Source organism: Panicum virgatum, chromosome 2N (genome assembly GCF_016808335.1).
Source record: "Panicum virgatum strain AP13 chromosome 2N, P.virgatum_v5, whole genome shotgun sequence".
In the NCBI taxonomy this organism is placed as follows: domain Eukaryota; kingdom Viridiplantae; phylum Streptophyta; class Magnoliopsida; order Poales; family Poaceae; genus Panicum; species Panicum virgatum.
This window is the reverse complement of record NC_053146.1, coordinates 31,200,060-31,342,038: the sequence shown is the minus strand read 5'-3', so window position 1 is coordinate 31,342,038 and position 141,979 is coordinate 31,200,060. Positions and strand designations below refer to the sequence as shown.

Here is a 141,979-nt window from a genome sequence, read left to right as displayed (position 1 = left end):
CGCTACTTTGGTAGAACACGTCGTACGCCTAACTTGTTTTTGCAGGGTGTGATGTGAATGGTATGGCCTCAATGTCATGTGATGATGTATGTGATGATTTGTGCGGCCTGCGTGTCGCAAGTTAACACAACCGGGTTGAGGTTGCACCATTATTGTATAACGACCTGCGTGTCGACTTATGATGTTTGAATCCTCATGTAATTATTTCACTAGCTATTAGATGTAGTAGCTTAGTATCTTTTCATGGAGGCTTCAATCATGATGGCGATGATGATCACCACAAGACAGGACGGATGGCAATGGAGGTCACCTTGGAGCCATGGCGATGGTGCCCATTGTGATGCAAGAGGTCATACTATTCACAATATAATATGATTATATGCTTGTGATGTTTATTTTCCTGTCATGCTATTCTTTCATGCTTTTACATATGGTGGATGCTTTAATCATGATAGAATAGCTTCCCTCAGAAAAGGTTGAGTTTTTTATGCCTTTTACCAATAGCTGCACCTATAAATTTTGATCGTTGTGTGGTAGGTTTACCAAAGTAGAGTACCCTCAGCTATCACTTTTGTATAGGGTGGATGTCGGACATTCACAAGCATAGTATTGGTTTACTCAGCAAAGCTATCAAAACAGTTTTGGGCTTTAAGGCATAGGGTTGGGGCCGGGGCATTGGATGCCACCCAACAAACAAGAGTCGCATAGAGATGTGATTAGTAATTTGTTACTTACCTGTATCACTACTTTTCTAGCCGTGATGCTAAAGCTCACTAGAATTTTAGTGATTATGGATCTTGAACCACTATATGTCATTAGAGGGAAGATGACTTTGATATAGTAGGTTGTCTTTTGTTAAATCAGTTAATGAAAGTCTTTACATAAACTTAGTGCTGAAATCTTGCTTTACTTTAATGTTGTAGATCATGTCTGCCAGTAACAATTCCGCTTTTAATTTGCGTTCTGTTCTTGAGAAAGAAAAGTTGAATGCAACAAACTTTATTGATTGGTACCGCAACCTGAGAATTGTTCTCAGGCAAGAGAAAAAGGAGTATGTTCTTGAGCAGCCATATCCTGATGATCTCCCTGACAATGCAACTGCTGCTGATCGCAGAGCTTATGAGAAGCACTGCAATGACTCACTTGATGTCAGCTGTCTGATGCTCGCCACCATGTCCCCTGATCTGCAGAAGCAGTATGAGCATGCGGATGCTCATACCATGATCGAGGGGCTGCGTGGGATGTTTCAGAACCAAGCCAGGACTGAGAGGTTCAATATCTCAAAATCCTTGTTTGCGTGCAAGCTGGCAGAAGGTAGCCCAGTCAGTCCTCATGTGATCAAAATAATTGGTTACATTGAGACTTTGGATAGACTTGGTTCTGAACTTCACCAAGACTTGGCTACTGATGTTATTCTCCAGTCGCTCCCGGCGAGCTATGAGCCTTTTATCATGAACTTTCAGATGAATGGCTTGGATAAAACATTGAGTGAGTTGCATGGGATGCTAAAAACAGCAGAGGAGAGCATTAAAAGAATCCCAATCCATGTGATGATGATTCAGAAGGGGAACAAAAAGAGGAAGCGTTGGACGCCTCCTAATCCCAAAGGTAAAGGCAAGGAAAAGAGTTCCGGTGGTGAGTCCTCAGGCTCTAAGCTAAAGCCAGCACCTAAGGCCAAATCTGGCCCTACTTATGAAGATGAATGCTTCCACTGTCATGAAAAGGGACATTGGTCTAGGAACTGCAAGAAGTACTTGGAAGAAAAGAAGAAGAAGAAGGGAAGTGAGACTTCCACTTCAGGTATAAATGTTATAGAAATAAATATTGCATTATCTTCTAGTGAATCATGGGTATTTGATACTGGATCGATGATTCACACTTGCAAATCATTGCAGGGTCTAAGTGAGACTAGAAGATTTGCAAGAGGTGAGTTGGACGTTCGGGTCGGCAATGGCGCAAAGGTTGCGGTGTTGGCGGTCGGCACCTACCACTTGTCTCTACCCTCCGGATTAGTTTTGGAATTAAATAATTGTTATTGCATTCCTACTTTGAGCAAGAACATTATTTCTTCTTCGTGTTTGGAAGAAGTTGGTGATTTTAAGATTGTAATTGAGAACAAACGTTGTTCTATCTTTTGCAATGGTATTTTTTATGCTCATTGTCCATTGGTGAATGGATTATATGTTCTTGATCTTGAGGATAAATCTGTCTGTAACATTAATACTAAGAGGCTTAGACCAAATGATTTGAATCCCACTTTTATTTGGCATTGTCGCTTAGGTCATATAAATGAGAAGCGCATTGAACAACTCCATAAAGATGGATTGTTAAGCTCATTTGATTTTGAATCATTTGACACATGTGAGTCTTGTTTGCTTGGAAAGATGACCAAAGCGCCTTTCACTGGTCAGAGTGAGAGGGCGAGTGACTTGTTGGGACTTCTACATACCGATGTATGTGGACCAATGAGCTCAATAGTCAGAGGTGGTTTTCAGTACTTCATTACTTTCACTGATGACTTTAGTAGATATGGCTATATCTACTTAATGAGGCACAAGTCTGAATCGTTTGAAAAGTTCAAAGAATTTCAGAATGAAGTACAAAATCAATTAGGCAAGACAATTAAATTTCTGCGATCTGATCGTGGAGGAGAATATTTGAACCTTGAATTTGGTGATCATTTGAAGCAATGTGGAATTATTCCGTAGCTAACTCCGCCCGGAACGCCTCAATGGAATGGGGTATCCGAACGGAGGAACCGAACCTTGTTGGACATGGTTAGGTCCATGATGAGCCAAGCTGATCTTCCATTGTCATTTTGGGGTTATGCTCTTGAAACTGTTGCGTCCACACTGAATAGGGTTCCAAGTAAGTCTGTTGAGAAGACACCATATGAGATATGGACTGGGAAGCGTCCCGGATTATCTTTTCTCAAAGTTTGGGGATGTGAGGCTTATGTCAAACGTTTGATGTCAGATAAGCTCACTCCAAAGTCAGACAAATGTTTCTTTGTGGGGTATCCTAGGGAAACCAAAGGATATTATTTTTACAATAAGGCAGAAGGCAAAGTGTTTGTCGCTCGCAATGGTGTTTTCTTAGAAAAGGAGTTTCTCTCAAAAGGATTTAGTGGGAGCAAGGTGCAACTTGAAGAAATTCAGGAAACACCCGAAACTGTTTCAGCACCCACTGAAGATCCACGGTATGTGCAAGATGTTGCACAACCCGTAGTTGAGGCACCAGTCCCACAAAGGTCTATAAGGGCACGTCGCGCTACTGACAAGCTCAACCTCCTTATTACGGAGGAGCGCCATGTATTATTGATGGAAAATGATGAGCCCTTGACCTACAAAGAAGCAATGCTGGGACCCGACTCCGACAAATGGCTTGAAGCCATGGAATCCGAGTTAAAATCCATGCATGATAATCAAGTTTGGAACTTGGTCGATCAGATTGACAGTGTAAGACCTGTCGACTGTAAGTGGATTTTTAAGAAAAAAATTAGACATGGATGGAAATGTTCACATCTATAAGGCACGATTGGTGGCGAAAGGTTTCCGACAAATTCAAGGTGTTGACTATGAGGAAACCTTTTCGCCCGTCGCAATGCTAAAGTCTGTTCGGATTCTCCTAGCAATTGCCGCATATTATGACTATGAGATATGGCAAATGGATGTCAAAACCGCTTTTCTTAATGGACATCTAAGTGAGGATGTGTATATGACACAGCCTGAAGGTTTTGTCGATCCTAAAAATGCTGGGAAAATATGTAAGCTTCAGAGGTCCATCTATGGATTGAAGCAAGCATCTCGGAGTTGGAATATTCGTTTTGATGAAGTAGTCAAAGGGTTTGGCTTCATCAAGAATGAAGATGAGCCTTGTGTTTACAAAAAGGCTAGTGGGAGCGCACTTGTGTTTCTGGTCCTATATGTGGATGACATATTACTGATCGGAAATGATATTCCAATGCTTGAAGCCGTTAAAACCTCATTGAAAAAGAGTTTTTCGATGAAGGATTTAGGAGAGGCGGCTTATATTCTGGGTATTAGGATCTATAGAGATAGATCAAAAAGGCTAATTGGATTGAGCCAAGACACGTACATTGACAAGATATTGAATCGGTTCAATATGCAAGATTCCAAGAAAGGTTTCTTGCCAATGTCACATGGCATTACTCTAAACAAGAGTCAGTGTGCTACGACACCTGATGAGCAAAAGAGGATGAGTACGATTCCTTATGCTTCAGCCATAGGGTCGATCATGTATGCTATGCTTTGCACGCGCCCAGATGTTTCCTTTGCTCTAAGTGTTACGAGCAGGTATCAGTCAGATTTCGGTGAACCTCACTGGACAATTGTAAAGAGTATCCTTAAGTACTTGAGAAGAACTAAGGATATGTTCCTAATATTTGGAGGCGAAGATGAGCTCCTTGTAAAGGGTTACACCGATGCTAGTTTTCAAACAGACAAAGATGACTCCAAATCGCAATCCGGTTTTGTTTTCTGCCTCAATGGTGGGGCAGTGAGCTGGAAGAGTTCCAAGCAAGATACGGTGGCTGATTCGACGACAGAGGCCGAGTATATTGCAGCTTCCGAAGCTGCAAAAGAAGCTGTTTGGATCAGAAAGTTTGTTTCTGACTTGGGTGTTGTTCCTAGTGCGTCCAGTCCAGTGGACCTCTATTGTGATAATAGTGGTGCCGTTGCACTAGCAAAGGAGCCTAGAACAACTAAGAAGTCCAGACATATACTGCGAAAGTATCACCTCATCCGTAACTTTGTTGAGAGAGGTGATGTGAAGGTTTGCAAGGTGCACACGGATTCAAACGTTGCTGATCCGTTGACGAAGCCTCTCCCACAACCAAAGCATGAGGCGCACATGAGATCTATGGGTATTAGATACTTACATCAGTGATTCTAGTGTGCGTGGGAGATTTTGTGTCATGAGTATGTTTATGTAATGATAAATAATTGTTATTTGTTCCATGGATGATTATTTTACATTGATTATCAAGTATGTGACTTGTTCGTGAAACTCTTTGTTGAAAATGATATGATTCTAAATTATCCCTAGTTTATGTCGTTGTGTGGGACAACAACGACGTTGAGACTAGCACATGCATTAATTGATGATCATGTTTCACGGATCATGGATATGGAGATATCGGATTAATGATGTGGACACATGTTGGTGAACATGGTGTTGGATTGACCCACTCCAAGACAATGTTGGGATTGTTATTTTGTATGTGCCATCAGTTGTTCTTGAGTGTTATACCTACTGAATCCTTAGACCTGAGATCGCCATTGTTTCTCACTGTGTGTAGTGGTGCATCTTGGGGCTGCTAAACGCTACTCCGTGACTGGGTAGTTACAAAAGCAGCTTACAGGTATGTCATGAAACATGGAATGGGATGTGAGCGGATCAAGATGGAATTTGCCCCTCCTAGATAACGGGAGAGATATCTCTGGGCCCCTCGAGATAGTTGGATTTGAAAGTGCATGGCCATGCCAAAGTGATTAAAGAGTTAATCATGATGACTAAAGGTTAGTTATGAATAGAATCCACTATTAGATCGAGAGAATGGTCGAGCTATCACAAAGGTGGCATGCATCTCGCTTTGAGCTTGACTGGTATCGTGTGGCAAAGGGATCGGTGTATGAGTATATCTATGGTTCGGCCGATATGATCTTTATGTGTATTTGTGAGTCACTATGCCCTGCTAGGTGCCGCTATTGACTTGTGATTCGGAAATGATTTCCGATCACGACCACCTACACATGAACCTAACGGGTCACACACTTAAGGGGTTTGGAATGTTGGAAAGGTTGCATGTATGATTGTCTCTAGTGCAAGTGGGAGGTTGTTGGTGATATGCCCAAGAGCCCATCATCACAATACGGTTTAAAAGCCCAAGTGGATATTGATCCAAGAGGGATTAGGGTTACTAATGGGCCTATGAGATAGAAGCCCATTAGTACGCCCTATATATATGAGGGAGGGGCTAGGGGGGCGATGACCTGAGCCGCGCCACCTCCCTAGCCGCCGCCCCTCCCTCTCTCTCGGCCGCCGCCCTTGCCGTGCGTGCGGTGCTAGCACACCGACGCCCGGCGTTTCATCCCCGTACGTGTGGACTCCGTGGAGGCGCTGCTGCGACTGCTGCGCTGATCGGCTGCTGGGATCAAGTACGAGGAGCTCGGTTCGTGGGACGTGATCGACTACTTCCTCTACATCGACGCGCGACTTCTTCCGCTGCGCTGCGCGTCTAGTGGTAACGATCTATGATCTTCTACTCGCAAGTATCTTGGGTTTATGCGGTAGTGATGCTAGCGTAGCCTACCCGTTTCCCTACATACTTTGTGCAAAAATGGAGTGCCGCCAATGTAGCTGGACTGAGTTGTTTCCAAAAAGTGACTTCAGCATTCCGTATGCTTACTTATGGAGTTCCAGCTGATGCTACGGATGAGTATGTTCGCATTGGAGAAAGTACGGTACTTGAGAGCCTACGAAGGTTTGTTGCTGCAGTAATTGATATCTTTGAAGATGAATATCTGAGATCGCCTAATGAGGTTGACACAGCACGCTTACTTGCGCTTGGGGAGCAAAAAGGGTTTCCTGGTATGCTAGGGTCTATTGACTGCATGCATTGGGCATGGAAGAATTGTCCAGTAGCTTTGCAGGGTCAGTACAAAGGTCATGTGGAGAAGCCCACTATTATTTTAGAGGCGGTTGCTTCTAACGATCTATGGATATGGCATGCCTTCTTTGGTATGCCTGGATCGCATAATGATATCAATGTTCTGCATCGGTCTCATCTGTTTGCGAAGCTTGCAGAGGGTACAGCTCCTGAGGTGAACTATACCATTAATGGGCATGATTACACAATGGGATATTATCTAGCTGATGGTATATACCCATCATGGGCTACTTTTGTTAAGTCCATCTCTCAGCCTATGGGAAACAAGAAAAAATATTTCGCCAAAGCACAGGAAGCAGCAAGGAAGGATGTTGAAAGAGCTTTTGGAGTTCTTCAATCAAGGTTCGCCATTGTTCGAGGGCCAAGTCGTGTGTGGGACACAGAGACTCTAGGAAATATTATGAAAGCTTGTGTTATTATGCATAATATGATCATTGAGGACGAGGGAGCCGTTGACCCCAACGAGCGCTTCGAGTACGGTGGACAAAATGTGGAACCTTCTCATGAGAGTAATCGAACCATCGATGAATTTATTGATGCACATAAAAGGATCTGAGACAACGAAACCCATCACCAGTTAAAAGAAGACCTGATCGAGCACTTGTGGCAGCATTTTCCTGGACAAATATTAGTTCGATTCACTGGTCGATGTATTGCTCATGTACTGAAGCACTATTTTATTTTTGAAACCCACATTGATTCTGCCGGCATGCATGCTGATTCATTGACATAAAAAAAACCATGCGCAGGATAAGTACCAAATTTTGCAGCTCCATAAACGATAATGCAAAGGTTCAGTGAAGCGAAATTACAAGAACAATGATAAAGTAAATTGGTTCACCAAATCAAACTAAACTTTTGGTTTCAAATAAAATAACATTAAGGTATTTCTAATTGGATAGGCGACGAGCAACGATCTTCGCTTGCATAATCTGATAGTACTGTAGCTGTGTCGGGGTCAGTGAAGATGAGGTCATGTCCATTGACATAATCTTGTCTTCCTTCTCCATGAGGTCTACCTCCACCTTTTTCTTCTCTAGCTCCAGTGCAGCCATGAATCTTTCCTCTTTCTTCTTTTCTTTCTCCCTGTCAAATGCCTCTTTTTTTGCCCACATCTTGTCTAAAGCTTCCATGCAAGCCTCACCACCTCTTCGCTTAAGAGCTTCTTTTGCCTTCTTCTGACCGGGCGGCCTCTTTTCTCCTTCTTGTTGTATAGGTCCACCTTCTGCTTGTGCTTGCACGGGTGTATTGCCATTTTGTTGTGCTTCAGTCTGTTGCATCGTAGTGGACTGTATGTGCACCTTCTGCTTCTTATTTTTTGGCCTCTTGTCTTGGTCGGCCATCTCCCTTCTCTTTGTCTTCCACTTGTCTTCATCCTTCAACTTGTTCCAACAGTGAATTAGAGTGAACGCCTTGTTCTCTTGGTCTAATTCCTTGTACATCTCTGCTGCGTTAGATATCTACAAATGAATATAAGTGCTCATCAATGTGGTTGTCTTAACAAATGAACAAAAAGAAAAAAAATAATAGAAATACAATTACCTTGTCCTGAATGGTTGCACCACTTTGATTTCTACGCTCTATTGCTTCATAGCAGGCACAAAACTTGTTAACTTGATTCAAAATAGTCATCCACCGATGCATAATGAAACTCTCTGTTCTAAAAAAAGGAGTCGTCTTGTTTTCCTCAAAGTAAGTATGAATCCTGCTCCATAAAGTTCCTTTAGATTGATTAGCTCCATGCACGGGATCTTTGCTAATATTAAGCCAAGCTGAGACCACCACTAAATCCTCCTTCGAGTCAAAAATTTTTGACCTCTTTGAGTTTGGCCTTGAACTGCGAGGTGGTGTACCAACAGCACGGCCTTCCACATCAATTCCTTGACCTTGAGTAGCAGTCTCATCAGTTTGGTGGGTCTCATTTGTCAAAGAAAAATCTAGGTCATCCAAACTAGGAACGGGATCGTCTCCCTGAACCATGTTTGTCCAAAACAATTCATTGGACCTTTGATCCATCCTACAAGAAAATATGAAATCAGCAATAAATACAATACAATGAAGCAGCATATATTGAAAAAAGCATCATATATATTTAAATACAATGAATTCATTGTCTAAATAGATCAGATATCACGGCAGAGAACTCCACAAAGCTCATGTCGACCCACAAAGATACTTGTAGCAGTAACACTTGGTTCTGGAAAGAGAACCACTAAATTTCGTTCCCAATTGGGTCTGAAAATGCTACGCAAGACCTGAACATGCTGAAATGAATTCCACTCTGAGCTGACAAAATACAGGGCCCCAAACATTGGCTGATTCCTAGGTTTGGTTTGCAGCCACTCGCTAGTGCTAGAAACCCATTATTCTCTCCCCTTTCATGAACGCTTTCTTTTATCAGGCAATACAACAAACAGATTGCCGGCATACGTACGCAAAGCAGGAAGTCAGAACAGAGGGCGAACAGGACTCACCGGGAAGGACACGCCGACGGCGTCACTGACCAGGGACCCGCTGGCCTCGCAGTACCTGCTCGGCGAAAGGATTCGCGCAGGCACTTCAGTAAGCGTGGAGAGATCAAGGGAGAAGATGCGCCAACCCATGGGGGAATGAAAAACTAGAAGATGGATGGGATCATTGGTACCTGAACCGTATCCAAGGACGGCGGCGGCCTTGATTCCTCGATGGCGATGGCGCGCAAGATGAGAGCGGCGCGAAGGAGGGCGGGAGAAACGCGCGGAAAAAAATCGTTCGCGGGGAGGCCGATCGGGAGTCACGGAGTGCTGCACATCTTTAGGCACAAAGATGCAAATATGCCAATTGTTAGGAGATGGGGAATTAAGATAGGAAACTATTGGAGAAGAGTTTTTTTCATTTTCCCAAAAAAACAAAAATGGGGAAGAGGGATAGGGAACTATTGGAGTTGCTCTTAGTTGGTAACATTTGTATAATAATGGTTTTAAAATTTTTGAATTCTTGCTCAGATTCTAAAAATTGTTATTGGTTGGCAAATTTCTCTTCGGTATGTTGAAAAAAATATTTAATGTCAAATAGGGGTAAAATCACTAACCTCTCATAAAACTAGAAAGATATTAGCAAGGGCAAACTTATCTTTTCCCAAATTAATTATTTGACTCCTTCACAGTTCGCGGAGCAGGGGCAAAAAGAGTCTTCAATTTCAAAACATAGAGGTAAAATCACAAACAGAATAAAAAATGAGGGTAAAATTGTAATTTGAGTTCGAATTAGGGAGAAGAACACAGCCCTTAATAGTCACACAAGAATGTACAAGATTGTGTAAATCATTGTTGTAAGAACCATGAAAGGTGCTCTTATTCTAGTTCGTAGGTGTTCGCGAAAGGTATCGTGAACCATTAAAGATTCTGACAATTCTGATAATCATGTTCTTGTCATGAGGATCATTAGAGGACCCCACCGCTAACAATGTGTTTCTTTTCTTTTTCTTTTTTTAATTGAACATTACAACTCTACTCACAATGTACATACACTCACCCATATAAACACACGTACGCAAACCATAACCCCTACAAGCATTTTCGAAAACTAAACCAGAAAATCCTTAAAATTGACGAAGTCTCGCTATCGACAGAAATATCACCTACCACTAAAAGCATAGCGCTGTTAAATCTCAGAATATCCAGATCCTATAGGGGGTGTTTAGTTACCAAAAATTTTCACCTCGAAATTTGTGCCTCCCCTTTTGAACACATACATAGAGCATTAAATGTAGTTAAATAACAAAATTAATTGCACAGTTTTGATGTACACGACGAGACGAATCTTTTGAGTCTAATTAATGCATAATTAACCATAAGTGCTACAGTAACCCATATGTACTAATGATGCGGTCAAAGACCTCAAAAGATTCGTCTCGCGGTTTCCAGGTGAGTTCTAAAATTAGTTTTTTAATTAGTGTCCGAAAAACCCTTCCGATATCTGGTCTAACCCTCGATTTGACATCAAAAATTTTTTGTTCGGGAACTAAACGGCCGAAAGTGCTATTAAAGCTTCTTTACTCCACCTAGCACGAATAATTGACACCAGACTCTATGAGCCCCATACCTTATGTGGCAAAGCCACGGAAACTTCGTTAATGCAACAGTAAAGTTTAATAGTCAGTGCTATAAAAACTAAGAACACCCACCCAACTGCAAAACGCATCACAATCTGACAGGAAAATAAAATCAAGGTAAAATTGACCCGACAAACAAAAACGGGGAACCCACCCAGTCAAGGTACCCGTCAAAGAAATTAGTCGAAATTAGGATGGTAATGCAACATAATAAAAATATACTGCTCCCTTCACACTGGAATGCGCACCACACGGATACCCATAAATATTTGTAACAGAAACATGATTTAGTCCAAGTCGATGTTTTCCTCCAGTAAAGCTCTAGAAGCCCAATCATTGTCGCTACAATTTGTTATGGTAGCATGCATGGAAGGGCATCGCCCAAATTCTAACCATGTATTTTGGTTACACTTGGCATGCCATCTCAGACTACTTAATCGGACAACCCCAATCGCGATCCCAGAGGTTTATAGGTGGCAGGATTAGTGGGCAAATTACATGTAAACACCCAATATTTCAATGGTACTCTACACAACCAATTCAACTGTCGTTCCCAAATTGGATTGCCTACCTAACCTATATTGGCTACCTATACAATTACATTAGCTTTCCATTCTAAAAGAATGACAAGAATTATCAGAGTTCCTAGAATGGACTCAGCAATTTTTCATAATTTGACAGTAGGCACAGGCACGTATATCACCCAAGCCTGCGCCATATCTCCAAACCAATAAATACTCTCTACCTGCCAAAAATATAATGATATTAGTGGGGAAAATACAGAGGAAACAAAAGTTTTCTTAAAAAAATATCTGAGCAAAAACACTTCAGGAAACAGGTAGAAACTGGGCAGAAATAAAAGATACCAAACATCATAGTTTATATAAATGAACACGTCCAAGTAATAGATAATGTGTTTGTCTATCACTCAATCTTGTTTTGCCAAATTGCCCCGGTCAACACCTTGACTTGATGTTCATCATGTTCATTTCTTTAGAGGCCATATAAAAAAGAAAAAGGAGATACCTACTTCGTTGGTACTCAGCAGCAGTAATTTCATGTTGGCACAAACAGGCAGGTCTTTGTACAGTGACCTTTAGTTATCTCCTTTTTGAAATAATTCACTTCTCTTTAACCTTATTTTAGCTGCCTGTTCTTCTGCCTCAACATCATTAACAACTCCACGGCATTTGGGGAATCCACAATAACAGGGAAGTTGATCACTCGAAAAAAACCTGAAAAAAGCATCAACATGATTAGGTAAAAGGCTATAAAGCTAAATGGATTAAAGGCTGATAATCCATTCCTGACCTATAATCATACGTCAACTCTTCCCATGGATCTATGTCCCGCTTTGCAAAAATGATGATGTGTTCATCCCCAAGAACAGTTATAGCACGTGAATAACAATTAGGCTGCGACAGTAAACAGGTATTATTATGAAAAACACCATGCAAAAAGTTTTAGAAACAAGATATTGATTTCTTTGTTATTCTCCTAACTGTAAGTTCTAAACATCATGATACCACTGGGCATAGTAAAAAATGGCAAAGAATACTCAGCGGCTGACATGTACTATTTCCCTGAGAATCATAAGAGCCAAGTTAATAATTTAGCTTGCTGCTGGCTGTAAGAATTCTTGTAGCCTACCTCTCAGTCTACTCGTATAGTGGTTTAGTCCTTCATCATTAATACATGGCCCACCTATCTCTCTCACAAGGTTTCTTAATTATTGTGTCGAAGCTGGCTGCAAGCTTACAGCCTGCTTCTCCTCTCTCTCCTCCCTTCTCTCCTCCACCTCAACATTTAGCCTGCTTACAGTCTATTATAATACTTGCTCTAACACAGTACAATATGTGGTTTCTATTGATAGCTATTAATGCAGTATGCAGCTATGTTTCTGTCGATACCAATACCTCCAAAATTTAAGGGCAAACCATGTAGCCTACTAAGTCCCACAAACTTCATTCAAGTGTTCATAATGAATTATATTTTACCTCCAAAATTTAAGAGCAAACCATGTAGCCTACTAAGGCCCACACACATTACTCAAGTGTTCATATTGCATTATGTTTTACGTATCTGAGAAGGAAGGGTAAAACATGAAAAGAATACGCACAATTTTGGTCATAGGTCTGATGAATTTTTATTTATTTCAGCTATCCATATGTGCAAATAAGTAAAACAAAATGTGCAATCATCGACATATAAGAGATGAGGTGCTCTGAACTTCCAACAAAAAATGGAAAGCCCTTCAAGAAGAAACACATAATTCTTTACCTCACATGAGTGATTGATAAGATGAGCTATACTTCCTGCCCGAGTAGCATCTATAACACGCTCATCATCTATCCTGAACATATATGTGCCAGCACCCTGCATGCATGAGTGTTATGACTATTGTGCAAACGATAAAGAATTACAGAAATAGTTGTTATGTGTTTGCTTTCAGTTTTATAACAACCCAGCTGGAGTCTCGGAGCCAGGAGTGACCAGTTGGACCATGCTTACACTAATTGAACAGTCATATTTATTTGGCAGCTGTATGCGTTGGAGAGTTATTTAGTGCTTCAAAGGTTAAACCATTATTGCTAACAAATTAAATTATATTTAGGTTTGACCAGCAAGGTAGGTACGAGTGAAAAATAATTTTGCAAGCGAAAATAAGTTCAGCTGACCAATCTACTACTTTTTACGGCAAACTAATTATCATTGAAACAGTGTCTTCCGATGACCAGAGGAACATGATAAAGCAACCTTATTTATATCTCCAATCTAGTTATCCACATTTATATATCAAAAATTATCTGCAATGGTAAAAAATGAACTAAATGCTAAAAAGAAACTTACCACTAGTGAGTTGTAAATTCGCCGCTCTCTGATGTCTGATATCGGTGGTCTAACAATCTCCCCTATGTATTCAATCATCTGTAAAAGTAAGTCCAAATTCAGGAAAATTAGTAGAAATACATGCAAATGAGAATCGGTAACATGATGGCTCATCCTACTCTCGACTGCACACAAAAAACTGAGTTTGCCCCACATGCTGCCACTAGTTCACGTTATGGTCATACCAAAGTCAGATGAGGCAGTTGAACATGTAGCCATTTTCTACCTCGACCAGGAGACATCATGGTATGGTAGCAGTAGGGATAGCAGGAAGAACTGGTTAGTTGCCCTCTTTCTGGAGGCTCTGACTGCTTTTCGGGTTCTTGCTTCCCGATTACATGATACTTGTCATCGTATAATAGCCACACACTAACAATTGCATCTCATGGCACATAATAAACTAACAGCTACAAGATAAGCCTAATTGACGAATAGGAAGGTAGCTAACTAACCAACTGAAGATGCTAGTAAACTAATTGGTACACAAGAAAACTACTAAGTCAGCCCACAGAACCACATAATCATGGAAACCCTCATCTCATTCTCTAATCCTAGCTGCCATGCTCTCATCTCGTTCCTTGGAGAGCACTGATGCCACCAGGTATGTCAGTCACACTCCATTCACACAGACCACGCTATCCTGCTGAGCACTATTTCCCACGTGCGTGGTAAGCTCCCACCACCATGCTCCTGTGACCCAGGCTGTACTGATCACCATCTCAGTAACAACCAACATTGTCCATACAGCACATTTTGGGATGATGAGCAGGGATAGAAATCATGGCATGGAGTCATGGATCCGTGTTCCAGGTGACATGGCAGTGTTATTTCCTTTTTATCTGAATTTTCCTCTTTGCGAAACCAGATACAAGTCTTTCCATTCACAGAAACCAACCCTTTACGCATTTTTTTTTTGAGGTAACCAACCCTTTACGCATTTGGAACCTTTATCTAAAGGGGAAGCTGAAGAACATACCATATCTCCTGCCTTGTGTGCAACCTTGGCAAAGACACCAAAGCCATGAATTCTTGATTTTCCTGTCAAAAGACAGTGCAATCAAAACAATTGACACAATAATAAATGACTATCATAACATCGCCAAAGTATTTCATTTGAATCCAACATTTCAACAGAACTTAGAATACCATAGTTACAATATTCCTACACAGAGGTAATACAGATCACATCCTCACAATTGGTAGCAGTTAAATCCTAATCCAATGCGATACTATCATCCCAACTCAATACCAAATTTTAAGGTACAAAAGTGTGGCAGATTTGTATCGATATATTCTCTCCATTTCTTGCTAGACTCCACTGCTACTATATTACTACAGAGAATACGTCCAGCACTGACACCAGAGTTAGCACAACACCACAAAATGATGAAGGATAGATATTGATAAATGGTGTAGAACAAGCAATATGTGAAATAGGACATGAAGTTTCCTCTCCTAAAAAAAGAACACAAGATGTTTAGGAAAAAAGAAGTGCTTCTCTGATTGAAAGAGGTAGCAGATGGAGGAAAGACACGTGATTCCACAAAGAAATATTATCTTATAATTGGCTAAAAATTTATTTCTTGGAAAATGATATGAAGACTTGATCATATCTGGAACATTATGCTATGGAAAAAGGATAAAAAAACGAAAAGAACTCACCAAAAGTTAGTCTCTTCCTAAATGTAGCCTTCATGCTTGTATATTTTTCAACTATAGAAGAAACATTGCCAAAAGCTTCTTGCTGTACAACATCTGACAAGACAACCGGTTGAAGTGATTCACTGCAAGTATGATTGCCTGCTCTATTTTGGCAGTAGCCACTGACAATATAAGGTCTATTCTCCACATATAAACGTTTCATAGAAGCAGTTGCCATGACTTGTGGTTGCTTTTGGCCCCTTCTCCTGTGAAAATTATAGGGTTCTGGAAAGAAAACAAGGCATTTGTATATAACTCTATCAATGAACAACATAGGTAATCGAACTAACAGGGTAATGCTCAATAAAATAAAATAAAAATAGTAAATTCATAGCAAATACTTATGCGCTTCAGTCCTGATGACACTGCAAAGAACCAAGGATATTAACTACCAAATTTAAGTACAATAAAAAATATCATAATGTTAAACCCTTTATTACAAGGGAGTAAAAAATCCAAATTAATATAATAAGTAAAATATTATTACAAGGGAGTAAAAAATCCAGAATTAATATTATATTTAAGGTGCTCTTTTAGCGCGGAATAGTCAATTTGGTCCCCAAACTTTTGTCTTGGGCTCAAATTCATCCCTCAACAATCAAATTGGCCAATCTAGTCCTCAAACTTCATATCTGGGCTAAATTTCACCCCTGGTCCTCCATGGCGTGCAACGTTTGCATGCGAAGTCATCGATGGGTAGGGATGCTAATGGATCATGGCTGTAATGTCCCAGTCACAATCCAACTCAACCCTTAACATTTTTACCACAAAAATATATAAAATATAAGCCTGGACCTTTTTGAGCCCGGCCCTCAAAATTTCTAGGCTAAAATTTTAGACCCTTTACCACCACTAGCGATTGGTGCCCTAAAATGAGTGAATAGACATCAATAAACTCTTTCTTCTCTGATTTCATCCTTGTGTTAATGTAGAAACTATTGCTCAATGGTCAAGGATAATGCACAAATAAATATAAGCGCAAACCTTTTATTCATAGACACGATTTCACTAATCACTCATTTTCACTATGCTAGTGAAACTATCCAGTGTAGCACTTGAGTTGACATTGGTGTTCAACATGGTATCATGCTAAGAACCTTCTAAGAGATGAATTTGGGCCCAAATAAAAAGCTTGACTATTTCACCTTCTTTTAATGAACAACAAAATTTAGCAAACACAAACATTAAGAAACTCCTTGTCAAATGAATAGCGCCTGTTTTCTTACCAGTCCTTGCACAACCAGATGATGAAGCCATATCTGTCTGAACCAACTGATAGGGCTCAGCAGGGTCACTTTCTAGAGATGGACGTTCAGCAGATGGTTGTCTGTGTTTTTTGCAGTACGAGAGTAATCGAATACAAGGATCCTCATCTTCATCGAGTAACATGTGGTAGATTTTGTCATCATCTTCAAGCTAAAATTAACAAAATAGTTCCACATAATGGAAATACATGTTGGTGAAAACATAAAAAATTAATCGTCAGGAAGGAAATACCCAACAGAAAAAAAGGACTAGTACTGTACCTCAACACAAAGATCAGCAGCACGTGCGCAGAGAGGGTGATATGCAACGCGACAGGTAGGATGAGAACACTATGATTATACAAGAAAGAGTTATAACATGTTTTGATCATCCTAACAATAGCTTCAACCAACTGTAATTTACCTGTATACAAACTCCATATGAAACTCCGCAAATGCTGCATACAAGTTTCCAACGGTCCTGGATTGACAATTCACTCCATCAATCCATCAATGATATTTCTACAGAAACACTAAAAGATTGAAATAGGAAATTCACACCAAAAGCAAAGAGAGGGGCAGACCTTGTTGATCCTGCTCAATCCATCAATCGGCTCCATCCTCTTTACATCTTTTAAGCATGTTTCTGCAAGAGAATCAAGATTGAGAGAACTAAAAAGCATGTCATGCCACATCACAAAGATATAAGGACCAATGATGTGATTATACCAGGGATCCATATAGCACAAGCAAGATGAGCCCAATGGCCATCTGTTGTAGGTTTCATTGCACCACCTAAAGAATGTTTCATGTGCCATAAGTATATAATTCATTTCGCAATGAACTGAGATGCAAGTCTGTACCCGTGACTGGACATAGGCAGCATTTTGGAGACATGCGAGGTGCACCAGGTCGGCACAAATTGCAAAGCCAAAGTCCTCCATCCAATTGTTTTAGTTCACCGTAACATCTAGCATGAACCTGCATCATGTTGCAAGGCATTTGTAACCACTTCCAGATTTGATAACTTATGAGAGTCAAGCAACAAAATCTTGCATACCATCATACGGCATTTGTCGCATTGTAAAAATAAGTTGTCTTCATACTCCTGGAACGCAAAACAAAGATCAGTAACTTTTAGATTAATTACCCTATCCATAGGTTGTTTTCAGTTATACCTATTGAAAAACCGATATGAGAACAGGAATAGGATTGTTTACCTCATCCATATCACAAACATTGCAAAAGTCCAGATCCTTCCAATTAACATGAACAGCTCTATAACCAAGGATAGTGTCCCCACTGTTCTCAAAATATTTCAGACATGACCTCGCATTGGGCAATTCCTGAAAAAATACATAATTGAACTTGGAATTTAAGGACGAAACCCAGCATCCGTCAAAATTCTACTGGTATGAAAAAATAAGGGGAAGAGCAAAAGCTGTGATAAAGAATTCTACAAATGCATGGGTTCAAAGATTACCATATTTAATGAAAACAAAAGAACTTCTACAGACAAGAAAAGGGCTTTAAACCATGCAAAGTGATAGCATTCTGTAGCGGTTACTAGAAAACCTTTTGCATCAATGACTGCATAATGAACACAGAACAGCGAATTTATGACATCGACTAAGTTAATAATCTGGGCAATCTTAATAATAAAAAGCCACCATGTATAAGCCAGTGCAAAAAAAAGTCCAAGTACTAAGATAATATGTAAGTAAACATGTATAAGAAATTTCGGTTTCATTAATCAACTCCATCTCAAGTCAATTATTGGTTTTTGTTCTCTATGCAGATAACCCAGGCATGCAACAACTTGTTTGCTATTTCTTGCCAACACAACAGGTCAAATAAGAAAAAATGGATTTGCAGAAAATGGCTCATGGCTCCTTATCTACTGTAGGGTGCATTATATTCTAAATAATACCAAGCATCACCAATCTAAGAAGAACAAAGTGGGTTGAAGCTATTGCAAAAGCCATCCTGAAACCAATTTGAAATACAGTCTGATAGTAGAAAGTGTAGGCTCATCCACGGTCAACTGGTCAAGAACTCAAGTACTAAGATATGAGATTTAGTCAGCACAAATAAATTGAAGTAACATAGCTGGCATATATAATGGCCTGGAATACCGGTCACAAAAGATAGATGGAGAACATATAGGGATGACCTATGAAGAGGAAGCTAAGGGTACAAAACAAATACAAGGATCAAAGATCAATTAATTGTCTAGCCCAAGCCCCACTGCACTACTTGATAAAATTAATTAAAATTGATAAATAGAAGAAAAATATCAAAACAGTATTTCATTCCAAACCTGAATAAGCTGCCTTATCTGCGGATTTGAAAAGCCAAACATGTAGGTACCAGATCTTTGGCATACATTTCTTTCCAATTCAGTGGCAGCACTGCACTGTTTTTCCTTTACTCTGCAGTATATCTCTTTCCAACATGCATTAGGGGTAGATCCATCGATCTGAACATCACAAAGGTTCAACATTAGGGAAATCTACAGATTTGGAACTGCTAAATTTTTCATGATGACATGTCCACGGCATAGAAAATGAATTTGGTGATAATCCTCAAAACGCTCTCTTTTCTATAAACTACAAGGAAACAACTGATAGGAACCAGTATGTATTAGTTAATTGATATGGGTAACGGATGACATGTATCATAACTTGTAATGGCAGAAATATGCTTTTCATCCCAAAAATAGAAATACTTTAAATCTAAGGCTTTCCTCTAAAGTTTAATTTTGTGTTTAGAGAGAAGTTAGAAAATTGTTAGGAACTGTCAAGTTATATGTGTACCCCATGCCAGTACTTTACATGTCTATGCAACATCACATCTCACAACACACTAGCCTCTGAAAATTCTCAGAACCAGCATATTCTTTCTTTCAAAATTATTAGCGAGGACAACAACTATAAGACAAAATTGGCAAATTTGCTTACAGCTTACCTGCACTCCATCTTCTGAGGTCACCCTAAACAATGGGCGGGCTTTTGTATCTGAATTCCTTAATACTTCCATTTTGTAAGATGTTACTGAATTTGGGTCTGCAACAAGATTTTTATAGACAAGATAAACAATGCACAATCTAATGAGTATAACAAATTGATGGAATAATTAATGTTGGAAACAGGCTTAGACAAGTTTGAAGGATAATTACCTATTATTGACATGAACTTTCTGAAAGCAGTATATCCTTCAGGCCATATATGCTTTTTATTATGGAAATGATCTGAATCAGATACTATCCTACCTGGAAAGGAACTCACAAAACAGAAGTTGCTCACACAGCAGAGGAAGGAAAGCAAATGAATACAATGGGATAAACAATGTTAACATGAAAAGGCTATTTAGACAAATAATATCTCCAAATATGCTCTTAGACTACCAAGTGTCTTTGTTACATAAGAAAAGTTCAGAGTGATGAACTGATGATACCCATCTGACTATCTTTTGGCACTAAAAACAACTGAGCTGCAGTTCGACATTTCCATACATTTTGACTTTTTTGCATCAGGTATAGTAAAAGTGGAGTAGGAAGTGAATGGCCAAAGTAAAGTAATAATAAGACCTTCCAAAAAGAAGAAAAAAGGTCAAGAAGAGCAAAAGACATTTCAATTCATTCTGTCACCTTTTCATGGCTTAATATTTCATTTGATGCAAGCATATAGCCCAGCACTTGCACCATTTCTATCTTCTCTATTGCCGATGTCATAATATAAAACTATCTCTATCTGGAACTTCAATTGACAGTGAACTATGCTTTCAAAAAAAAACGATGGATGTAACAAGGAACAGAAATAGAAAAGATGCTAACAGTTACCTAAATTGCTCACACGAAGGTTTCCTAGTTCTATTTGAGTCATTTCAGCATAATCCTCTCCATTTTGCACTGATCTATCTTCTGATAAATTACCACAAGAGTCTACCCTGTCCTCGCAGGAATTAACATCAGAACCATCATGTTGTACGGATTTCCTTAGCTGCAACATAATTTCTGGAAGCTGATGTGTGCACATAAATCTACATAATAAAAGGGCCCAATGGTCATAACAAAAGATTACCATAGAACATAAAAGGACAACCTGGTGGTCTATCTATGCGCTCTGCTCCTCTTATAATTTTAATGAGAATTTACTACTGTAGACTAGGTTAGGGACACATACTCCTTGGCTTCTTCTAAGCTCCGACTGAAACTTGCTTGCTTGCATTTGAGATGCAACGATGAAAGAAGTCCATTGAGGAACGGCACAGCTTGCTTCAACTTAACCCTAAGGAGAAACAAAATTTGTAGTTCCTGATAAAGTTCAATGGGTGCCAGAATTGTTTCTACAGGACCAACCTTGCAAAGTCATGAGTACCAAAGAATTGAACAAGTATTGATTGGTCCAATCGAACTGGCTTCAAAGCCCGGTTTGCAGGTACATCTGACTCATCCACCACAACCGCCGGCCACATTGCATGACCTATTGAAGCACATCATACCCATTAGAGAAGACTGAATGATTTTGGGTGACTGAGAAAGGCGGCAGACCACTTTCAAACAAACAAAGCTAGAAAGGACCAAAAAAACAAACAAATTAAATCAACCGGATCTTGAATGTAAGCCCAAGAAAGGATGGTAAGTGCATGCTCCTGAGTTTATATAGTCTACGAAGAGAGGGAAAACTAGGAGTTAAAGTGGCGATCAGATAATAAAACTCAAATTTCCAGTAGAAAGTGACCAAAACAATAAAATTTCAGAAAAATATACAAAAATAACATAAAATTAAAGGTACAAAGGGCTTGCAGAATGCACTAATTGCAAATATTCTCCACTAGCACATGTGACAGAGCTCAGAAGACAAACTGTGTTGCGAAAATAAAGCAAACTTTCACCCAATACTAGATCAACGAAGCAATGAAGCACTACACACCATATTTTGGTATATTTGAAATTAGCAATTAAACTTCTGATGCCATGATACAGAAGGAACTAAAAAAATATCACCATTCAATTCAAGTTAATAATGTAACAACATAAATGTTTAGAAGTAGAGAACTCAAGTGTACAGACTACCTGTAATTTTAGCCCACACAAGGTCACCTGGGTCAAGACCCTGGTAGTCATGAAAGCTAACAGCAAGTGCAAGCAACTCATCATGGCCCTTCTTATCCTGATTGGAAATTCCAATACTTAGATTCATGGACTTCATTTCTTCAGATGAGATAGAAAATTTTATCCTTTCATCTGCCAGGCTAAGGTCCTCTTCTTCACCATCAACATACTTTACCTGTAGTTCATGAGATTACAGTTATCAACCAGACAACCACTAGGTGTTGCTCAATTTTTATTCAGACAACGGACGGGAAATTGAGTGGCAAAGAATTGATGTACAGAAGGGAAAAAACGGATAAGCAAGCCTTATCTAATTAACCCAGCAAACCTATGAGGATTCCTCACAACCAACAGAGTAATTCAAAAAATAAAAAGGAAGCAAAAAACATTTACACCAGCTGGAACAGACAACATACCGAATGCTTCTTGGTTGCTTCATTGTACACCATGATGGAGCCCTTGTACCAATCATCATCAAGCGGCCAGAAAACCTGCAATCAATCAGAATTCAGGTCCTAACATCCCAGATATTCCGTGAGAAGAAGACAAAATTGCCAAGAGTTAAACCTTGCACGCTAATCCGACAAAAGCATTAGGATCCGCACTCTGAATATCCAACCTGTGACAGAACTAGCATCAATACTAGCTGGATTTTCCATTAAAGACAGAATTATTTCAGCGAAACCGTGAGGTGTGGCTATCCAACTCACTCTACCCATCTCCTCCCGACCGACCCTTTGGGCCTCCCCGGCCTCTGTCTCTCATGCTCGGAGAAGCAAACCATAGTCTCAGCCCGTACGCCGCGTCTCATTCGCCCTCGCCGCCGCGAGGGCTCCCCTCCCTCCGCGTCCCCGTCCCCGTCCAATGCAGGATTGGCGGACACCAGACTGAGCAGTTCGTGCTTGAGGGAGCCCTTCCGCCGCGAGGGCCCAGCGTCCTCGTCCTGCACCGGCGGCGCGGGTGGGGCCATCGAGGGCGGCGGTGGTGGCTCCTCGACCCGCGGTTTCTTGCGGTGGCGGCGGTAGTACACTTCCAAGGGGGGCTTGCCGTCGTCGACGCGGGGCTTCTTCGCGGCCGGGGGGCGCGGGGCGGGGGCGGGGACGGGGGCGGAGGAGTAAACGTGGCCAAGGGGCAGGTAGCGGATGGGGCGGTCGTTGTCCTCCTCCTCTTCGCCGCGCACGAACCCGTTGCCCTCCACGGCGATCACCATGGCTAGGGTTTCCGCCCTTTCTAACTCTAGGGTTCGGCGAGCAGTGCCAATGGCGATGGGGTTTTGGGGAATTTGGGGAGGAAATATTTGAGGCCCTCGCGCAAAGAATTTGCTGTTTCCCGCCGGAGGAAGCTCCTGCGTCCTGTTATACTAGATACTAGATTTATATATGTGTGTTGCTACGGAAGTAAAAAAAATTCAATCAAAATAAAGAGGAGCATAAAAAATAGTGTTTCGAGTTCAACCGACGTTACAATCTAGCACTATGCTGCTTTGAACCAATACACAAGAATCAACTTCGAATCAATTAAAAGAAAAGACACATAAAAAGGTTTCAAAAGATCGAGTTTTTAAACTTATGTAGCTCTATTAAGCTTCTATTACTGAACTTGACAATTGAACCACAGAGGTTGTGCTCGATCCAACGATCCAGAATCCATGCACATGCGTTTTTTTCATTTTTATATTTAAAAAAAACAAAATTTCAAAAATATATACCGAATAGGGAAATTTTCAAAAATGGGTGCATGTCCTGGGCGACAGGGTGTCTGTCGCCCATCTGTCGCCCATCCAGTGGGCAACAGGACCTAACTGTAAAAAAATTACATTTAGGTCCTGACGCCTAGGGCGCATTAAAAAGTGAACTTGTAAAATTAATATAAAATCGTAGAAAAATCAAAAAAATACAAACTCAACTGTTCTGAATTCTATGAAACAAGATCTACAACTTTTGTTATATAAAGTTTTTTCATTTGATCAATGTATCTTGCTCTATTTTAAATACCAGTTTAATACATTTTTATTTAAATCTCAAGATCTATCCTTTGGATGCATGTTATCTTTGGCCATAGTGTTGCATATGGTGAGCATAGACTTGTACAAAATTGGTAAGTCCAGAAAACATTTCTAGAATAAGTTTTTAAATTAGATCTTGCAATATGTCTAGTTTAAATGGATTATTTATCCATGCTGCTATACTGAGTATTAGAAGCCATAACTTTTACAGTACCATTATTTTATTTCCTAAGAGATATAAAAAAGTGTGGTAAATTTTAGATAAGCACAACTAGACCAAATGAATTATTTCAGATTTTTCTAGGTACCAGAACTATTTTTCTTGAATTAGATACATTGATCAAATGAAAAACTTTATGTAACAAAAGTTGTAGATATTATTTCATAGGATCCAGAACAGTTGAGTTTGTATTTTTTCGATTTTTCTATGATTTTATATTGATTTTACAAGTTCACTGTTTAATGCGCCCTGCGCGCTAGGACCTAAATGTAAATTTTTTTACATTTAGGTCCTGTCGCCCACTGGATGGGCGACAGGCACCCTGTCGCCCATTAGGGGGGCGACAGGCACCCATTTTTGAAAATTTCTCTATTCGTCATTTATTTTTGAAATTTTATTTTTTTAAAATATAAAAATGAAAAAAAATATCCAAAAGAGTCATTTTCTAAAACTCCATGCCTCCCTTTTCTATGCACCTCGTCGTATGCATATTTACCTTCAAAATCTAGGTTTATTAAAAAATATTGTGTTTGAGATCATAAGATCGAATGGAACGTATAAAAACGAGACCAACACTGTTATTCACTTACCTTGGATTTGCATAGGATAAAGAAAAATAGAGTACGTTATAAGAAATTAATCAGTCCCCACGCTTGTATTGCAAATACGCAGTCACAAATAATCCTGCTAAAGTAATTGGAATTAGGTCCAAGATGATTCCAAATAGAAAAACTTCAATTATTTCGATTTGTTCGAGGGGATAAAGGAAAGAGGTACTATCTATCTCTAAATAATAGTTTAAATTATCCACGAATCTAATAAGTTGTTTAACCGTTAGCATGTCGTACGTATATAGAAAAAATGGATTGGTTTAGATCGACCTTAACCTGATGATTCATCATGAAGTATTTCTTTTTTCTATAAAATAGCATAAAACCCGAATTTAGGTTTGAAATAAATTTACAAGAAATACAGCCACTATCAATCCTTAAACATTTCTGCAAACCACACTGGATCAGTATCGCAATGCTCGTCAATCATTTCATCCCCTACAATATCGAAAAGTCCATAAGCTTTGGCTCGTCTGCTGACATAAAAACATCCCTTTCTATGTCTTCGGATACAACCCAAAAAGGCTTGCCTGTTCTTAGTGCATAAACCCTTGTGATCATTTTGCAAACTTTGTGTAACTCTTCCACTTCTAGTAAAAATTCTGGTGTCCTTGCCCGATAATAAGCACTAGCAGGTTAGTGAAGCATAATCCTAGCGTGAGGGAATGCTATACGTTTGGTGGGAACACCTCCAAGCAGAATGAAGGAGGCCATGGACGCGGCTATTCCGAGGCATATTGTATATATATTAGGTGTGACCGTTTGCATCGTATCAAAAATGGCCATTCCTGAGATTAGCCACCCGCCAGGGGAGTTTATAAACAAAAAATATCGCTAATTCCATCTTCTATACTGAGAAAATGATTCCAATTTTTGTCTATAATACAAATAGATAGAAATTAGATTATGACTTGCATTAATTTCCTTAAAGAAAAGAAAAAACAAATTTCATTTATACTCATGACTAAGTTGGCTAATTTTGACTGACAGACTTCAAAAGAAAAACCCTTTGAATTTTTTGGAGTCGTCTCTAAACTCTTTTCTTTATCTCATCTCGAACAAATTATTTTTATTATTTATTCTGATCTAATTCTATTGTTGAGATGGTTGAATTAGAGAAATAAAAAGAAAGTTCAATAAATTCTAGAATTCTATTTAAGAATATCTTTTAGTTAACCATATCAAGCTAATTTTATCTTTATGAAATTCTAGTATTTTTTTACTAATTCTTTTACTAATTCTAAGTAAAACTTCCAATTTTGAACTAGTTAATAACTAAGATTAATAATTAAGATCTGACATTTTACAGATTCTCTATATATGTTTCTATTTGTTACACTATTTCTGTTATGTAAGCCCACTTAGCTTAGAGGTTAGAGCATCGCATTTGTAATGCGAGGGTTATCGATTCAAATCCGATAGTCGGCTTTTTTCTGTATGGATGTTCCATGAACAAGAATTTCTCTTTTTCCCAAAAATGGGGAATCCAGTGTCTTTTATGTCGTTCTACCTACAATTTTGCTAGATACAAAGCATAAAAATAAATAATATATATAAAAAAATCCGGATGTTGGTGAAATTCCATTTTTGTGGTAATTTTAGTAGACTTTACTCTGCTTATCTTTTAGTTTAATTCAATTTAATTTGTATGTTTATATTATATAGTAAATCAAAGGAATATCCTTTGGCATTAGAGAATATTCATCTTGACAAGAAATTATCTATATGTTAAGATATCTCTGACAAGGGCTATAGCTCAGTTCGGTAGAGCAACTCGCTTACACGTGCGCCAATGCTTTTCAAGGGAACTTATTATTACAAAATCAATGTCTTACTTCATGGATTCGAAAGAATAGGAGAACAATAGCCTAACAAACAGTCGGTTCAGTACGATTCAGGTGCCAATTCAGGTGCTTAATCAAATGGAACCCCTATTGATTTGCTAGTTGATAAGGTAAATATCCAGCCCACCCAATGCTAGGCGTAATGAGGATAAGGGCCTCCAAAAAACTTCTTTTCGTTCTAGGAACTTTAAGGTGTATGAAGTCTCATAGTAAACTCTTGCAGCGGAACGATAGAAACTCTATTTCACTTAGGTTGATTTAATTTAGGCCGGAAGCAGACTTAAGTCAAGGTAATCCTCCTTTGCAAATCAACTATATGTTTTACAAATGTTATTAGACTAGCATTGAAATTAATCTAGCGTGGGAGCAAAATGATAAGCAGAGCGTGGTGTACGCAGATCAATAATAAAGGCAAACATATATATCCTTTTCACACAAACAAGAGCAGCTACATTGGATATTTCGACACATGCATGGAGTACTAAATGAAGTCTATTTACAAAACTTTTTGCATAGATGGGCTGTAAATCGCGAGACGAATTTAATGAGCCTACTTAATTATTGATTAATCATGGATTAATTAGCATCATTAGATTCGTCTCGCGATTTACAACACATCTGTGCAAAAAGTTTTGTAAATAGACTTCATTTAGTACTTCAAATTAGCAAGATTCAAACGAAAAAAATTTACACTCGAACTAAACACGGCCCAAATGGAAGGGACTCAATAAGTGAAGGGTTTTGTGTAGAATCAGCTTGTGGAGGTGCGCTCATGAGTCACAATCCACGCAGTTAACTTGGAAGATGCTCTTGTACACGACTCCGCCCTCCCATCGGCAAGCCTGCAACAATAAGGTTGAACTATTCAAAATGAAAAAGAATAAAAAATTGTATTATGGAACAGTAGATGACCTAGCATTACAGCCAAAAAAAATTCGATGTGACCATCTCCAAGAATTCCCAATTCTATTTCACCATCCTTATTTTTTAAGAAAAAAAAACTCTCTCCAATATTTCCCCCTACTAACTTCCATCTCCTAACGATCGCTAAATCTTCCTCCCACGTGCGTAAAAATGCGCACGCCGTGGCTCCTCCCTATCAGCACTACCGGCGGCGGCGGCGGCGGCGGCGGCGGCTGGAGGTCGAGGAGGAGGTGCGGCGCCAGATGTTCATCGGGGTGGCGGCGTTCCCGACGGCGACGCTGGTGCCGGGCCACGCCCAACAGGCGGACTACGGGAAGGAGGCAGGCGGGCTTGGGGACAGTGACGCGGGCCTGTCGGAGCCGGAACCGGCGCAGGCGTGGCAGCACGGGGGGTCCGGCAGCAAACGGAGCTGCGCCGCGGAGGTGCATAACCTTTACGAGAAGGTGCTGCAGCTTGCCGTTTATCGAGGTCTTCAACTTTTCGTCTCGCATTGTGCTCTTCTGAGTTCTCCGTGCGAGTGCTGAAGATCCTTGCTTGATTTGGTTTACTTTTGGGCGCAGGGGAGGAGGAGCAAGATCAACAAGAAGATGCAGGCGCTGCAGAGCCTGATACCGAACTCCAACAAGGTTGGAAAACGAGAAGAGCTGTCCCTCTTTCTCTTTCGCCATGAATTGAAGGTTCTTGAGTTGTGTTTGTGCTGGATATGAACTGAAATGTGTTTGTGCCGTGGTGTTTTTTTTGGGCGTGCAGACAATGCTTGACGAGGCCATTGAGTATCTGAAGCAGCTGCAGCTCCAAGTGCAGGCGAGCAAAATGTCTGCATGATGCGAACGCACATGTCCATCTCCGATTCAAACTAGGAGGACTAACATAGAATGGATATATCATATACCAGAGTATCTGGGTACTTGGGTAGTGTGATTCTGATGCTAGTCGGCTGCAAGGGAGGGCTGGCCGGCTGGAGGAGGCGGCGGCGGACGGAAAACGGAGGGGCGACGGAGAGGAATCGCTATAGAATTATTAAGCTGGTGGGATTTATGACTTTTCTTTTGGGGAGTAAAAATAGGAAACTCTCGGAGATGAACTTTGTTTTTCTTTCCTATACCAATTTGAGGAGTTGGCAAACAATATGATTTGGGAAGAAAATATTGGGAACTCCAAGAGTGCCCAAAAAATATAGTCCCAAAAAACTAGATTTTGGACATGCCAAAAAAATATTGGGAGAGAAGAAGAACCTCTTCTCCAACAGTTCCTAATAGTTAGAGCAACTCCATCAGTTTTATTTTCTCCTATCCTCTTTTCACTTTTTCTCAATATATGGAATTGATATTTAAAAAAACATTCCAACAGATTGATTTTCCATCTCCCTTTCCTCTTTATTTTTTATCAATCTCCAATATTTCTTTCCAATCCTAAATAGAAAAGGGACTCCCTTTCCCTGTCCCGATTCCCTCCCGCGCAGGGTTTACATTTTCGTTTTTTTTTCTGAATCCTGCCAACTACCGGAAACGAAATTTCGGCCGACGGAAATTCAAAAAATGAATCTTTTATGTATTCCGACAGAAATTTCGGTGATTTGGACCGAAATTCGGTGATTTTCGACCGGAAAATGATGTAATTTGTGATTTTCCTACTGTTCCCGAGGTCAAATGAAAAACTTTTGAATACCAACTTTGTTCAGTTTTTTCGAGATCTACAACTTTTGTTTTAAGAACTTTTTCATTTGAGCAATGGTTTGAAAATTTTGGCAGAGTTTCCCCTGATTATGTGTATATTGTCAGTTTATAATGCATAACATATATATAACTCCACAAAACAATGACAAATACACCATTTAAGACATAACTCATGTCCAAAGTCCACACATACAACGCAATACATCCAAAGTCCATTAGAATTATTACAATCCAAAGATACAACAAAGGCAAAGGCATAGTCCATACTAAGTCCACGTAGCATATTCTCTGCATTTAAATATTTATGTGAAATGAATTGAATAAGTAGAGAAAACAAAATATATAGATAAATTTTGTTGATAGGATACGAACCTGCATTCTTCAGTCCTCATATCTCTCTCCCGGTGGTCCCTCATACGGCTCGTCTGTTGGTGGCAAATACACGTAAGTAGGTGGGTGATATTGCAACTGTGGAGCTCCATATGGTAGGTAGCCGTGATAATCCAAATAAGACAATGCTGCAACTGCCTGCGGAAGTGGCAGGGTGCACCACCCCTGGTGGTGGCCACAGAAAGCCCCCTTGAGGGGGAGAAGTACTGTACGGGTTGTAGTACTGAACACTGGAGGCAGAATTGGAGCTATCTTCATCATATGCAAGTGGGGCCTGTCAACCATGTCGACGTGTCGTTGTTGTTTGTCGTTGTGAAGTAGGTGCTCCATGATCTGTATCTTGTGTTGCATGGGTGAAGTCTTCCTCCCCAGTGAACATTATAGTAGGAGCTATATAATAACCTGAAGTATCAGCTCGTCCACCCTCGTCGCCATCACTACCACCACTGTCGTTGCCATCATCGCCATCATTGGCATCACTGTCATTGCCATCATTGCCATCACTTTCACTGCTACTGGAATCATCATCATCATCATGACCAATCTCCTCACCACCACTAGGCTCAGGTGTGGTTTCGTCACTACCAAACTCCTCCTCAGTGCGTGTTTTCTTCCCTTTTCTCATTTCGGGACCAATCTTAGTCTTCTTTTTTCCCAGATGTGTGTCCCCAATTGTTTTTTCGGCCCATACCTCCACATCTTCATCGTGAGCAGAGCCTATGTCAGTGAACATCTGGCTCGGCAATGGAGTGTCAGTGAAGTCTGAGTCTTCATCAAATGCTGGGTCTCCATTGGACCTTGATTGCTGCATCCAATCTTTAATTGCTGATGACTGCCGGTACAAAGAAAGATCCATGAAACTGCTAACTGGATCATAGTCATATGGATCGACCACCTTAATAGCACGTTGCAGACGCAAGCGGAGGTTGTAGTTCAAAAAGACCAATTTGTCCAATTTCTGGTGGCTCAACCTGTTGCGCAGTTTGGTGTGGATGTATGCAAAGGTGCTCCAGTTCCTTTCACATCCACTAGAGGATGCACACTGCGACAAACAAGCGTCGGGCCACCCTTTGCAACACTGGTGTATCTCCCCCAAATGTAGCCCACCAAGCAGCTGGTGAAGTTCTACGGTCAATGGCCATTCGCCTAGCAATGTCACTAGAGAACTCACCTTGCTTCGTCCTGAATGTTTCAAATTCCTGCAATGCAATTGCTGCAGAATTAGTATTCAACATTTTCTCCAGACCATTGCGCATTACTGCCATGACTGTTTGTGATGTGCCCAAACTGTACTGCACGTAAGGGTTAAGAGCACAAGCAGTGGGCATATAGGTGCCTGACATTACTGTGCTCATCCTTGCATCTATCACAGCCATGATCCTTTCAAACCGGAGGTAGTCACTGCTGAACTTGCTGGCATATGTCTGCCTCATGCTTTGATACTCCATTATCACCTCACTCAAATTAGGTGTCTTGTCGGAGTCAGCAAATCTCAGAAACATGTACAGAGGCTCAACATCATTGATCACCAACTCCATATTCGCCCACCATTGAATACTTGTCATGCATTCGTAAGCGTACCTTCCAGTTGCACTATTGAAGTGGCGGGACCATCGGAACTCAGGTGACACTAACCATGTCATGAACCTGGTCCTTCTTCTTGTACATGCTTTCAAGGAACATGTAGTTGGTCCCAAATCTTGTTACATTCCACTTGACCAACTCCCCACCAATGGCTTCCCTCATCATGCTGTGTAGACTGTTGGAGTTGTAGAGCCAGCTGCAAATTCGTTGCTCGCTTCGAATACAAGCATCATGCTCCGGCCACTTCCCTATGTCCTTCAGCATAAGGTTGATGGTATGGGCAAGGCAAGGCTGCCATGCAATGTTAGGGAACTCGTGACAGAGAATTTTGCAGGCTTTTTTGTAGTTCGATCCATTGTCCGTGACAAGCTGAACCACATTGTGAGTCTCCACTTTCATGACCACTACTCTGATCTCCTGCACAACAATGCCAATGTGATATGCGTATGGTCCTATATTTTCTGCCAAGGTGAGAACAATGCATCGATTCATCGACTTACCTTCAACAAGCGACTTACCTTCAACAAGTATTTATGGTCCTGTATTTTGTCGGACGCATTGATGGACTTCAAGAAATACATGGTGCCACCGCTATACACCAAGAAATTAATGACCGAGTTACGTATAGGCCCCGTCTACGAATCACACATGATGGTGACTCCACATTCATCCCACTCTTTCTTCCACTTCTCTATCTCATTCTCTATCTCCTTCACATTCTCATCCAAATATTTTCCATCTATCTCCCTCCCTGATGGTATTTTGATTCCAACACCTGCGGTCATAGAAGAGAAAGCATTGAGATCACAATGAAGGATATGTAATGTAGCTCAAAATATACGTTGTTACCTTGTTTCTGGTTCTCCACGATCGCAGCTTTAAAGTATGGGTCATCGACTTTCCGGCCGGGATAGTCCATGGGCCGGTATCAATCCTTTGCTGCCGTGGACCACTGCTCAAACCTAGGTGGTAGTCCCTAACCCTCTCGGAGACTTGTGACTGGCTCCTTCTGAACATCGAAGGCTGCGGTCCACTACTGGCTCCAACACCACCACTTCTAGATCCAGCGGCAGATCCAGATCGTCCACCCCTCTCGTATCGTGGCCCAGCTTGCTGCATAAAGTCGTACTCTTGGCGGGACTGGTGTAAGGCAGCCTGTAGCTCTGCATCCTCGTCGTGCCCCTGGCCACCCGCCTCCTCTAGGTCAATGTGCCGCCCCCTTGCTGCTTGGTCCCTCAACACTCTTTCTCGGGCCCTTGCTTTTGCTCTAACCTTGTTCCTGTCCAACTGCTCACTAAAGAATTCCTTAACTTCGGTCGGAACCGAAGGGCAGTCCTTCACATCTTTCCCCCTATGTGCCAAATGCTCTTTGAACCGTGTTGCTCCTCCCCCACCCTTTTCCTCCCTGCAATACTTGCATTTGAAACCACCCCTGACCTTTTGGCCATGCTCCCACACTACGTCTGGCATTGTCCTACAATTACAGAAAAATAGCATGGTGTAAGTTCATGAATATCACATAGTAGCACAATGCAAGTCCATATATATAAATATTTTTATGGTTACATACTATTCTATATCACTTAGTACCTAGGTGACATGAATCAATCGGCTCTTAATTTCATCAGTAATATTGAATACAACTCATATCCAAAACGTTGGAATAATTTTTTCTATACATTGCATTTCACATTGTCACTAGAATATCAAATCAACTAACAAATCCTAACATTCCCTCTAACCCTAGCTTCCCCATTGCAAAAAATAGTATGAAGTTCATCATTTATCAAAACTAACTCACTTAGATCAACAACAACAAGCTTCACCATCACAAAATAACATCTCATACCTTTTTTCCGGTGACCGCGGAAAAATCCGGCCCGAAGGGGCGGTTTTCCACCGGGATTTCAACGAAATCCGCCCGGCATGTTGGCGGCAAACCGTCGCGCCTTCCCGGCCCAGAGATCCGGTAGATCCCGGCCGGAACCCGAAGATTTCCCGCAGAAATTTCGGCCCTGGACACCGGAAACTGCTGCGGTGGCGGCGGGCGGCCAGGGGAATGGAGGGGTGAGAGAGGCGAGCGACAAGGGGAGTGGGGAAAGGCCGAGACTCTGCCCACGGGCGTTGGGTAGGTTATAATGTTAACGGGTCTCTTAATTGTTAACGGGTCCGAACCCATTTAGTGAATTTAACCAACCAAATCAACTTATATTTCAATTATTTCAAGTGCAACTCGCTCAGAAAAACACCTAGTTTTTTATCATATTTTTTACATATTTTTTTACAATTTTTTTTGAATTTTTAAATTTTGAAACGAAATATACCGAAAAGTTCCGAAATTTCTTTTCTCGGTGTATAGCAAAAACGAAAAAAATACTGAAATTTCGGCGAAATTCGACCGAAAATGTTAACCCTGCTCCCGCGTCGCCTCCGCCAGGCCCTCGGCACCACGGCGCCCACCGCCGCCAGGGCCGCGCCCTCCGCCGCCACCCCCGCATCCTGATGGCCGCACCGGGCGCTCGTCGAGCACCACGACGCTAGGTCCGGGGGCTCCGCCACAACCACCATGTCATCCTCCTCCTCCGGACGCGGTGACGACGAGCCTGACCCGCCGCCGAGGACGCTCAGGGACCCGCCCTACACGCTGGGCCCCAAGATCTCCGACTGGGACGAGCAGCGCGCCGCCTGGCACCGCCGCCACCTAGAGACACCGCCCTTCCTCAACGACGTCAAGCCGCGGGTGCTGCTCGTCACCGGCTCCTCCCCCAAGCCCTGCGAGAACCCCGTCGGTGACCACTACCTCCTCAAGTGCATCTGTTGACGCCTTTTGCGGGCCAACATACGATCGCGCTAGGTCGCGCGACGCGAGGAGGAGCTCCTTGCAGCACCTCCTGCGTGGAGCGGTCAGACCGGTCAGAGGGACCGGTCAGACCGGTCGCCGTGCACAACGGCGACGATCCGACGAACGCTCGCCCGGGAGGGACCCGTCGGGGCAAGCGCGCGTAGGGTTGCCCTAGGCTCGGCAGTCCAGCTAGGGCGTCCTCAAACGCCATGGAGACGAGAGAAGAACAGCATGTCGAGGTTGGAAAAGTAGGATAACGAGAAAGAAAGGTAAAAACGATAAGGATAAATGTATTTTATTGGTTCGATTGGGTTCTCCTTCAATCGGCCGTGACCCTTTATATTTATAGGGTGGGGAAGACTTACCCCGCAAGAAATCCTGTTTACAGATCCAAATATATTAAGAACTCTAATTATACTCAGACTCCTCCTAGACCGGTCAGACCGGTCGGACCTACCGGTCAGACCGGTTGGTCATGCCAGACCGTCTACAGACGCCTAGACCGGTCAGACCGCCTGGACACACCGGTCAGACCGGTCTGTTCAGGTTACTGCCAATTTTGGTCGTCAACATATGCCCCCTGTTCTTTGGCAAAGCTTGCGTGCCAAAGAACACTTCTCTGGACCAAAATTGTCTAAGGGCGACGATTAACAATACGTCGGCCATAAATTATATTCAAACATGCTAAAATAGCCGAACTAAGAGAACTAGCATGTAACAATTTCTAACTTACGATCAGCAAACTATTTTGGCTTTACATTCCTTAGCATGTTCAATAACAAAAATCTTGAGACGGCCAATGCGGCCGATTATACAAATTATAGCTCCTTGGTAAAGTATAAAACTGATAATCATAATATGGCAGCCAAGGATTATGACCAAGCCATGGATTAAACAAACCTGAATATGCAGACCATGGTACATGCATCGACCGGATAAATGACGAAGACCAAAACGATGACCGTTGATGCTTTCTTGATCTTGGTGATGAAGAACTCCTTTTTCGTTTGCCTTCCAATTGATTGCTTTGTTTTTGCGCAGATATCTTCTTGTATTTATCCAGAAGCTCCTCAAAGGTCGGCTTGATCCTATTTTTTGCACCACCAGACTTTCCAGGTTCAGACCGGTCAGACCGATCTGACGAACCGGTCAGACCGGTCCTGTCAGAACCGATATGGTCGCTCTTATCTTGCCCCCCAGCCGAACTTAAACATTGTTCAACTACATTGTTTAAATCAGGATAATCATTGGGGACAATTTTACTAATTGAGCTATCCGATTGCTCTTCAACAATCGGCTTTTCTTTATCTAGTGTCAAATCTGAATTTTTGTTTAACCGTCCATCTTTTTTGACACGATAAACTTGCTTGATCACCTTGTATTTCTTTTTCTTCATAGACCGATCTTTTTCATCAAAACGGTCATTAATGGTAGGTGATGGTTTACTAATTACCGGCTGCCTATAGGTAATATAATCTGGATACAAATATCTAGGAAGAGACGGCATACATGAATTATAATACCATGACGGATAAAAGGAAGACATGCTATAATAAGATTTGTATGGCATATGTATAGACGACCTATATGATGAAAACGGCATTGAATTAGGAAAATTAGTCGGCTGCCGATTCCGATCATGGAATTGTTGTTTTGGAGTATACCTCGAGTGTTTTGGATGTTTTGACCGACTAGCATCATTATTTTGTTTTTTGGATTTAGCCGGAAGATCTCCAAGAAAGGGCTTCGGCTTTTCCTTTTGATGTTTGTGACGGCCTTTGGATTCAACGGTTTTCCAAACACCAATCTCAGATTTTTTGGGCTTAACCATCTTAGATTTTGATTTATTTTGCAAAACCCTAGATGAATCGGTTAGACCGGTCGTGGAACCGGTCAGACCGGTTGCAATGCAACCAGCATCTTTGCCTTTGTTTTGTTGCCCCCGAGCGTTGAAGTACTAGATTTAGTCTCTGTGCTCTTGTTAGGGGATTTTGGTTCAACAAATTCGGCTTGAGACGGCCGAATTGTATCTTGACCAGCAACATCAGGCAAATTTTTGCAAGGTTTATTAGTCGGCTTTTCAATAACCGACTTTTGAACAACAGGAATTGGATTTACTTTATCCACTATATCAATTAGTTCAGATTTATCAAGCAAATACTTGATATAAATACGATCACAATTGGATAAAATACTTGTAGACAGTACCTCTCTCAGAACATCGTGGTATGATGGCGATCCTTTGTTCTCCATCCAGCATGAAAAACTCAGGTCGATCTGTACTCGAAGAATCTCTTGACCTAGTTCAGAAGTCATCGCCAAAGGTATGTCTTCAGATTGCGCCATATTGCTAGGGCTTGATTTCGGTTATGCAAAAACCGAAACACCTTTGTCCCCAGCGGAGTCGCCAAAATATGTTGACGCCTTTTGCGGGCCAACATACGATCGCGCTAGGTCGCGCGACGCGAGGAGGAGCTCCTTGCAGCACCTCCTGCGTGGAGCGGTCAGACTGGTCAGAGGGACCGGTCAGACCGGTCGCCGTGCACAACGGCGACGATCCGACGAACGCTCGCCCGGGAGGGACCCCGTCGGGGCAAGCGCGCGTAGGGTTGCCCTAGGCTCGGCAGGCCAGCTAGGGCGTACTCAAACGCCATGGAGACGAGAGAAGAACAGCATGTCGAGGTTGGAAAAGTAGGATAACGAGAAAGAAAGGTAAAAACGATAAGGATAAATGCATTTGATTGGTTCGATTGGGTTCTCCTTCAATCGGCCGTGACCCTTTATATTTATAGGGTGGGGAAGACTTACCCTGCAAGAAATCCTGTTTACAGATCTAAATATATTAAGAACTCTAATTATACTCGGACTCATCCTAAACCGGTCAGACCGGTCGGACCTACCGGTCAGACCGGTTGGTCATGCCAGACCGTCTACAGACGCCTAGACCGGTCAGACCGCCTGGACACACCGGTCAGACCGGTCTGTTCAGGTTACTGCCAATTTTGGTCGTCAACACCATCAAGAACAAGATCGACTACTGCCGCGTCCACGGCATCGAGATCTTCTACAACATGGCGCTGCTCGACGCCGAGATGGCCGGATTCTGGGCCAAGCTCCCGCTCATCCGGGCGCTGCTCCTGGCGCACCCGCTCATTAGAGTGTAAAAAAGAGCTTGTACTGAATCATGATAGTATGTTGCTTGTACTGAATCATGGTCTGAATTATGGTCATGAGAGTATCAGATTCTGACGAATCATGGCCTGAATCTGATGAATGGAACATGACCTGAATGTTTCAGTTATTTTTTGCTCACTGTTTCATTCATTTTTAAGTTATTTTTTGCTCACTGAATGTTACCTCTTTGACCTGCGCCGTCTCTGAATGCCATTTCAAATCAGGTTGCCATTCAGTATCCAGGCTAAGTGGTTTTCTTTAAGTATCTTTGCTTGTACCGGAAGATGTAGCCTTTGCTGTCCATTCAGTATTCAGGTTGAGCACATAGGCATATGATTGCCATCATGCCTTCTTTCTGCATTCAGAGTTGAGAGTAGCAGCAACCAGCTAATGTTTTTTTTTTGTCTCTGAATTCTGTAGTATTCAGAATGCTTGCTGTTACTGATTAACTTCCTTAACACTGGTTTTCAGAAAATCATGCTGAAATGGACTCAGCATTGGAAAAACGGGTTCAGAAAATGTGTCTCACTGTTTTGAAAGGAGGGGTAATAGCTTTGCTGTCAAGATCTGAAGGATAGACAATTTCTGTAAACAACAAGATGATCTGTCACTAGTAAACAACCAGCTTGGGTCTAGCAAATAAAGTATACTTACTGCAGATTAAAATATGCCGAATTCCATGTCAAGGAGCACTTGTGGAACGTGGTATATGTAAAACTGACTTACTTAATATTCATTTGATTAGCCAAGGCCTACCCTTTCAGAATTCGTGGATGTAGACCAAGCTGCAACTGAATATTCAATCACTTGTTTCAGCTTTTTTTGTTGTGATTTAATACCTGGCAAAGTGGCAAGAATTTAACAGCAGTGAGTCACTGACCAGCTCTTTCTCTCTGCAAGAGCCAAGAGCTTAAATCTTTTGATCAAAAGCTAGCATCACTAAAAATAGTGTGCTCAGTTAATGCAGAGACATACACTATGCCCAGCCACAGATACAGGAGCTGAAAGAAAATTAAACTATATTTTGAATTTCCAATGCACATGTCTGCTCTCAACATGATTCAAATGCATAGGACTGCATTTTTGCAAAAGAATTCAGAATTTCCAATATTGTTGTTTCATTCAAATGGTGTGTGTGTGCAGTCCAAGAGCAAGTTCAGAATGCAGTTCAGACTGAATATTCAGGCCATAGTGACACCCAAAACAAATACAATGAACACAGTAAACATAGTTTATACAGTAAACATAGTTCATATGATCAGAGAATTACAAGTTCATAGCTTCAGAATTACAACACAGTAAACATAGTTTATACAGAAAATGTTACATAAATGAGAAAGCTCATTTCATCCCCTACAGTAAGATTCATTGCCCATGTATTTGCCACAAATGCTCAACAAGGTCGTCGCGAAGCTGGTTATGTGCCACGGGGTCTTTGATCTTTCGATGCATTTCTAGATAATTGTAGATTCGGTCTTCATCTTGTTTGGGTTCCACAGGTGTTCCCACATGGTCATATACAAAATCTTCAGGTTGACCCCTTTCATCCTCTATTATCATGTTATGCATGATGACACATGCTGTCATGATACGCCACATGCTGTCATGATACGCCACAAGGTCGTCTGGTCCCAAAATCGAGCAGGTCCTCGGACAATTGCAAACCGAGACTGCAACACCCCAAAAGCTCTCTCAACACTCTTTCTCTCAGCTTCTTGAACCTTTGCAAAGTGTGCTGTCTTGTTACTGCTTGGGTTTCTAATTGTCTTGACAAAGGTGGACCATGAGGGATAAATGCCATCTACGAGATAGTAGCCCATAGTCCTCATCCGATGATGAGTCATCTTCAAGCAACCTCAGGAGCAATGAGTCCATCTGCACATGACCCACAGAAAAATAAGTTGCAAAATTAATCTAGCTTCACTGGAACTAATTTGATTAATAGGATCATAACTGAGGTCAACTGTTCTAGGCAATGTTTGGTTGTGTATATTTGGTATGTGAATTTTCAGATTTGTAATCAGAGCACCATGAAAGAAAAACTCCAAGCACATAGTGCTATTAGCACATATTACAATTGTGTTCATATGCCTGTGCAGTAAGTATTATTAGCACATATTAGCTGTTGCTCAATAGGTGGAGTCTGCAAAAGAATTACAAAAGGAATCTGCAGAGAAGGACCTTGGACCTCACCTCTGAACCTGCAGTAGGAGAATCTGCAGCAGGAGGAGAGCTGCGTTCAGAGTCGCGACCAACCGAAGAGCGAGAATCTGCAGTAGGAGCACAACAGCAACACAATTTAATCTGTAGTAAGTCGGGGAAGGCAGGTCCAGCCCACCGCCGCCGGACCGGGTGCTGGTCTGCCGCCGGACAGGGCACTGGCGACGGGGAAGAGGAGGACGAGCTTGTTGCCGAGCAGGACCTCCTGGAGCTTGGTGCCGAGAAGAAGAAGGAGAAGGCGGTGTCGAAGCTTGCCAGCTCGCCCGTAGCGCGGTCCTAGAGCGGCACCGGCCGCGCCTACCACACTCGGCCGACGCTGTCACTGATGCTGTCGCCCCTATGACCCTTGGTGAGCTCAACCACGGGCTTCTTGGCGGTGGCCTGCCGCCGGACCGGACCCGGCCGAAGTGGTAGATGCGAGCGGCGAGCACGAGCATGACGACGGGGAAGAGGAGGACGAGCTTGGTGCCAAGCATGTAACACTACAGGTGTTAATCCTCTGTAGTTAACTTAATCATGGTTATTAGATTTAAACTTACGCGACAAAGTAACAAATCAAAACTACACCTGTCAGCCTAGGCGGGACCGGTTTGACTGGTCGGAGCAACCGGTCTGACCGGTTGAACCTGGGTTAACCATTTTTGGGGCCCCACAGTATTTAAACCACTCTCTCACTCCCTCCCTCACCAACTCCCTCATTCCCATGCTCAGCTCACCTGCTGAGCTCTCTCCCTCTCATTTTTCTTTCCCAAACCCTAATCCCCAAATCCTCCATCTCCATTTGATTCCAAGGCCTAGAACGGATCAAATCGGCATCGGGAAGCTTCATCTCCTCGATTCCTTCCCTAGTGTGCAGTGGATTCAAGCTCTCCATGGGGGAAAGACTCACTCAAGGTATTTTTGTTTGGTTTGGATCGATCTCCTTTTCTAGATGATCTTAGGTGATTTCCTCTTGTCAAAAATGTCCAAATGTATCTCTGAACTAGTCCCTAGAAGGGTTTCAACTTTGGTGGGTCGGTTGTGGCGTAGCAAAGATTTCAGTTCTTGGAGCTAGGTCTGGGCAGGACCGGTCTGACCGGTCGGAGCAACCGGTCTGACCGGTATCGTGATTGGGTTGAGATTGACCGGTCTGACCGGTATGGGGCACCAGTCTGACCGGTATGGGGCACCGGTCTGACCGGTGTGGCAGTGGCTGAGAGGGGTTAATAAGGGGTTGCTAATGTAAATAGTTAGAAATTAATTGGGTTATTGATTACTTATAATTTTTGCAAATCATGCATTCATTCTCTCATATCATATGCATATGCACACGTGTAGTAGCCGCGGCGGAGGAGATTGTATACGAGGTGGTTGCGGAGCCACAGGAGCCGCAGGGGCAAGCCCCGTAGCAGGAGGTCCGTGGGGAGTCGGCCCAAGGTCCATCTCACCCTAGCTGCTGAGCAGCAGACTCAAGGCAAGCCCCGGTGCACATCCTACTAGTTCAAATTATGACACCTATATATGTCTCTAATAATTGTGCATTAGGTTTAGGAATTGTTTGAAACCTTAGTTGCATGATCCCTAGGTTTTCCTGGGCCCTATACTAGTATGAATAGGTCGTTAGCACTGCTATGCTTAATAGGGCTCGATAGAAGTAGAGTGATAATTCTATCACTCGCGAGATATAGGATGTCTTTATATTACAGTATATGAATTATTATATTCAAGATGGAAGGTATGGGATGGGAGACCGGAAGGGGGAAGGTGTAGCCCCATCTGTGTCGATTAAGGACCGTTCTGTTGTCGGCTGTGCTGATCGGGGATTGAATTGTACTAGCCGCATGCCGGGAGTAGGAGGTAGTCGAAACCGGTAAGCCGAGTACTGCTTTGCTTCGAAAGTACAGGAACCCGCACCCAACTCCTGGGGCGAGTCGAGTAGTCGCGGAGAATTGGGGATGCATATGTTTACTTTTGGTGGTCTCACGTTGAGCTCGGCTGACCATATGTCGTTGGGCTGGTTTCCTGTAGTTCGAGGCGGGGAGGGAAAAGGTTGGTGCGTGGGGTCCGACGGGGCTTTTGCGTGCCGTGTTGGTTAGGTCCACCTTTCAAGGTTAAATCGGATCGATTCGCCGTGTCTCGCGGTTATGAGAGCCTTGATCTCATGGTCACATCGCAAAAAGGAAATGGAATAAGAATGAGATGAGATGCAATAAGGGCTGATATTATTTAATTAATGGTTTGCTCACCTTGATTGTTGTAGTTTTGCAAATCCTAGGTGGTTAGTAAGTCTATTAATATAAATGGAAGCTAAAACCTGGAAAATAAGGACTCACCTCTAGTGTTTTTTTTTTGCAAAACCAACCACCAGCCAAAATGCCTTGCATGTCTAAATATGTGGGCTAAGTTATACCCACTGGTCGGTTAAGTCTTGCTGAGTATTAGTTGCTCAGGGTTTGTTGCCACATATTTTTGTTTCAGGGCACCCGGACATTGACTTATTTCCCTGCTGTGTCAAATTTATCCGCCGTGATGCAGAGGGGTGGGAAGTGGTGAAGCGAGACCCTAGATTAGGGATTTGGTGAGTTGCACACGTGTGGGCGATGTGTGCAGCTTCTCTGTCTGTTCAGACCGATCTGACCGGTCGGTGGGACCGGTCTGACCGGTGTCTACGTAGAGTTCCCATGTAGACCTGTCTGACCGGTTGGATGAACCGGTCTGACCGGTTGAGAAGAGGCAGAACACTAGCGTAGTTTTAGGTTCTTTTCTATCTGAACTTGGCTAACCTATTGTATAGTTTGTAAACTATTTAGTTTATGTAGATTATGGAAACTATTGGTGTATTTGAACTCGGTTTGTAAAACTCTTTGTTAATATCGTATGTCACTCTTGTTTATTTTCAAGTATTTTGTCGTGCTTGTACCATCTGCACCCGCCTTCGCGTGGGACTACCGGTGTTGTTTCAATCGGGCCATGGGTTGAGAAAGGATCGCCAAATTAAACCATTAAGGTAATGTGCCCGATGTGTTCAAATGACGGCCATTACGCTTAATTTGGAGTTTTAATTTGGCGGTTCCGTCGCAGCTGGTATCAAAGCCGAAACGCATCGGGGGTGGTACGAGCATGGCTAATTTTCAGAGATTACAAATTAAAAATGAATTTCTGACTTAGGATGAGATTGGTTTACTAATATGGGTGGAGTTATTCGTAGTAAGCCCTATATAGGTTATGTTAGCGTCATAATTAGATGTTCGTGTTTTGGTTGAGAGGTTAACGTAGAGCGTCCATGCATCATGCTATTTTTGTTTTCTTTAGTTTCATATGTGAGATGACTTATGGAATCATGCATCGTATCATGCATCATGGCATTTGTTAATTTCAAAATTTCATTTGGGGATTTATTTAAGGGTCAGTTGGATCCATGCCACTCCAACTTCTTGAAATTGGATTTCATGTTGAAATCCATGCCATTGAGTGGCATGATTTTGAACATGAAACCCAATTTCATGGAGTTGTGGTGGCATGAATCGAATTTTCCCTTTATTTAAGGGGTTTAGTACACGACTTGAACTCTAGAATTTTACTTCTGGGTGGAGACCGGTCTGACCGGTTGGTCCACGTCCATAGTGGCATGCAGTCCATGCAGACCGGTCTGACCAGTTGGTTGCACCGGTCTAACCGGTTCAGCGCAGACAGAGGCCTCTAAGTCGTGTTCAAATAATTTATTCTCTGCGATTTCTTCCATGATTCGGATATTAGTTGCTATTATGATTATTTTTATGTAATTAGAAAAATGTAACTAATCCAGTCATGGTCGAATGCCGAATGGCAGGCCCACCGAACCCTCCTGAATTGGCCCAGGCCATTGCAGCCATGCTCACCGGACGCGATGAGCAGACGGCACTCCTCCGTGAGCTCGTGGCGCAGGGCAGAGCGCCGCAGCCTGAGCATCACCACCAGCCACCTATCCCTGGATATGAACAATTTCTGAGAACCCAACTGCCGTTGTTTCACAAAGAAGATGAGCCACTGGAAGCAGATAGCTGGCTCCGGACCATAGAATCCAAGTTCACCCTGCACCCGTACAATGATGGGGACAAGGCCGGATTTGCAGCCCAGCAGCTCAGGGGTCCCGCACGCACTTGGTGGGACAATCACGTGGTCATGTTTCCCGAGGGCACTCGGTTCACCTGGGCACAGTTCAAGGAATCTTTCAGGACACATCATATCCCTGCAGGGGTCATTCGCAGGAAGCTCACAGAGTTCTTGGCCCTGAAATAGGGTAACAATAGTGTCCTACAGTATGCCCAGGCCTTCAACAATTTATCACAGTATGCAGGCTACCACGTGGACACAGATGAGAAGAAGCAGGCTTGCTTCAGACAGGGGCTCAGCAGTAAGCTCCAAGATCGCCTGGCTATGGTCAAGTTTGACACCTTCAGTGAGCTGGTCAATGGTGCTATCATTCAGGAGGATGCCCACTTGGCTCACAAGGCAGAGAAGAAGAGAAAGGCGCCGGCGGCGGGATCTTAAAGCAGCACTCCCCAGAGGTTTCGCTTGGTGCAGTCGGGCCCACAGCGTGCCCCCTTTCAGCACCAGCCACCGCATCAGTGGGGATACTAGCCCCCTCAGTACAGTCAGTCACAGGGGACAGTCAGGCCTCCTGCCCCTCAGCAGAATGAGCAGAAGGTCTGGGTGCAGTAGCCGGGGGTGCGCCCCAATTTGTTTCCGTGTTACAATTGTGGGTCGCCAGGTCACTTTGCACGGAACTGCCCAATGCCACCCAAGCAAGGCCAGCAATCGAGCCAGCAAAGTCAGAAGCAGAGTGTGGCCCACTTCAAGCCGGGGCAAGTGCACTACACCACCCTCGAGGGTATTCCTGAGGGCGCTCCGGTGATGTCGGGTACGTTTTCAGTGAATGAATATCCTGTTACTGTCCTGTTTGATTCTGGAGCATCTCATACTTTTATTAGCAAGGAGTGTGCTATTAGACTGGGGCTGAAGATAGAGAGCATGCCCAAGCCATATCATATTCACTCACCTGGGGGAAAGTTGATCACTAATCAGTTTGTCAAGCAAGTACCCCTGCATTTGCATGGAACAATTTTTCCTACAGCCCTGATAATGTTACCAACACAAAGGATAGATATTATATTGGGCATGAATTGGATGGAGGGTCAGGGAGTTTTTCTGGACACGACCTCACAATCTGTGCACATCAAATCTTCTATTCATGGTAGTATGACCTTAAACTTGAGGGATCACATATCAGTGACTCCTACGGTAAATCAGGTTGAGGGCAAGACTTTGGCTGATATACCGGTGGTATGTGAATACCCGGATGTTTTTTCGGATGATTTGCCTGGCATGCCACCGGATCGAAATGTGGAGTTTGCCATTGAGTTGCAACCGGGCACGGCACCCGTCTCTAGAAGACCCTATCGTATGCCACCCAATGAGCTAGCTGAGCTAAAGAAATAATTGCAAGAGTTGCTTGATAAGGGGTATATCCGTCCTAGCACTTCACCTTGGGGCTGTCCAGCACTCTTTGTTAAAAAGAAAGATCAAAGCCTCAGGTTGTGTGTGGACTACAGACTTTTGAATGCTGTCACAATTAAGAATAAATACCCACTCCCCCGAATCGACATCCTGTTTGATCAGCTATTCGGGGCCAAAATATTTTCAAAGATTGATCTTCGCTCGGGTTATCACCAGATAAAAATCAGAGCTAAAGATATTCCCAAGACATCATTTTCTACTAGATACGGGCTCTATGAGTATCTGGTCATGTCATTTGGGTTGGCAAACGCTCCTGCTCACTTCATGTACCTCATGAACTCGGTATTTATGCCTGAGCTGGATAAGTTTGTCGTGGTTTTCATTGACGACATTCTTGTCTATTCCAAGAATGAAGAAGAACATGCAGAGCATCTTCATATTGTTCTCCAGCGCCTCAGGGAGCATAAATTGTATGCCAAGTTCAGTAAATGCGATTTCTGGCTTAAGGAGGTTCAATTCCTTGGCCATGTTATCTCTGAGGGTAGTATTTCTGTTGATCCTAGCAAAATTCAGGATGTCCTGAATTGGCAGGCACCCACATCTGTGTCAGAGATTCGGAGTTTCCTTGGGCTAGCAGGGTATTATCGCCGGTTTGTACCGGACTTTTCCAAAATTGCTAGACCCATGACTGAATTGCTTAAGAAAGGGGTGAGATTTAATTGGGATGACAAATGTGAGCAGGCTTTTCAGACTCTGAGAAATCTTCTAACGTCTGCCCCGGTCCTGGCTCAGCCGGATATTACTCGGCCCTTTGATGTATATTGTGATGCATCAGGTACGAGTCCCCACTGTGTCCTCACCCCTGTTTAATCCAGCCGGCTATTATTCGGCCCTTGATATGTATTAAATGTAATAGGTACGGGCCTCGGCTGTGTACTCATGCAAGATCAGAGGGTAATTGCTTATGCTTCCAGAGCCCTCAGGCGGCATGAGGAGAATTATGCTACCCATGACCTGGAGCTGGCAGCAGTGGTGCATGCCTTAAAGATTTGACGCCATTACCTTCTGGGCAATCCGGTGTATATATACTCAGACCACAAGAGTCTGAAGTATATCTTTACCCAGAGTGAGCTAAATTTGCGCCAGAGGCGGTGGTTAGAATTAATCAAGGACTATGATCTAGAGATTCATTATCACCCCGGCAAGGCTAATGTTGTAGCCGATGCATTGAGTCATAAAGCCAGTTGCAGTTGCATCTCAGCCACAGTGGTGCATGACACTTTGTGCGCCAAGAAATGGAGAAGATGAACTTGACTATGGTGTCTGAGGGTACTCTTGCTAATCTTACCCTCACTCCAACACGTCGAGATCATATTATTGCTGCTCAGAAAAATGATGTGGGTATGGACAAAATTAGACAGAGGCTTAGTGAGAATGATCCTCGGGTTCAATGTTTTCATCAAGATAGTGAGGGAGTTCTTTGGTTTAAAAATCGATTGGTGGTACCTAAAGATTTGGAGCTTCGAAAGCAGATTCTCGATGAGGCTCACCTCTCTAGGTATTCTATCCACCCTGGTAGTAACAAAATATACCAAGATCTGAAACAGCGATTTTGGTGGACCGGGATGAAACGAGAAATTGCAAAGTATGTATTAGAATGAGACATTTGTCGGAGGGTTAAGGCAAGCCATTTGAGACCCGCCGGGATGCTTCAACCTTTGAATATCCCTTCAGGAATATGGGAGGATATCAGTATGGATTTTATTGTCGGTCTACCCAACACCTCTAAAGGATATGATTCTATTTGGGTAATAGTTGATCGATTTACAAAGGTAGCCCATTTTCTTCCAGTAAAGACTTCTTATACGGCGAGGCAATATGCTCAACTATACCTGGACCGTATTGTAAGTCTCCATGGAATTCCTAAAACCATTATTTCAGATCGTGGGGCACAATTCATTGCGCGGTTCTCGGAACAATCCCATGCCGCTTTAGGTACACAACTGATCCACAGTTCAGCTTATCACCCTCAGACGGACGGTCAGACAGAAAGAATCAATCAAATTCTGGAGGATATGCTCAGAGCATGCACGCTTACCTACAGCCAGAAATGGGATGAATGTCTACCTTTAGCCGAGTTCGCCTATAACAATAGCTATCAAGAAAGCATCAGAATGGCTCCTTTTGAGGCATTATAAGGGCGAAGGTGTAGAACCCCATTGAATTGGTCTGAAGCCGGTGAAAGGAACGTGTTTGGCCCTGACATGGTTAGTGAAGCTGAAGAACAAGTTCGGGTCATACAACAAAATTTAAAAACCGCCCAATCCCGCCAAAAGAGCTATGCAGATAAGAGGCGTTAGCCGCTGATATTTGAAGTTGGTGATCATATTTACCTTCGGGTATCTCCGATGAAAGGTGTGCAGCGGTTCGGCATGAGAGGCAAGTTAGCACCCCGCTATGTTGGGCCTTTTCCTATTATTGAGCGTTGTGGGCCGGTAGCGTATCGAGTGGAGCTCCCATCACATCTATTGGCAGTTCATAACATTTTTCATGTCTCCCAACTCAAGAAATGTCTCCGAGTTCCCACTAAGGTTCTTGACATGGAAGGGTTACAGTTGGAGCCCGATCTGGATTACCCAGAGCATCCGGTGAAAATTGTGGATCACAAGACTCGGGTTACTCGGACTCAAACGAGTAATTTCTATAAGGTGCAATGGAGCAATCATTCCGAGCGAGAAGCCACATGGGAGACCGAAGAATTCCTTAAATCCAAGTATCCGGAGTTTTTGGCTACTCACCAAGGTACCCCACATTAACCCCCAAATTTCATTTTCAGAGTTGAATTCCCATCGTAAATCTCGGGACGAGATTTCTTTTAGGGGTAGGATTGTAACACTGCAGGTGTTAATCCTCTGTAGTTAACTTAATCATGGTCATTAGATTCAAACTTACGTGACAAAGCAACAAATCAAAACTACTCCTGTCAGCCTAGGCGGGACCGGTCTGACCGGTCGGAGCAACCGGTCTGACCAGTATCGTGATTGGGTTGAGAGTGACCGGTCTGATCGGTATGGGGCATCGGTCTGACCGGTGTGGTAGTGGCTGAGAGAGGTTAATAAGGGGTTGCTAATGTAAATAGTTAGAAATTAATTGGGTTATTGATTACTTATAATTTTTGCAAATCATGCATTCATTCTCTCATATCATATGCATATGCATACGTGTAGTAGCCGCGGTGGAGGAGATTGTATACGAGGTGGTTGCGGAGCCACAGGAGCCACAGGGGCAAGCCCCGTAGCAGGAGGTCCGTGGGGAGTCGGCCCAAGGTCCATCTCACCCTAGCTGCTGAGCAGCAGACTCAAGGCAAGCCCCGGTGCACATCCTACTAGTTCAAATTATGACACCTATATATGTCTCTAATAATTGTGCATTAGGTTTAGGAATTATTTGAAACCTTAGTTGCATGATCCCTAGGTTTTCCTAGGCCCTATACTAGTATGAATAGGTCGTTAGCACTGCTATGCTTAATAGGGCTCGATAGAAGTAGAGTGATAATTCTATCACTCGCGAGATATAGGATGTCTTTATATTACAGTATATGAATTATTATATTCAAGATGGAAGGTATGGGATGGGAGACCGGATGGGGGAAGGTGTAGCCCCATCTGTGTCGATTAAGGACCGTTCCGTTGTCGGCTGTGCTGATCGGGGATTGAATTGTACTAGCCGCATGCCGGGAGTAGGAGGTAGTCGAAACCGGTAAGCCGAGTACTGCTTTGCTTCGAAAGTACAGGAACCCGCACCCAACTCCTGGGGCGAGTCGAGTAGTCGCGGAGAATTGGGGATGCATATGTTTACTTTTGGTGGTCTCACGTTAAGCTCGGCTGACCATATGTTGTTGGGCTGGTTTCCTGTAGTTCGAGGCGGGGAGGGGAAATGTTGGTGTGTGGGGTCCGACGGGGCTTTTGCGTGCCGTGTTGGTTAGGTCCACCTTGCAAGGTTAAATCGGATTGATTCGCCGTATCTCGCGGTTATGAAAGCCTTGATCTCTTGGTCACATCGTAGAAAGGAAATAGAATAAGAATGGGATGAGATGCAATGAGGGTTGATATTATTTAATTAATGGTTTGCTCACCTTGATTGTTGTAGTTTTGCAAATCCTAGGTGGTTAGTAAGTCTATTAATATAAATGGAAGCTAAAACCTGGAAAATAAGGACTCACCTCTAGTGTTGTTTTTTTGCAAAACCAACCACCAGCCAAAATGCCTTGCATGTCTAGATATGTGGGCTAAGTTATACCACTAGTCAGTTAAGTCTTGCTGAGTATTAATTGCTCAGGGTTTGTTGCCACATATTTTTGTTTCAGGGCACCCGGACATTGACTTCTTTCTCTGCTGTGTCAAATTTATCCGCCGTGATGCAGAGGGGTGGGAAGTGGTGAAGCGAGACCCCTAGATTAGGGATTTGGCGAGTTGCACGTGTGTGGGCGATGTGTGCAGCTTCTCTGTCTGTTCAGACCGGTCTGACCGGTCGGTGGGACCGGTCTGACCGGTGTCTACGTAGAGTTCCCATGCAGACCGGTCCGACCGGTTGGATGAACCGGTCAGACCGGTTGAGAAGAGGCAGAACACTAGCGTAGTTGTAGGTTCTTTTCTATTTGAACTTGCCTACCTTATTGTATAGTTTGTAAACTATTTAGTTTATGTAGATTATGTAAACTATTGGTGTATTTGAACTCGGTTTGTAAAACTCTTTGTTAATATCGTATGTCACTCTTGTTTATTTTCAAGTATTTTATCGTGCTTGTACCATCTGCGCCCGCCTTCGCGTGGGACTACCGGTGTTGTTTCAATCGTGCTGTGGGTTGAGAAATGATCGCCAAATTAAACCATTAAGCTAATGTGCCCGATATGTTTAAATGACGGCCATTACGCTTAATTTGGAGTTTTAATTTGACGGTTCCGTCACAGAGCAGGACCTCCTGGAGTTTGGTGCCGAGCGGGACCTTGCGGACGAGGGCGAGGTCGGGCTTCTTGTGGAGCGAGGAGGACGCTGGCGCCGGCTCACCCTGCTCGCGACGGGGAAAGGAACGCGAGCGGAGGGGAGGGGAAAGGAAGATGTGACTGACAAGTTGACCCCACGTGATAGGAGAGGGAAAGGGGAAATTGAAAAATCTAGCTGCTGGAGCACTTCTCTCCTATAAGTTGAAAGTTGGAAAGGAAATTCCCCTATATGGTGAGAAATGAGAAAGATGAAGATTAATCTGTTGGAGTTGCTCTTAGTTCCAAAAGAAGGTTTAAGTTGCCACGTCATCTACTTGGGACTATTAGCTGATTTTTCATGTGAAATCTACCGAACGCTGAATCTTTTGTACTCGCGAATTTTCTCTCGTTTCCTTCATTTTTATCGCCACATTCTCTTGTGACTGATAACACGGACGATTTTTTTCGAGCAATGACGATAGCATAGTTTGGAAGAAGAAAAGAGAATCCATATAAAGAAACACGATGGAAACACGTACGTTTTGCCTGGCATCTTCACAGCGGGAGGACGGCGGATGGGACGCCGGCGAGCGCAAAGGGACCGGCGGGCTGAAGGAAACTAGTACGAAGTAGTGGGGAAACGCGCGGGAGGAAGAAACAGTTGCCGCGTCTCGAGGATTGGGAGTGCGAGCCAGCGGCGGATGGGTACTGCTATGGGCCACTGTTGGAGCGGGTGTTTTTATTGATTAGTCTCAAAACTATTTTTTAGAAATGAATTTTGGGTATTTTTAGAGATGCACTGTTAGCTGCCCATCCGCCCAAAATAATACATAACGTAAAAAAAAATTAGTGCGATGATATACAGATACGAACAAACTTTTAGTGATACACGATGGCACCAACTTTTATAATGGCAACAACTCCCCTTTCCCCTGCCGGTTCTCCCCTTGCTTCCGCGCCGCCGCCCTCCCTCCCTCCTTCCGCTCTTTGCGGCGCCGGCCTCGCTCCCTTCCTCTGCTGTTGGCCCGTTCCTGCGCCGGTAGCCCCCCGTCATCCCCATGGTTTACCAAACCGTCGGTAACCGGACCGGTTTGACCGGTAACCGATCAAACCGGACCGGTACCGGTTTGGTCCGGTATGAAACCGGCCAAATTTTAAAATTTGAATTTGAATTCATAAAAATGAAAAATTCTCAAAAAATTCCTAAAAATATTTCAAGGTACGACGAATCTAATGGTGTCAAAATTTCCCAAATATTTGATCATTTAGTATGGTTTGCGGAATTTAGAAGTTAAATCAAAAAAGAAAAAGAAAAAAAAACGACGGCCCATTAAGGCCCATCGCGCGGCACAGCGTATTTAACCTATCCCCAAGTGTTCCGCAGCCTCAACCGCCCCCCGTCCGCTCCTCTCGCCCCCTAGGCACCCCTGTCCGCCGCCAGCACCCGCCGTCCGCCGCCCTGACCCGGCCATCCGGCCCCTGAGAGCGGCTAACCGGTCCCCCACACCGGTAAGCCGGGCCGGTACCAGATCTACCGGTACCGACCGGTTAGCCGCCCTTGGACGCCGGTTTACCGGCCCGGTTAGGCGGTAAACCGCCACGAGCGGCGGTAAGCCGCCGGCAGGTGAGGTTTTCCCCCCCTAGGATTTAGGTGTATTTAGATGATTTTTTTTAGGATTTAGGTGTATGACTTAGGTATATTTAGAATGTAGGTAAGATTTAGGATTTAGAATGTTTTAGAATTTAGGATGTTTTAGGATTTAGAATGTTTTAGGATTTAGGTGTATTTAGATGATTTTTGACACTATGACTTAGGAGTTAGAATATTAGATGATATATTTTTGTTGTCCATGTATGCAGATAGACAATGGTAAGTAGAGATGTTGTATGGAAACACGGGGAAAATCTTTATTCCGGATGGCGATGCAACTATTGTCGTACGCAGAAAGGAGGAGGTGGTGCGACTAGATTGAAACAACATTTGGCTGGGCGCGGGGCGGAGGTGGTCCATTGCAGGAATGTGCCACCTGATGTGCGGGACTTCTTTCAGCGTGAGTTGGATAGGGCAAAGAAGGCAACTGTTGACCGGGCTCGAGAGAGGTTGAGACGGGAGAAGGCTGCAGCGGAGGGAAACTATCCCGGTGATGAAGAAGATGAGGAAGCTCAGGTGCAGCGTGCCATGGATCTATCAAGAGCGGAAGCAGAGTTCCGACGGGGGGTGGAACAAAGAGGAGGTGCATATGAGCGTGGAGGGGGTAGTGGTTCGACGAGGGGGAATGTTATGCAGAGGATGTTTCGAAGGTCCACTTCGCAGAGGGAAAGTCCTGTGGTGGAGGACTATAACTTGGCAGCTGGTGGGAGAAGAGGAATGATGCAACCAAGGATTGATACAGGCTCCTGGACGCAGAAGGGTAAGAACGCAAAGGAAACTATTCCCCATGTAAGAGTTATTCCGTATGAAATTGTTATTTTCTCTATTCGAAAATATTGCTTACATACTCGGTTGCACATGCAGCGTCCTGGTGGATGATGTTCGGATCAAGTACTCCAAAACTGCAGTACCTTGCCATGAGGCTTGTTTCACAATGTTGTTCGTCCAGTGGATGCGAGCGGAACTGGAGTACTTTTGCCTTGCTGCATACAAAGGTTCGCAATCGGTTGTCGCACAAGAAACTTAATAAGCTTGTCTATGTCAACTACAATCTTCGTCTCCGACTTGAGGAGGTCTCCGGCCCACTGATGCGTGAAGAAGGTGATTTCATTGACCAGCTAGCCCATCTTTCTTTCTATGATGAGAAAAATCCGGTGCGGGAATGGATGAAATATGGTAGATCTAACCGGGCTCCAGTTCTGGACGAGTATGATGATGACGGCGACATCCCGTCCCATATTGTCAGAGATCAAATAAACGAGTCAGATCTACGTGAGGCTACGGGGAATGATTCCATCAGCGATTGGGCACGTACAAATATAGGTGACACTCACCTAGGGAAGAGAAAGTTGCAGAAGGGACCTAAGAAGGGTGACCCGAAGCGTCGAAAAGGCAAAGGAACAGCAAAACCAGTGAGCAGCGACACCGAGACTGATGATGGCAAAGGTGAGCGTAGTCCTCCATATCAGGAGTCCGAGGATAGCAGCTCGATCGATGATGGTGATGATGGTGACGGTGCTGAGCCTGATGCTGGTGGTGGTGGTAGTGGTGCTGATGCTGCTGGTGGTGGTAGTGGTCGTGCTCGTGGTGTTCGTTTCACAGGTATACATTGCACATACAAATAGACACATATTTCTGACTATTGACTACTAATTATGAAATATGGTTGATTGCAGGGGAGACTCAGTTCACACATGCTACTCAGGACACCGACCATGGAGCACCGCAATCACAGAGGAGAACAGGTGGACCAACGGACTATGATAGTCCACAGCACTCTTCTTCCTTCTACAGCGATTCGAGACACTCTTTTCACTATCCCATTCCTGACATCAGCATGCAGCCACCGACGAGATGGGTGTACGAATGGGAAGACCCCCATTTTTGCACTATGTTAGTTCAGGAATGGCAGACAACATCGGCGTGGACGGGCCAAACTTGGCAACACTACAAGGCTGAGCTGCTTAGAGTGCGAGGTATCGCTTTGATGTCCAACGCCGAATACCAAACCGCGTCCCAAATGGGGGTCTTCCCATTTCTACGTTGAACTTTCATTTCATGTGTCTAGGTGTATGACTCTGTATTTGTATGCACGCTTATTACTATTGTATTTGTATGTATGATTATATCTTGTTGCTTTAGTATGGTCATTTACATTAAAATGTGCATAGCTCATGCCAAAATTTTCTTTTATTTGACACCGGGATCTATTTTTGAAGCGGCGGAAAACTAACCGGTATACCGGTCCAACCGGCCGGTATACCGGTATAACCGGCCGGTCTACCGGTTCGAGCTGCCCCCCCCACATCACCGGTATACCGGCCGGTATACCGGTCCGTACCGTTTGAACGCCGAGATTTGAATTCAAACAAATTCAAACAGGGTTTTGTCCGGTTCCGACCGGTAACCGGCCTAACCGGACCGGTAAACCGGTACCGGAGCCCGACGGTTAGACCGGTCCGGTCGGAAATTAAAACCCTGGTCATCCCTCCCTAAGATCTTGAGCCGCCGCCCTCCCTCCCTCCCTTCCCCCCTGCGCCGCGGCCCTCGCTCCCTCTCATTCTGCGCCTGCACCCTCCCCCCCTCGATCTCCCTGCTCTTGACAGATGGCGCAGATCCCCAACCTGGGCAATGCGCCGCTCAATCTTGCGGCCCTCAGGTGCCTCCTATCCTTTTCGCCTCCTATCTGTTACGCCTCTGGATTCTGACAGGCGTTTTCGCTCCGATTGCAGGGAGCAGTCGCAGAAGGACCTAATCGGCATCCTAAAAACCGTGGGTTTCTTGTCTCACACTGCTCGCTAGACCACGGCCTCCAGTGATCTTGTTGTTTGACGCTGAACTGAGGAAATTAATTTCCTTTGTGGTGTATATCAGATAAGGGGGAAGAAGTGTCTGGTCATTGACCCGAAGCTTGCTGGGACCCTGTCGCTGATCGTGCAGACATCCCTGCTAAAGGTTCAATGTTACCATGTTGTCTCAATAACTCTGAATTGCTGTAAAATTCGTTGCAATACCTTTTATGCATTATATCTAGGGCGAGGCTATTGCCACATTTCATTTGTGGAATTTCAGACTTGCTAATCTCACTATTTGGTTTGTTCTACTTATCAGGAGTATGGTGCAGAGTTGCGAATTCTCTCTTCCGATCCCTTGCAGACGGAATGCCCAAAAGTCGTATATCTTGTGCGCTCTCAGCTGAGCTTCATGAAATTCATCGCAAGTCAGATCAGGAATGATGAATCTAAAGGGCTCCAAAGGGAATACTTCCTTTACTTTGCACCACGGCGCACCGTTGCTTGTGAGAAGGTATCTCTTGTTCTTATTTATGTTTGGGCTAATCCATTTAGGTGTTCTTCATAGTTATTTTCCGCTGGAGGTCTAGGTTGTTGGACCTTAGAATAGTTTCCAATGCTTATAACTATTTAGTTATTATAAATTTGAATTTAGTAAGAGTGAAAGCTCAAAGTGATATCAATTGCCGGATATCATGGATATGTTTAGCATAAAAGTAGATATTGCTGAGTCTTGGAAATTGGTTTGAATATGTTCCAAAAATTGGCAAGCACCTTCTGTATTGTATTTGCCTATTTAGCATGTTAAGCTTTGGCAGTGTGTACTATGTATATATGATTCTTATGTTGCCCAGGATATGTATTTATGTTTTTATGAACAAGTGAGCTTCCATGAAGATGAATGGTGAAACTGTGATTGGAATATGGATTCTATTGTCTTACATGGTGCCTGCAGGTCCTGGAGGAAGAGAAAGTTCATCAGAAACTGACGCTCGGAGAATACCCCCTGTATCTTGTTCCATTGGATGATGATGTCCTTTCTTTTGAACTTGACCATGCTTTGCAGGTACTGATGCATATCATCTAGCATTTGTGTTTCAATATCCTGAGTCTCATTTGAGCCCCTATGATTCTTTAGGAATGTCTTATTGAGGGAGATACAAGTTCTATCTGGCATGTTGCAAAAGCAATTCATAAACTAGAGGTACTAATGTCCTCCCTTTTTGTATATTTGAAATTTATATATTAGTGCAAGATTTGTGTCTGAGGCACATAGGGACATGCTAACTTTTTATCTGCTACTGAACTGTAGAGTGCAGAGTATTTACCAATTTTAGAAATCTGCAAATCACAAGATTCTTGAAGTTATACACTCATGCTTGTTATTCCATCTTTTTGCCAGTTTGCCTTTGGAGTTATCCCAAATGTTAGGGCTAAGGGTGTGGCATCTACCAAAGCTGCAGAGTTGTTGAATAATATGCAACTAGATGATCCGGTCAACATGGATGATGTAACATCAACTAATGTTTTCCTTTTATGAGTCAGATTTCTGAAGTCATTTGAACCTGATTAGTTCCATTTTTATTGTTTGTTGATTCTTAGATGGGTATTCCGGAGATAAACACCGTTATCCTGTTAGATAGAGAGGTAAATTTTCTATTACATTCTATTTGATACTGTGATTTACATTTCATAAAACATTCATTTTGTGCTTCTTGATTTCTCCTATTTTTTTTTCATATTTTTCTATTTAAGTCATCAAGTGATACCTTTTGTATAGTGATTTCAGGTGTGATACTGGTTGAGGTATCATAGTTTTCTTATCTGTTCTAATTTTGTTTCCATTCAGGTGGACATGGTGACAGCAATGTGCTCTCAATTGACGTATGAAGGCTTGCTGGATGAGGTAGACAAAAGCTTTTCATCGTGGCATAGATCATCATTAGATAATGAGAACATGATCTGTTTGTGTTTTCTACTAAGGGTCTGTTTGGCATGGTTCCAACTCTGCTTGGAGTAGCTCCGCTCCAAAACTCCAGATGGAGCTAGCTCTGGGTGGAGTTGGAGCTGTCTCAATGTGGTTTTTGGCTACGAGGGTGATTTCAACACCAAAAACATGGTTTTTAGGGTGTATTGCCATCATTGCCCTGGTTTGTGGGACCCACATGTCATTCTTTTTTCCTTGTGCTAGAGTTGTTGGAGCACGCCTTGTCGGCCTTCTCGGAGAAGTTGCCGCCGTAGCAGTCCTCGGGCAGACGGGCACCCCACACGATGCAACGCTCTCCTTGCTGACCTCTCACTCGTTGGAGTCTGCTGCCGGGAGGAGTGTGGAGTGGCAGGCCCGATTGGCGTGTCCCCATGGTCCGCACAGGCGGGAGGCCCTTGGGGAAGAAGAAACCGTCGTGCCGGCACCGCACACCCTGTCATGCAACGCGGGGCTTCTTGTCACCACCGCCACCTGCCCCAGCGTGGAGCAGTGACCACGGTGGCGTGTGGGCGGGTGAGTCCGTCCTCCCACTTGTCGGTGTCCCGTGCGGCACCACGGTTGGTGGTGCTCACACCCCTCCCGGTACGCCCGTGTGCGTGGCGGCGGTGAGGAGAGAGGCGTGGTGGCAGAGGAAAGCTGCGGGCGGCGGCGAGGGAGGCGTGGCTAGGAGGGAGCGAAGCGGTGGAGGGAGCTGCGGCCGGCGATGGAGGGAGCTGCGGTCGGGAGGAGAGCCACGGGCATTGACAGCGGGAAGGGTGTACAACGGCGGCGGTGGGGCTGTGGAAAGAAAAAGAAACAAATTGCTTTTTGTGTAACGAGTGGCAATGGTGGGTAATTACCCCACAACTCCACGTCTAGGTCTATATTCGAGCTTCTTGTAGTTGCAAAAGAGGTGCTCCAAAACTCAAGCCTATTTGCACTACGGCTCCAGAGTTGGGGGCGCTCCATGAAGTTTTGGAGCTGGGGTGTTTGGCTAGAAAATTGGTTGGAGTTGGTGGAGTTCAGCTCTAGAGCCATGCCAAATAGGCACTAACTGCAGGAAAATCAACATAGGGCAATGAACTTGTATTGGTACGTAGGCCTGATAAAGGGCTTAAAAAATTTACCTACATATTCTATGGATCGGGCTCCAAAGGGCCCAGCTAAATTTTTACATATTTGTGATCTAAAAATAATTAATAGCTGATTTGGATACTGAAAGGGTGTTAGGGCCTTCATCATCCACCCCTATCTGTACGACACTAACATTGATTTATCCAAAAATGTATCCAACAAGAAACATTCTATAATTCCCTTTCTCTTAGCAGTTACATGCTCAAAGCAAGAAATTTTTTTTGATTGCTGCATCTATCTTTCTAAATTCACCCTGTTAAGTTTTCCGTGTGTCTGATAAGATTGAACAATAATGATTTTGCAGAGTACAGTTAAAGTGACCAAAGGTCATCTAAAATTCTTAGCCGTTAAATTAATTGTTTTGTCTCCGGCAGACATCATCTGACTATTAAGTTGAACACTGATATTCAAAAAAGTACTTGGAATGGTCCTACAATTGTAATATCAGCATATTTATCAATTATCAATACAACATCTTCCAGAATCTCTTTCAATATTTTCTATTCACCTAATTAATAATAATACAAACTAGCGATAAAGAGTGTTAGATGTGTAATGAATTCTGTGAAATGCCTGAAATGTCCTTTGTTTGAGTGGTTGCAGGCTGCAGCACACAATTGTATGTCTTAGTCAGATGAATGCTTTCATGGTTGACTATTGGTGCGCTCCGGTGCATACTGGAGGTGACCTAGTTGGTATTTCTGAACTATCTATGAAAATCATTTAGCCAACCTGAGTGTGGAGAGTGGATGTAATATTTCCCATTCTTCTATTGAACTATCATTAGGTTCCATTCGTTACTATGATGCTCTTTTAGCAAATGCCTGCTGGTAGCACATGATGATCTAGGAATCTTAGTTTATATATAAATGCATGTGCAGCTGCGTGTTTACCTGTTTTCTATGCTGCAGCCAGCAGTCTGTTTTGTTCTGTATGGCTCTGAAAGCAACAATAGCCAATCATCAATGTATACAGATGATCTATCATCCATTTTGTAAGAAAATATTATCTACCATCCCAATGCTGTGTAGCTAGTGTGATCTTGAATCTCGAGTTATTTGAAATGAATTCTATGATCATGTAATATTCTACAGATGCTACAAATTAATAATGGTTCAGTAGAAGTTGATGCGAGCATAATGGGAACTCAACAAGATGGGAAAAAGGTTAAGGTTCCACTGAATTCGAGGTAAATATCACTCTCTATCAGCGATGATTAGTTTGCTCTTTGTATTTTCAAATACCCCTTTATCACAAATGTTAGTCGTTTATATTTGTCCCAAGTCAAACCTTTTTATATGTCACAAATGACTTATATTTGTGATCGGAGAGTGCACATATTACTAAATTGTAAATTTGCTGTGTGCTGATTACTTTGTATGTAACGAAGCATTGTTGTATTTTTTAAATTATTTTTGGATACCCTATTGACTTCATTGTCCTAATCAAGATACTTACGATTCTTTTTTCACATTTCAAAACCTTGGATGTCGAAATTCAGATATTTGTTACTAATGGATTTTTTTAGTTTTCATATGATTGAAGTTACCTTTTTGTTATTCCTTCCAATAGTGATGGTGCAAGATGTTTGATGACTTTATGGTCATGGGTATCTAGAGTGGCTGCGGAATTATACTGGTTACCTTTTCTCAAAACATATTTTCCTAACATTACCACTTAATAATTTACAAAAATATTGGATATAGGCTGGTACTTATTTGTGACTGTAGATAGTGCAAATATATGTGTATAATTGCCTTATTGTACATAGGCTTACAGGATATTTTTGTGGACATCTGAATTTATATTGTCATTCTTTTCATTTTCAGTGATAAGTTGTACAAGGAGATTCGAGACCTGAATTTTGAAGTTGTAGTTCAGGTTCACTCAATTGACTTCAATTCTTGTTTATTTCATATGAACGAGCTTTGTGGTAATTCTTCTGTGGTTTTGGTTATACCTGCTGTTGTCATAGCTTATAAATGTGTCTAAATCCAGTTTGTTTTTTATAAGATAATTCCAGTTTGTTATTATAGCTACCATCAATTCTACCAACTTCAAATTATCATAAATTGTACTGTCTGCAGGTTTTACGTCAAAAAGCAACATCTATTCAGCAAGATTATGCGGAAGTGAAATCGACCAATGTAAGAATTAAATTGTCCTAATTCTTTTATCTGATGATTTGCTTATACAAGTTTATTTTTGAGACCATTTACTGTTAGAATCAGAAGTCCTTTGTTATATAAACGTTGAAATGTTGTTCGCCTATGTAGCACGGATACGGATACGCGTATCGGTATCGGAAGGATACGGATACGCGGATACGGCAATTTTCTAAAAAACCCGATACGCGGATACGTTTTATAATTTTTTTAAATAAATAAATAATGGCACATATTAAATTTATGAAAGTAGTAAATTACCTTACAATAGCAATTACCAGCCAAAACAAAGACCGGAAGCATCTCCATTCTCCAATTGTAATGTCCAATTGTCCATTCTCGAGTTCTCCTTCTCCAAGTCCAGAATTTGCACACAAACACCAACTATGAATCAATTTATTACTAAAACTTGAGTATTCAGTAATCACTAATCAGTAGTTCAGTACAAGTAGCAGTTCAGTACATCACCTTGAACTCCGAAGTAGAAAGGAGCGGGAGAGGACAAAGGAGCACAGGTACAGCCACAGCCCACAGGAACAGCCGAACAAGACATATAATATAGACTTAGCTTTCATTTCTTATCCAATCTCTCTCTCAGCTCCTTTCCACAGCAGCCTCTCCCCCCGTCCCTCTCTTCCTCGCCTCTCCATCGCCCCCACAGCCGGCGCTGCTCTCCCCCGTCCCTCTCTTCCTCACTCGCCTCTCCATCGCCCCCACAGCCGGCGGCAGGGCGGCTCCTCCCCCTCCTCTCTCTCTACCTCAAGCTCGGCAGGTGCAGGGGAGGGCTGGATTCCGGCGGCAGGGCGGCTCCTCTCCCTCTACCTCGAGCTCGGCCGGTGCAGGGGAGGGCCGGATCCGGCCCCAGCGCGGGCAGACCCGGCAACTGCGGCGTCGCTGCGGCATGGAGGGGCGGGGCCCGTGGCGGGGCGGCACGGCGGCCGGTGGACACGGGCGCTGCGGGGAAGTCGCCCAGTCGGGAGGAGGCGGCGGCTGCGTCTGTGTGAGGCGGACTGCGCGTGGGAGGGAGGGGACGGGTGTAGGGCTGCGCGTGGGAGGCGGACGCGCGTTGGAGGCGGAAGTTTGGGCCGGGCTATATCGATGGTGTTGGAGTATATTGAGCCCATGTATAGAGGCCCATCTAGAGGCCCATGTATAGGATCCATATATACCCACCATTCTAGGGTTTGGAGGAATACAAGCCATTATTCTCCTATATTCTCTCTCTTGCATGGTATCAGCCTAGCTCATGGCCGGCGCCGCCGCCTCCATGGCCGGCCGGCCGCCGGCGCCGCCCCTCCCTTCCCTCTCCTCTGCTCTGGGAGCCGCCCCTGCTGGCCCCGAGCGCCCCTACGCCGGCGCACGCTGCGCCTGGCCGGCTGCTGCTTCCTCTGCTGGCGCCGCCGCCGCCCTGGTTGCGCAGCCCGCCCTGCAGCAGGCCGCTGCCGCCGATCCAGCCGCGCCCACCACCCTGCAGCAGGCCGCCGCTACGGATCCGGCCGCAGCCGCTGCCCTGCAGCAGGCCGCCGCCACGGATCCGGTCGCAGCCGCAGCCCTGCCTGGCCCTGGCGCGGCCGCTGGATCCAGCCCCTGCTTGGGCGCCGCCGCCGCCCCGCCCCTACATGGCCCAGGCACCGCCGGCGCGGCCCCAGGTGCGTGCGCGGCTCCTTGTGGGCGTGCCTGCGCCTTGCGCGGCAGGCGCGTGGCCTCCTCCTGGCCTTGCCCTGGCCCAGCCGCCGCCGGTGCCGGCCCTGCCATACCCTGCCGCCTCCGCTGCCGTTGTGGGCGCGAGGGGCGCGGGGGCCGCGGGCGCGGCTGCGCCCCTGTTCGCGGGTGCTGGTGCGGGCGTGCCCAGCACCGCCACTGCCGCCCTCTGCGCCGCTCTCGCCGTAGCCCAGGGCGCGCGGGCCGCTCCCGCGGGCATGCCTGGCGCCGCCGCCACGGCCCCCGTCGGGGCTCCTCCTCCCCTGCAGCCGCCCGCTGGGGCGGCCCCTTCCCTGTAGCCGCCCGTCGGGGCGCCCCCCTCTCCTCCGCTGCGGGGCGGCCTACTCCCCTCCTACGGGCTGGGCATGCCCCCCGCGGACGCTGCCGCGACATGGGCCACTGTCGTCGCCGCCCGCGACGCGCCCTGGGACCCCGCGCGGGTCATTGCCTCCCTCGCCGCCGCGCCCATGATGCCCATGGTGCCCGCAGCCGCGCCCGCGGTGCCTCTGCCCGCGCTCGTGCCTGCGTTCGGTATGCCCCCCATGGACATGCCGTTCGCCGCCGCCGCCTTCTGCGGGCAGCAGATCGCCGCCGGAGCTGCTCCGGCCGACGCCGCTCTCGCCACGACCCTCCTCGCTGCCAAGACCTACCAGGCTCCGCCCTCTGGATCTGGATCCTGGACCGACCCCCTCCTTGGTGCTCCTCTCACCGGCCCGACCGGGAGTGGGGCAGGCCGCGGGTGTCGTCGTCGGGACGGACGTGGTGGTGGTGCTGGCGGCGCTACCTCTGGTGGTACTAGTGGAGGCCGTCGGGGCACTCCGACCCCGACTCCGGCTCCCACAACTGCTCCTGGCCCTGGAGGTACGCCTTGGCCATCCTTCAGCGCCCCATGGCCTGGGCGCATCCCGATGTGGCTGCCCTAGGGCGCCGCTGCCGCCCCGACCGCCGGATCCACCTTTCTCGGGGCCCCTGGCGCCGCCCCTGCTGCCCGACTTCCCGTGCCTGCGCTCGCGCACGCGTGGCCTGCGTTCGGTATACCGCTCGCGGTCGCGCCGTTCTGGACTCCGCCCGCTCAGCCCAGCCAGCAGCCGACCTGGCCTGGGGGGTGGGACCAGGCCGCACTGGCGCAGTCCTTCAGCGCCATGGGGCGGACGCCGCCGGTCCGCACCGAGTGGATCGCCGACTCGGGTGCCTCTTTCCACACCACCCCTGATGCCGGTATCCTCTTTTCTGTCCGACCCTTACACCCCTCTTGTCCTTCCATCATGGTTGGTGACGGGTCTTGCCTTCCTGTCACCGCCGTGGTTTCTGCTCCTGGCTCCTTTCGTCTTCCCAATGTCCTTGTTGCTCCGCAGATGGTTCATAACCTTCTTTCCATTCGTCAGTTCACAGCTGACAATTCTTGTTCTATCGAGTTTGATTCTTCCGGCCTCACTGTAAAGGATTCGGCCTCCCGGCGTCCGCTACTCCGGTGTGACAGCACGGGGCCCCTTTACACCCTTCGCCTTCCTTCTTCCGCTGCACCACTCTCCCCATCTTCTTCGCCCTGGCCGTCTTAGTCTGCCGCTTTTGCCGCGACACCGTCTTCCACCACCTGGCACCGCCGTCTTGGTCACCCTGGCCGCGACATTTTGGCTCAGCTCAGTCGTAGTGCCGATGTTCCTGGTACTAGGGCTCCTGCTGAGCCCCTCTGCCATGCGTGCCAACTCGGTCGTCATGTTCGGCTCTCTTTTTCTTCTTCTTCTTCGCATACGACGCAAGCATTTGACCTTGTTCACTGTGACCTGTGGACCTCTCCTGTACTTAGTCTTTCTGGTTATAAGTATTATCTGGTGGTGGTTGATGACTTCTCACACTACTCTTTGACGTTTCCTTTGCGCGCCAAGTCTGAGACCTTCCCCACACTCCTCCACTACTTTGCCTGGGTGTCCACTCAGTTCGGCCACACCGTTAAGGCCGTCCAGTGTGACAATGGGCGGGAGTTCGACAACTCCACCTCCCGTTCTTTCTTCCTCTCTCGGGGTGTTCAGCTGCGCATGTCTTGTCCGTATACCTCTCCTCAAAACGGCAAGGCTGAGCAGTTTTCGCACGACGAACGACGTCGTGCGCACCCTTCTGATCCAGGCTTCTCTGCCCCCGCGCTTCTGGGCTGAGAGCCTCCACACCGCCACCTACTTGCTCAACCGTCTTCCGTCCACTGCTTCTCCTGCTCCAACTCCACACCACGCTCTTTTCGGTACCCCTCCTCGCTACGACCACCTTCGGGTCTTCGGGCGTGCGTGTTATCCTAACACCACCGCCACTGCTCCTCACAAGCTGGCGCCCCGCTCGACTCGTTGTGTGTTCCTTGGTTACTCCCCTGACCACAAGGGGTACCGATGCTTTGACCTCACCTCTCGCCGCGTCCTGATCTCCCGACACGTCGTCTTTGACGAGTCGGATTTCCCCTACTCCACCTCCTCCACACTTTCTCCTGACCCCGAGCTGGAGTCCTTGTTTCCGACTGCCTCGGTGGTTCAGCCACCTTTACCTGTCTTTCCTTTCCCTGTAGGTTTTCCCGGCACACCGGCACCGCTGCCGGTGATCCCTGCTGCGCCACGCGCGGCCCCGGTGCCCGCAGACGCGCCACGTGTGGCCCCCGGACCTCCGGTCGTGCCACGCGCCGACCCGGTGTCTCCCGCTGCGCCACGCGCGGCCTCGGTGCCTTCCCCTGCACCTGCGCGATACACTCAGCTGGTGCAGGTGTACCGGCGTCGGTCGGCGCCGACCCCGACGCCGCAGCGGTACGCTGAGCCGGTGCAGGTGTACCGGCGTCGTTCAGCGTCGACACCGGCGCCGCCTCTTGCTCCGGAGGCTCCTGCGACGCCGACACCGGAGCCGTCGCCGCCTCCGCCTCGTCCGGCTCCCTCTCGAGCCGAGCCGGAGGTGTACCACCCGCCAGTCATCCATCGGGATCCTCGGCATATCCATCCCATGGTGACCCAGCAGATGGCCTCCCAGGCCGCGACTCTCTCCGCCACCGAGGGAGAGCCGCGGGTCTCTCCGGTACCCTCCTCTGTCCGCGACGCCTTGGCGGATCCTCACTGGCGTCGCGCGTTGGAAGGGGAGTACGCGGCTCTTTTTGCCAACCAGACGTGGGACTTCGTGCCGCGTCCGTCTGGTTGCAATGTGGTGACTGGCAAGTGGATCTGGACGCATAAGTGTCGGGCTGATGGCACACTGGAGCGTTACAAGGCTCGCTGGGTTCTCCGGGGGTTCACTTAGCGGCCTGATGTGGACTATGATGAGACCTTCAGCCCGGTTGTGAAGCCCGCTACGGTGCGCACGGTCCTCTCGCTTGCGCTATCGCGCTCCTGGCCTTTGCACCAGCTGGACGTGAAGAATGCGTTTCTTCACGACACTCTCTCAGAGACTGTCTACTGCTCTCAGCCAGCGGGATTTGTGGACTCGAGTCGTCCGAATATGGTCTGCCGGCTCAACAAGTCTCTCTATGGACTGAAGCAGGCTCCTCGGGCTTGGTACTCTCGGTTCGCCACGTTCTTACTGACATTGGGGTTCACCGAGTCCAAGTCCGACACGTCTCTCTTCGTCTACCGCCGTGGGGATGAGACTGCCTATCTGCTGCTATATGTCGATGACATTGTACTCACAGCCTCCAGTCAGCAGTTGCTTCAGAGTGTCATCTCCTCTCTGCAGCAGGAGTTTGCTATGAAGGATCTTGGTCAGCTCCACCACTTTTTGAGCGTCACTGTTGAGCCTCGCCCGTCTGGTCTTCTCCTTCACCAGCGGCAGTACGCACTCGATATTCTGGAGCGGGCTGGGATGACTGATTGCAAGCCCTGCTCCACTCCTGTCGACACTCAGGCGAAGCTGTCTGCTGATCTGGGTGATCCGGTGGCTGATCCTACTGCCTACCGGAGTCTGGCCGGCGCTTTGCAGTACCTCACCTTCACCAGGCCGGACCTCACCTACGCTGTTCAGCAGGTCTGTCTCCATATGCATGATCCCCGGGAGTCACACCTTGCTGCGCTGAAGCGTCTCCTCCGGTACGTCCGTGGCACTGTGGACCTCGGCCTGGTGCTTCACCGCTCGTCCTCTGCTGAGCTGGTGGTCTACACCGATGCTGACTGGGCTGGCTGCCCGGACACTCGTCGATCCACTTCCGGCTACGCCGTCTTCCTGGGTGGCAACCTGGTCTCCTGGTCGTCCAAGCGGCAGCCGGTTGTCTCCCGCTCCAGTGCCGAGGTGGAGTACCGGGCTGTCGCTAACGGTGTGGCGGAGGCCTCCTGGCTATGACAGCTATTGACGGAGCTCCACAGCCCGCTCGCCAAGAGCACGCTCGTCTACTGCGATAACGTCAGCGCCGTGTATCTCTCCACCAACCCCGTCCAGCATCAGCAGACGAAGCACGTGGAGATCGACCTACACTTCGTGCGCGACAGAGTCGCAATCGGCGATGTTCGGGTACTCCATGTCCCGACCACCTCCCAGTTTGCTGACATCTTCACCAAGGGGCTGCCCTCCTCGACCTTCTCGGAGTTTCGATATAGCCTCAATGTAGCCGGTGGCTAGTTGTGGCTGCGGGGGGGGGGGGGGGGGGGTATTTGCCCTTTGTACTCTATTTGTACTCTCATCTTGTCCAGTCTTCAACACCGCTGCGTTGGTAGTTCAGACTGCGGGGGGGTGTTGGAGTATATTGAGCCCATGTATAGAGGCCCATCTAGAGGCCCATGTATAGGATCCATATATACCCACCCTTCTAGAGTTTGGAGGAATACAAGCCATTATTCTCTCTTTTGCAGATGACAAATTGGAAAGGATACGTATCCATTTCTCAGTTTCCGGCCCATTTAATCTGGGATGCGCGGACACGCCATGGATACGTATCCGTGCCGTATCCGTGCCGTATCCGTATCGGATACGTATCCGACACGGGATACACGTGTACCCTGGCGTATCCGTGTTTCTGAGTTGTTCGCCTATATATGGATTGAGTATTTTGCTTGTTTGTCAAGTTTTACTTTCCTTTATAGATAAGATTGAGTTCTTCATAGAAAGCCTCTATAATGGACCATAGTATATTTCTATCAGGACACAATGAGCAATAGAAGTGTATAATCAGCCTCTGTTCACTCCAGACTTGAATCAAGGAGGATGAACCTCACAAACTGCCTGTCAAGTATGAATGCCCTGCCATTTGCCTCTGTGCCTGTATTTAGATCCAGCACGATAATAGTGGATAAAATCCTGTTCCTAAAACAAATATTAGACACAGTCACTTTTCAGTATGTTTGATTTCTTATTGTTATTATGATAATGTGGACATATAGCATTTACCTGCTGTTGAGGAATGACATGAATTGAACTGATTTGATATTCAGAAGATCATAAAAAATGTTAAAAATGTCATTCAAATTTTATAATCACCAGCTTATCTTGAATTAGATAAAATTATCTTATTCGAAGTTTTTTTCTTGGGGGGAGGGGAGACATCTCAGGTAGCTCCATCGTTGGTAATCTAGGTATGACTGCTTGGATAAATAGTACCAAATGTTTTAGTCTTAAGTGTGGACATGTTTTGGTTGAACTCTTAGCATGAGTAGCCTACTACTTTCTAGTGTATTTCTTGCTTTCAGTAATAAGTATGTCTGTCTACTTGTCTGTTTATTTCTAAAATAAATTACCTTTTTTGCTAGTACAATGTGGAAAAGGAAATTAATTTATTAATATTTTCGTTTTCATAGACCCAGTCTGTTTCTGAGCTCAAGGATTTTGTGAGGAGGTTGCACTTGCTACCGGAGATAGCTGTGAGTTGATTGAATGGCTGCATTCTATCTTTGTGTTGTTTACTAACTTATTTGCATGTAATGGTTCAGAGGCATGTTCATTTGGCACAGCACTTGCAATCCTTCACAGGAAAACCCTCATTCCATGCCCGACTAGACATAGAACAAACAATATTGGAAGTTCAGAACTTTGAAATGTGAGTTTATCTTTGCACTGCTCGCTCTTTTGTTCTTTGAATGCACAGCTGAGCTTTGTGTCATTTCATTTCCACTGCTCTTTAATTTTTTTTGTTTCTTTTTTCTTGCAGCTCATTCATTATTCCTATTTAACTTATTGTTAGGTTTACTCATTTTCGTAAAGTATCACTTTTGGTATGCTGTTTCTATTGACGTGAAGGGAACTTAATGAATGAGTAAAAATTAGTTCTCTTGAGCATTGACAAAGTTAAATTGTGTTTTGAATTGCATTTATATTGATATTCTTTTACTTCCATACTGGTACAAAATCCGCCCAAAATGTTATGTGAAGTTTGACTGCATGTTTTGTATCATGATTAACCACTCTATGTCTTTTTTTTTTTTGGGGGGGGGGGGGGCACTCTATGCCTTTTTGCTTCCTCCCAAATTATGTTAGTATACTGCTAAGTTAACTTCATCCCCAGATGCTTTGAGTACATTGAGGAGATGATACATAAGCAGGAACCTATTGAAAATGTGCTTCGCCTTCTAGTGTTACTCTCTCTTACAAATGCTGGGTTGCCAAAGAAGAATTTTGATTACTTGAGGTATGCTTATGTTGGAACTTTCTTCTTTCCTTTATTGCTTCTGTGCAAAGTTTTATGTTCATTGATTCAATGCTTTTCAACTTCTGATATGTACAGTGTACCACAACATTATATGTAAAACGGGCTAATAGTGTATCTTGTCTTGGCGTACATTTTTCTTTCCAGGTTCCGCATGAGATGTCCATTTTCTCCCAACTTTTTATGAAATAATAGAATATTGGCTTGTCTTGGTACCCAGACATAATAAATATGAAGCATCCATGTATTTTGCACCAGTCCCGCATCAAGCTAATGCATAAATTTACAAATTTGATGTGTCACCTTCCATACATGATAAATGAAATATTGAAAAGTATTAGAAATTCATAAATAGGCTTGATGGCCAAGTTTTATACAACAGGATGACCAAGACAATGGTCTTATAACCCTACACCTTTATCAATTGAAGGTGGCCACATGTCTTGTCAGAGACATCTAGGCGTTGACTGGGCCTCTGATCATGGACTAGACATCGTCTTGATTCCAATATCCTGATATGCAGTGACTAGTGGATGTGCTAGCTGTTAGATGTATATGTACACTTTGTAGTTCCCCCTTGTATAAGGGGTTTTGTGCATATTTTCTAATACCTGTACATGTATATATTCGGACCTAGAGCCCTCATATTGAATACAAGTGCTATTCATAACATGGTATCACAGGCAAAATTAGGGTTTCTTTTTCTTTGGCATTACACTTGCGCCTGCTCATCGTCCCCCCCCCCCCTTCTTTTTCTTCTGATCCTCTCACGTCTACCGATTGCTCTTCATCCTGAGCAAATGGGTTTTCTCATCGTGATTCGGATCGGCTGGAGGGGGCGTTGGCTCCTTTCCGCTGCCTCGTCTTGCCGCCGTTCGTCGCTGCGCAGCCGCCTCGGCCCGCGTCGCCTCATTTGGCCGCTGCCACGCCCCTGCCTTGGGTCGGGTCACGAGGTCGCCTTCGGCCGCTGCCTCACCTCGGGCCGCCACCACTGGTTGCGCCGTCGCCCCGCCTCGGGCGCCCTCCAGGCCTCCTGGTCGGGCCGTGCCGTCGCCCCAGCCTCCGGCCGCGGCTCACCTCGGGCCGCCACCACCGGTGGTGCAGCCGCCTCGCCTCAGGCCGCGCCCCCAGGCCTCCTGGTCGGGCCCCTGCTCCTTGATCCGTGCCATCGTCTGCGCGTGAGTCGGGGTGCTCTGTTTTGCTCGGTTCTCATCCGAGTCCTCAACAGAGCAACTTCTCTCGTGTAAAAAAAGAAAAAGAAAAAAAAGAGGACTGCTGTTTTGATCTGGTGGCTTCTTGCGACTCGGTCTGTCGTTTCATTTTGCCCCGGACTTATTAGTAAAGTACTAAAAAAAAATCGCTGCCGCTACCGCCGCTTTTCTTTTGTGTTCTCGTCGTCGACCGCCGCTTTTCCTTTGCGCTCTTGTCGACGACTGCTGCTGTTTGGGATGGCGTCTCATTCCGTTCTGTCATCCGGTGGTGTGCAGATTACACGATGTCCGGTGCTTTTCAATAGCACCAACTATCGTGATTGGGTTCCTCGTCTCCGATGGCACATGCGTGGTCTTCGTCTTTGGGAGTTCATTACTGGTGATATACCCTGCCCACCTCCTCCTGTTGCTCCTGTTAGGCCTACTATTCCTGATAAGGCTACTGATGATGTGAAGATGAAGATGCTTGATGATTATGATGCTAGTATGGAGTCCTATGTCTCAGATGAGGATGCTCGTGCTGGTGCTGTTCTTGGTGCTAGTATGGAGGAGCATCTTTCTGCGGATATTGTTGGTTTGAGCATGCACATCAGATGTGGGCTTTTCTTCGTGAGCGTTATGAGCCCACTGGTCATTCTACCTATATTGCTGCTCTACGTTAGGAACAACTATTGCGCCAAGATGATTCTACTGTTGATTTCTATGCTCAGATGTTTGCAGTGTGGCGTCAACTTATTCTATTGGTCCTCCACTATCACCCGGCACTCGTGACTCGTGTAAGGTTCAGAAGGTTGCTCTAGAGGCTAAGTGCATTTATGACTTTTTGAGTCGTCTTCGTGATGAGTTTGAGCAGCTTCGGGCTCAGTTGGTTTCTCGTGTGCCCTGTGTTTCTCTGATGGAGGCTCTTGCTGCTGTTCGTAATGAGGAGCCGTGTCTTCAGAATGCGGGTCTATTGCAGTCTTCGTCTTCTTCAGTATTGGCTGCTCGGTCTTCTTCGTCTCCGGCTGTCGCCACTCCATCTAAGGTGCCTCTTCCAGCAGCACCTTCTTCTGAGGGAGGAGGGGGTGATCGTCTTCATTGTGACTATTGTGGTAAGAAGACTCACGTGGAGGCAAATTGTTTCAAGAAGAAGAAGAAAGCTGAGTCTTGCTGAGGTGGTAATGGTCGTGCTTCACAGGGTGCAGGTAGTGCTGTTGGTTCTGATACAGCTTCGGGAGCTGTTGGTTCTGTTACTCAGTCTCGCCGAGGTGGTTCTGATACGTCGCCTTGCTGCCTCTACAGCTCCGGGAGCTGTTGGTTCTGTTACTCAGTTCTCTGCACAGTCAGATGCTGATGCTGCTTCTCAGTCTTCTTCTTTAGGTACTTTTCCATGGATTCTAGATTCTGGTGCTTCTTTTCATATGACTCCTGATCACACTAGTCTTTCTTCCATTAGTACACCATCTATTCCTATCACTGCTCAAACTGCGGATGGATCGTCTCTCTGTTGCAAGACAGGGAACTCTTTCATCTCCCTCTTTTCATGCACCTGCTGTTTCTTATGTTCCCAAATTAACCATGCAGCTTATCTCTGCTGGCTAGCTCACTAATCATGGTTGTCGTGTGATTCTTGATTTTGACTCTTGTTGTATTCAGGACCGCATCATGGGGCTCATGGTTGGTAATGGCCCTTGTCGACGTGATTATCAACGTCTTTGGGAGCTTGACTGGCATCGTCTTCCTTTCGCTGCTTCTGCCAGTCTTGTTGGTTCTGCTGCATCTACGTCATCCACATCATCTTTTGCTCAGTGGCATCATCGTTTGGGACATCTCTGTGGCTCGCATCTGTCTACGCTCGTTCGTCGTGGTCTTTTAGGGTCAATCTCTGGTGATGTATCCCTAGAATAGTGTTTGGGTTGTCATTTAGGAAAACAACTCCAGGTTTCTTACTATTGTAGTGAGTTGGTGTCGAAACATCCTTTTGATCTTGTTCATTCTAATGTATGGGGTCTGGCTCCCTTCGTTTCGAAAGGAGGCCATCAATATTGTATTATTTTTATAGATGATTTTTCTCGCCACACATGGGTTTATTTTTTCAAAATCGTAGTGAGATTTTGTCTATCTATAAAAAATTTGCCACCATGATTCATACTCAGTTTGATACTTCTATTAGGGTCTTTCATGCTGATTCTGCTGGGGAGTATTTATCTGGAGCTCTTCGTCAGTTTCTTTCTGAGCAAGACACTCTTGCTCAATTCTCTTGTCCTGGTGCTCATGCTCAGAATGGTGTTGCTGAGCGTAAGCATCGTCATTTGCTTGAGACTGGTCGTGCTCTTATGATCGCTTCTTCTATTCCACCACATTTTTGGGTTGAAGCTATTTCTAGTGCCAATTATCTTATTAATATTCAGCCCTCATCCTCTCTTCGTGGTGGGATCCCGTATATGCGTCTTTGTGGCAAGCTGCCTGACTATTCTTGCCTTTGCCTTTTTGGGTGTGTCTGCTATGTGCTTCCTGCACCTCTTGAGAGCACTAAGCTGACCGCTCAATCTATTGAGTGTGTTTTCCTAGGATATAGTGCTGAGTATAAGGGGTATCGTTGTTGGGATACTATTGGCCGTCGGATGAGGATTTCACGGGATGACACTTTTGATGAGTCTTGTCCTTTCTATCCTCGTCCTTCTCCTGATGCTTCTCATGCATCTGTCATTGAGCCACTCTCTTTTCTACTTTTTCCTGATACTCCTATTGCCCCTATGTTTCCTCCACACCTAGTGCCTTCCTCTGAGGTTTCCGTTGAGTCTCCCGTAGTCTCTTCACCTGTGGAGCCTTCTTCTATGGCCCATTCACCCATAGTCCCTTCTTTCTCGAAGGATATTCCACAGGTTCCTATGGGCACTGCTTATGACAGTAAACTGTCTGTCACACGTGTTTATACATGTACTCGGCGGGTAGCGAAACCATCTTCTGATGCACCTTCTCCTCTTGATGAGCCATCTTCCTCTGTATTAACAAATGTATGGCATGTTTCATACGAAATGTAAAACAAGTCCCTGTACACCCTTATGAAACTTCCACCTTTTATTGTGTATTGTTTTCATGCATGAAATGAATAGACTTTGAGACAAGAATTAGGGATCAAGCAGTCATTTTGTCTTACTTGGTCTGCAAGTGCAATTGTTATACGCTGTGCATATGTTATAATTTATTTGATAGATTCCAGCATACTGTTCAGTGTACACTTCATCCTTGTTTACTCTGCTTTTTATTCTACTGTCTAGGCGAGAGATACTTCATAGTTATGGCTTTGAGCACATGCACTTATTGTACAATCTGGAGAAGGCTGGCCTTTTTAAGAGACAGGTTAGTCAGATTTGGTCCTCACTGAACTTTTTCATCAGAGTCACCCATGGCTCCTTCGATGTTATTTTCCTTTTCCTTTCTAATCTTCTATAGCATATTATTGTGCTTCCCAGGAATCAAGAAGCAATTGGGTTGGTATTACAAGAGCTCTGCAGCTTATAGTTGATGTACATGATACAGCAAAGTATTAACACTTGAGGCTATATGTTTACTTTGCATGTTATCTTCCATTCGCTCATGCTGCAAACATATGATTTCATACATGCATGGTCATATAAGCACTTGTAATCTGTGCTTTAATATTGCCGCATGTAAATCTGCTTGTCACTTGCACTGTTTCTTACATACAGTTAAGTAATATAGATTGTTGGAGCCTTCAGTTGTACTAGAGATGAATTAAAATGCCTTTAGTTGCTTCCACTAATAATTTGGAAGGAACGGAATTGGTTATTGGTTTTGATGCATCTGACTAAATTTTATGCTAAAATTTTACCAAAATGTTGAGTCATTTTGTTTACTTTCTATCTTGCTTTAAAAGTTATTTGTTTTCATGGAAGCACTGCTTCATTGTTATGATTATGAAGCACATAACTATGGCCATCCTTCTGCTTGTTGTAACTAACTTGGCATTCAATATCTTTGGCCATGCTATCTACCACTAATCTATTCTTATGTCAATCTCAGCCCTAGTGATGTATCGTACATTTTTTCTGGATATGCGCCTCTTAGTATTCGCCTTGTTCAGCATGCAGTGAGATCTGGATGGTATGATTGTCATCCTAGTTTCTTTCTCTCTGTACTTATGGATAATAATATTCTTTTTGTCTTTCTATGAACGTACATATTGTTTAATTTTGTATGGAAGAAATGTTTCTATGATTGTTCTTTTTCTTTCGATGGGATCTCTATGATCTTTTGGTAGACATAAAAGATGCGAAAAGAATCAGAGAATAAAAGGAAACATCTAGCTTTTTCGGAGTGATGGAAAGTTCTAGCATGGTTTTGTTCATTTATCTTTTTTCTTTGTTCTGGCGAAGAACATAATAAATACATAATTCTTACATGTTCTCCTCCCCTCTCATATACTTGATTCAAAATTGTGACCTTCCAATTCCTTTTTTCTTAAGAAATTGTGCTGTTTAATTCTGTGGAAAATTATGAGTCATATTGTTGATAATAAATTACAGCTAAAATCTGTTCTACTAGAATAAATATCCAATATAATAGGAGCGTCACCCAAGTTTCTTTTATTTACAGTTTTGCTTTCTCGTGCCAGACAGACTATAGTTTGTATCAATATATCAGATGAAATAAGTGCTATTTATGCAGCAATAAATGCTTCATTATTTTCTTTGTGAGAAAGCATCAGCTGTTATGTTGTGCAAGTGATTTGCATGAATGACCTTAATTAAAGGATGAAAGATTTTACACATATACTCTTTCACATTATAGTTATTTCTTATTTTACAGGCGTTCTGTTGAAGAATTGTTGAAACTATTGCCAGGTCCACATTTGGATTTGAAAAGGGTCAGTGGACTCCATAGAATGACTTCGCATTTTAGGGAAGCAATTTTTTTTTCGCGAATATTCATCTAACTCATGTAGGGTGGTTCGTTTGATTCGTCACTGGAAGTACAGCCAGGTTCAGGGGCTCAACAGAGTATTGACAGGTAATTCACCCCTATAGTACAATTCAAAAATTTATTGATTAATGGTGAGAGGAGGGAGGAGGATATGGACACCATGTTGGCTCTGTATACAAACTAAAGGAAAATGGGGTCTGAAAATGTCCTGTGCAACCCATTAGGATCCTAGGGCCTTGGGATTGGGTTATTATTTGGGGATAAAATTACATGTAATTTTACAGATTAGTTTTAAGAATCAAGTCATTGCATATGTATCGAATATTTTTTATGAGTATGGCTTGTAACTCTGGGGAAAGCTAGAAATATATTAGAATTCCTAGCACCTCATCTATCCTTGCTTAGGGGTGCAAATGAGTGACCTTTAGGTGCACTTCCAACCCTCCTTAGTTCAAATATTTGTACTACTTTTCCAAAATCGGATCCTATTTTGGAGAAATAATACAAATGTTTGAACTAAGGAGGGTTGGAGATGCACCTAAGCGTCACCCATTTGCACCTCTAATGGAATGAGTATTCAATATATTTGATAAGGAAGACATTCGGTCAAAAAAGAAAGACAAGGAAAACATGGAATATGTGAGCAATATTAGTGTTTATTTTACTGAATTTGCTGGTGTCTGTTTTTTTTCTTTTACTTATATTTACAAGGAAAGATTTGTCATTTGCTGCAGTTCTAATCGTTCCCATCATATTCTCATGATTTTAAGTCTGCTTTCGAAAATTTCTGTCTATTCTAGGGTTGGTCGTCGCTCTCTGGTTTTGGTTGTGTTTATCGGTGGAGTCACATTTGCTGAGATTGCTGCCCTCCGATTCCTTAGTGCACAGGTATGTGTTGTCCCATTTGTTTCTCAATTTCCAGATGTTTATAGCAAATTGATTCTAAGGTGTTTTCATAGACACCAAAATTCACTTCAGTATCTATGGCATGTATTTTCCTGATTTCGTTTTTCATGGCGGGTCATTACAAAATTGATAAGAATAATATGGTGCGACCATTTATAGGGATTATTACAGAGTCGGTTCCTTTCATGGTTTTTGCTTTGTCCCTTATTATGAAGAGTGTATGGGTCATTCTTTTCTTAATAGTCGACAAATCCACTACTAAGCTGAACGGCCCCTGCATAGCTCCCTGCTCGGGCGACTCGGATGGCGACCCAATCCCCAGTTGCCGCCACCAATTACCCCTCCTCTCCTCGCCGTCGACGGAGGGAGCTGCCGGAAGTCCGCGCGTGTAGAATAGAATTCTGTAGCCGTCAACGGAGGGAGCTGTCGGAAGTCCGCGCGTGTAGGAGGATAGAATTCTGTATAATGCGTGGATTGATTGTATTGCATTGAGGTCTAGGTTGGTATATATTGGGGTATATGACTTGGAGGACAAGCCTCTCCTACGGTATGGTAAGAGTCCGGATACAATCCTAACCTACTTGTTATAGTCCTAACCTACTTGTTATAGAGATATCCTAAATATACTCTAATATTCCCCTACAGCCACAACAGAAGCACTATATAGACGGTGAGACTAGGAAAGAAGCCGAAGATAGGAACCAACGGACTGATATTCCTCTACAGACATAACGTCGGTGCAGTAAGAATGCTGTGACTGGAGAAAAACTAGCGAAGCCTCATGTGGATGATAGCCCTTTGTGCCGATGTTGAGGTAACCGTGACGAGGGTGAATAGCTATGGACGACGATGCCGTGCGTAGGGTAGCCATGGTCGACGTAGCTGTCGAGGTAGCCGATGCAGAGGTAGCCGCACATGAAGCCGCTGGTGCGCAAGGGGGTGCCAAGTAGTGGTGATGCAGAGGCACCGTAGGGGAAGACGGTGATGCGTCGAGGACGAAGCGAGGAAGATGTCAAATCTTTTAAGGCCGAGGCGAGTACCGGGTTTGCCAGACCCAGTAGGGTGTCGGGGGCGAAGGCACACGCCAGTGTTGCCAATACCGGATGTACGAGGGAGAGCGCACAACCCAAGTCGCAGAATGTAGGGGACCAGAAGATGTCTCAATGACAGTTGCGGTGTAGAACGATGAGGGAGAAGAAGCCGAAGCAACTCGGGTTGACGAAGTAGGTGAAGTAGAGACGATGGTGGTGGCGACAAGGTTGTGCTAGACGAAATGTAGTGATAGAGCAGCCAAGTACTTGCATAAAGGCCAGCTAACTTGGTGTAGTGGTCGCGGCGGCGACGGGCATAGAAGTTGGCAAAGAACTTGAACAGCTTGACGGAGACCATGTGCGCAAGGCGCAGCGATGCGAAGTCGGCTACGAGGTTGTAGATGTGTTTGGCGGTGGCGAGGATGCAACAACGAAAAAGACCACGGGATGATGGCACTACTGCCCGAAGAGGCGACGCAGCGGCAGCCCTCTGTGCTTGGTTAAGGGGCACGCTCGATGAGGACGTACGTCACGGGAGCTGGGTGGATCACACAGGTTGGCTGATCAGACCGAGTAGCATGAGGCGAGATGACGGTGGGTGAGCTTGGTGAAGGCGTCCCGATCGGTGAAGACGAAGACGAGCCGGAGAGGTTCGACATGCGGACAAAACGACGAGGAGGGTGTTGCAAACGGGCGTCCCCTAGGGCGTTGCATGCCTCGCCATACCGCATAGTCGAAGATGAGGAAGGGTGCTGGTGAAGTCAACTCCATTGTCGAAGTATAGGCGTGAGGTCGATGGGCGGTGTGCGACACAATCCCGATCTCTGATCAGGGAAAATAGAAAAAGATACAGCAACATCTTGTGTAGTACCTCTGGGTGCGTGTAGCGAAGCCCCTCATCCTCCTCTTATCTCTATCCTTCTCACACGGAACAGTATTTGAGAAAGGTGGAAACAGATGATTTTAGACAGGCCCGGCTGACCACAATGGGGATGGACGGGGCGGATCCGCACTGGGGAGCCAGCCAGTCAGCACGGGTACCGAACGACGGCGGCGGGAGCCCTTGAGGCACGACAGAGGAGGCGGGGCCGTACCGCCAGGTGTGGAGGAGCCCAACGCGAATCTGCCAGGGGAGGAGGCGCGAGCTGCGTGGCTGGATCGCTTCCGGCCTATCCCGCCAGGGAGGAGTCACGTGGAGGGTGGTGCCACCTGCTGGGGCACACAGGGTGGACCCAAGCCGGGCGACGCATCTTACCATGGCGATGGAGAGGGCGGTGTGGGCGCGCCGCCACGCAAACCATCGACGACGAGGTGGATTCTCCGCGCAGAGATCTTGCCGCCACCACGACAACACTGGTAGGGCATGTGCGCTCTAGGGAGACCGCGACTGCCACCACAGTAGCGTGGGTCGAGGTCGTCGTCGACGGCTGCTTGCATGGCGGATGACGAGGTACTTCCTGATTTGCTGCTGTTAGATGCTGTGGGGGCAGCGAACTAACGGGATCAGCCGCGGAGGTGGGCGCGCTAGGAGGCCGTCGAGGAAGCGCGCTGGAGGAGCACCATGGAGGACGGCCAACGACGTGAGGAAGGCAGGGACCTGGGTGGCGGCGGCAGAAGGTTTAGCCTAGGCTTCCAAATCTTAATCTCGTGATACCATGTACGAGAATAAAATTCTGTATAATGCGTGGATTGATTGTATTGCGTTGAGGCCTAGATCGGTATGTATTGGGGCACATGACTTGGATGGCAAACCTCTCCTGCGTTATGGTGGAGTCTGGATACAATCATAACCAACCTATTATAGAGATATCCCAAATATACTCTAATAGCGCGGCTCCTTAGGTGGGCGGTGGCGGGGTCTCTTTGAGCCGGCGCACGAGATTTGGCAAAGGACTGTGTCCGGTAGTGGAGGTACCCAGGAGGTTGCCGGCTTTGGTGGCCACACCTGGCACACGGAGAAGGCGGTGACGGTGTGCATGGCGTGCTGGGGACTTGCGCGGCAAGGGCGCTTGCCGACGCAGGTGGCGGCTGGTAGATTGGATGGGGCCACTAGAGTCCTCCACGCTGGGGGGAGGAGGGGTGCTGATTTGCGGTGACGACACCTCTCTCCATTGGCCAAGCCTTGCAGGAGCGCCACCCGCAATAGGGACTAGCTTTGTTGCGGGCGTCCGTGGGGAGCCGGCGCCGTAGCGATCGCAGAGAAAGAGCGGGCTGTGGGCGAGTCCCTCATGGCGCAGCTCCGCGTAGCGCAACGTCACACGACACCGGTGGATGGGGCGGTTTAAGGCGAACCTCTTGGCCGCCGGGTGGTGGCCATGGCGCTAGATCCGGCCCATCTCCTGCCGGATCCTGTGGCCAAGCGGTTAGGGCGCACGAGGCGAACGGCGATGCCGCGGGAGGCCCCGCGTAGGTGTCTCCTGCCGGATCAGGCGGCCAAGCGGTTAGGCTCGTGAGGCGATTGGCGATGCCGCGGAAGGCCACACGCAGGTGTCCAGGAAGTGGCGTGGGGTCGCGCATGGGAGGAGGAAGTGGTGTGGGGTCGCGCATGGGAGGATGAGTGGGTCAGCGGCCTCCTGCGGCCGAATTCGAGTGACGATGGTGCGGCTGTGAGGCTGAGGAGCAACGGCGTGTCAGCAGCCTTGGCGGTGTGGTTGCACGTGTTGGAGGTGCGGCTGATTGAAGGCTGCGTGAAGGTTTGAACTGGCCGCGGCTCGAGGAGGCTCGGCGGCGGCGCTGCACTCGGGAGAGCTTCCGTGGTTGTGGTCCTGGAATGCTCGGCCGAATGCATGCTGCTAGGGATGGGATTCTCCGGCCGAAAGCCTTACCAGCATTCCTGTTGGTGGTGATGACGATGGCGGCCTAGAGCATCGTTCTCCTCGTTGGGGGCATTATCTTGGAGCCTCATCCCTGTTGTACGGTGTTCTCTAGCGCTGTCAACTCCTTGGAGGCGTCGTTGGTGGAGACTCGTCTCAGCATGTAGCATTGTAGTGTCGTCGTTGGTCATGGGTGGCTTTTGCCGGTGGCACGGCAATGGTGGCCGGTGCAGGTGGTAGGCTCGAAGGGGGTTGCTGAGCTCATGGTGGTGGCGACCAATGTTATGCAGGCAGCTAGGGGTTGTCGCTTTAGTGTCGGCCCTGGCTGCTTGCTGCTGGCGCTGCTTGGCAATTGCTAGTGCGGTGTGGGACCACGTCGGAAGACAGTGCCTGCAGCAAAGACATCATGGGACAACTTGATTTGTAGCGAACTGCGGCGGGTTGCTTAGCTTTGCTCGGCGACTTCGGTGCGGTACATCGTCGGAAGACGGCGCGGATGAAAACTTTGCTTGCTGGCATGATGACTGAGGTTATTGCACAATGGGGCAATGAGATGTCGTCTGGTGGGTGCGGCTCGGCTATTTTGATGGGTTTCTTGGAGACAAGGCAAGATTGTTCATCATTCTGATGGCAAATTAGTAAACGGATTTGCGATTGGGAGTACTAAGGCGGGCATGGCGAGGCCCCCGTGTGTGGTGTCTTTGGCGAGGTGACGATCGAGGTGGAGTCCAATGGCGGATTTGGCGAGGCCCCCGCGCGTTGTGTTATCGCGGTGGTGACTACGAGGCAGCCTGTGTGTGGTCCGGATCCGATGGCACCTTGTCGGATGGTGGATGGTGTTGCAGCGACACTATAGCGCGGGTCACACATGGTGGTGGACTTTTCGGTGAGATTGGTAGCCATGGCGGTTTGGCTTCGTTCGGTCTCCGTTGCCCATCGGAGTGGTCTTGTCTGTGGTGATGTCCCAATCTGATCTGAGTTTGTTTCGAAGAGACAAGTTGTGCGGCTTGTGTTGACGTTCTAATTCGACTAGCCTGAGTTGTTAGAGCTGTGTTGAGTTCGGCGCGTGTTGATACTCCAATCCAATCTGTCGGTGTGGTTCTTGTCCTTTTTTTTCTTTTTTCCCTAGTTATGGCCTCCTATGGACATAGTCCCTTGTATATTGTTCCCACTATATCAATAGAAACCCACTCGTCGAGCGTTGTTTGTTAAAAAAAATAATCAACTACTTTTTACCTGACCAAAGTCTTTCCTAGGAACTATATTCTTTTAACGCATAATACCTTAAATGTCACTAGGAAAGATTTGTTTTCTTCAAAAAATCTATTGGCTTGCGTATTGCAGGAAGGAATGGGCCACGACTTCCTTGTCGCAACAACAAAGGTCGTCAATGGCAATACGATACTCAGAGCAATAATAGCCAATAGCAAAGAGGGGATGATGTAACATTTTTCTTTTCTGTGCATGTGTTTTGTAATTGCAATCACAGACGAACCCAAACTTTTTTTTTTGGCTATGGGTCCTAATTGGGCAACTGTACGCTAGGCTCATACGCCTGTATTTATGATATGGGCCTTTTTTGGGGTGTACATAGCTGTACTATCATCTTGTGCTACAAAAGAAAGAGTTGTATTATCATCTCTGGTGCAAATAAAAATAGATTGATACTGATAGATGGAATTTCAGTGTTCTCATTTTTATTTTGTTCTATTGCTTGCAGTTAGTACATTCTACGCACTGTAAATCTGTGAAAATTTTTAACGAATAATGCTTTGGTAGTTTAGGACAACTTTCATCGAGTAAGAACAGAGCTGTAACCTGTAATCTCAATTTCTAGAAGTTGACATGAAAATTTTAATATTTATTGTAGTCTCGCTAAGTTTTATGAGTATCATGCAAATATTCTCAACCACTAGAAGATGGAAGGCCCTCGCCGAAATCCATAGAAACTACCTGCCAAGTATGATCTCCAAGGGTTGTAAAGAGTCTAAGATAAGCTACTTTCTCAGTTTTTGCTTGCTGACAGACAAAAAAACAAACAAACAAACAAACACTTGAATGAACTTCATGTGCGGCCAGTAAAATAGCGTTTTGGCCCTGGTACAAGTAACCAATGGCACTAGAACGAAGAGCCTGCATAACTTTTGTTCTATAATAAAGCATTGTGCTCCAACTAATTTCTCCCCTTGTATTTGTTTACTCCTTGAACTAGACTGAAAAGACCCTGTTCTAGATGCAGAAGTAATTTAGGTAGCAGTTGTTTTGCTTATGCATTATCAATGTAACTTGTTTGTAGAACCTCCAGCCAAGTGGGTTGAGGCAACGATATAGCCAACAATTCTGAAGAAGGGTCATGAGAAACTACAGTGCATAGTGCATCAGCTGCATTATTTGACGACCCTTTCTTATAATAGATTTTATATTGGAGGCCCAGCAATTTTCTCAAAGCTTTTTGCAGCAAATGTGAGTTAGTCTCTGATCAAGTGGACTAACCTTCTTTTATCAGGCTGAATGAAAAATTCAACAGGTTGGAGATAAGGATCTCTAGGCTCTACTTATCTACTTGCATAAGAATAGCCAGGCTCTCTTTCTCATAAGTTGATAAGCCTTGATTCTTAGGACCCAAAGCCTTGCTGACATAAGCAATAGGATGGCTATCTTGCTGTAAGACTATTCCAATACTTTTATCAAAAGAAGCATTTTCGAAAATTAGGAAGTGTCAATACAGGGGCAGTGGCTAAAGCTTTCTTCAATGCCTGAAATGACAACTCGTTAATGTCTATCCACATAACATTTGTCCTGTAGAATTTTGGTCAGAGCTTTTGCTATCATGGCAAAATGATGAATAGACCTCTAATAGCCAACAAGGCCAATGAAGCTTTTTAATTCTTTAATCGAAGGAGTAGATCAATTTGGGTCTTCCTTAATTTTTCCAGGGTCAGTTGCCACCTCTTATGCACTAATCACATGGCCTAAATACTCCAGTTGTAATTAGGCAAAAGAACAATCGGACAATCTTATTTTAAAAACGTGTTCCTTCAAGATGTCAAACACCATTTGGGACATGCTTCACATATTCATCAAAAATTTTGTTGTCGATAAGTACGTCGTCTGTGAACACAACGACACACTTTCTAAGGACAGGAGCCAAAATAGGGGGGGGGGGATAGGCGTCTCTTACATTCTGCAATTTACAAACTCAAACCAAGCTGTCAGCACACTGACCGGTCAGACCGATCAGGCATACCGGTCTGATCTGTCCATGATTTAGTGGTTGATAACAACAGGAAACCGGTGAGACCGGTCCTATGCAGAACCTGCCCAAAATCAGAGTTTCTCCCCTCCTTAAGCTCTAACACAAATGTAACTTGGTGTAGTGCCTCTGCTGATGATATCAAGTATATTTCTAGTCCCTGTACATCCAGAAATAACACAACCAAGTAGATCTAGCGGAAGTACTAAGTAAAGCTAGAGACACGAGTAGTGAGGCAAACCAAGATGGAGACACAATGATTTGTTTCCCGAAGTTCAAATTCACCAACATGAATCCTACGTCTCCGTTAAGGAACTCGTAGGGTATGAGTCTCTTTCAACTCGGTCCCTTGAGTTGGGTCTTTTTCAACCACTCCTTTCCACTATCACGATCCTTTCCACCAAAGGGGCAAGATCACGTCCGCACAAACTTGCCGCTGCTCACCACACCATTGGGAGCTAGCTGGCGATGCCTAGCCGTCTAGGTCCAAGAGTAACAAATGCAAATTGAAATCTTTGATGGAACCAAGAGTGCTCAAGCTATGGTTGCTCACTGTAGCTCGAAATAGAGCTCTCACAATGCTCACTTTACTCACACACACACACAATCTCACAACCCAACCAAAGGATATGCAATCTAGTTGAATCAACTCACAAAGAGTGTTGGGGGAGAGCTAGCTGGTTAAGAGAAAGGCTTTAGAAAGCACAGGAATGCCAGGGAACCAGCAGCCCCCGCAAGAGAGGGCCAAGGGGTATAAATATCTAACTTCCAAAAACTAGCCGTTTGAATTATCAGAGCAGACCGGTCAGACCGGTTCCCTAGACCAGTCAAACTGGTCTATTCAAGAACTAGCCATTAGACACCCGGACCGGTCGGCCAGAGAACACTAAACCCCAGTTAACAAGCTTCACTTGGTCCACCAAACCAAGACTTGATCATCCAAGTATCTTAGAGTTAGTTTTACAAGGTTTTCTCTTAGAGTTCTCACTTGGGTGACCTATGAGAACTTTTGACCATGTCAAACAACCAACGTTGCATCCCTCTTGATAGTACGGCATACCTATGCTCTTGATAATACGACATCCCTCTTGAATCACTTCGGTCTTGCCATACTTTGACTTTGTCAACCTTGAGACTTCAACATTACATCTTCTCTTTGAGCAAATCCACGCTTGAGTTAGTGACTTAGAATTCCCAACACATTAGCAAAATCTGTCCTTGGAACCTTAAGTCAATCTATAAAGTATTTGATGCATTGCATTGCATCTCCCAATAAGGCTTATATATGATATTTCAAAAACCCCACGGATACTAGCAACTTCACCTAGCAATTCACACATGGTACGCCGTCGCTTCACCAAAGCTTGCTTAGTCCCTCGCACTAGTCATCTCGGTTGGTTTCTTCACCACTTAGGGCAAGTACAACAGTGCAGGCAGCTACTGTCTTTTTATCACAAATAGACAATTGAACAGACAGCTTGTACAATGGACTATCTGTTTGGCTGTTTGCAGGGTGATTAATTCATCCTTTGACACACAAACTCATGGTGATCTAGTGCAAAATTGATCTTTGTAGCCATTTTGTTTCTAGATGAGCAAATGCATAATACATTCAAATAATGCGCATGAATCTTATATATAAAACATATTAAATCATAAAACGTATATAAACATTAATTCGCATGGCTTTTTGTAGCAATTTTTAAGCCGCCTATACATTAAATCATAAAAGGCATATAAACTAATAGAAAACATAGCAAACTTATTTTTCTCATATTCTACACAAAGAAAAAAGATGAAAAATTGGTTTTTGCCATTATATCATTTTTCAGCAATTTACTAGATATTTCTTGATTTTCAAGCAGTAAGTAAGAAATACATTAGAAAAATAGAAAATAAACACTTCTCAAGAGTAAAGGTTACACTTTTGAAATGTAAATATAAAAAGGAGTCTAACAAACTTTGTTTCACATTTTGTTGGATCAATATATAATTTAGGGTTAATTTGATCTATGCCATTACGATTTTTCAAGTTATGTGATCTGCTACTACAATTCAGCTATTTGGAGGCATACCATTATAATTATTTCTCTACTAGAGATATGCCATTTTGTACGTCTTTGATGCTTTTGGGTCTACTTACGGACCTCCATATTTTTGTATGGTCCAAAATATCCCGTTGCCTCTCCTTTCTCCACTTGCTGACATGCGGGCCTCATGTATCTTCTTCGTCCTTCCTTCTCCAATCGGCCTGTCCATCACCAACCTCGCCGGCTATTGCTTTGACCCCATCCGGCATCCGCAACCTCGTCGTCGCACCTGCACTCCGCCGACTACCCTCTGCCCAGATTCTCTTGCCACCCTCCGTCAACTCCCCTGCGCCAAGATCCATCCTCGTGTGCAGGCTCCTACTCCGGGAACACATGGCGTCCGCCTTCTCTGGCGAGTGTGCGGGCGGTAGCTGAGCAAGCACATGGGGACATGCGGCTGGTTGGCTGAGCTCCGACTGCCGCGAATCGAGCTCCGGCTGTCGCGAATTGAGCATTTGAGCTCCAGCTGCCGCAAATCGAGCTCCAGCAAGCTCCGGCTGCCGCGAATTGAGCTCCAGCGAGCTCCGGCGTGCTGCGATGTTGGGGACGACAACGGCTTCATCGCCGGCTGTTTGTGGCCGCGAAGGCGGCGTGCCAGACGTGAAGCTCGGCGGCACCGGTGCCTCGGTGGTGTGGCTGTGCTGCTTGCCGCCGTGCTACCCGGGAGCGCGGCGCTGGCGATGGCACAGCGAATCGGCGAGGATGGGTTGGGGAAGAAAGGAAGGAGGAAGAAGATGACATGTCGGGCCCACAGATTAGTCAGTTGTAGAAGGGCATTTCAGGTGATACAAAAATTTGTTGGTCTGCGGGTGGGTCCAAGAGTATCAAATACGTATAAAATGGCATACCTTAAAGAACATAAGAATTATAATGGCATCGTTTGGAATAGATGAATTGTAGTGGTAGATCAGAGAACTTGAAAAATTGTAATGACATGAATCGAATCAACCGTATAATTTAATATACATTTAAACACCCTAGCACAAATAAATCTATAGATAAAAATAGAGGACAGTAACATGGGTATTCATATTTTTTAAATGTAAAACATCACAAGACAGATCCAACGAAATAAGTTTGAGATCATTTGGACCTATATTTATTTTACTATGGATTGCACAAAATCATGAACATACAACAATTACTAACTTTGCTAGCTTGTCACCGTCGCCGCCGTCCCTATTCTGCTCGTTGCGGCTGCGCCCCTCCTCCGGCTCATGCTGCTGCTCGCCCTCCTCCCCCGGCTGCGGGTTCGCCCGCTCGTCGCCGTCGATCTGGGGCTCCTCCTGCGCCTCCCGACGCAGGCCCCCGCCGGCGGCCTGCTCATCGAGCGTGCTCTGCACCTCCTTTCGCTGCCTCTGCCCTGCATTGCTCTCCTCCTCGGCGCCGCCGTCTTCGACGGCAGCGGCCCAGGCCTGGTCGTGCGGCATCTCCAGCTGCGGGTCGCGGCCCCCCTCTAGCACGGCCTCGCGCTCCTTGGCAAGGTGTGGCGACCGGCGTTCGGTGGCGCCGCAGCCGCGGTCTTCCTGCCCCAGCGCCGTCGTGGCCGCGGTCATCCATGGATTTCGAGCGCGCGAAAGTGGGAGCAGCAGATCCGAGTGGGGCATCGTCGAGATGGAGCAATGGCGTACAATGTGCTCCGAGCTATCCCCTGGCCCTCGGAGCACGAGCCTCCGTCGTCGTCTCGCGAGGCGACGAGGAAGCCGTCTGCTCGCCCGACCGAGGGGCTTTTTGCAAAAAAAGGGTTGTATGTCGACGGGTGTCGACTCCCCGTTGTACATGCCCTTACCCTTACCACATTGGGTTAAGTTTTGCACATCAACAATGAATTCCACTTTTCATTCTCATGTCTTTATTTCTTTGTCTTTATGTTGAGATCATGAACCTTTGATCCTTTTGGACAAAGAACTTCCTCAATCTTTCAAGCCATGATTAGAAACTATCATTGAATCAACGCATGAACACTTGTTTCTATTGTTCCTTGTAATATGCTTGTCCTTTGCTTTGCAATCATACTTTTGATTGTAAATTTCTCACTTTGTGTCAAGCCAAGGATACAAACCACTTATTTGTCATTGCATGAACACTTGTTTATTGTTTCTCTTCACAATATGCTTGACTTTCAACAATATTTTCCTTTTCTTTGATTCTTTATCACATGAGCTAATTGTTGGTATTTCGTAACATCTACTTCAGATATAGGGTCGTTCAGCCTGGTTCCGGTAATGGCATTAGAAAGCCAACGTTGCCTCGACATTTCATATATCAATTATTGGAAACCAAACTATCATGAACTACGAATCATTCCGCGAGCAGAAGGAATCACCATTGTAGCATTTTACCAAGAGAATATTCTGACGTGTCATTTATATTTCCGTAGGGAAGACGGCAACTAAATTGTTTAGATAGGCAGGATGAACTAATCTCAATGGAATATTTAGATGCATAAGCAGGGGTAAGATAAATATGGATGAAGGTAGTGTGAAACACAAGCAATACTCAGCTCTCGCTACAAGAGATTAGGCCTTCTATGACAATTTTCATATAACAAAACACTTTTTAGTCATAGAAAGATGTGTTTATGACAATTTTTCTTTAGATGACAAGCGGTTGTGAACAGTCACCATGTGACTTTCTCGACCTTTGTGACAATAGCTCATGACGAAAGTGATGGAATATGATCGCCATAAATTAAAAATCATTTTTTAAAAGGACATCTTGGCACAGCCACGTGAGCAGGTAAAATATTAACTGGAAAAGATTAAAAACATGGGCGGCAAGGGGATCGAACCCACGCCCTGTAACTTAACAAGCACTGGACAAACAACTAAGCCATTCATCTCTAGATGCGTATATTCTCAATTACTTTTTATTTACTCTTTCCGGCGGACATTTATCTGGGGAGACTTTTACCCGTATGCCCTTATATAAATTTCACTTGACCCCTATACCCTAAAAAGTTTGGTGTTACCTCTATGTCCTGCCACCAAATTCTTTTCACCTTTGTACCCTTTTGAACGGAATGGCATGTAACGGAGGCTAACGGAGTTGCAAAAAGACTATTTTGCCCTTAGCTTAGATGAGAGAGCTACTGTACAGGGAGGGAAGAGGCCCACATGTCTGTGAGGCACAAGGTCTGTGCCCAGTACTTAGGGTCTCACGTGAGGGAGCCAAACCAGGTTGTTTTGATTTTATTTATTTAATTTCAGAGGCAATGGAAAATAAGGAAAACAATGGAATTAAATTAAAAATAAAAAACGCATAACAGCAATCATGATGAGTCCGTGAGGAAGATGAGCCTCTCCTATTGTGCTATTTTTTTAAGAGTTTCAAATATAACAGCAATAAGGCCATACCAAATACTTGTTCATTTCACCAACATGTCACTAACATAAGTACTAGGTATACAAGCCAACCAACATGTCACTAACATAAGTACTAGGTATGCAAGCCAGAAGTGTCTTAAAGAACATGACCATGGCATGAGACATCATAACAAAAGAAATAGTTCCTCCAGACCATAAGCACTGTGCATGCCAAAAGAAACTTATAAAAGTACTCTCAAAATAACACTGAGGAATCACACTTTATTCAAGCTGAAGTTGCTTCTTGCTTCTGGTATTTGAAGCTGGACTGGATGGGCTGGGTACTACAACTGGAGCCCTCCTTGGTGTAAGCTTTTTCTTGACGGCACATTTCTTCCTTGGTGTATGCACTGTCTGTTCTATGACTTCAGGGCACCCAATGTCACGAAGAAGAGGTGCAGGGTACACCACTTGGACAGGAAGAGGGTCATTGGATCTAGTTCCGGATTTTGTATACAAAGTAAGAAACATGTATCGGTGAGGTGATTGTAAAGGACAAAGTAGTGAAAAGCAAGAACAGATTAAGCCCACACCTGGTAGACCTAGTATCGGCAGTACTTGTTGAAGTAGTGGTTGCTGGCCCCTTTTTTTTGTGACACCTGTTTTTGTAGATGATTTTCTCTTCCTTGTCTTGTGGGTAGCATTGGCCACTGCCTCATTGTGTGGGAAGACCATCCCTGAAGCAGGAGTGGGCACAACAATACTCTCTGTGTTACAAGTAGTTGCTTTCTTGAGCTTTTTCTTTGGTGGACCCCTGAAATAAAAAATTTATTTGATATACAGGTGTAGTTATTAAAGCTAGAGAGGTAAAGTGAAGTAATGTATATGAAGTTTACCTCACAGCCTCCATTGCAGCTATATCTTCTGGGTTCCCATTCTTACATTTGTACCAGTGGTGCCCAAAGTCATGGCATATTGGGCACTTCGTTCTCTTCTTGCTGGTACTACCTCCCTCCAAAGCTGACTTCATCCTATTCTTTCTCCTTCCTCTAGCAGTTGACTTGAGCATTGGAGGATGCATGAAGAAGCCATGTGCGGCTTTGGGCCACATGGACTTGTCTAGAATACTAGGGATAGAACCTTCATATGCAACTCTGAATTTCTCAACTGAGTAATACTCATCGATATAGCCTTCTAAGTGAGCCCCAGAAATTGATGTGATGTAGGCAATGGCATATTTGCATGGTATTCCTGACCCTTGCCAAGCTCTGCAGATGCATGTCCTCTCAACTAAGTTGACTACAAACCTGTATGCAGTGGCCTCACGCTCCTTAGCACAAATTTCAGCAATGCCATCAGGTGAGCTTGTAATCACTTCAATGTCAAGGTTGTAACTGTCGTCCCTCAACTTTTGGACTATATGAGGCAAAATCTTGCCTTCAAATTTTTGGACAATCCTTTTCCTTTGATTCCATTTAATCAAGATCATCTGTCTAATTGTATCCATCAGGTCATCCAGGTGCTTGCTCTTGTGCTCCTTTACCTGCGAATATAGCAATCAATGGTTAGCAATTAATGCAAAAGATCTATTGCAACACAAAGTGATCTAAAATTGAACTTATTGCTTACCCATTTGTTGAAGGCCTCAGCCAAGTTATTGGTAATATAATCCACCTTTGACAGGGTGGAAAACTGGCTCCTGGTCCACAGTTTCTTGTGAGTTTCCTGAAGATATTTCATTGACTCTGGATTGTGTGCAGCCATTGCTTGATAATGTTTCTCAAACATGTAAGGGTTCCAAGAATATGCAGATTGCCACAAATGTTTATAAAAAATCTCACCACTGTACCTCTTCTTGAAATTCTGAACTAGGTGGTACATACACTCTCTATGTTCAGCTTGTGGAAAAACCTCACTGACCCCATTCATCACTGCCTGCCCACAATTAGTGCTGAATGTTAGGCCAACAGGGGTGCCTATAGCTTCCTTCAACCTCTCCATGAACCATACCCAATTTTCATTCGTTTCTGAGTCAATGACACTAATAGCTACTGGGTACATCCAGTTATGCCCATCAACTGCACAAGCTACGCACAACTGGCCTTTGAACCTTCCATTCAAAAATGTACTATCTACAACAAGATATGGCCTACAACCTCTTAGGAAACCATCAACACAGGGTTTCAAAGCAAAAAAGAGCCTATTGAATCTTGTTTTGTTGTCGATGGTTTGGTGATCAATTACAACAAAAGATCCAGGACTGCTTTTCTCTATCTGAGCCTTAAATCTATAAAGGTTGTCAAAACTTTTGTTCCAAGGGCCATAAATTTTATCCATAGCAAGAAGTTTACCTAGGTACACTTTCCTGTAGGTGATGTCAACTTTGTGAGTTTCCTTCAGCTTCTTTCTCAGCTCTGTGGGTCCCAAATTTCCATCTTCCTTTATGTTTTCCAAACATTTCAACCAAATCTTGGTCACAGCAAACTGGGATGTGGCCCTTTGTATCCATGCATGTGTAAAATAGTTTCACTAAGTCTCCATAATAGGGAGGAAACTTGTCAACAATTTCATTAATCAAATCTCTGAAATTGGTGAAGTCAGCATCTACGACTTTGTCCAAACAGTACCACCTACCACGACTTTTGGAATCAACAATCCGAATTTCTAGATTGAACTGACTATTTTCGTCCATCCTACAGATGAATAAAAGAGCCGAACATTACAATTCTGCAGTACATTCAAGTAAATGAAACAATCTAGAATGCCATCTAAAATTAATTACAAGAAGAGCATCCTAACAGTTTTTTTGTTTCTACGTTCATTTGGAACACATCTTAGTCTAGTACCACAGAAATTACTGCTCCCATCTTAGTCTAGTACCACAGAAATTACTGCTCCCGCATCAAGAACAAAACCAATGCTTAGAGAATAAATTAGATGTGTACTCCCTCCATTTTCGATTCTAAGGCGCCTTCTAAGGCGCCCAGGCGTGGAGCGCAGAGACAAGGGGAAATCTGCAGGTAGCGCTAGCTTTAAACGTTGCATCGATAGCTTAATCAATGCAAGCCATGTTGCAGCACTGCATGACCACAAGCCACATTGCCAATTAATGAGGCGGGTACCGAGACTAAGCAGTTGTAGTACCGAGACGTCGCGCCCAACATAAACGAAAACGGAGAACGAGAACGGAGGGAGTACACACCTCAAAGAAGTAGAGGATGGCAGCTCGCACGGCGGCCGGGGCGAGGGCGCGACCAGCCCCAGCTCGGGGCGGATCCACCGCTTGTGCCTGGCTCCCCGCGTGGCGCGAGGACCCCACGCACGCACGGCGTGCCCGCGCGGCGCGGCGCTGCGTGCCTGCCCGCCTGCCTGGCGCGCGGGGCGAGGAGCCCACCCGCCCGGTGAAAGGGAGAAGGCCACGCAGATCTGGGGCGCGCGGCGGACGCTTAGGGTTCGTCGATAGGGAAAAGAGTGGCAGAGGGATTTCAACGGACACGAATGGGAGGTGGCCGGCTCGGTCCGGTTACGAGCTGGGCATTTTACTCATAGGGGCACAATGGACATTTCGCCTGCTGAATTCTAATTGTCAGAGCTCTTGTACCGTTATCTTTTAACAGAATATGGATGGAAGAGTACAGAGGCAAAAGCATGACATAGAGGTAACACCAAACTTTTTAGAGATATAGGGGTCATGTGAAATTTAGTAAGGCCATACGGCTAGAAGTCTCCGAAAGACGCGACGCCCTTCTCCCCATCGCGCCCCAGAAGCCTGACGCCGCCGCCCTTACCCCATCGCGCCCCAGGAGCCGACGCCGCCGGCTGGATCCCACGGCGCCGGCAGCAGCCCCACCCCGTCCCCAACGCGCCCTACTGGAGCTCGACAACACCCCGGTTTGCCCGCGCCTGCTGGAGCCCGACGCCGCCGGCCGGAGGCTGCCACCGCCGGCTGGATCCCACGCCGCCGGCAGTAGCTCCGCCCCGCCCCATGAGCTCGACGCTAGCTGGCTGCAGCTCCAGGCCGCTGGGCTTCACGGGCACAATGTTGGGAACGCCCCCAGGAGCCCGGCGCCACCAGTAGGAGGCCTCTGGCGTCAGGATCCCGATGCCAACGGCAGTTGCCCGCCCCCGCCTCTGCCCCCAGGAGCTTGACGCCTGGCTGCAGCTCCAGGCCGCCGGGCTTCACAGGCTCAACCACTAGGAACGCCCCCAGGAGCTCTGGGATCCAGAGACTGCCCCATCCCCTTCGATTAGGAAGGAAAGGTACATATGAGACAAACTTATATTTTAGTTTTATATATTGAATTGGAACCATAGATTGGAAGTGATAGAAATAGGCAAATAGTAGTTGGGCAACGATCACTTGTTGATTCCTTGCCTGTCTATTTCAATTTGTTGCAGATGGAAAGAACTTGGATGAATTGTAGGTTGTTTAGCAAGGAGCATCAGGATGGGGTCACTGAGTTCATGAACTTTGTTTCAGAAAATTTGAGTGGCAATCAGGAGATATTATGCCCATGTCGTAAGTGTTTGAATCGGTTAAATGAACATAAAGGAGATGTGGAGGATCACTTACTTATCTACGGGATGTCTAACACATACACTATGTGGATACATCATGGAGAAGGAGAACCAGTAGTCATGATAACTGAAAATGTTGAGCATTTGAATGAAGATATTGGCTGCAATGTTGAGCATTTGATTGAAGATGTCCTAGAAGATGAGCCTCAAGATGACCCAGAAGATGATCAAATGTACCGTATGGTACAAGATCTGTACCCAGATCAAAATCATGGACCAAGAACGAAGTCAAAGTTTGCCACCATATTAGAAGAGATGAAACAGGTGCTACACCCTGATAGTCCCTATACTAGGTTTTCTTTTGTGGCGAAGTTGCTCCATATCAATTCATTTTACAGAATCAGCAATGTTGGATTCAGTGCTCTATTAGACTTGTTAAGGTCGGCATTTCCAAATTGTTCTATCCCTGCATCTTATGCTGAAGCGAAGAATATTATTTGTGCATTAGGACTTGGATATGAGTCAATACACGTGTGTCCGAATATGTGGTGCTTCAAGATGGAAGGATGCAGATAATCGAAGGCAGATTCCAGAAAAGGTTCTAAGTCATTTTCCTTTGATTCCAAGGTTGAAGAGGATGTTTAGATCCAAAGAACTTTCAGCTCAAGCACAATGGCACAAGTTGAAGAGGAAACCAGCGGACAATGAGCTTAGCCATCCTGCTGATGGTGAGGCATGGAAGGATTTTGATAGGAAGTATGAATGGTTTGCAAATGATCCACAAAATATCCGACTTGGCCTCGCTACCGATGGGTTTAATCCATTCGGGAAGATGAGCTCCTCATATAGCATGTGGCCAGTATTTCTTATCCCTTACAACTTTCCTCCATGGCAATGTATGGAGCAATCCAACTTCATGATGTGCCTACTTATTCCTGGTCCGTCGTGCCCAGGAAAGGATATGGATCTCTTTCTGCAGCCGCTGGTTGAAGAATTGTTAAGTCTCTGGAGTGGTGTCCCTACTTTGGATGCATTGACCGGGAAAGAATTTGATCTTCACGCTGCAGTCATATGGTGCATTCATGATTATCCGGCATTGAGCACACTTTCAGGTAGAATAACTAGAGGTTACTATGCTTGTATTCGCTGTGATAAAAATCCTTGCTTCAAAAGACTTAGGAACAAGATTTGCTACATCGGCCATCGCCGTTTTCTTCCAGTGGACCATATTTGGAGAAGAAAGAAAGATTTTGATGGTCAGACTGAAGATCGTGCACAGCCTGAAGAATTTACTGTGGATGAGTTGATGCAATAATTGGCATGGGTGGAACATGTAAGACTTGGGAACCATCCTAATAACAAAAGGAGAAAGAGGGTACAAGAAGGTCAATGCTGGAAGAGTAGGTCGATTCTATGGGACTTGCCATATTGGTCTACTTTGAAGCTACGCCACAATCTTGATGTTATGCATATTGAGAAAAATATATGTGAAGCACTTCTCGGTACATTGCTCGACATCGCAGGCAAGTCAAAGGACTCTATTTCTGCGAGGCTTGATTTGGAAGATATGGGTATAAGGAAAAAATTACACTTGAAGGCTAATGGGAATTCATACTCTGTTCCACACGCTCCATATAAGATGACTAAAGCTCAGATAAGTGCTTTCTGTGCTTTTATAAAGAATGTCAAACTCCCAGATGGATATGCCTCCAACTTAGCAAGGTGTGTTAGTGTTGATGAATGCAAAGTACAAGCATTGAAAACTCACGATTGTCATATCCTTCTCCAAAGAATATTACCAGTCGGTCTCCGAGGAATCATGCATAAGGAAATATGTGAAGCAATTGCTGAATTTGGTAACTTTTTCCAGCAAATTTGTGCTAAGAAATTGAAGTTAGATATCTTGAACCGGATGAGAGGTGAAATCCCAATAATAATGTGCAAGCTTGAGAAAATTTTCCCGCCTGCCTTTTTTGATGTGATGGAGCACTTGTGCATTCACTTAATTGATGATGCAATCCTAAGAGGTCCAGTTCAATATGGATGGATGTACCCTGTAGAACGTAGGTTGTTGACCTTGAAACATTTTGTGAGGAACATGGCAAGGCCTGAGGGCTCCATTGCAGAGGCATATATGGCAAATGAGTGCTTGACTGCTTGCTCAAGGTATTTTGATGATGTTGACACTAGGCACAATCGTGAGGGCAGGAACAAAGAGCGTGTTCCTAGGAGTACATGTGGTTTATCTATTTTCCATCATGGAGCAAATCTGTTGGGGGCACCGAGGCTTACATATGATGCGAAGGATTATGACAGGATGGTCTGGTATGTCCTCAACAATACTAAGGAGGTCGAGTCATTTATAGAGTATGTCCTTCAATAATGCACCTATTTTAATTTGTCTATCATATAAAATTTTAGCTCTCACATGGGAATTATGCACCTGTTTGCAGGATTTATAGGAAGGAGTTAGAAACTGCTGGCAATCGTAATGTTGAGGGGAACCTTGCTAAGGAATTTCCAGGATGGTTTAGGAAATACGTGAGTCATTATTTAAGTATTTTCAGTTTTGGCTATGAGATGATGTCATTATTTAAATATTTTCAGTTTTGGCTGTGAGATAACATGTCATCATTTAAGTAGTTTCAGTTTAGGAAAGATCTTGCTAATATATATTTTACTGCAGCTTGCTACCCGGAGGTTTGTGAATGGAGAACAAATCAACGAAGACCTATATGCATTGGCGAGTTTACCAGATCTTAGACTTCGTATATTTTCAGGTTGTATTGTCGATGGTGTCCGATATCACACCGTGGAGTGTGAGAGCAGTAGACGAACACAGAATAGTGGAGTCATGGTTGAGGGGTCACATAATGGAGAAGACATAGACTTTTATGGTCAGCTGAAAGAAGTATTACAGTTGCAATACAACTCCGACGCTAGCAACCAAAGGACACTGGTGTTATTCAAGTGTGATTGGTTTGATACCTGTAGCAAGAAGTCTAGGATGAAGAATGGTGGATATTTCAAAAGCATCAGCCATGGCAGTTGTTGGTACAAGGATGATGCTTTCATCCTTGCAACACAGGCAACAAAGGTTTTCTACTTGGATGATAACAAGCATGGTGAACCCTGGAAAGTTGTTCAAAAATTTTCACATCGGCACTTGTGGAATGTGAATGAAGAGGAAAATGAAGACATGCAAGAGGGAGGGGTTGATCTGACATACCAAGATGATGAGCAGGAAATATCTCAAGTTGAAGCTCAGGAAGGATGTTCGATTGATGAACAGCCAGTCAATGAAGAAGACGGTATCAATGTAGAGGCGTCCCTAGTTGATCAGATTCGTAGGCAACGGGAACCGGAAGTTGAAGAACATGACCTGTACAATGAAGATGATGATACCTTAGGGCAATATGATAGTGAAAATGAATGTGGAAGTATGATCCCTGTTGATGATGGTGAGTACAGTGATGTCGAGTAATTGATATATGTGAATCTGAGTTGTGATGAAATTGTTGTTTTTAAACAGCTCCTAATGTGTCTTAGAAGCTGTTGTATTTGTTAGCCGCAAAATAATTATGGTTTGTGAACTCAGTTATGTAAGCTCCTTAGTTATTGTGACATGTGAATTCCAATGGTGCTATGTTGATCTGCATATTTCTTGGCACTGCAATTTTGGTGCCATTTGTTGCTATCATTTTTTTGTGGAATATCTGTGCCATTTTTGAGAAGTCATATCATCTCAGTTTGTTCCCCCAGTCTAATTTTCAGATTTTATACATGGTGTTCTGTAAAAATATAGGTGTTCACAGGTGACCAAACAAGACAAAATCATCTTGGCGTATGGGTGTGCTGTATGGGTGTGCTGACCAAACGACAAAATCTATGTTTGCTAATAATTGTTCCTGCCCAGGGCATGCAACTTGAATAAAAATGGGGAAACCTGATCCCTCATTCCCTGAACTGGACACATACTGAATTCAGTGAACTGAATCACTGAACAAACCTGAACTTACATATTGTTAGTTACATGGAAAAAATGTATTTAGACCCATAACATAAATATATTTACATTTTTATTCACAAGGATCCTAAAAAATAAGTTCGAAAATGAAAGGCAATGTCGAAAATTGAAGTCTATCTGAGGAAAGAAATGGATTATGATGTGCAAACATTAAAGTTTGAGTTGAAGTGTATGAAACAATGTGTACACGTGTTCTTTCTGTGAATAATGTGTGCAAAGAAAGTTGCGAAATCTTGTGAAACTTTTTTGTTAATCTTTTCCATCCATAAAATGGTTCCATGCCAAAGTTTAGAATTTTTTGAGCAAATTTAAATATTACGACAACTATTTGATAGTGGTTTGGGGATATATGTTTGAATTGTCTCTGGAAGGAAGTTAAATTTTTTTATTTTTATAAAGGAAATGGGCTAAAATATATGAAATACAGTTAAATATGAATTTTGCACAAATTTTTGAATAATCTTTGGTGCAATGTAGTTCAAATTGGAATTTCTTTCCATAAGTAGACAAAAATTAAATTAAGTGGTAGAAAATAACAAATGTGTTCCGAAAAAGTTGAGAATTCTCCGCAACAACTTACATATTGTTAGTTACATGGAAAAATGTATTAGACCCATAACATAAATATATTTACATTTTTATTCACAAGGATCCTGAAAAATAAGTTCGAGAAAACGGCGTTTGGAGTTGTGTAGCGAAAATGGCCTCTCATGCCATATTTCAATATAATGTTTTGGCGATTGATGACACACACAACACTTGGACTAATATGATTGTTAAGATGAACATTCCCAGGCTTTTAGGTTCAAGTGATGACAAAGAGAAGATAGGCGTAGCTAGGCCCAAAGGGCCGCCCCTACGGGGGTTCCGCTACGGGGGTCGAGGGGGAGCCGCCCCTCGCGGGTCTCAGGGCAGCGCCCTGAAAGCTCTTCGGTCCAAGGGACAAGAATTGAGGCATTTTGGTATCATCGGTTAAACCGACGTAGGGCGAAATGAACTCACCGGTGCAATCACAGAGAAGGTCTGCGGGCTAGGGTTTAACACCGGATTAACCGACGTTGAAGAAAATGTATACGTCGGTGCATTGGCAGATGAAGACCGAGGAAATTACATACACCGGTTGAACCGACGATGCATCGGTCAATTGCATCGGTTCAGTTGTCCAGAGAGGTGGTTTTTTGGAAGAACGTGAAGAAGTTACAATCACCGGTTAAACCGACGCTAATTTTACATACATCGGTTGATTGCATCGGTTAAACCGGCGATACACCGGTTAATTGCTAACGGCTAGTTTTTCAAGTAGCAGTTTACATACACCGGTTGAACCGATGATGGCTTTTGGGGTACGTCGGATTAACCGGCGTTAAGCACATTTCTGGCAGCTTTTCTCCAACGGCTATATTTGCTTGTGCTGTCTATATATGCCCCCAAGGCCGGGTCATTTGAAAATGTTGGAGTTCAAGGAAGTATACAAGAGCTAAAGATCATCTCCAACCACCATAGAGCTTCATTGTACATCATATAGGCTTACGCACACTTGTGAGAGTGCTTAGTGCTTGTAATAGGGATTAGTTCTTGCGAGAGCTCCCTTGAGAGAAGTCTTGCTGCGGCAAGCAACTTGTGATCCGTCGTGTGACCCTCCGTCTTGGTGTGGAGTGGCAACGACACTTTGTGCGGGGGAAGAGGAGGCCCCCTCCTTGGTGGAGAAGCTCCGTAGTGGATTACGGCCGGGTGACCGAGAGAGACGGTGGCGGTGCACGAGACTTGGTGTCTTAGGGGCACTTGCCTTTGCTTGCCGGCATCGCCTTGGTGGCGTAGTGCAAGACGATGATCGGAAGAGCCTCGGTGTCCCGTGGACGTAGGCGTTTGTGCCGAACCACGTTACATGACCGTGTCTACTCGGGAGTTTGCATCCCTCTTGCACTTACCTCTTTACTTACCGCATTACGTTTCCGCATTTACTCTATCTTGCGTACCTTTACTTTCCTAGTTAGTTTGATTATGATTGGCTAGGTTGCAAGTCTTTTAGGGGTAAGTAGAGAGTAGCATAGATAAACCTTAGTCATAACTAGCATGTATAGGACGTGTTAGGTTTATCTTATGCAAGTAGTTTGAGCCCTAGGTTAAAAAGCGATTAGCGACCCTATTCACCCCCTCCCCCTCTAGGGTCGGACACCCCGGTGATCCTTACAAGTTGCTCTAAGGTATTTAAGAAATAAAAAATAAGTTATTTGCAAATAAGGTGACAATGTAAATGCACAAATATCTTTAGTATGGTAAATGAAAGGCAATGTCGAAAATTGAAGTCTATCCGAGGAAAGAAATGGATTATGATGTGCAAACATTAAAGTTTGAGTTGAAGTGTATGAAACAATGTGTACACGTGTTCTTTCTGTGAATATTGTGTGCAGAGAAAGTTGCAAAATCTTGTGAAACTTTTTTGTTAATATTTTCCATCCATAAAATGGTTCAATGCCAAAGTTTAGAATTTTTGAGCAAATTTAAATATTACGACAACTATTTGATAGTAGTTTGGGGATATATGTTTGAATTGTCTCTGGAAGGAAGTTAAAATTTTTCATTTTTATAGAGGAAATGGGCTAAAATATATGAAATACAGGTAAATATGAATTTTGTACAAATTTTTGAATAATCTTTGGTGCAATGTAGATCAAATTGGAATTTCTTTTCATAAGTAGACAGAAATTAAATTAAGTGGTAGAAAATAACAAATGTGTTCCGAAAAAGTTGAGAATTCTCCGCAACAACTTACATATGTTTAGTTACATGGAAAAAATGTATTTAGACACATAACATAAATATATTTATATTTTTATTCACAAGGATCCTATTATTAGATACTTTAAAAATAGACAGCAAGAAGGAAGATATACGTACACAGGCCAGCCCATTCGAGCAAAATTAGTCCAGCCCGCTACTATTTTTCGCTTCCCGCCGACCCGTGCGAGCCAAAACAGTCCAGCCCGCCGCTATTTTTCGCTCCCCGCCGACCCGGCGTTTTTTTATATTTTTGAAAATTGTTTTTTACATAAATATATTTTCGGTTTCACAATTTACAGGTTTATACCCCTACCGCCCGGCAGGGGGAGGCAGGGGGCCTACCGTCCCCTGCCGGGCGGTAGGGGCTTATATGTAATTAAAATGTATGTTTTATCGCATGGAGGTCCCTATCACCCGGCAGGGGGGCGGCAGGCTCCCCCCAATATAAAAGCCGAGGTGGGCCCACCCCACCTGCATTTGCAGCAAACAACATCCATAGAGGCAAATGCAGGTATTGGGAGGGCCCTCGGCTTTTATATTGAGGGGAGCCTGCCGTCCCCCTGCCGGGCGGTAGGCCCCTTGCCGGCGATAGGGCCTCCATGCAATAAAACATAAATTTTAATTACATATAGGCCCCTACCGCTCGACAGGGGGGCGGCAGGGGGCCGCCCGCCCTGCAGACGGGCGGTAGGCCCCCTGCCGCCCTCCTGCCGGACGGTAGGGTTATAAACCTGTAAATTGTGAAATCGAAAATATATTTCCGTAAAAAACGATTTTGAAAAATATAAAAATAAAAAAACGCGCCCACCCGTGCGAGCCAAAACAGTCCAGCCCGCCTCTGCTTTTTCATGGAAAAAGACAATAATGCCCCTACCAGCTATGCCACCGCTCAGCCCAGGTGAGGGCATTTTCGTACAAGGCTAACAGGTACGCTAGATATAGTACAGAGCTAACCTAGAATCCCCCCGTTCCCAAATTTCATTTCACCCCACACAGCCAGCCGCCACTCCCCCCCTTCCTTGTCTAGCGACGAGGACGCCAGCGGCGAGGCCTCGTCAGCGCGGCCTATGTTTGCTGTTCCAGATGAGAAGGAAGATGCCCCCGGGGAGGAAGATAGCAAGAGCATCAATGGCGGTCCCAGGTACGTCCTTAGGGTTAGTTCTGGGTTATTCGTCCTTAGGGTTATGGGGTACGGCGAGGCCGCGAGCGCCAAGGCCAGAGGCTTTTTTCCTCTTTAATAAACAGATCAATGTTCCTCTATTTGATTGCAAGGCCGCACTGTTAACTGATGTTGAGAAGGAGAGGTCTCAGAATATCATGAGGCTTAATCAGAGGCTGCAACAGTTGGGTGTCAAAAGACTAGCACAAATTGTTCACCAGTCAAATGCTAGGAAGAAGAGTAAGAACAGGGACGATCATGGCCAGCGTGTCGCGAGAGGAGCATCATCCAAGAGGGTGCTGGCACCTGACCATTTGGAACAAACAAGGTGCACTAGGCAGAGTCTTGCGAGGGAAAAAGCAGCAGCTGCCCTAATCCCAGTTGAAGCAACAGAGGTGCCACCACCAGATTCTACTTCAATCCAGAATGAGGAAGGGATGGACATTGCTGAAGAAGGCAAGTGCTTTAACTATTTATTTCAATGTCAATTTGTGTGATCTGATTCATTCATAATAGTCGCATGAATCTTATTATTGATAATAAGGTTTTGAAATGTATTATTTAGGCACTCTAACTGCATATACACAAGTGGAGCAACGGGGACTGAGTATGGGCATAGAACTGGATAGCATAACTAGAGGTTTACGGACTAGGATACCGGTCGTTATAAAGGAGGGGAAACGAAGGCCGGAGGCACCTATGCAAGCTGCAAAGCTAGCTTCTGAGGGTGGGATCATAATTAGGCAGCATATACCCATATATACAAGTTGGAAAGAGTACAAGAAGGACGAAGCATAGTCACAGGATTCGGAGTCGATGCCTCGTCCCATGACCCGGGAACGCCGTTCCGATTCGAGGGTCGGGGTCGAAGAGGATCAGTGTCCCATTCAAGGTTGGATCGCGTCCTGGTTTGAAAGGGGTCGCAGCCCCATTGTTTGCAGATTTAATTGGGATAAGGAGGTTAAGAACAGTGGATTGGTGTGGTTTTTATTAGAAAATGAGCTGAATACGTGTAGCATGATCTAAATGTACTCTTTTTTACGTTTCTTATATGTTTGGGCAGATTAATTTCTTCATTAGTAGCACATATATAGTTTTTGTTTTTATAAAGACACATGGACCCGAAGATATCGACCCCGATGAATCAGTGTCGCGTTCCACATAATAATTTATCGTTCTATAGAGGTATACCCCCTTCGTACCATAATTTTATAAAGTGACGATCCTCGACCCCGTTCCTCGACCCGGTTGACCCAGGAACTTTGTGACTATGGGACGAAGGCCAATTGAACAACTTCAAAGGCAAACTAGCTGTAAGACGCTATTTGAGTAGTTCAATCTATGCTAATTCTGTTCTTTGCATTTTGAAATACTAATGTTATGCTATTCAATGTATAGATAAAATTCAGTATTAATGGTGAACAGGAGAATGTAACTTTTGTGTGTGCTGACATGCTAAAGGGTGGAACACGCCAAATGAGGTATAGGATCAAGAAGAAATACTTTGATGGGGTAGCGGCCAATCAAGTTAGGACTACATCACCATGTTCATCTATGAATGATGCACAATGGAAAAAATTGGTAGACATGTGGTCAGACCCAAAACACAAGGTATGGTTTAAGCCAAAATGAGTCTGCTAGTTGTATTTGAGCACTATATCAGATTTGTGTTGTTTCCTTTTGTAGTTCACTCAATGCATTCAGATAGTGATACAACCTGATTAAATTGTGATGAAAATCTGATTTGAGTGGTTGGCAAATTAAATGCATTGATTTGAGTGGTTTCTCTGCATAGTTCTTCGTCATTCAGGTTTCCTGCTGCTCTGTTCCAGTTAGCTTGCTTGAATGTGATGCTCTGTTCCAGCCAGGTTTCAACCTGGAGTTTTACTGCCATTCTTCGCAATCATTTTTTTTTGTGGAATGTGAGAGGTCTTCATTGTTCCAGTCAGGTTGCTGGAATATATTTGTGTAGTTTTACTATCAATTTTAGGCCAAAATGTGGCATGATATGATACCTGCAATATCATTAATTTATTTGTAGGCTTAGTCTTAGATTGAAAGCATTGCTCCTTAATCTATTTGTAGGTCATAGTATGTGTCGGTACTCTGTAGTAGGGATACCCACTCTTACTGCAGCAAGGTAGGACCTGCGTAGTTATCTGTAACTGCGTGGAAGGGACAGAATAGCCAGGCCCCACGGGCCAGGCTCTTCCCTCACTAGGCCAACGGCCCCGGGCCCGCTCCCCGCCTGGGGGCGGGTCCGGAGACGCCATGTGCCTCTAAGCAAGGGAAGACCCGAGCTGACGGCCGGGACCTCGGACCCCCATAGGGGTCCGGGACCTCCTGCGCCCGCCCGGACCCCCCTTTTCTCGCATAGGGGTCCGGGGCTGTCACGTGGCCCAAAGGCACGGGCTCGAGCGCGAGCCTTCCGCTGGAAGACTCGCGCGCCCACTGCATTTATTGCAAGTGGACAAGGCGTGCTCTGCCGCCGCGGTATGCGAGACAGCTTTTGTCAGGCCTCACTGTGCACCGCGTATTACCAAGGTGCACAGTGCAGTCGCCTGTGCCGCGCCCGCGCAGAGCCCGTCTGCCGCATTAAATGGATACGACGGCACGACACTTTTCCATCATGCCGCCTACGCCGCTCCCTACACAGCCGTTCAGCTACGTGGCAGACGACGCCACTAGCTACGTCTGGCATCGTCCCGACAAGACGGCGCCCGGACATGACGACGAGGGACACCAGGAGCAGGCAAGGGACTACAGAAGAGAGATCCCCGCTGCCTGCGACGCCATGATGTATGAACAGTACGTTAGTTTATACTACACCGTTGGGCCCACTTGTCGGGGACCCAACAGCCATGTAAGCGCCTCCCTTGAGATATAAAAGGGAGGCGCTCGCTGTGCACAAGACATCTTCAGACAGACACAAGCTCTCCACACACACCAGCCTGGGTGAGCCCCCTCGCTCTGGTGAAAAGGCAATACAACACACAGTGGACGTAGGGTATTACGCTCCGGCGGCCTGAACCACTCTAAATCTTGCTGTGTTCATCGTGTTCTTAAGGGAGATCGATCTAGACTAGCTAACCCCCGAGTATACACCCTCTGGGCTAGGGCGGGTGCCTTCCGCCACCCGGCTGTGGTTTGCAGCACCACGACATTTGGCGCCTCAGGTAGGGGACTTTAGCTGGTCGCAGTTCTTCTCTTCTTCGTCCCCATGGTTCGCGTGGACGACGTGGAGATGACGGAGGGTGTGGCGTCCTCCAGGGGCAACTGTGCCTGCGGAGCAGCCACCGTCGGTGGCAGCGCGCGCTGCTCGCCGGCAAGAGTCAGGGCGCCCATCAAGGGCCCCCTCACAAGCTGCGAGCGGCGGAGCGCTGACAGCGGCTAGGGAGTTGCTTCGCAACCCCCCGGCTGAGGCAGCCTCGCCAGACGCCCTGAAGCAGTGGCGGGACGACGTTGACCGTCTCCTCCACCTTGTTCAGGCCTCCCCCAGTTCTGCAAGGACTGGGCAACGACCTCCGCCCGGCAACGCGGTGGTACCTTACCACCAGCGTCAGGGCGGTGCGTCGGCGTCCGTGCGCTCCCCTACCGTGAGGGGTGCACGAACAGAAGACTAATCATCAAGCAGGTCCGAGGGGATTGCAACTGCAACAATCTCCAGCTCGCGGCATACCTCATACACGTGAGGAAGCTCGAGAAGGACTTCGACGCCTTGGAACTACAACATGTTCCCCGTGAGCACAACTCAGCAGCAGATGATCTCTCTGCGAGAGCATCTACCTGGGCACCCGTGCCCGAGGGTGTCTTCGAAAGACGGCTGCTGAGACCTACTGCCCAGCCTGCCGAGCTGGGTGAAGGGGTTCAAGCTAGCACCTCAAAGCCAGCGGTCCCGGCAACACTCCACCTGTGGTGCCCAACCTGGGCCATGTGCCCTGTCGAGGATCCTGGTGACCTCGCAGGGCCACACCCACCTACTCAGGGAGCTCCCGATGCATGGATCTCCGAGATCCGGGACTACCTGAAAGATAACATCCTCCCTGATGACGATGTGTCCGTTGAGCGCATAGTCCGATTGGCTAAACACTACGCGGTGGTAGAAGGGGATCTCTACCGCCGTGGCGCCAACGGTGTCCTCATGCGGTGCATTTCCCAGGGAGAGGGCCGCGAGTTGCTCGCGGAGATCCATGGAGGCGAGTGCGGAAGTCATTCCTCCTCTCGCACGTTTTTTGGCAAGGCCTTTCGGCATGGCTTCTACTGGCCAACAGCACTCCAGGATGCGACTGAGCTGGTAAGGTCCTGCAAAGCATGCCAATTCCATGCAAAGCAAATTCACACCCCGGCTCAAGCTCTGCAGATGATTCCGCCCTCATGGCCATTCGCTGTGTGGGGTGTGGATATCCTGGGGCCATTCCCCCGGGCTGTTGGCGGGTACCGGTTCCTCTATGTCGCCATCGACAAGTTCACCAAGTGGCCGGAAGTTACCCCTGTGGTGAATATCACTAAGAAATCAGCAGTCGCCTTCCTCAGATCCATTGTATGCAGATTTGGCGTCCCAAGCCGCATCATCGCGGATAACGGGACCCAATTCAAAAGCAGACTCTTCCAAGAGTACTGTGAGGACATTGGCATCCAGCTATGCTTCGCGTCCGTAGCACATCCTCGCAGCAATGGACAAGTTGAGAGAGCGAATGCAGAGATCCTCAGGGGACTCAAGACCCGCACCTATAACTGCTTGAAGAAGCATGGTGCCAAATGGGTTGACGAGCTTCCATGCGTGCTATGGGGCAATCGGACCACACCCAGCCGAGCCACCGGGGAGACTCCGTTCTTCCTGGTCTACGGGGCTGAAGCATGCCTTCCCCCCAGAAATTCACCTGGGCTCACCACGGGTTCAGGCCTTTGACGAATCAATGCAGGAACAACTGCGGCGCGACGACGTGGACTTCGTTGATGAGCGAAGGTGGCGAGCAGCAATCCGAAATGCACGCTACAACCAGGCGCTAAGGCGCTATCATCAACGGTTCGTGCACGGCAGGGAGCTCCGGGCTGGCGACCTCGTCCTCAGACGGATCCTGAGCCGAGCAGGGCTCCACAAACTTTCCCCCAGCTGGGAGGGGCCCTTCAAGGTTACAGAGGTATGCCGGCCCGGATGCGTTCGCCTCGCCACAGAAGATGGAGTGCCGCTGCCCAACCCATGGAACATAGAGCATCTGCGTAAGTTTTACACCTAGGCAGAGCCGGGAAATAATCCTTTCCTTTGTAATAAGATAGAGTTACCGTGCGGCCCAGAGCGGTTGGGGGCCACCCTCGTAAACCCGACCTCTGGCATCCATCGCACCGTCGGCTAACGCGCGGCCCAGAACGGTAGAGGTCCGACCTCGTGAACCCGGTCTCTGGCATCCATCGCGCAAGCCATGTACAACAAGATTGCAAAGGAAATAATTTTTCCCAGTTCTGTCTTTGTGTCAAAATTTAAATTCGCATGCTGATTCTCAAGTTTTTACCTCTCTAACCCCCGCGAGGACCTCTGACTTTGTTGCTACAACTAAGATCTGAGCTGAGTTGCTGGACTGCCGTACAGATCCGGACCCTCTTGCTGCTGGAGAAGAGTCCAGACCCTTAGGGACCTACTCTGGAGAGCGGGTGCTTGTTTCCTGGGGTGGTCCGGAATCTTGTGTAGCCGCTTAGCTGGTTCCGTACCCAAAAGCCTACACACTCCACCCTGTAACAAGTACTCTAGTACCTGGAGTCGGGTAATTAAGGGCCCGGACCCCGTTCCAGCTCAAGAGTTGGTTTCCTAAGTCCAGCACGGCATGTCCAGTCCTATATCTCAAAAGATCGAGTACAACAAAGTGACCTTACCACTGTTGCGAGAGGCATGGGGTGATGAAGCCAGGTCCGGGAAGATCGTGCTGTTTCCTGGAATGGTCCGGAGCCTTGTGTAGCGCCTTAGCCTGGTCCCGTACCCTAAGCCTACACACTCCACCACTCTGTAACAAGCGCTGAGCAACCTGGACCTGCGCATCTAGAGCCCCGGACCTTGTACCAGCCTAGCACTGGTCACGGATGAGTCCCGCGGGCCTGTTATTAAGCTGTAAATTTGAAGTGGTACACATGTTAAGCCCTGACTGGTGGTAGCCAGCCTCAAACTATTGAGCCTACCTACCAGGGGGTCCTAGCATCTGCTTCAAAGCCTTCATGCAGGTCAAGGTCCAGTCTCAATGGTAGACAGACTCAAAACAACTGAGTCTATCTCCCAGGGGGCCCGGAGCATCCGCTTTGTTCCACACATCACGAACGGATTCTGCATGCGTCAAGCAGCTAAGTTGCAGTATCATTGCTACTGTATAAGTGAGCTTGATTCTTTTCTCTGTAGTCCTGTATACTACACAGGGAACAAGGCGCTTGCTCGTCTTACAGACTATGCAGCCCTATGCCAAGGAGGTCCGGAGCATCTCCTACGGCTCACGTGGCAGACAGGTCCAATCAATTGAACCTATCCGCCAGGGGGCCAGGGCGCCGGGGCGCTGCATATCGCAAATCAACAACAGACAAACAGCTAAGTTGAAGTTTCTTCTACTTCAAAAATTTCAGCTAATACAAAGTTTGTTACATAATGCAAAAGGAAAAAGGTACAATGCCCCGCTCAAGGGTCCGCAGGTTCCCGCTTGAAGTAGGCGGCAACGAAGTCAACGACCTCTCGCACGCTGTCTCGAGCGGCGGCCTCCGTCTCCGCTACAGGGCCATTGACCACGGGCGCCAGCGACATGGCCGGGTCATGGCTCCGGAGGCAGGTCAGGATGTGCTCCGCCACCATCCGGATCAGCTCGCGGCCCTCGGTTTCGAGCTGCCCAGCAAGGACCGGCCCCAGGCGCTGGAGCCTATCCGAAGCAGAGCTCAGCACTGGGAGAGCGTCAGCTATCGAAGCTGGCGGCTCCGCCACCTGGATCGGGCTCATTCCAAATGGCACCAGTGCGAGGCTCGCTTCGGCCGCCCAGTCAGCGATCCGCTGGGCTCCCGCGCGCTGGTCCTCCTGGTGCTTCCGGACCGCCTCCTGGACCGCCTCTTGCACCCGGGTGTCTAGGGCCGCCTTGGCCACCTCCACCTCGCGGGACCTCTCCTCGAGCACGCGGGACCTCTCCTCGAGCTTGGCCTCCCTCTGCTCCGCCCACTCCTTCAGCTTCTTGAGCGAGTCTCGCTGGCGCCCAAGTTCCTTCTCTATGCCGGTGGCGTGAGCCTCCCGCTTGGCGAGGGACTTCCGGCCCTCCTCCAAATCCGCCTCGTCGGCAGTTAGCTGGCGGGCTCTCTCCTGCAGTTGTTCACGCCATCCCTGTAGAGTCGCAGAGAAGACGTCGAGCTCCTGCCTCCGGACCTCGAGGTCCTCGCTGCGAGTCTCCAGCTCGGACTGTTGAGCTGCGAGGTGAACCTCGAGGTCGGACCGCTGAGCAGCGAAGCCAACAACCTCCAGGGTGAAGTCCTGCTCCCGCTGCGCCAAGGATTTCTCTCGGTTTGACACTGCGAACTCTCGGTCAAACACCTTCCTAAGGTTGGCTCGGTAGGCCTCTTGGTCCGCCTTGAGCTTTGACCGAGTTTCCGCAGCGCGGGAGGCTTCAGCCTTCGTGTGCGCTTCTAGGCGGGTGTGCTAGTCGGAGAGGCGCTGGCGCTCGCTCTCCAGGGCAGACCACTCCCGCCGGAAGGCCACCTCGGCGGAGGAGGTTGCCTCCTCGATCGACCGCCGAACCTGCAACAGCACCTGAGGAAGGGGAGTCGCATCCTCCTCCGGGAGTTGGAGCTGCAGGAGCCGCCTGCCAAAAACCACCTCCAATTCCTCCTCTGCAACCGGACCGGAGCTGGAGGTGGGGGCTTCCGCTACGGCACTTGTCTCCGGCGCCTCCGCTGCCACCGCGTCGGGTGCGGCTGTGCCCAGCTCCGGCGCCCCCGCTGCAGCCGTGTCGGGCGCGGCCGAGCTCAGCTCCGGCGCCCCCGCTGCCGCCGTGGCGGACGCGGCCGTACCCAGCTCCGGTGCCTCCGCCACCGCCGCGTCGGGTGCGGTTGCGCCCAGCACCGGCATCTCCACCACCGTGTCGGGTGCGGCTGCGCCCAGCACTGGCACCTCCGCCGCCGCAGCGCCGGGGGCCGCGACGTCCAGAGCCGGCATTTCAGCCGCCGCGGCATCGGGTGCGGCAGCACCCGGCACCGGCGTTTCCGCCGCCGTTGTGTCGGGTGCGGCTGCGTTCAGTATCGGCGCCTCCACCGTCGCCGCGTCGGGCGCGGCTGCACCCAGCACCGGCGCCCCCGTCGCCGCCGCCGCGTTGTGCGCTGCAGAGTCTAAAAATGACACGCCAGTCAGCATCACGTCATGCGCCACGGAGCTAGCAGCAGGTCGCCGTACTTGAGGGTCCTGCATCTGCTGTCGCCGTCGCTGTCGACGCCGAGGCCGCCGTCGCCTGGGCACCTGCCGATGTGCCGGCGAGGGTAGAAGAACCGCTGGGGCGAGGAGCCCTGGTAACAAAGCAGAAAAGCCTTAAAAAAAAACACAAACAGAGCACCGGCGCAAGGGAAGAGAGCAGGATGACACTAACCCAGAAGTACCGGGTACCCAGCGTCCCCGGAGCCCGGACCTCTTCTCTTGCGGCTGCTGCTGTTGCTGCTGCTGCCCTTGCAGCTGCGATGCAGGCGCAACCTGGGTTTGCTCCCGCTGCTGCTGTCCCTGTGGCTGCGGCAAGGGCGCAACCCGGGGTTGCACCTGTTGCTGCTGTTGCCGCCCGCGTGCCTGCTGCCGCTGCTCTTGCGGCGGTTGCTGCTGCTGCTGCTCTTGCTGCCGGCGGGAGGAATTCCTCGGCGGCGATGGTGGTGGTCCAATCGCCCCAGAGGGCCCGTGGGGGCCGACAGCCCGGGAGCTACCCTGGCCTGCGCCCTCAGAAGACCTCTGGCGCTTCGCGGCGGGCTCCGAGACCAGGGTCCCGTCGCCCCGGAGTAGCCTGCGCCGGCCTGCGTCGCCCGACGATGTACCGGAGCTGCCCTGTGCACGGCTGGAGCCGGCTGCGGCCGCGCTGCTAGCCGCGGCCTGCTTCCCCTTCGTGGTGGCGCCGGACCCCGCAGCGCTCAGCGTAGCCTGATCCCCGGATGCTCCAGGGATCCGGAGCCCGCGGTTCGCGTCACCTCCGGTCTGGCGTGGGGCCAGTCCCCCGTCGTCCAGAGTCGGCAGGGTTGCCAGCACCGCCACCCTCGCGGAGTCCTCGTAGAGGGGGACTATGCTCTGCGGGAGGATCAGGTTCTCCGGGATGAAGGCGTCCCCCGTCACGTTCCGCACCAGAACCTCCAAGGCCTCCTGGGTTAGGTCGCTCCCCTCTCCGCGTTGGGTCCTGCTGCAGTCGTTGAGGCCGGTGAAGTTCCACGCAGCACGCGGCCGCTGCTTCGAGAGATCCGGCGCTTCACGAAGTCCCCGAGCACGTGCCACGAGGTGAGGCCGCTCTCCGCCAGCGACCTGATCTTGTCCAGCACGGAGTCGAACTCCGGCTGCAGCGACGGCTTGGCCCTCCAGGATGCCTTGTCGGAGGCGGGCCCCTCGGTCGGCAGGGTGAGGCGCTCGTTGGCCTCGGTGGTGGCGATCACCCAATCCCTGCGCCACTCCTCCCACTTCCCGCCAGCAAGGCCGGGAATGTAAGGAGTCGCCAGGTCACTCCTCACCTGGAAGTGGTACCCCCCACCTCGTCCTTGCTCCTTCCGGACCTCACCAGAATGAAGAAGTAGCGGAAGAGGATGACGCAGGGCCGAACTCCCACGAACATCTCGCATAAATGCACGAAGATGGACGTCAGGAGGAGGGAGTGCGGCGTCAGATGCTGAAGTTGGAGGCCGAAGTCTTCCAGCAGCAGCAGCAGGAACGAAGAAATCGGCAGTCCCACGCCGGTGGAGATGTGCGAGATAAATAGCACAAACTCCCCAGCGCGGAGGTTGCCAAGGGGAACCGAGCCTGCTCGCACCCCCCAGCCGGTCTCCTGAGCACTCCATCCCAGCAGACGGCGCACTGTGTTCAACTCTCCCTCGGTCTGGTAGCGGGGGGATGAACAAGGGACGCCATCTCTCGGTGGAGTGAGAAGCAGCCTCTGCGGGAGAGAAAGGGGCGAGGAAAGCTCGAAGGCAAAGGGGCGCAAAGGTTGGAAGGAAGAAGGCGAATGCGGGAAAGTAACCGCGGAATGCGGTTCATCCCATTATAAAGCCCGACTCAACCGGCGCACCCCGGAACCGTCGCCGGAACCCAAGCGACGCCCGCGCCTGGTGTTAACCGCCCAGTCCATGACATGGGGGCCCAGGCCCACCTGTCGGGGTGAGTGGGTAACCAACAAGGGTGCGAAAAGACGGGATCTGAACCGTCGCCTACACGCGCGGGGAGCGAGGCGGAAGCTGAGCTGACGTGCGCGCATTAAGCGCTGGCGTGGCCGGGCTTTTCGGGAACTGCGCCGGTGGTAAATGATCCGTTTACTCCGGCCGCAACAATGCCGAACGTCGCGCGCGCGACTAGGTGAACCACTGTGCGTGGGGCCCATGGTCAGTAAGCCGTTGCGATGTGATGAGGCAGCAACCAACCCGATAGGTGGTCAAAGCCAGTCAAGGCCCCTGCAGGAACTGAATGGAACCAAATTGCAAAAGTGGCCCCACCTGTGGGTTCGTACCTCCCCCAAGGTGGGCCCGGGGGCCACTGTCGGTACCCTGTAGTAGGGATACCCACTCTTACTGCAGCAAGGTAGGACCTGCGTAGTTATCTGTAACTGCGTGGAAGGGACAGAATAGCCAGGCCCCACGGGCCAGGCTCTTCCCTCACTAGGCCAACGGCCCCGGGCCCGCTCCCCTCCTGGGGGCGGGTCCGGAGACGCCACGTGCCTCTAAGCAAGGGAAGACCCGAGCTGACGGCCGGGACCTCGGACCCCCATAGGGGTCCGGGACCTCCTGCGCCCGCCCGGACCCCTCTTTTCTCGCATAGGGGTCCGGGGCTGTCACGTGGCCCAAAGGCACGGGCTCGAGCGCGAGCCTTCCGCTGGAAGACTCGAGCGCCCACTGCATTTATTGCAAGTGGACAAGGCGTGCTCTGCCGCCGCGGTATGCGAGACAGCTTTTGTCAGGCCTCACTGTGCACCGCGTATTACCAAGGTGCACAGTGCAGCCGCCTGTGCCGCGCCCGCGCAGAGCCCGTCTGCCGCATTAAATGGATACGACGGCACGGCACTTTTCCATCATGCCGCCTACGCCGCTCCCTACACAGCCGTTCAGCTACGTGGCAGACGACGCCACTAGCTACGTCTGGCATCGTCCCGATAAGACGGCGCCTGGACATGACGACGAGGGACACCAGGAGCAGGCAAGGGACTACAGAAGAGAGATCCCCGCTGCCTGCGACGCCATGATGTATGAACAGTACGTTAGTTTATACTACACCGTTGGGCCCACTTGTCGGGGACCCAACAGCCATGTAAGCGCCTCCCTTGAGATATAAAAGGGAGGCGCTCGCTGTGCACAAGACATCTTCAGACAGACACAAGCTCTCCACACACACCAGCCTGGGTGAGCCCCCTCGCTCTGGTGAAAAGGCAATACAACACACAGTGGACGTAGGGTATTACGCTCCGGCGGCCCGAACCACTCTAAATCTTGCTGTGTTCATCGTGTTCTTGAGGGAGATCGATCTAGACTAGCTAACCCCCGAGTATACACCCTCTGGGCTAGGGCGGGTGCCTTCCGCCACCCGGCTGTGGTTTGCAGCACCACGACAGTATGTAATGAACTACTCATATCAGTAATTGGCTACACAATTGTATCATGTCTAGGAAAAATGTGCAAACAGCCAACGGAATCGTGCAAAAGTCAAGTTGCCTGGTTGTACTGGATCTCGGTCTTACATTGCAGCAGCCTACGCCTCGGTAAGAAAAATAAACCTATCAAGTCATGTGGTTGTATGACAGCATGCATGTGTTGGAACATGTTTTTCTCTTGCGTGTGTATTTTAACATGTGAATTGCTAATGTCATTCTATGTTTGTGAACATTTCAGAAGCAAGATAAATACAAAGATACAGAGCCCACTGCAATTGATCTATTGAAGTTGACGCATTGCAGAAAAACTAAGGGTTTCAGTGATAATGCCAAGAAAGCTGTAGTAAGTACCTCTCCATTTTTTGTAGTACACTGCATAATGAACTGTATAAATAAATACAAACTGAAATCATTGTCTTGCTAGGATGATATGGAAGCCATTTTGACAAGACCAGTAGAAGAAGGAGAATAGGAAAAGACTTGCACCGAGATTGTTTCCCAAGCAATGTTTTCAAATCGCGTGACTAATCGCGATTAATCGACCTTATCGGTCCAGCGTGCTCGACTAGGCTCCACGACTCGATCAGGCACCCTGATCGACCAGTCGACCGACTAATCGGCGACTAGAAGTGATTAATCGTCCGACTAGGCATGATCTCGACTAGGTTTGTGTAGCTGGTTTGCTTGTGGGCTGGACTGGAGAGTGAGAGGCCCAAGCCCACTTGGTTAGAAACAAAACTGGAGGGGCACGACAGCGTCTAGCTCAGATCAGCCGGACAATCCAATGTGCCTCGCTCTGCTCTCGCCACTCATCCAATTCCCTAGCACAAAGCCTCAAAGCTCAGCGCGTATTAATTGATTTTCTCGAGCACAGGTTGCTACCAGCCGTCGAACCCTCCTCTCCAGGCCGCTGTCCGGCCCCTCATCTCCTAGCTGTCGCGACCTCCTTCCCTCCTTTCCCTCTGGCGAGCTCCCTTCTTCCCTCCGTTCTCTCCGGTGAGCTACCCCGACTGGCGACCTCCTTCTACCGGCGCGTGAGCGTGAGCACGGGTGACTAGTCCGGCGAGCTCCAGATAAGCAAGGAGCAATAAGAGATAGAGATAGAAAAAATCCTAGTAAGTTTTCAGAAATTGTCTCCTTCCTTTCCTTTGTTCTTCTTTGTTGAAGCTAATGAGTATTATATATATATATATATATATATATATATATATATATCCTAAATGTCTTGGACGACTAGTGGACGACTAGGGTCGATCAGACCCGACTAATCGACCCTAGTCGCCGACTAATCACGATTAGTCGTCTGGTCCACCCATTGTTCGATCAGACGATTAGTCGTCGGAGTCAAGCACATTCCTTCGTAATGTGGGACTTAAGCAGACTGCCGCTCCAAAGTCTGTTTCACTGCAGATGCAAGAGCTACGAGCTCAATTGGAGGCTGAGAAGGAAGAATCTGCAGGACTTCGGCAAAAGCTCCAGAGGTTGGAAGCCCATGCAGAAGAATCTGAGGCAAAATCTCAGAAACAAGCTGAGCAGATTGACAAACAAGCTGAGCAGATTCACATCCTGAAGAAGGCATCAGTTGATACTCAAAATCTCGTTCGGCAGATGATAGCATTTGGACAGAGTCAAGTCAATGATCAGACTACTACTTGACTTGGCTGTGCTCAGGTACACATCTTCATATTCGGTCACTTCGACTAATCTCTAAATTGAAAGCTGCTGACCTGGTATTGTATAGTTATATATCCTATGATAAAATTGAGAGACAAAAACATCATTTCAATTTTCAAATGAGGGATCTCAGTATCAGTTTCATATGATGCTTAAGCATACACTGAATATCTAATAATCTTATGTTATATGGATGCTGAAATTGTGGGGGCTACAACTCTTCTAAAAGCTTCTCGTCAAATTTCAATGTTACTAATAGTTCTGGAAGCAGGCTAATAGTGTTATTCTGTCACAATATTTTTTGCAGGATGCTGGACTCATTTTGGTGATATCTGACTTGAACTGTGCTCAGGTACACATCTTCAACTTGTGCTATGCCTCTTCACATACATATGTGAACTGTTGCTAGTTGACTTATTTTTGTGCCTGGAACTGTGATTGCGGTTTGGTATTAATGTTTGGTGATCCGGACTCATTTTGGTGCTTGGAACTGTAGCTGCATGGACCTTTACATTGTCGTGTCTTTTGGTGAACTGGATCAGTTGTGATGCATGGATCTGGACCTGCACTTAGTTTGGTTTTGCTGTTGGTGAAGTGGTGATGATGGACTTGGACCTATACTCAGTTTGATTTTGTTGTTGGTGAAGTGTTCGATGATGAACATGTGATCGGTTGCCATAAGACTTTGACTTATTTTGATGTACTGTTTGACTTATTTTGGATGAATGATTGTTGTGGTCTAAATGGCCGGTGAATGGTCACAACTTATGAACCATTAATTTGTATGGCACGATTTGTTTGGATGTCTAATTATCATTGTTATTAAATTGGATGTGGTTTATTATCTGTGACAATTTTTTACATGGGCTTGGACAAATTGGCCAAAACTGGCTGGCCTGCACATGGGCAAAAAAAAACAACCAGCACATGGGCCAGCTGGGTTTGTTCTAATTATAGCTGTAAAAATAGCCTACGCTATATATGGGCTAAATTTGTTTTTATGACAAATACTTTTGTCATACTATTTGTGTCATGTCACACGCTACGTCATGTGCCATGTCAAATCCCTAGACACTCATCATCATCCCATCTAATGTATTATGACAAATACCATGGTCATAACCTGGTGACAAATGTGCAAATTGTCACTAAGATTAATGACAACTGGGTTTGTTAGTCACAGAAGGGGGATTATGACCCACCTTCTATGACTATACCCATATAGAAGGGGGATTATGACCCACCTTCTATGACTATACCCATATAGTCACAGAAGGGGTACAATGACAAGAAAAAGGCTGTAATTGTCACAATATGTTAGTCATAGAAGGCCTAACCTCTTGTAGTGTCTGATAAAATTAACAAGAGGCATGGAGCTAGGTAGAAGTTAGTTAGTCAAGGTCTATCTAATGTTCTTAAGGTATTTATACAGTTTACAAGTACTTTATACATTGCACAATATGATTAGCCTCTATCTAGTTATTCCTAATACAAGGTCTCTATGGTCGTGTGAGCTTCTCAATATAGCTGGAGTAAGGTGCCTTCCGTGGTGGCTACCCCCATCTCGCAGTTACTGCGTTGACACTTTCTAGAGTGGACTCTGGTTGCCCTGGAATCTTTCCTGTAGCGGCAGGAGTAGCAGCAGCCAGCTGAGCTAGTTGAGTTTCAAGCATTTTGCTGAAGCTCAGCTGATTTTTTATAGCGGTAGAGAATCCATCCAATTTGGCCTTAATGGTCTCCAGGGACTTGTCATTGACGGTCAGTTTCTTGTGAATTGTATCCTTGATCTTTGCCTGACCATAGACTAGATCCCGCAAGGTAAGCAGATCGGGATTGAAATTTGAGATTCTATTGCCTCCTTGATAGAATGGGCATGGTTGGTTCCACCCTGACCTCCTTGTAGACGAAACCCATTATTGTTGATGAACATAGCCTCTTCCTAGGTTTCTGGGCAGTCATTGCTCGAGTATCCAGTATTTCCACAGACCTCGCATGTCATGCGAACATCTAAGGCTTGAAGTGTATGCATTTAGAACTTGTCTTGTGGATATCCCTCAAATTTCTTGAGGAGGAGATCAATTTTCGCAGCTAGCATGTCAGCTTCCTTGACGGAGTGCATGCCCCGCTGACGTGATTGGAGTCGATCATCGCTCCAACCTTGGTTGGAAACCATCTTCTCAATTCAAGATGTAGCACTTGCTAAAAAAAGGATGTAGCTCTTTCTGGGGTCAAAGAGAAGAAAGCTCCACCAGTAGTAGCGTCTACATGATCACGGGCTGTCTGAGTCAGCCCATTGTAGAAACTTTGTAATATGAGCCAATTATCCATCCCGTGGTGCGGACATGCTAGGATGTACTCCTGAAGTCACTCTCAAGCTTCAGGAATGGTCTCATTGGATGCTTGCTGAAAACTCGATATCCTTCCACGAAGAGCATTGGTTTTGCCCGTCGGGAAGAACTTCGCGAGGAATGCTTTGGTGCAATTGTCCCAGGTATTCACTGAACTCCTGTTAGCATAGAACCACTGCTTCGCTCTCCCCAGAAGAGAAAACGGAAACACTCGAAGCCGGATAGCATCTTGCGAAACTCCCTTGTAACATAAGTACTACAAAGGTCCAGAAATTGCTGGAGGTGAGCGCTGGCATCCTCATTGGCCTTGCCACAGAAAGGGCTGGCCTGCACCATCGTGACTAAGCCCGTCTTGATCTCAAAATTCACTCTCCCCGTACTGACATCAGGCCCGACAGGGACATTGCTGGTAGAAGGAGCAGAGAAATCCCGTAGAGTCTTCTGAGCCATGGAGTTAGAAATGTATGGCACACTGATGATTGGTTCTGATGCCGAGAGTGTATGCTGAGGAGTTATGACACGAGGCCGAACTCTTCTTAAAAGCGACTCTGGATTCTGCTTGAAGTTTTGCGGCTGATCAAAACAGGTCATACACTACCCAGTTCTCATCACAACATAGGAGAAAACAAGCTAAGTTAGCCTATTTAGCAAATGAATATTCCATTTTCCTTTTGTTCATGGCCTTGCCTACACAATTAACATATGTCTTCCCCGGCAACGGCGCCAAAAATACTTGTTGATATTTTGTAACGTCTACTTTAGATACAAGGTCGTTCAGCCTGGATCCGGTAATGGCATCAGAAATACCTGGCATCGGCGCCAACAATGCCTCGACATTTCATATACCAATTACTGGAAACCAAACTATCATGAACCATGAATCATTCCGCGGGGTGTCATTTATATTTCCGCAGGGAAGGCGGTGACTAAATTGTGTAGGTAGGCAGGATGGACTAATTTTAATGGAATATTTAGATGCATAAACAAGGGTAAGATAATATATGGATGAAGGTAGTGTGAAACGCAAGCAATACTCAGCTATGCTAAAAGTAAAAAGAGGTAGGGAGCTAGGTAGAAGTTGGTTACTCAAGGTCTATCTAATGTTCTTTAGTTATCCATACCGTTTACTAGCACTTATACTTTGCACAGAATATGGTTAGCCTCTATCTAGTGATTCCTAATACAAGGGAGAACTATGCAAATGGCTGACAGATATGACTGTCAAGCCATCACAACAATTTATAACTCTCCTACCCCCTAACCGAACACGGAGGATTACGATGGCACTAAACAGGGCTATCACCACCTGCATGCTACCTTTACAAACTGTGTGAAAGGGCGACATCCAACAACACTTATCTAATCCAGACACTATGTCTATACTAGTAAGCGATACTCTAGTATCCCGCGCGGAGCCCCCACCCTTCGGATAGACAGACATCATACTAGAGCGAACATACGAATACTGGAGCATGTAAAATTTATCTAGAACTAAGTCTCCAACCAAGCAAAGCATGGAGTAATAAATAAACTAATTATGAAATCTATGTCTGACACTGTAGGGCATAAATCAATAAATGACTATAAGATAAGTCAATTACACACGACTGAACATTACAAAAGAGAACTAGTAGCGAACAAATACCTATTCTGCGAAGCACGTCTGATGATCCGACAACTTCTTCACCTAAACTCCACCAGTCTAGAACTACTCAAGAGAGAAATGGAGCTAGAGCTTCAACTTGTGCTTGTCCTATTCTTACCCCCCACTCATATTTATAGGGGAGCTCAATGGGGGCTCTCGGCCTTGTTGGAGAACGCGTGGCAGCCCAAACCGCCTTAAGGAAATAGTGAGGAAGCTTCCTGCCAAAGCTGAAGGTCGGTGGAGGCGGGGGCCCACTTGGCCGAACATGGTGGTCGGCCGACTGGCAGGTGGGCCCAACCACCTCCAGCCTTCTCTGGTGGCCTTCCACATGTCTTCATATGCCTCTTCCACGTGCCTGAGCTTCTGGTAAGTCGGTTTGGTGCTGCATGTGGGCCCTTTGAACCATGTGTGCCTAAATTCTACGCTCTGATTGGTCGACCGTTTTTTCCCTTGGATCATAAGGCCCTCATAACCTGCACTTTAGTCCTTTTTCTTACTTTGCATAATTTCTAGGGGCATAGTGGATTTCTACTTTATTTGGGATAAAAATGAATATGAAATATTTAAACTCTAGAGATTTTCTTTTGTAATGTTTGGTCATGTATACTTGACTTATCTTATAGTTATTTATGTTTGCATGATTTATGCCCTGCGATGTTAGACATAGATTTCATGATTAGTACTTTATTACTATATGCTTTGTCTGGTTAGAAACTTAGTTCTAGTTAACTTTTACATGCTCTAGTATTCGTATGTTTGCTCTAGTATCATGTCTGTCCTTCCGAAGGGTGGGGGCTCCACGCGGGATACTAGAGTACCGCTTGCTAGTGTAGACATGGTGTCTGGGTTAGTTAAGTGTTGCTGAATGTAGCTCTTTCCCATGGTTTGTAGAGGTAGCCTGCAGGTGGTGACAACCCTATTTAGTGCCATCGTAATCCTCCACATTCGGTTAGGCGGGTAGGAGAGTATAAATGTCTGTGATGGCTTGACAGTCATATCTGTCGGCCATTGGCACCGTGCTCCCATGGTTTAGAAAATAACTAGATAGAGGCTAATCACATTATGTGTAAAGTATAAATTGCTAGTAAACGGTATAGATAACTAAACAACATTAGATAGACCTTGACTAACTAACTTCATCCTAGCTCCCTGCCTTCTTTTACTTTTGTTAGAGATAAGAGTTGCTTGTGTTTCACACTACCTTCATCCATATTTTTCTTACCCTGTTTATGCATTTAAATATTCCATTGAGATAGTTCATGTTGTCTACCTGCACAACTTAGTCGCCGCCTTCCCTGTGGAATTATAAATGACACCTCAGTATACTCACTGGGTAAAATGCTACAATGTTATTCCGTCCGCTTGCGGAATGATTCATGGTTCATTATATTTTGGTTATCAATAATTGCTATATGAAATGTCGAGGCATTTGTTGGCGCCAATGCCAGGCATTTCCGAAGCCTTTACCAGAACCAGACTGGACGACCCTGTTTCTGAAGTAAAGGTTATGAAATACCAACAAGCATTTCTGGCGCCGTTGCTGGGGAAGGCATAGGTTAATTGTGTAGGAAAGGTCATGACCAAAAGGAAATGGAATATTCAGTTGCTAAACAGGCTAACTTGGTTTGTTTTCTCCTTTGTTGTGCTGAAAACAGGGTAGTGTATGACCGGTTTTGATCTACTGCAAAACTTCACAAAGAATCCAGAGTCTTTCTTAATAAGAGTTTGGGCTCGTGTCGTACCTCCTCAGCGTACACTCTCGGCATCAGAACCAGCCATTAGTGCGCCATCCGCTTCCAACTTTTTGGCTCAGAAGACTTTTCGGAATTTCTCCGCTCCTTCTACCAACAATGTCCCAGTTGGGCCTAATGTTAATATTGGTGGAGAAAATTTCGAGATCAAGACGGGCTTAATTACGATGGTTTAGGCCAACCCTTTCTGTAGCAAGGCCAATGAGAATCCAAGCTGTAACACCCTAGAAAAAAATAGAATAATCCTCTGGAGAATTACCACACGACAACACAAACATAAAACAGAGTATGTGGAAGCAAAATAAATCATTCAGATAGATTAACAAAAAAATTTCACTGGAGTGAAATAAAAATTTCACAAACTGAACCACGCAAGAGAAATTGAAAAACCAACAACGAAGTCTCCACATCCAAACATTTTATTATACAACATTTGTTCAACATATATTGATAAGTGCGTGCACATGTGCTGCTACTCCCATCCCAAGCATGCAACGTCCAAGCTCAAGCACATGTGAGGGGGAAAATCAACGTGTGAGGTTTATGGAAAAACCTCAGCAGCAAACTGCTTTAACCAAGCTATATATTTAAATCGCAATTTGATTAAACATTAGATTAATAATCAGATAAAAAGATGCATCATACTGAGACAAGGAATAACTTATGGTAGAGAAATATATGAAAACTTCATATTAATACTTCAATGCACATGCAAATGGTGCAATTGATATGCGAATGATGCCATGCATACATGACTTGACTTCTACCCACACATCCCAAAGAGAGGGAGTGAGAGCTGCAACCACATTGCTCATCAACATGCGTTGCTGTACCGGTACTTACCGCACCAATTCGGGTACGGTTTCTTCAAATGCATATCAACGATAAGAGTGCAAATTCGCATATTGCAATGTATGCACTTCATGTACTTCATAATTCAACAATAGTCCACAAGATATAACATCATATACTTCAAAGTAGAGCAAAGTAAAACAAATAACTTCCAATTTCAGATTATATGGCTAGTGTGAGATTCTTAAAATTTAGTGGAGGCAATTCAAACAACAAAGCCAAAGCGTGTGGACCACAGTGCCACGTTTACTTGCCTTCACCGAATATCAAGAACGTGAGCTAAACAAGATCCAAAGGTGCACCACCAAGGGTTTCCCCTTGAAAAGATCAAAGGTGACGGACGATGACAACTATGGTGATTCCACTCCATTCCCCCTTGTTCCTTGCATCCAACCTCGCGGTTTTTGGAGAGGAACAGCGACGATGGACGGCGTCGTTCCCTAATCTCCCTTCTCTTCTCTTCTCTTCCTCTCCCTCTCCCCTCTCTATTCTTGATCCACGGCAAAATATGGCGGTGCAGGTAGGGGAAGGGGCGACGGCTTACGGTTATGAGGGGGGGGTTACCGTAGCATGCAATTACTGTAGCATGGGCCCGCCCGCCTAGCAACTTAAAAAACTATAACTTTTTGATCCAAACTCCAAACGTGACATGTAAATAGTCAAACTGAATGTACTCGACGAGCTCTACGCAACCACAATGTCCTTTGTCCATTCGAGCAATGGATAAAAAAAATAATTTTGGCTATCAACTTTATGCTTTCCCATGTAGAAAGCATATTTTGCCCTTTGTTCATTTTGGGTGTTACATTCTCCCCTCCTTAAAGGAATTCGTCCCCGAATTCAGCATCTCAAACACATGATTTGGAAAAAGAACCACATATAAACAACTAATGACTTACTAGGCTCGAAGAGTTCTGGATATTTCTCGCGCATCTGCGCCTCCAATTCCCATGTGGCTTCCCACTTTGACTGATTAGTCCATAGCACCTTCACGTACTTGGTGGTTCTATTCCGCATAACACGATCAGAAAAATCAAATATGCGCACTGGGTGACACTTCATAGTCAAGTCCTGCTAGATAATCAGTGGCTCAGCATCCACCTTCTGCTCTGGATCCTTTAGATACCTCCTCAGCATCGATACATGGAACACGGGGTGCACACCACTAATCAACTCAGGAAACTGCAAACGATAAGCCAAGGCTCCAACTCGAGCGGTAATTATGTAAGGTCCAATGTACATCGGACTGAACTTTCCTCTAGTGCCAAAGCTAAGATACACCTTTTGTTGGTGACACCTTGAGAAGAACCTCATCACCAACCGAGAACTCTAAGTCCCTCCGTTTGACATCTGCATAGCTCTTCTGACGACTCTGAGCGGTCAACAAGTTCTGGCGGATCTCCCGTACCTTATCATAAGTCTGTTGTACCCAATCTGGACCAACCAAAGACCTCTCTCCTACGAAATCCCAACAAAGTGGGGAAATACACCTGCGGCCATACAATGCTTCATATGGAGCCATTTTGATACTGGCCTGATAACTGTTATTATAAGCAAACTCTGCCAAAGGCAAGTGATCTTCCCAACTACCCTTCCAAGAGAGGACATAGGACCGCAACAAGTCTTCTAATGTCTGAATAGTATGCTCCGACTGACCATCCATCTATGGATGAAAATCAGTGCTGAGATCCAATGTAATGCCCAAAACACTATGCAAATTTCTCCCAAAATTAGATACAAATTTATAATCTTGATCAGAAACAATAGACTTAGGCACACTCATAGTCTTCATGGGAACCAAATGGGCAACCTTTGTGAGTCTATCAATTACAACTCAATAGCATCCTCACCCCTAGGGGAATGAGGCGAACCAACCACAAAGTCCATTGTATTGTTCTCCCATTTCCTCATAGGGATCTCCAATGGTTTCAAAAATCCAGCTGGCCTCTGATGATTAGCTTTCACTTTCTGACAAATACCACATAAAGCCACATATTTTGCAATCATCAACCACTATCCGCTTCTACCAGAAGATTTGCTTCAAATCCAGATACATTTAGTCTCACCTAGATGTACCATATATGGAGTGCGATGAGTTTCCCTCAAAATAACCATCTTTTCTACAGCTTTCTGTGGTACACAAAGACGACCTCTAAGAAAAATAGTGCCATCTTCCTCCATACTAAACTCGCGAGGTCTCCCCACCAAAATACGCTTGCGAACAGCCTGAGGCAAGCGATCCTGCAATTGTGCCCCTAGCACTTGCTCATGCAACGGTGACTGAATCAACAACTGAGTCTCCTCATGGGCAACACCATCTTAGCATAGAGAAATACCCATACGGTCCAAGTCAACAAAAAAAGACATACAAGTCTTAGGAACACCAGTCCTACTAAGCTCATCTTCAACAACATTTGCCTTGCCAGGATGATACTGGATAGTCAAATCATAATCCTTAATCAGCTCATGCCACCATCTTTGTCTCGAGTTTAACTCCTTCTGAGTGAAAACATACTTGAGACTCTGATGATCCGTAAAGATATCACACGACTCACCAATAGAGATAATGTCTCCAAATCTTTAATGCAAAAACCACTACAGCTAACTCTATGTCATGTGTAGGATAATTCTCCTCATGCTCAACTTCCTGGATGCATAAGAGATCACCCTACCCTCCTGCATGAACACATAACCAAGACCGACACAGGAGGCATCCGTGTACACTACGAAATGCTCGTTACTCTCTAGCAACCCCAAAATAGGAGCACTCACCAGCTTCTTCTTTAGAGTACAAGAACTGGCCTCACAATCATCAGCTCAAACAAATGGAGCACCCTTCATAGTTAGAAGACCTAGAAAACTTCAAACATCTATGTTTGTTGTCGGTCTCTCCCACTCGACCACAGAAGCAACATTCCTGGGATTACTAATGATTCCATCCTGATTAAGTCTTGTATAATGCACACACAACTTTTTGGTTTTGTCCTTCTTCTCCACAAATATAATAGGAGCGGCTCAAAGCAAGACACTTGTCTAATAGATCTTTTGCTATAAGATCGCGAATGGGTCCAGTTGCCAGATTGGCAGCTGAGGGGACGGAGAAGTCGCGGAGAGTCTTCTCAGCCATGGGTTCGGTGATTGTTGATGGTGCTTGGGAAGCTGGCTCGCTTGTCGACTGTGAGAGCGGAGGAGGGACTACGCGAGGTCGGACCCTTCTCACAAGCTTCTCTGGATTTTCAACGATGTTTGTCGGCAAGGAGAAACCAGACATACACTATCCTGTTTTCATTCAATCAGGAGAAAACAAAAAGATAAACACATTAGCCTGTATAAGCAGTAGCTACCTCTTACTCATATTGCCATCTTTATGTGCTTAGTAAAATCTTTACACCTAGTGCCATCCCCGGCAACGGTGCCAGAAATCCTTGTTGACATTTCTTAGCGCAATCACTAGGAACGGGGGTGTCCCTAGCAACGGCGCCAGAAATGCCGTGTTGGTATGTCTTAACGTTTACAGAAAGATCCGCAAGCGCACGGATATACCGTTGTAGCATTTCACCCGGAAGTATTCAGGGTATCGTTATTTATATTTTCCCAAGGGATGGCAAGGTTGTGTAAAGATATTTACTAGTTCCATAACCATGACATTAAGAAATATGGTGCAGACTACTGATTATGCAGGGGTAAGTGATAAATAAAGGATAATCAGTGGTAATGTGACACACACAGAACAACCAACTCTCATGAATAAAGAATAAACAAGCACACCTAAGGTTAGTGGGAGCATAGGCACAGATCCTATTATACTATTCATGTTAGCAGATAAGTTATGTTAGCCACATGCTTAGAGCTGCAGGTGTCGGGAAATTAGGGACATCGGGGAGAATGACCCACACTGGAGTACATCGAGTCCTGTTTCATCTTTGCACGAACTCCTACACAATACCCGAACGTCTGGGAGTACGCTAACCGAGAAGCAGCTTCTCGGCGGACCGACAAGGCTGTCACCACCTGCGGTCTACTCCAGTCAAACCGTGGAGCACCGTCATATCCGAGGGATCCCGCATACCCAGGCACTACGCCCGCATATGGGGTCACTACCTTAGTACCCCCGGGTCCCCCACCCTTCGGATGGACAGGTAAGATGCTAAGGCGAGCCCGAAAGCACAACGAACTGATATCCTTAGTCAGATCATCTGGTCTAGGCAAGCAACTAGTATAACTTGACAAAGCATAGATCAAGGCTAAGCATGCTAAGAACATAGCAAGATAACCAAGAACGAACTCAGAATGAATAGCATAATGAGAGTCGGAATACAAAGCCATACCAGAGGCCGAGGATCGCTCGCCGACCCCGAGGACAACTGGATTCGCTAAAGAAGATGAAGTACTACCCTAGGTCCACTACCCTAAGGAGTACAAGTCACAAGAGAATGTGAGAGAGAGGCCTTCAAGTGGTGTGTGTGAGAGAGTGTGATGGGAGGCCTCTTATATAGTGCTTGAGGTCGGTTCCCGCCAACTCTTTACATGGAAACATCCCTAACCGACCTCTAGAGGATAAGACCTGATCTCCCGCCAAAATGCACCTGGACCGGCTTCAGGGGGGGGGGGGTTCGGCCGAACCCCCGGTTCGGTCGGTCCCACCTTGCTGCCTCTGCCCACCATCCTTCTCTGGTACACTGCCTGGTGGGCCTTGATGTCGTCGGTCTCGGGGCTTCGTTGGTCGGTTTGGTCTGTCAGGTGGGCCTCTTTTGCATGTGTTACGTAGGACGCGATCTTCTGTGACTTTGTCTGCGTATTCTTCGTGTTTTCTTCTTATTCCGTACTTGTGCTCCTGAAAACATAAATCTTCAAAAACAACTATGGAGCGAGGTTTGTGATATAAATATGCGAGTAAGACGTATAGTTTTCCTTCATTTATGAGTATAATTGACGGTCATATTTCGCACTTAATTACCGTCAACAATTATCTTTCTTCTTTCAAAAATTTATAGGATTTGGATGAACAGAATGCGAGTTATGAATTTTCTTGTACTGAACAGCGTTTCTGTCAATGTTATTATCATGCTCATTCAAGTTCTACTTTTTTGCAATTACTATTCTGCACTTTGGGGCATAGTATACCATCAATCTAACGAAAGGAATTGCATGTTTCAGATGGTGGGAGCAACCCGTGGCAACCTGGATGGTTTCGAGCATTCAAGCGGTAGCGGATCGCAGCAGCCGCCAGCCACCCCCGCCACTCGGCTTTGCGGAAGTGTTGGCAGCCCTAACTGAGTTGCTCCGCCAACTTGTCCAAGGGTAGCAGCAGCACTAGCAGCGAGGTGGGCACAATGGCCACCAATCTCAGGCCACTAGCTACTCGGACTTCTTGGTCATCCTGTTGGGATTTGTTAACGCAAACAGATAAATCCGCAAGTGAACGGATGCCATTGTAGCTTTCACCCAAGAGTATTCCAAGGTATTGTATTTATCCTCAAGGAAGCAATGGTTAAAGAAGTTGATAAATAGCCATCACGTAACTGCTAGCTAGTATATCGACTAGATTATTATGGGGTATAAGAAGGAATAGGAGTTTTGTATAAGTGACACACACAGGAAAACTCCATGATAAGATAGCAGAGCAGACAAGCAAAGCTAGGAGGCCAACGAGAGAGGTCAAGGTTCCTATTTACTTCTCCATTACTGTGGTTCTACTCTAATTCACACCAAAGGGGTCAACTAAGCAAAGGTCAAACACAGCGATTACAGCTTGGCACATCGGGGCGACGGTACCTTTCCGATCCTCGAAAAGACTCGGAAGGGGTGATCGGGGTCAGGCCGCCAACATCCCTACGAAACACCAACCCGAACGTGGTGGAATACAAAGGCCTGGTCGGAGCTGTCACCTTCGCGGTTACCACAACTATCCGTGGGGTTGGGCGCAACCTCAGGTAACCGATAGTATAGACACCACGTCTACACTATCGATTACTACTCTAGCCACAAATGACAACCAGAGCATTCGGTCGAACAGAGATCCTGCGCCAAAATATAAACACTACACTTAACCATGCTTAACTAACGCACTAAGGTATGAAATAGATAACCATGAAGACATTTCAGTAAATAGAGAAGAATAAGATAAAACACTTGAGTCTTACAAAGGGGCCGAGATGCCAGACCTCCGAGGACTCTTCCGAAACCTTGCACTACTCTCCCTAACTCCCAACTCCAACTAGTACTACTCTACTACATCTTGGAATGGAGGTGTTGCTCCTTGGTGGTGTGTGTTGTGAGGGGTGAGGGAGGCCCCTTTTATAGGCCAAGAAGGTTAGTTCCCGCCAGAATTAAATATGGAAACATTGGGCACCGCCTTTAGGAGGATAAGGACGATTTTCCCGGCAAAGATGAGGCCGAACGACGCCGACATGGGGCCGGCCGACCCTGTGGTTCGGCCGGCCCATGAGTACCGCCTCTCGCACCACCTTTCATCCTGGACACTGCCTGGTGGGCCCCCAACTTGTGTATGTCGGTGCCGGGGCTTTGTACGTCAGTTTTCTATGTCAAATGGGCCTCTTTTGGATGTGTAACGCAGGCTGGAATGTTTTGTATATTTCTGTTGTGTCTTTTGCGTGTTTTCATGTTATTCCCGACTTGTGTGCCTGCAAAGTAAGAATCACCAAAACTCGTGGAATTCGTTAGTAATAACTCTTACCACTACTGTTGATGTTCATTCTTCATGTCTTTATGTAGGAGTTGACGGCATATATTTTGCATTTAAGGACCGTCAACAAGTTCCCCCACACATAATCTTTGCTCGTCCTCGAGCAAAGTCAAATGTAACCATGAAGCATGATTTCAAAAGATGTGATGGCAGCATAAAGTTATTCCATGTCATTCCTCATACCTGTGGATTTTTGAAGTGTCTACCATGTCGCCTTGAGCGGTTGAGAAGTGGAACGGCTTAGACACCCAGGCATCACTATCCAACTATGAAGCATACTTGGAGTTTTTATAATTTTTGAAAATGAAAACATAGCTCGAACTTCTCCTCAAATGGTACTCTCAAATCGCTCAATGGTGTTCAACCTCACCAAGGCTTTGAAAATTTGCCTTTCTTTTCCACCCTACTCCTAAGGCTTCTTTTTGATGGAGATGTAGGTATGGAGAGTATAAAAGCAAACTTGCTTCTCATATTTTGCTAAGTCAAAAACTAGATCCAAAGGATAAACAAGTCATAAACCTTGATCAAGATGTGCAAGTGTGTGGTAATATATATTTTTGGTGGATGGTGGATGAACTTCTTTGTATGAATCATCTCCCTCTTGTTTCTTTTTCTTTTCTTTGGATAGGGCGATCTTTTTTTCTCTTTTTCTCTCCTTTTTTTTGACATGCCTTGTGGGTATGTGGCATACCTTCTTTGGGTATGCATCTTTTATTTTGAACATGCCGAAGCGTGTGGCATACCTTCTTTGGGTATGCATCTTTTATTCCTTTTTTTTGCATAGCCCCATATCCTTTGTCTAACTTTATGAGAGAGATGTCATATGGTGACATGAAGTTTTTATTCGGTGGATGTATGAGTGGATATATTGCTAACTTCCAGTGTAGAAGTGTAGCATGTGGTAGTGGACGTGTACGCGTTCTTGATCATGGGAGTATGAAATGAATTTCACTAAGGGTCACAACAATTTGACAAAGCTCAAAGAGTAAACAAGTTGCATATGTGTAAAGTTTATATCATAAAAAATATTTGGCCTTGGTAGGAATTTTCACCAACGAGGAGAAGTAAGGCTATTAATTTTATGTTTTATCAAAAAAGGTAAATCTCCAAGAGCTTACATAGAAAAGATAGGATTTCTTTAGTCTTACCATATCTCACTTCACAACAACTTAGTTGACATGTTTTCCTAATAGAGATATATCCACAGGTAACAAGTGTATGTACTAGGAATAAAGTTTATACTGGCCAATCTTTATAAAGTCAAGTTCATAGTTTGGCAAGATTTTATTTCATGTTGTCAGTTTGATTAACATGGGTGACACTTTTAGGCATAATCAAACTTGTAGGAGCAAAACATGGGTGAGAAAAATGGAGTGCAAACCAGCGTGCCCGCGAGATGGCATAGTAGGGTCAGGTTCCCCCACACTTGATTTTTATGTCATTTGACACTAAAAACCAATGGCTGATGTTAAAGCTTCGCCATAACGTGAATTGCTGCACCCATGATCCTAGACATTGTTCGTCCTTCATTCCTGTAATTGTTAGTGGCAAAGAATACCCGAAGGGAACTTATCTAGCACTAAGATTGAATTTTATTATAAGGGAGGTTATTGTTTTATTTTAAGTAGTTTATTATTTTTTTATTTTATTATCATTTTTTTTTATTTTGAAAGGATGAAGATTTTTTTCAAATATATTGATGCATTTCCAAAAAGATTTGAAGTTAAGAATGCATCAGACGTTTGATAACTACCGATTTACCTTCGGCAAGGGCTTACCATCTTAAGTCCATTGAGCAAGACTTCTCCGTTTGGATTTAGCTTGAATGCTCGTTATCCAGTCCTGGAGATGAGGATCTGGATCATTGCACTTCTTGCCTCCATCATGCCATCGTGATTTTTTATGTGATTTTGGCTTGGCGGGTGCATGATAATTTTTTTTCTTTTTTTCTTTTTGATCAAGGCTTCATTCAAAGCTCGCCAAATGAATTTGATCTACCTCCATTTGAATTCATCTCAAAAGACTTACCCTTACAGTTTTGAGAAATTCCTGCAGGGGTTAGTCCAGGCATGCATCCAAAGTCTATACTAGCAGCTTTGGTTCAATTAATCAAATTAAACTCCATGTCCAATTTGATTAAGGTAGGCTTTTAACCTAAGCACCATGCTTAATTTAAAAGCCCATGGAAGTATGTGCAGTACTCCCAAACCGAAGCACACTAGAATAGAAAGAGGGTAGCATGAAAATGGTAAATTTGAGATTGATTCAAATGGTTGTGCGAACATTGAACGATGGATTAGAGAACCATTTTTTATATGCAAAACAACGCAAACGGGGTGGATGAATGCATTTAAACATACATGCCATGGTTTCAGAAAAAGGAATTAAATGAGTGATGAGATGCATGAAGATCTAGGCTTCAGCTTTTGCTCGTAGCATCGACCATCAAGCGAAAACACCATACTGACTGGCATAGCCAACATATGATGCTGAGATGGTCCCGTTTAACATCCGTCTACTACGAAGTTAGACTAGGAGCATCGAATAGATAGATAACAATAAAATTTTCATCTACCTAGACTAGGCATGGCCCCCGAAAATAGCTCAAAGACTAGGAGCCACCCGAGGAAAGCACTAGATATATGATGAATTAAAAACATGCAGTGGTGAAAATAAACTTGGGAATCAAATGTTTTTGGATTGGTTCTCTTACCTTAATCGATTCAGCACTCACAATTTATGATTGAATTGTGAGTGATGCAATGTAGTCGTTCCGTCACCTACGATGGTCTTATTTTCTCATGACAACGATCTTCTCTCCACCTACATAGAGTTAGTGTGTATACATATGTACCTATCTATGAGATGGCAGGGTGGTGGTTTGATTATTCATGATAGATTAGGCACCCTGGGCTCGTAAAATACTCTCCTATTTTTTTTATATGTCCACAAAAGCTAGTGGTAGACTAGGCTAGCAGATATCAAGGTAAATATCAAAATCTTTACGCCAATTGCTTCCTCGGCAACGGCGCCAGAAAGCTTGTTGGCATTTGTTAACACAAACAGATAAATCCGCATGCGAACGGATGCCATTGTAGCTTTCACCCAAGAGTATTCCAGGCTATCGTATTTATCCTCAGGGAAGCAATGGTTAAAGAAGTTGATAAATAGCCATCACATAACTGCTAGCTAGTATACCGACTAGATTATTATGGGGTATAAGAAGGAATAGGAGTTTTGTATAAGTGACACACACAGGAGAACTCCATGATAAGATAGCAGAGCAGACAAGGAAAGCTAGGAGGTCAACGAGAGAGGTCAAGGTTCCTATTTTCTTCTCCATTATTGTGGTTCTACTCTAATTCACACCAAAGGGGTCAACTAAGCAAAGGTCAAACATAGCGATTACACCTTGGCACATCGGGGCGACGGTACCTATCCGATCCTCGAAAAGACTGGGAAGGGGTGATCGGGGTCATGCCGCCAATAGCCCTACGAAACACCAACCCGAACGTGGTGGAATACAAATGCCTGGTCGGAGCTGTCACCTCCGGGGCTACCACAACTATCCGTGTGGTTGGGCGCAACCTCAGGTAACCGATAGTATAGACACCACGTCTACACTATCGATTACTACTCTAGCCACAAATGACAACCAGAGCATTCGGTCGAATGGAGATCCCGCGCCAAAATATAAACACTACACTTAACCATGCTTAACTAACGCACTAAGGTATGAAATAGATAACCATGAAGACATTTCAGTAAATAGAGAAGAATAAGATAAAACACTTGAGTCTTACAAAGGGGCCGAGATGCCAGACCTCTGAGGACACTTCCGAAACCTTGCAATACTCTCCCTAACTCCCAACTCCAACTAGTACTACTCTACTACATCTTGGAATGGTGGTGTTGCTCCTTGGTGGTGTGTGTTGTGAGGGGTGAGGGAGGCCCCCTTTTATAGCCCAAGAAGGTTGGTTCCCGCCAGAATTAAATATGGAAACACTGGCCGGCACCACCTTCAGGAGGATAAGGATGATCTTCCCGCCAAAGATGAGGCCGAACGGTGCCGACATGGGGCCGGCCGACCCTTTGGTTCGGCCGGCCCATGAGTGCCGCCTCTCGCGCCGCCTTTCGTCCTGGACACTGCCTGGTGGGCCACCCAACTTGTGTATGTCGGTGCCGGGGCTTTGTACGTAAGTTTTCTATGTCAAATGGGCCTCTTTTGGATGTGTAACGCATGCTGCAATGTTTTGTATATTTCTGTTGTGTCTTCTGTGTGTTTTCATGTTATTCCCGACTTGTGTGCTTGTAAACCAAGAATCACCAAAACTTGTGGAATTCGTTAGTGATAACTCTTATCACTACTGTTGATGTTCATTCTTCATGTCTTTATGCAGGAGTTGACGGCATATATTTTGCACTTAAGGACCGTCAACACATCCAGCCCCCTCTGTTCAACAGGATAGAGGAGCCACTCGATGCGGATGCTAAGATTCACACCATTGAGTCCATGTTTTCATTGCTTCAAGTACCATGCTCCGAAGAAAGTAAAGCTCACTTTGTCGCACAACAACTTCGTGGTTCAGCGCGTCTTTGGTGGGATAATTGCCATGGTATGCTCCCGGCTGACCACATTGTCACTTGGAAGGAATTCAAGAATGCATTCAGGAGCCACCACATTCCAGAAGGTCTTATGCAAAGAAAACTGAATAGGATCCTAGCTCTCACTCAAGGGACTCGCACAGTGCTTTAGTATGCCCAAGTTTTCAACAATCTCTGTCAGTACACATGCTATCATGCTGACACAGATGCTAAGAAGCATGATCACTTCTGCAGGGGCCTAAGCACCAAGCTCAAGGAACGTCTTAACCCCATCCAGGTAGATACATATAATGAGCTGGTCAATCTAGCCATCACTCAAGAGTATTGTATCATGTGTCACTGCGCAGAGAAAAAGAGGAAAGCACAAGTAGGACCCTCTAGTGCTCTGCCACAGAGGTATCGCATTGTATAGAATACAACAGCCCAGGTTCTTCAGAAAGCCCCTCAGCAAGGGCGTTGGGTTATCAGGCCCCCAAAGTAGCAAGGTAACGCAAGACCCCCGGCTCCTCAGCAAACTAGCCTAAGGCCAAACGCTCCACATCCAGTCTGTCCAGGTGATGGATATTGATGCTTCAATTGTGGGAGCTCAACTCATTTCACTCATGATTGCCCACAGCCTAAGTGTCAAAACCAGGGCCAAGGCTCTAATCAGAACAACAAGAACAAGGGAAGAAGGCAGACTATTCAGGTCAGGCATGGCGTGTCAACTTCACCACTCGTGCAGAACTTCCTGAGGGAGCACCACTAATGATGGGTACATTCTCTATCCACAACAAGCCTGTAGTTATACTATTTGATTCCGGTGCATCTCATAGTTTCATTAGTGCTAAAATTGGTGCAAAAGTTGGTTTGGATTTCTGTCACACAAAAGGGTCTTATATGATATCAACACTGGTTGAAAAATTGCTTCAAATCAAATAATAAGAAATGTTCCGATCAAATTGGGTAGCAAAATCATCAAAACTGATCTGATCCTGTTGGCACTTGAAGGTCTAGATATCATATTGGGGATGGATTGGATGACTCGACATGGAGTGACAATGGACATTCCTTCCTGAGTCGTTGAAATCAATTCCCCGATTCAAGGAGCCACTATCCATTATTTACCTTTCCAAGAGTGCCCCAATTCGTGTGCGTTTGCCATAAGCAAATCCAGATTAGAGGAAATCCTAGTGGTATGCGAGTATGCCGATGTTTTTCAAGATGACTTGCCAGAAATGCCACAAGATAGCGAGATTGAATTCATCGTTGAATTACAGCCAGACACTGCACCTATCTCAAAGAGGCCCTATAGAATGCCACCGAAAGAATTGGTTGAATTAAAAATTCAACTTTAGGAACTTCTAGACAAAGGCTTCATTCACCCTAGTGCTTCACCTTGGGGTTGTCCAACCCTATTTGTAAAGAAAAAGGATGATAGTTTGAGGTTGTGTGTGGACTACCGACCTATCAATGCAGTGACAATCAAAAATAAATACACATTGCCCCGCATTGATGTTCTCTTTGATCAATTGGCTGGAGCTAAAGTCTTTTCAAAGATTGATTTTCGTTCTGGCTACCATCAAATCTAGATCCCACCATGTGACATTCCTAAGACCTCCTTCTCCACTCGATATGGACTATATGAATATTTAGCCATGTCTTTTGGTATCGCAAATGCTTCTACTTACTTCATGTATCTCATGAATACAGTATTCATGCCTGAGCTTAACAAGTTCATTATGGTTTCACTGACGACATCCTCATTTATTCCAAGAATGAAGAGGACCATGAAAAGCACTTACATATTGTTCTTCAATGCCTCAGAGATCATCAGTTATATGCTAAGTTCTGTAAATGTGAATTTTGGCTGGATAGTGTAAAATTCTTGGGCCATACTATCTCAAGTGAAGGCATAGTCGTTGATCCTAGCAAAGTGCAAGAGGTGTTGGACTGGATACCTCCTACCTCAGTTCATCAAATTCGCAGTTTTCTTGGCTTAGCCATATACTATCATCATTTCATTCTGGATTTCTGCAGAATCATCCTATGACTGAACTGTTGAAGAAAGGAGTGAAGTTTGTGTGGGCTGAAAAATGTGAAAAGGCTTTCCACACGCTAAGGGAGTAGTTGACTACAACACCTACCTTAGCTCAACCCGACAACACCAAGCCATTTGATGTTTATTGTGATACTTCTGGCACTGGTGTTGGTTGTGTAGTTATGCAAGAAAACCTAGTCATTGCCTATGCTTCACGAGCTCTTAGCCACATGAGCAGAACTATCCCACACATGATCTTGAGTTGGCAGCTGTCATTCATGCTCTAAAGATTTGGAGGCACTACCTTATGGGCACACATTGCAATATCTATACCGACCATAAGAGTCTCAAATATACCTTCACTCAAGCCAACCTAAATATGAGACAAAGAATATGGCTAGAACTAAACAAAGATTATGATCTTGAGGTGCACTATCACCTAGGCAAGGCTAATGTAGTAGCGGATGCACTGAGTCACAAAGCTCATTGCCATCGCCTATCTTTGGAGTCCTATAATAAAACACTATGCCATGAGATGAGGAAGATCAATCTAGTGACGATTCATCAAAGCACTATGAATCACATCTTAGCTGAACCAACTCTTCATGAACAAATCATCATGGCACAATTACATGATAAAGGTGTTGGGATCATCAAACAAAAACTCTCTCAAGAGAAGAGAAGTATAAGTGCTTTCATCAAGACCATAAGAGAGTTCTATGGTTTGGAGGTCGCTTAGTCTTTCCAAAGAATCATTAGCTCCGAAAACAAATTCTCGATGAGCAGATACTACTTAGAGTACCAAGAACTTAATTTCTGTTATGCTCCTTGAATTTGGAGTAATTTCCAAAGTTGACCGGTTAGGACAGACTTCGTCAGGTCACCCAAGTGGGAAAAACTTTGAAAATGTCCAAAACCCTACTCGATCTAGTGAGTAGTCTGTCTTCTTTTGGAGACTGGAGTCATCTTTAGAGTTGACCGGTTAGGACCAACCTCGTCAGGTTACCCAAGTGGGAAGAACTCTAGAGATATCCAAGTCCTACTCGAGCCAGCGAGTAGGGTGTCCTACCCAAGGACTGGAAAAATTTCTAAGATAGACCTATGAGATTGAACTCCGTCGGGTAAACCAAGACGAAAATATTTTTAGAAATATCCAAAACCTACTCGAGCGAGTGAGTAGGGTGTCCTACACAAGGACTGGAGTAATTTCTAAGATAGACCTGTTAGGATGAACCCCGTCAGGTTAACCAAGATGAAAATATCTTAGAAATATCCAAAACCTACTCGAGCCAGCGAGTAGGGTGTCCTACACAAGGACTGGAGTAATTTCTAAGATAGACCTGTTAGGATAAACCCCATCAGGTTAACCAAGACGAAAATATCTTAGAAATATCCGAAACCTACTCGAGCCAGCGAGTAGGGTGTCCTCCACAAGGACTGGAGTTACTGCTAAACTAGAACGGTAAGGATGAACCCTATCGGGTTACCCAAGTGGAACATATTTTAGGAGCACTCCTTGGAATAAGCCATAGCTTAAAAAACTACTCGGCTGCTGCTCTATGTTGAACAAAGCTTGTGGAGTAGTGTAGGAGATGGGGTACAAGTCGCGTGAGAGAGAGCGAAGTAGTCGATTTGCAAGGAAACCAACTTTTATCGTGATTACAGGATTTGTAAAATGGCATACTCTGACTCTTAATACCTACCCCTTGCTCATAGTAGTAGATACATGAGCAATGGTTTACATGACTGAATTATGAAAATAATCGAGGGTAATTCTAGTCAACATGGCAGTCGACTAGATTTTGGGTAAAGTTTTGTAACACCCTGATTTAAATTTCAGCATTTATAAATAAATTTAAATGGCTTTATTTATTTTCCTAAGGTTTATTTTTGTTTAGTTGGCATTTAATCTGATTTTTGTTCCTTAAGTAATTAAAATTTATCATAAGTTTAAATTTTGATGTTGCATTCATGCTGGAGCATCTTTTCTTTTGTTGTGTGGTTAGGTTTTGAATTCCAATTTGTTTGAATTAGGAATAGAAAAAAATAGAAATGGAAAAGGAACCCAACCCAGCCAACCCCAGATCCCGGCCCAAAGCAAACCCAGGCCCAGTTTGTTTCCCCCTCGGGCCGATCCAGCCTCTTCCCCGCTTGGGCCCGCTTCCACCTGCACCACACGGCCCAGCTCGCCGCCCCACTCCTCCCTGCTCCCACGCACGGCCCACACCCCCTCGGCCTGCCAGCGCCCGGCGCCCACGCAAGCCCAGCGCCCACCCGCTCTCACCGCCTGCAGCCGGGCCCCGCTCGTCAGACCTCCTCTCACGCCCGGCCCGCACGCCCGTTGCCCCCTCTCACCGACGCCTGGACCCCACCCGTCAGCGGCTCCCTTTCTCCCTTTCCTTCCTCCCCGCCGCGAAACAGCGCCCCCGAGATCACCGGCGAGGACGCTGGGATCCTTATCCCGCTGCGCCCCGCCGCAATCTCCGCCCGGCCTCTTTAAACGCCCAAGCCGCACCCCCCTGGAAACCCTACCCAACCCTAGCCGCCCCCGCTCTGCTCCGCCGCCAGGAGAGCCTTGCGCTGCCGCAGGTGAGCTCTGTCCTCGCCGAATTGCTCGCCGCCGGTGACGCTTTGGCCCCCCTGACCATCTGTTCGCCTCCGCAGGTCGACCCCGCACCCGTACGTGGGCTCAAGACACCGGGATCCGCACCCCTCACTGCCGCTCCACTGGAATCCGGCACATCCTCCGCCGCCCGAGCTCGCCGTCGACCTCGCTGTGCCGCGCCGCCGACCATTCCAAACCTCTGGTGAGCTCCGCCCTGTTCCCCTCTCCCTTTTTGCGCTAGCTCTAGGCAAGCCTAGGCCGTAGCTCCCCTCTGTCCCTCGCGAACGCTCTCACCGGAGCGCCGCCGAGCCGCCATGCCGTGGCGTGCCCTGTTCCGCTGCCCCGTAGCCCCGTGCAGGGACCCCGGTGGCCTTGCCGTGTCTCACGTGGGCGCCCTGACCCAGTAGCGCCCAAAACCCATCTCGGAATCGCGAAAATACGCGACGCTGGCGAGCCTCCGGCCGCCAGGGCGGCCCTGCTCCGCCGCAGGCCTCACCCAATCCCTGACCCACCTCCCTGTGGCCTCCAGTGCCTTACGCATGCCACGGGAAACATCCACGACCAAATCCCAGGCCGATCTGAGCTCGGGAACCCCAGAAACGTCACACGCCGGCGATCCCCCGCCGCGGGAGCACGCCGCCGGCGCGTCCCGCCGCCGCCCCACGCACCAACTGCCCTGCGCCGTCCGATCAGGAACGGGCGCTCGAGATTAGAACTCAGGCCCGTTAGATCCTAGCCCTCAGATCCAGATCCGGCGGATCAGATCTAAACATACCCCTTCGGCCGGCACTTTTGCTAAAGAGACCCTGGGGTCTTTCAGATTCAACCCGCGATCCACTTCTGTTTAGAAATAATTGCAGTCAAGCCCAGAATTTTACACGAAACCCCCTGGTTTTTCTAGGAATAGGACCCGCCGTCCATAGCTGCTGTTTTTACGCGTTAGACCCTAGGTTTATCCTTTAATTACGTTTTAGTCCTCGGTTTTAGCAGAAAAGCCCTGGAACCCTGTTTTTTCTTACAAATAAGCCCCTAGAACTTGTTTTTGGCCTAGTTTATGCGTTTTAGCTCCGATTTTAGCGTTCTTTATATCCACGCGATCGTTGTAATGCGTAGAATAGTATTAGAGTAGTTTAGTGTGCTGTTTTTATGTATTGATGTACTGTTTCTTAGTTTTTGCTAAGTGTTTGCTTGTATGCTTATTATCATGCTTTGTTTTGGCCATGTGTTCGTGAGTAGACGCTGAGCTACCTGAGGAGCCCCAGTACCAGTACCAGGAGCAGCCGTCTTCCGAGCAGTTTGAGCAGCAGCCAGAGTAGTACGAGGAAGGCAAGTATAACATGAACAACCTATCACTTTTAATTACAATTTCATACTGCATTTTAATACTGTATGCCTTTAAGGATTTCCTAGCCAGTTTATATCCTTTATATATATCCTTGGGTTGCATTATGGTTAGTTGTGCTAGGTTGCTGCGCTATAACACACCCTGGTCCTTTTTAATTAATTTGATTAATGGTTTACTTGAATTTAATTCTGAGAGTGGCACTCTGTGTGGCTTGAGTGGCTCACGTCTCGTTAAAATTGGCTTTTGTTAGAAACATGGTTTAGGGGGCCAGCATGGTGCTTAGTGCTTGGTTGGCCACTCTCCATAAGGACCGGTTCATAGAGCGACAACCTGGGACAACAGCGCTACCACAAGGCTAGAATGGGATAGACTTGGCGTAATAATTAGGTCTTTTTGGTTTGGAGTAACTTACCTGCGGGGCAAGAGTAGTAAGCTTCAATGGTCCCTGCTCCTCCGGCTGGTCTGTGCTTGGTTTGCGTACCTGTGCTTGTACCCCCGTGAGGTGGGCCCCATCGTCGCCGACCTAACTCTCGCGGTTACGCCTTACCAACGAGATTCTTTTTAAAGGCCTCGTAGTGAGTCGCTGGCCATCTCACCTAAGGAAGTGTGATGAACAACTGGCGTAGCTCACGACTTGTGGGTAAAGATGTGCAACCTCTGCAGAGTGTAAAACTGGTATACTAGCCGTGCTCACGGTTATGAGCGGCCCAGATCCTCCTTTTGATTAGTGAAGTTATCTCCTTCCGACGAGGGAGGTGCTTCTCGGGGTTTACCTTGGTGGCTTGGTTTCGGTTTGGTTCTCAGTAGTAACATGTTTAATCTTGATTAATTACTATGTAATTGGGATAATGGTAATTCATCAACTCGTAGTAAATAGCTTTAATAAAATTTTGCCAACACTTAAAAGCTAATGCAGTTGAGTCAGCCAGCCTAGAGCCTCATAGTTTGTGTCATACTTGTTGAGTACAAGTTGTGTACTCACTCTTGCCTCTTCTCTACTTTTTCCTCTTGGCTACGCTACTGCTGCTCAGTTCCTGCCGACACGAGGGAGTTCGTCCAGCGCTACCAGAACTACGAGGACTTCTAGGTGCTTCGTCTCCCAGTCGACGTCCCTGTGGCGCCCTGCTTCAGCTTCGGAGAGCTTTATTCGTATTTTTGTACTTCGCTTCCGCTGTATCAGACATTTTTGTCATTATTGTAATAAATAACATTCGTATTCGCTTTATTATGTCTTTTACGTGATATGTGCTATGATATACTGTTCATTCTGTTGTATATACGTGTGACTTGATCCTGGCACGTATATGATTGCTCGGTTTATGCTCTTTTATAAACCGGGTGTTACAAGTTTCCTTCACCAAAGGTGCTCCAAGAGCTTTATGGAGTGAGTTGCACTCGAAGATCGTGTGGGAGCTCTTTGGGTGCATGAAGCACTTGCATAAGAGTATTTTGTTGATCTTGTCTCCTCCAAGAGATGTTTCTCCATGGTGTTGGGTGCGCGGTTTGCCCTGAGGTAGGGTACTTGTCGGCTTGTGTTTCTTGAAGGATGCAGAGGTGTGTGCTGTGATGCGATAGTTGGAAGAAGGGCTGTAAGCCTCTATTTCCTCACACTCCTTTTCCCTTGAGATGATCACATTGCATGCGTCACGGCCAATGTTGATCACATTGCGGAGATCGCTGTTTGAGTAGTCATAGTTGTCGCCCTGCTGTTCTTGTCGGCGATTGGCTACGCGCTGGCGCCTGAACGCCCTTTTCTGATTGAGCAGGTGGCGACACTCATAGAGCTCCTCTGCCACTGGCTCCTCTTCCAGTTGGACAGTCACTGTGACGGCTGGAGGAGCTGTAGGCGGGTCTTCCTTGATAGTAGCCTTGACTTCTGTGACTGCTGGAGGAGTAGTTTCTATATTGTCGGAGAGGTACTCATCATAGTGATCAGAGTTGTAGCTGTCAAGGTTAAGACGCTCAATTGAATCATCATCTGATTCGTGGAGTTCTGAGATGCGAACCATGAGGATTACATGGCAAAGGTCCTCAACCTCTTGGTTCTGTTTGCTTCCTGATGGATCTATTGGGGTGCTTTCCTGGAACGGGTGATCAGCTCGCTGAGAGCTAGGAGCCTTGAGAAGTTGAGGGCTTGTCTCCTCCAGGCGCACCATCCGTCCTTGCGGCGTTGCATATATGACCAAGTTGGGCAAGGAATCTTGGTCAGACTTGGAGTTCTTAGTCGAGTTGGATTTGACTTCCTTGCTGTATTGGATTAGGTCATCCAGTTCATCCTCTGGGTTGTAAGAGTACTCGGAGTCGGAATCAGTTAGGCCACCGATTTTGGAATATGTGTGCTTTGGGTGAGCAAGAAGCGGGATGCCCATCTCTACACGGAGGGCGCTCTCATTCATCCAATGTAACCACGACTGGGTAGGAGTCAGCCCTTCTGGTTCTTTAATCCTAGGTTTGTCAAAAATTGACTCACTGGATTTTTCAGGGCTTTAGATTTTCCCTTTTTAAGCTCAACTAACTCCCAGATTACGTCTGCCATGCCTGGTGGATGGGCCATGGCTTCTATAAACAAGTCGACGTCGTCTGATTAGTCCTCAAGATCATCAAATGGTTCGAGGTTGTCAAGGCTTTTCATGAACTGATCAAAATCTTGATCGAATAAGGGATCAGAGATGTCGGTTAGTTATGGAGTCCACTTGTGAGCATATTTCGGTGAAGGGTTCTAGGGTTTCCCAGAAGGAGACGGTCCCATCCAAACAAGCCGGGGGTTTGCCTCTTCGAGTTTCCCGCAGATCCCTCCTCCCGAGTTCTGCCTCTTGTTTTGCAGAGTATTTTCAGCCATGTTGATGCAGTCGATGAGCTTAGAATCTACTCGATCAATCCCTGAGAGCATATCGCCCGACCGTTCTTGTGGTGGGTTTAATGTTTCTGGGTTCTGTTGTATTTTTGATGAGCCGAGAATGGATTCTGCAAGCTTGATGCATCCCTCGATCGATCGTGAGACTCGATCTACTTCGTCTAGTAGTTGTGAGTTGACGATCTTAGGGCGTTTGATTGACTTGAGATAAGCCACGTATTTTCCAAGAGTATCGGAAAATTGAAGATTTTTGGAAACAGAGTTTGTATCAGACACGTCTGACTTGTGAATTCGAGTTGGAGTCGATACGTTCTTTGTGATATTCGAGTCAAGCTCGAGTAGAGCTTGTTTTCCATCGAGTTCTGCAGGCTTGCAGGTTTCGGCGAATTGGTTGATGGTTTTCAATTTAGGCTATCTGGGCGTGATGAGGTGGCTAGGAACCGAAAACGAGAGTTGTGCCCTCAGCCACATTGTTGGCGTCGCTTGATCCGGCAATCGAATTCACTGATGAACTCGCCGGGCCTCCTACCTGGCGCGCCAGCTGTCGATGTTTACCGCCAAGCCTGCTCAGGGATACCCTTAGCAATAGGATTGTAGGTAGGGATCGACTGCTCTGGAACTTGATGGTGCAAGGAATATAAGGATTTAGACAGGTTCGGGCCACGAGATGCGTAATACCCTACGTCCTGTGTGGTTGCTTGTACTGCCTTAGGTGTTGATGTGTTTTGAGGGGGTCCCTGCCCGCCCTTATATCTCCGGGGGGACAGGGTTACATGGAAAGTCCTAGCCGAGTACAGTTGGAGTCCTACTACAACACGGTCGGGTAGTTTCCTTGTATTGCAGCTAGTTCTACGCCTATTCGGGTAGTTACAAGAGAGGTAAGATACATCCATGAGCTATTCCTTACTCTAGAACATTCTATGCCTATAAGCAGTCCTACTGCCCCGGGTCTGACTGGCACATCTTTCAAAATTCTCAGTTCACCCAGGTAGTAGCAAGATGTATCAAGACCTGAAACAAAACTTCTGCTAGACTAGAATGAAAAGGGAGATAGCTAAATATGTTTCAAAATGTGACACTTGTTAGAGGGTAAAGGCCATCCACTTGAAAGTAGTGGGTACACTTCAACCTCTACGCATATCGTCGTGGAAATGGGAGGATATAAGCATGGACTTTATCGTTGGCTTACAAAAAATCACTCGAAAGTATGATTCAATTTGGGTCATTGTTGATCGACTCACAAAGACAGCACATTTCATTCTGGTACATACTACTCACACTGTCAAGAAATATGCTAAGATTTATCTTGATCACATTGTTTGCCTACATGGAGTTCTCAAGACCATTATTTCAGATTGTGGTGCTCAATTCATAGTACGCTTTTGGGAACAATTGCAGGAGTCTCTTGGTACTAAATTAATTTGAATCTCAGCTTATCATCCTCAAATCGATGGACAAACAGAAAGATTGAACTAAATTCTTGAAGACATGCTTAGAGCGTGTGTCATTCATTATTACAAGAATTGGGACAAATGCTTGTCTTTAGCAGAGTTCTCATATAACAATAGCTATCAAGCCAGTTTGAAAATGGAACCATTCGAGGCCTTGTGTGGTCAAAGGCGTCAGACTTCTTCGAGCTGATCACAAGTCAGAGAACAAGTGGTGTTCGGACCCGATCTTGTAACAGAGGCAGAAGAAAAAGTGAGGGTAATTCAAGCAAATCTTAAAGCCGCACAATCTAGGAAAAAGAGCTATTTCGACAACAGAAGAAAGCCCTTGCAATTCAATGTTGGTGATCACATCTACCTTCGTGTTTCACCAACTAAGGGTGTGCAACAGTTTGGAGTAAAAGGAAAACTAGCTCCCCGGTACGTTGGACCCTATGAAATCACCAAAACTTGTGGACCCGTGGCCTATAGAGTGCGACTTTAATGTTGATAGTTTTTCAAGTTGTTACACAAAAACTTAAGAAAAAAATGAATTTGCACTTGAATAGGACTGTATTTTCGTCAAAAGTTTAAATTTAGATCATAAACTAGGCTTCAAATGAGTTTGTGCC

The 141,979-nt window shown here is 45.8% G+C and overlaps 7 protein-coding genes across 18 annotated transcripts; 3 read left to right on the top strand and 4 right to left on the bottom strand.

Moving 5' to 3' along the window:
• Positions 1-7,442: 7,442 nt before the first annotated feature.
• LOC120660208 (glutathione S-transferase T3-like) lies at positions 7,443-10,434 on the bottom strand. Its single transcript, XM_039938627.1, has 4 exons — positions 9,336-10,434; positions 9,166-9,220; positions 8,234-8,708; positions 7,443-8,151 (listed from the first exon to the last, which is right to left on the bottom strand). The coding sequence occupies exons 3-4, from the start codon at positions 8,705-8,707 to the stop codon at positions 7,582-7,584; spliced, it is 1,044 nt and encodes a 347-aa protein (XP_039794561.1). The 5' UTR covers position 8,708; positions 9,166-9,220; positions 9,336-10,434; the 3' UTR covers positions 7,443-7,581.
• A 579-nt stretch (positions 10,435-11,013) lies between these two features.
• Positions 11,014-23,060, bottom strand: LOC120660206 (histone-lysine N-methyltransferase TRX1-like). 5 transcript variants are annotated; one of them, XM_039938622.1, is made up of 25 exons: positions 22,445-23,060; positions 22,302-22,353; positions 22,151-22,225; positions 21,696-21,909; positions 20,979-21,102; positions 20,803-20,907; positions 20,460-20,659; positions 19,797-19,889; positions 19,586-19,683; positions 18,939-19,097; positions 17,839-17,964; positions 17,679-17,726; positions 17,482-17,599; positions 17,348-17,413; positions 17,203-17,264; positions 17,043-17,099; positions 16,901-16,969; positions 16,601-16,790; positions 15,336-15,599; positions 14,650-14,711; positions 13,635-13,712; positions 13,065-13,160; positions 12,096-12,199; positions 11,811-12,019; positions 11,014-11,529 (listed from the first exon to the last, which is right to left on the bottom strand). In XM_039938622.1, exons 1-24 carry the CDS (start codon positions 22,942-22,944, stop codon positions 11,881-11,883), a joined length of 3,099 nt encoding a protein of 1,032 aa, XP_039794556.1. In that variant the 5' UTR covers positions 22,945-23,060; the 3' UTR covers positions 11,014-11,529; positions 11,811-11,880. The 5 variants fall into 5 exon arrangements, with proteins under 5 accessions (XP_039794556.1, XP_039794555.1, XP_039794558.1 ...); XM_039938621.1 differs by having other exon boundaries at positions 11,815-12,019; XM_039938624.1 differs by lacking the exon at positions 12,096-12,199 and having other exon boundaries at positions 22,445-23,054.
• Positions 23,061-27,433: 4,373 nt separating this feature from the next.
• LOC120658795 lies at positions 27,434-28,564 on the top strand. The gene is made up of 3 exons (XM_039936979.1): positions 27,434-27,806; positions 27,899-27,964; positions 28,089-28,564. Exons 1-3 carry the CDS (start codon positions 27,489-27,491, stop codon positions 28,161-28,163), a joined length of 459 nt encoding a protein of 152 aa, XP_039792913.1. The 5' UTR covers positions 27,434-27,488; the 3' UTR covers positions 28,164-28,564.
• Positions 28,565-29,181: 617 nt separating this feature from the next.
• LOC120658794 lies at positions 29,182-31,023 on the bottom strand. The gene is made up of 3 exons (XM_039936978.1): positions 30,556-31,023; positions 29,387-29,508; positions 29,182-29,302 (listed from the first exon to the last, which is right to left on the bottom strand). Exons 1-3 carry the CDS (start codon positions 30,967-30,969, stop codon positions 29,281-29,283), a joined length of 558 nt encoding a protein of 185 aa, XP_039792912.1. The 5' UTR covers positions 30,970-31,023; the 3' UTR covers positions 29,182-29,280.
• A 22,804-nt stretch (positions 31,024-53,827) lies between these two features.
• LOC120660205 (vacuolar protein-sorting-associated protein 33 homolog) lies at positions 53,828-80,239 on the top strand. 4 transcript variants are annotated; one of them, XM_039938618.1, is made up of 22 exons: positions 53,828-53,991; positions 54,065-54,104; positions 54,207-54,287; positions 54,444-54,638; positions 55,080-55,190; positions 55,263-55,328; positions 55,527-55,634; positions 55,727-55,771; positions 55,974-56,030; positions 58,319-58,413; positions 59,054-59,105; positions 59,312-59,371; positions 66,835-66,897; positions 66,988-67,073; positions 67,539-67,661; positions 72,151-72,232; positions 72,346-72,416; positions 72,917-72,997; positions 73,703-73,760; positions 73,839-73,903; positions 74,617-74,704; positions 79,911-80,239. In XM_039938618.1, exons 1-22 carry the CDS (start codon positions 53,939-53,941, stop codon positions 80,010-80,012), a joined length of 1,782 nt encoding a protein of 593 aa, XP_039794552.1. In that variant the 5' UTR covers positions 53,828-53,938; the 3' UTR covers positions 80,013-80,239. The 4 variants fall into 4 exon arrangements, with proteins under 4 accessions (XP_039794552.1, XP_039794553.1, XP_039794551.1 ...); XM_039938619.1 differs by having other exon boundaries at positions 66,967-67,073; positions 73,872-73,903; XM_039938617.1 differs by having other exon boundaries at positions 66,967-67,073.
• Positions 80,240-87,216: 6,977 nt separating this feature from the next.
• LOC120660204 lies at positions 87,217-90,707 on the bottom strand. Of its 4 annotated transcripts, none has more exons than XM_039938614.1 (5): positions 90,417-90,707; positions 88,844-89,907; positions 88,111-88,757; positions 87,808-88,028; positions 87,217-87,722 (listed from the first exon to the last, which is right to left on the bottom strand). In XM_039938614.1, the coding sequence occupies exons 2-5, from the start codon at positions 89,549-89,551 to the stop codon at positions 87,634-87,636; spliced, it is 1,665 nt and encodes a 554-aa protein (XP_039794548.1). In that variant the 5' UTR covers positions 89,552-89,907; positions 90,417-90,707; the 3' UTR covers positions 87,217-87,633. The 4 variants fall into 4 exon arrangements, with proteins under 4 accessions (XP_039794548.1, XP_039794550.1, XP_039794547.1 ...); XM_039938616.1 differs by having other exon boundaries at positions 87,217-88,028; positions 88,844-89,149; positions 89,566-89,907; XM_039938615.1 differs by having other exon boundaries at positions 87,572-87,710.
• A 212-nt stretch (positions 90,708-90,919) lies between these two features.
• On the top strand, positions 90,920-95,429 carry LOC120660203. 2 transcript variants are annotated; one of them, XM_039938611.1, is made up of 4 exons: positions 90,920-91,474; positions 91,613-94,099; positions 94,186-94,273; positions 94,419-95,429. In XM_039938611.1, the coding sequence occupies exons 2-4, from the start codon at positions 93,198-93,200 to the stop codon at positions 95,214-95,216; spliced, it is 1,788 nt and encodes a 595-aa protein (XP_039794545.1). In that variant the 5' UTR covers positions 90,920-91,474; positions 91,613-93,197; the 3' UTR covers positions 95,217-95,429. The 2 variants fall into 2 exon arrangements, with proteins under 2 accessions (XP_039794545.1, XP_039794546.1); XM_039938612.1 differs by having other exon boundaries at positions 90,969-91,474; positions 91,613-94,057.
• The last annotated feature ends 46,550 nt before the right edge of the window (positions 95,430-141,979 follow it).

Bases quoted from the DNA above. Each gene is read 5' to 3' on its own strand.
- LOC120660208 (XM_039938627.1), bottom strand. From the start codon at position 8,707: ATGGATCAAAGGTCCAATGAATTGTTTTGGACAAACATGGTTCAGGGA. The intron at 8,152-8,233 runs GTAATTGTATTT...ATTCATTTGTAG, and splicing joins GTGCAACCATTCAGGACAAG to ATATCTAACGCAGCAGAGAT.
- LOC120660206 (XM_039938622.1), bottom strand. From the start codon at position 22,944: ATGGTGATCGCCGTGGAGGGCAACGGGTTCGTGCGCGGCGAAGAGGAG. The intron at 21,910-22,150 runs GTATGTTGTCTG...CATGAACTACAG, and splicing joins AAGCAACCAAGAAGCATTCG to GTAAAGTATGTTGATGGTGA. The intron at 21,103-21,695 runs GTAGTCTGTACA...GTGCTTCAATAG, and splicing joins TGTGTGGGCTAAAATTACAG to GTCATGCAATGTGGCCGGCG.
- LOC120658795 (XM_039936979.1), top strand. From the start codon at position 27,489: ATGCGCACGCCGTGGCTCCTCCCTATCAGCACTACCGGCGGCGGCGGC. The intron at 27,807-27,898 runs GTCTTCAACTTT...TTTTGGGCGCAG, and splicing joins GCAGCTTGCCGTTTATCGAG to GGGAGGAGGAGCAAGATCAA. The intron at 27,965-28,088 runs GTTGGAAAACGA...TTGGGCGTGCAG, and splicing joins TGATACCGAACTCCAACAAG to ACAATGCTTGACGAGGCCAT.
- LOC120658794 (XM_039936978.1), bottom strand. From the start codon at position 30,969: ATGACAAGTATTCAATGGTGGGCGAATATGGAGTTGGTGATCAATGAT. The intron at 29,509-30,555 runs GCTAGGCGAATG...TGGATTATCACG, and splicing joins GTGAGTTCTCTAGTGACATT to GCTACCTACCATATGGAGCT. The intron at 29,303-29,386 runs GTTCGTATCCTA...ATTTAAATGCAG, and splicing joins ATGAGGACTGAAGAATGCAG to AGAATATGCTACGTGGACTT.
- LOC120660205 (XM_039938617.1), top strand. From the start codon at position 53,939: ATGGCGCAGATCCCCAACCTGGGCAATGCGCCGCTCAATCTTGCGGCC. The intron at 55,635-55,726 runs GTAACATCAACT...GTTGATTCTTAG, and splicing joins ATCCGGTCAACATGGATGAT to ATGGGTATTCCGGAGATAAA. The intron at 72,417-72,916 runs GTATTAACACTT...TGTCAATCTCAG, and splicing joins GATGTACATGATACAGCAAA to CCCTAGTGATGTATCGTACA.
- LOC120660204 (XM_039938613.1), bottom strand. From the start codon at position 89,551: ATGGATAAAATTTATGGCCCTTGGAACAAAAGTTTTGACAACCTTTAT. The intron at 88,758-88,843 runs GTAAGCAATAAG...CTATATTCGCAG, and splicing joins CTGAGGCCTTCAACAAATGG to GTAAAGGAGCACAAGAGCAA. The intron at 88,029-88,110 runs GTAAACTTCATA...TTTTTATTTCAG, and splicing joins GCTGCAATGGAGGCTGTGAG to GGGTCCACCAAAGAAAAAGC.
- LOC120660203 (XM_039938611.1), top strand. From the start codon at position 93,198: ATGCATATTGAGAAAAATATATGTGAAGCACTTCTCGGTACATTGCTC. The intron at 94,100-94,185 runs GTATGTCCTTCA...ACCTGTTTGCAG, and splicing joins GAGGTCGAGTCATTTATAGA to GATTTATAGGAAGGAGTTAG. The intron at 94,274-94,418 runs GTGAGTCATTAT...ATTTTACTGCAG, and splicing joins CAGGATGGTTTAGGAAATAC to CTTGCTACCCGGAGGTTTGT.